At 44.6% G+C, this 144,179-nt stretch overlaps 1 protein-coding gene across 2 annotated transcripts; it reads right to left on the minus strand.

Moving 5' to 3' along the window:
• Positions 1-12,362: 12,362 nt before the first annotated feature.
• On the minus strand, positions 12,363-103,069 carry LOC142301208 (neuropeptide Y receptor type 2-like). Of its 2 annotated transcripts, none has more exons than XM_075342236.1 (2): positions 57,979-58,064; positions 12,363-13,990 (listed from the first exon to the last, which is right to left on the minus strand). In XM_075342236.1, the coding sequence occupies exon 2, from the start codon at positions 13,975-13,977 to the stop codon at positions 12,826-12,828; it is 1,152 nt and encodes a 383-aa protein (XP_075198351.1). In that variant the 5' UTR covers positions 13,978-13,990; positions 57,979-58,064; the 3' UTR covers positions 12,363-12,825. The 2 variants fall into 2 exon arrangements, with proteins under 2 accessions (XP_075198351.1, XP_075198350.1); XM_075342235.1 differs by lacking the exon at positions 57,979-58,064 and adding an exon at positions 102,835-103,069 and having other exon boundaries at positions 12,364-13,990.
• Positions 103,070-144,179: the final 41,110 nt, after the last annotated feature.

The following is a 144,179-nucleotide window of genomic DNA, read 5'->3' on the forward strand; positions in this document are numbered from 1 at the left end:
TTGGGGTCCCCCAGCCTAAAAATAGTAGCCCACAGCCACCCAGGATTGTCACATCCATTAGATGTAACAAATTTGGAACTTTACATGACTTCTCTAGATTGCCCTGGTGCGGTGGCAGTCTAGGGTAATAAGGGGTTAAGTACAACTCACAGCTACCAATAAGCCCTAGATTAGCAATGGGAGGCATCTATGAGACCCACTCCATTACCAGGTCACCTGCTATGAGCCAGGTGACCTCACACTATCACTCTCAAAGGTTATCATGGTGCATAGCAAGACAGGAATGGAGGTCTGTCTTTTTCATTGATGAGTCCTGCTTTTCTTTTGGATGCAATGATAACTGGAGATTGGTCTAAGATTAGTTGACAGAAGGTAAAAGCAATAAAGGAGAAGTTTAGCAACTTGGCAATGCCAGGCCACATGTTGCTTGTCCATTGTGAGCAGCGGGCATGGCATAAACTTATCTCCCATCGAGAACTATAAAGTCATTAGTTGCAAAGTTATCTGCCAACAGCGGATCTTGATGATTTACTCAAGTGCACTCAGCATGGAAAAACATTCTTCAGACAACTCGCCAAGGCTGTAAATGTGGGGATTTCTGCACATGATGTTCATACTAGATAATAAATCAACATATTTTAAAAATTTTGTTTTCATTGTTTCATCATTTGAATATATTAACATATCTATCCATCCTGTGATTTTCATAATTCCACGATTTTTCCTTCTTATTGTTACAATTGCAACTTAAGGAGTGTATTTCACTCCTTCAATAAAATTGTTAATCCGTTGATTTTAACTTTATAGCTCTTAGCAGTCAGAGACAGATTTATTCACATTATTAAGAAAACTTGACTTAAAGTCAGGACTTCTATAAGGAAGTTATGGTCTTGATGATTTTTAAGGAAGTCAAAAGATCAATTCACCCAACAAATGAGCATTTTGCCTGTAAATCGGTTGATCGTCAGCCTGTCTAAATTGCACGATTTTCCATAAATGAATGTTCCTAGGATAATTGCACCATAGGGGGAAACATAGAGGGAAAGCTGTGTATTGTTGCATGAAAAGGTTGCAGGGGAGGAAAAGATCAATTGCACAATGGAGTAATGACCATGATAGTTCTAACCTTTCAAATTGATTGCACTCACTGCTGATAGTGGTAATTGCAGATGGTAACCTCTTGCAGCTTTTACAATATCGTAGGGTTTTTGCCAGACTCATTTTATTAAAAAAAAAGATCATAGCCTTAAAGAGGTGGTTCAGTACTTAAGCATTACTGGCCACATCGATATACAGTTAGGTCCAGAAATATTTGGACAGTGACACAATTTTCGCGAGTTGGGCTCTGCATGCCACCACATTGGATTTGAAATGAAACCTCTACAACAGAATTCAAGTGCAGATTGTAACGTTTAATTTGAAGGTTTGAACAAAAATATCTGATAGAAATTGTAGGAATTGTACACATTTCTTTACAAACACTCCACATTTTAGGAGGTCAAAAGTAATTGGACAAATAAACCAAACCCAAACAAAATATTTTTATTTTCAATATTTTGTTGCGAATCCTTTGGAGGCAATCACTGCCTTAAGTCTGGAACCCATGGACATCACCAAACGCTGGGTTTCCTCCTTCTTAATGCTTTGCCAGGCCTTTACAGCCGCAGCCTTCAGGTCTTGCTTGTTTGTGGGTCTTTCCGTCTTAAGTCTGGATTTGAGCAAGTGAAATGCATGCTCAATTGGGTTAAGATCTGGTGATTGACTTGGCCATTGCAGAATGTTCCACTTTTTTGCACTCATGAACTCCTGGGTAGCTTTGGCTGTATGCTTGGGGTCATTGTCCATCTGTACTATGAAGCGCCGTCCGATCAACTTTGCGGCATTTGGCTGAATCTGGGCTGAAAGTATATCCCGGTACACTTCAGAATTCATCCGGCTACTCTTGTCTGCTGTTATGTCATCAATAAACACAAGTGACCCAGTGCCATTGAAAGCCATGCATGCCCATGCCATCACGTTGCCTCCACCATGTTTTACAGAGGATGTGGTGTGCCTTGGATCATGTGCCGTTCCCTTTTTTCTCCAAACTTTTTTCTTCCCATCATTCTGGTACAGGTTGATCTTTGTCTCATCTGTCCATAGAATACTTTTCCAGAACTGAGCTGGCTTCATGAGGTGTTTTTCAGCAAATTTAACTCTGGCCTGTCTATTTGTGGAATTGATGAATGGTTTGCATCTAGATGTGAACCCTTTGTATTTACTTTCATGGAGTCTTCTCTTTACTGTTGACTTAGAGACAGATACACCTACTTCACTGAGAGTGTTCTGGACTTCAGTTGATGTTGTGAACGGGTTCTTCTTCACCAAAGAAAGTATGCGGCGATCATCCACCACTGTTGTCATCCGCGGACGCCCAGGCCTTTTTGAGTTCCAAAGCTCACCAGTCAATTCCTTTTTTCTCAGAATGTACCCGACTGTTGATTTTGCTACTCCAAGCATGTCTGCTATGTCTTTGATGAATTTTTTCTTTTTTTTCAGCCTCAGGATGTTCTGCTTCACCTCAATTGAGAGTTCCTTAGACCGCATGTTGTCTGGTCACAGCAACAGCTTCCAAATGCAAAAACACACACCTGTAATCAACCCCAGACCTTTTAACTACTTCATTGATTACAGGTTAACAAGGGAGACGCCTTCAGAGTTAATTGCAGCCCTTGAAGTCCCTTGTCCAATTACTTTTGGTCCCTTGAAAAAGAGGAGGCTATGCATTACAGAGCTATGATTCCTAAACCCTTTCTCCGATTTGGATGTGAAAACTCTCATATTGCAGCTGGGAGTGTGCACTTTCAGCCCATATTATTTATATAATTGTATTTCTGAACATGTTTTTGTAAACAGCTAAAATAACAAAACTTGTGTCACTGTCCAAATATTTCTGGACCTAACTGTAACTTTCAGAAACGAGGCTTTTCTCAAATGCCTTGTATACTCAATAGTGCCTCTTATCGGCGCTATTGCGGTCTGCACATCCCCATCACGTGACCCCCGGACTCTGTGACCTCTGAGATCCAATGATGTCACGTCAACTTTCAGTTGACCTGACCTCACCGAGGTGGGCTGAAGTCTCCATGAGTGACTGGGTTTTGGGTGGAGTTTCCCTGCACATCACAGCCTAGCATCGCTCCTGCTTGTGGTGCTTTGCACCAAAGGAGGGAGGGTGCGAGATGCTTGTGACGGGGTATGCGACAGAGCAGTAAGGGATGCTAGGCCGAGGAACAATCCAAAGGGCTTTACTGGAACCACAAAGATAAAGCACCAAACATGAATATAAATCCTTAAAGTCTGCAAGGAGTCCACAACAAAACAGATCTGGGGGCGCCTCCCGGTATTCCGACGCCAGGGAAAATATGACAATGGTCCTTATACGAGTTCCTTCAGCAACAGGGTGAACAACAAAACACAATCCCACGTGGGCACTGATCTCTAATCTGTAACAGTCCATACACAGGCACTAGGATCCAGCCTCAGCTATAGATCCTAGTACGTCTCTAGCCGAGATCCAACTAACTAACATTTGTCTCATTGTTCTCTTCTCCTGGGATCAGCCCCTTAGGTGGGCAGAAGGGCCCAGCTCCCCTGGACATTTGATACATGAAAGGATTCTAGACGTCCTGGCTCTAGTCTGTTTACCAAGTTGTGGATTGGAGGAGTCCCATGCTGAAAAGAAGAAACAATCTCCCACTAGAAGCAGTAAAGACAGGACAGTCAAGGAGAGACAGACTATTATACCATGAGCACAGGCGGGGGAGGGACACGCTGTTACAATACTGGTTTGTAATAGGCAGAGTAACTCCGCCCAAAGCCTAGTCACTCACGGAGACTGGGTCCGACCTCGGTAATGTTCACTCAACATGAAATTGACGTGACATCACCGGATCTCAGTGGTCAGAGTCTGGGGCTCATGCGATGGGGATGAGCGGATGCAATAGCGCCACTCAGAGGGACTATTGACTAAACAACGTATTTGAGAGAAGCTTTGTTTCTGAACGTTATATTGATGTGGCCAATAAAGCTAAGTAGTGAACCACCCCTTTATTATTGGCCCTCTAAAGAACCCAGGAAAGGAGGACTCCCCATAAAGGAGTTGTTCCAAAATCTAATTTATATTTATTTGTAACAAAATTTGTAATGTTTTCTTTTTTCAATTACCTTCTATTAAAACTATTTAATTGTTCTGAAGATATTAACATATTCTTAGAAGGAGGGTGCCCTATAGAGTAAGTAATGCTGCCTATCTTGTGGTTGGTTCTGTGTATGTAAGTGTCTATAGGTGGCCGAGCATTTTATTCTCCTGTCATTGTCTGCGCTCAGCTGTAAAAGTACAGTATAATTCGCCATATTGAACAAAGTAGTATTTACAGAGTTGGCCGGGATCAAGAAATCTAATTTTACGGCTTTAGATTTTAACTTGGACTTTTTCCAGATTCTGTCTTTTGATTGCTGCCTTCCCTGACCCATGCTTGTTGAAAGAAAGCTGGCAGCTGTGGCTCCATATTTGTATGACCATGCTTCTGTTTATCGACTCTGGTGCCAAGTTTTGGAAATGCCATCTGCAAGATCTATTTCTATTACAAATTATTTCAGGGGAAGTACCTTTGGGATTCCCTGCACAAAGTCCATGCATGCTTCAGTGAATAGACTCTTAAAGGGACACTATCAGTGCAGGATGACTTTTCACACCGAGTAAAGGCGCTCGTACATCATGGCGCCGCTAATAATTTACATCCACCTTCCCACCTGCTGGTTTTCAGTCTGTCACCACCCTTCTCTGGCTCTATGAAGCCAGAGATGTCAATCACAGAAGAGAGGAGGGAGAAGACTGAGGGAAAACCAGCAGGTGGGAAGGTGTATGTAAATGATTAGCCCCGCCATGATGCATGAGCACTTTTACTTGGTGTGAGCATTCATCCTGCGCTGATAGTCTCTTTAAAAGGGTGTTTACAATTCAGAATATTCTTTCTTTTCAATTCAAAGGGTAACATTTATGGTATAGTCTTTCTGCTCTGTGTCAAACTGTACACGAATTATGCTGCTGCTGTTTTGTATCCTGGATTGGCATATGCAAAAAATTCTCCATGTTCAGCCAAACTAAGTATATTAGTGACATAATGGGTTTGTCCAGAGGCTTCATGTATTGGGGGAAGGTTTTATATATCTATTGCTTTTATGTGAGAATTACCCTGTTTGAAGAGTAGCTGTCGTCTAATTTTGTTATTCATAAATCAGTAGTACAGGTGAAAATAACAAAACTTTGTTATATATCTCATTCGAGAATCTGCTTCTTTCTCCTCCTGGACTGATCATTAATTCTTTAAATTCCCAATTCACAGGTAAAATTTATCTTTGGTAAAAACAGACTTTCCCATTACTGAGACAGGAGATAGCAGTTGGTGCTTATAAAGTTCTATGGAACTAGCAGCGGAATCTCTGTGTCTGCCTCGGGCTCCTCCCTTTGCCTCTAGCTCCTCCCTTTGCATCTAGCTCCACCTACTATAGAATTTAGTAAAGCACTAACTGTCATCTCCTATCTCAGTAATGGAAAAATCTCTACTAAATACAGAAGTTGGCTGTGAATTAAGAGTTAAGCGGGCTTTACACGCTACGACATCGCTAGCAATTGCTAGCGATATCGAGTGTGTAAGCACCCGCCCCCGTCGTGGATGCGATATTGTGTGATCGCTGCCGCAGCGAACATTATCGCTACGGCAGCGTCACACGCACTTACCTGGTCGGCGGCGTCGCTGTGACTGCCGAACAATCCCTCCCTCAAGGGGGAGGGACGTTCGGCATCACAGCGACGTTACCGCGACGTCACTAAGCGGCCGGCCAATCAAAGTGGAGGGGCGGAGATGAGCGGGACATAACATCCCGCCCACCTCCTTCCTTCCGCATTGTGGCTGGCGGCAGGTAAGGAGACGTTCCTCGCTCCTGCGGTATCACACACAGCGATGTGTGCTGCCGCAGGTGCGACGAACCACATCGATAATCAACCATTACCGATTTTTGGTTTTGGGACGACCTCTCCATGGTGAACGATTTTCACCATTTTTGAGGTCGCTGAAGGTCATTGGTAAGTATCACAAGCTGCGATATCGTTAATGACGCCGGATGTGCGTCACTAACAACGTGACCCCGACGATAAAACATTAACGATATCGTAGCGTGTAAAGCCCCCTTTAGGCTCTGTGCACACGTGGCATTTTTTTGTGTTTTTTCATGCATTTTTTCTTGCTTTTTTTTAATCAATAAAAGCAAGGAAAAGCATCCCAGTAAAATTTATGAGAATCATGACTTGCTGTGCACACGCTGCTTCTTTGTTCCTTCCAGATTTTGTTGCTGAAAAAAGAAGCATGTCAATTGTTTCTGCATTTTTTTTCTGCGTTTCTATAATCCTGTGCAATGCTTTATCACTACAGGGAATTATAGTTCAGCACTTTGCCTGACATATCATGCATACAGCATGGTGTGTGAGGCTTTCCGTAGCTCAGTAACCCGGGGTCATCATGGTGACAACCCAGGGTTACTATGGCAGTGATCGGATCCCTGTGATTGCATTACAGGGACCTGATCACCAGGGAGGGGTAAGTGATTCCTCTTCCTGCCTTCTGAATGCTGCGATCGCACTGAGGTTAAACTGCCGGGAGCAGCACAGGGATCACACCGGGCAGTGAGAGCCGGGTCCAAGATATAATATCAGCCGTAGACCCGGCAGTGATTGCAAGGCTACAGCATCTGAACCCCCGCGATCGCCATGATTAAAAAAAAAGCACAAAAAGAAGCAGGAAAAAATGTGCAAACGCAATTAAAAAAATGCATTTTTTTCGACTGCATTTTCCTGCCAAAACATGCTCTTTTATGTGCAGAAAAGAAGCACATAAAAAATCAACGTGGAAACATAGCCTTACAGTTCAATCCAAGAGGTGAAGCTGAATTCTCTGATAAATATATTATAAAGTGTCTTATTTTCAGATGTATGATTGATTTATGAAATAAAAATTAAAACTACAGTTACTCTTTGGGTTTCATCCTTGGCGCAGTACTTTTTCCATTAAAAATAAGTCAATTTATTTGCAATAACAGAAAATGCAGTTTGGGCCGTTTTATAAATTGCTGTAGCTCCAAGCCCTATTAGCTTCTTTCAGCTTTAATCCAGAATGCTGAAGATGATGGATAGATTAAATTTGTCTCAGGAGCAAAGTCTGGACATGTTGATTGTCAACAAGACCTAAAGCAATTATATTTTATATAGTAGCTTCATTCTACTGAATGGCGAGGGTCCCAGAGGTTTTCTATCATGTGAGCTATTCATTAACTCCGCTAACTCCCACTTTAAACAAGTAAATGATCGACGTACAGTCCAGTGTAAGACCACTGGCCACAGGGGGTGGATGGAATTTTGGCCAAGTGACAGCCGCTCCTTGTGGTCTCACTCTAAGGTCAGCTTCACAGATCCTTAGCTGTACTCGAATTGGAAGACTCAGGAAACCATTGGGCCTCTCGACTTTAAGAAAGCAGCTTCATAGGCTTATGCAAAGCAGTGAGCTAAGGCCAGGAGATGAACTCGGTCTTCCGATATGAGATATCCATCTTTTGGACATGTGTTGATTACAGCTTTTGGACAAGACTACAAGGTGTGGTTGGCCATTCAGCTCAAATTTCACCTATCCATGGAGACCAATGGCAGCATGATTTCTTTCCATAATCATGCAACTATTATCTTTCACAGTTGGGTGAAGTGTTGGCTGCACAGTGAGGTCTTACCCTAGGGTGCTATTACGATTGAAGGTTTTGCTCAGGTGTTTTAAAGCCAAACCTGATGTGGAGGGAATTGTAAAGGACCGAAACAAGTTTTTATATCTTTCTAATCCAATCCCAATTTTGGTTCAAAAAGGTGAACAAAAAAGTGAACAAAATCTGAAACCCATAATAAGACCCTACACAAGAACCCTCCCCCAATCTGAAAAGTGTTTTGATATTTTTAACCACAAAGCCTTGTCTATAAGCCTCCTACAATTGAAAACCAGATTTTCCATGAAAAGTTTTTTTTCCTATTTGTGGAGGCTGTTGGACAAGTCTGATCACATACTCCTCTCCATCATCAGTCATAACTGAATATCAACTAATACAAATCAACCATTGCTTTTGAATTGTGGTTTACCCCCCCCAAAAAAAGGACCCAAAAATGATAGCATCATTAACTTAAAGGGATAGTCACTGTTACTGCAATAGCCCCGCCCCCTCCCTGAAATGAGGCATCATCAGTGATGACTGATTAAGAAACTGGGCTAGTCCCAGCACACTGTGCTCTCTGCATTTTGCACAATGACAGTGCACTATCTGTTGTCAACTCAGATTAGTAGCAATGAGTCGGCAACAGAGCAGAGCGCTTTGGAAGAATCCCTGTCGTGCAGAGACCAGCGTTGCCCCCCCAAGTGACATCACCTCTGCATGCGGAGTATTCTGGAACCAATCTATTGGGGGCTCGTTGCTACTAATCAGAGCCGACAACAGAGTGCTTGCTATCATTGTGCAAATCATAGAGTTCACAGAACGCTGGGGATAGCCCAGCCCATGAAACAAGCATCACTGATGATGCTTCATTTCAGGGAGGAGACAGAGACTGTTAACAGTAACCGCAGCCTTTGCCTCCTGATGATGCTTGAGTATTCCAGCATGCACTGGGATTCACAACCAAGCGTCATTAGATGGGAAATAAGGAAAAAAAAATAAAACCAGTTAGATAGTGTAGGATAGGGAATTTGTAATACAACCATATTAGAAATTAGTTTAGTTTTCAGCAATAAATAGGGATTCAGATGAAAATTTCTTCAGCCTTCGGACCACCCCTTTTTTATTTGTTGCACAACCTTTTGAGGCAATCGCTGCAAACAAATGATTTCTGTAATTCTCAATGAGACTTCTGCACCTGTCCACAGATATTTTGGCTGCCTCCTCATAGCTGAGCAAACTATTTCAACTGTCTCACGTGGGAAGATGCCTTCTCCAGACTGTATGTTTCTGCTCCATTCACAGATGTTCAATAGGATTTAGTTCATGGCTGATAGGTCACTTCAGAATAGTCTAATGCTTTGCTCTTAGCCATAATTGGATGTTTTAGCTGTGTATTTTGTGTCATTCTGTTGGAAGATCCATTATCTTAGACTCAGGCCAAGCTTTCTGACCCTAGCAACACATTTCGCTCCAGAATGCCTTGATATTCTTAAAATTTCATTGTACCCTCCAGAGATATGACACCCTGTGCCAAAAGCAGCCTCAAAACATAACTGAGGGTCCTCCATGTTTCACAATAGGTACAATGTTCTCTTCTTTGTATGCTTAATTTATGCGTCTCTGAACATAGAGCTGATGAGACTTGCCAAAAACCTCCAGTTGTGTCTCATCTGTCCAAAGGACATTCTCCCACAAGCTTTGTGGCTTGTCAATATACATTTTGGCAAATTCCAGTTTATCTTTTTTTATGATTATCTTTAAACAGTGGTTTCCTACTTAGTCATCTTTCATGAAGTCCACTTTTGGCCAAGACAGCAATGGATGATGTCATCTGACACTGATGTATCTTGACCTTGGAGTTCACCTCTAATCTTTTTGGGAGTTGTTATGAGATCTTCGGTTACCATTTATATTTTCTGTATCTTCAATTTGTCTTACGTTTTCCTCTTGCAACCATGTCCAGGGAGGTTGACTACAATCTAATAGATCTTAAACTTCTGAATAATATGTGCAATTCTAAAAACAGGAACATCAAACTCTTTGCAGGTGGTCTTATTACCTTTGCTCTTACCATGTTTGTTTATAATTTTCTGATCTCCTGAGACAGCTGTCTCCTTAGCTTTATTTGGTCCATGTGCAGTGTGGTACCCAACATGATACCAAACAATACATTGACTACTTTTCACCATTTATTTAGGCAGACTGATTGCAGACATATGTGATGCTAATTACAGGACACACCTTAGTTTAATATGTCCCTGTGGTCAAATTATTTTCAATATTTTCTAGGGGTTCCATAATTTTTGTTCTGGCTATTTTCATTAGTTTTTTTTTTTCAGTTGAACTACAATTCAAAAGCAGCCTCTGATTTACATTAGTTGATATTAAAGGGAACCTGTCAAATGTAAAAATGCTATTAAACTGCAGATATGGGGTTAATTTGCAGGTTAATAGTGTTTGAAACCTGCCACTGAGCCCCCTGTATGGAGTGACAGCTGAGTTTATTGCTGAATGGTGTCATGTGATGTGATGGGATCACTAGGGGCAGGGGAGCCTGAGCTGGCCCTCAGACTAGGGGAAGCTTAACTGATCCTGATTCAAAAGGTACGTCTGAAGGTGACAATGTTTGGGCCGCCTTCATTACCTTAGCGCCTGAACAACCCTGGTCTAATGGTCCCCCTCACTCCACCCAGGAGAGGGCAGGGATAGGAGTGGTTAATCCCACACAAATAAACAGATTGAGGGAACCAAAACACAGACTCACAGCAATCACTCACAGAGGTATAGACAATACGTGATCAGTAGGAAACTAAAGGAAGGAAGGAAATAATCAGATCAGACAACAAGAGAATTTCCTAACACACCAAACAGCACACAGAAGCTCACCAGCAACTGGATAACAAAGCACAAGGATCGGGATCACATAAAGCTATCATCGGCATTGGAAATCAGGCTCCACCATCTTAAAAACGGCGAAGGAGACTGTGATAGGTCTCCTGTGACTTAAAGAGCAATACACAGGCTAGCAGAAATTAACTCCAGCACGCCCGATTGCTAACAAGAGCACAGCTGGTCGATACTCGAGCCTGTCTGGTCAACTCAAAAGCAGCATTGTGTGGAGTGTCTGACTCTGCTTTGTGAACAGCGTGAAATGTAGTCCTGACATTCACTAAGTTTTGAGCTGGACACCGTGTGACAAGCAGCTTTCAGTCAGTGCGGGAGGCACGGTTACAGCTACCGCTTCTGATACACCGAGCAGTGTGAATTTGTCCTGCACCACCCTGAAGGCTGCCAGGAGGAATAAAGTTTATTTCCTCCTGGCAGTAAGGTTCAATGTACAAGTGTCGGGCAGGTTTCAAACGTTACTAACCTGCAGATTAACTTGATATCTGCAGGTTTATAGTGTTTTTACACGTGACAGGTTCCCTTTAAATAAGTTGAAATTGAAAACTACTTTTTTGCAGTTTGTAGTTATTTCAGTGACAATTGTGACATTTTGATTACTTTAGCAGAAATGTACCAACAATTTTATCCAGATGATTTTTAGTAAGTGGAACAAAATCTTGTCTACAACAAGTTTGTTAAAATAAAGATTAAGTGGGCAACCCACTTAAAAGTGTATACCATAAAATATTATTTCTAACATTGAATTCATACAATTCCATGTAATTTCTTGTACAAGAATTAAGCTTTTGTACAGAGGTGTAATTGAAAGTAGATGAGACTCCCAGCCACCATGAGCCTTTTATAGTACTGTTGTCTTCTTAAATGGGAACCTGTCACCAGATTTGGTGACTATAAGCTGTAGCTACCACCAATAGGCTCTTATATATAGTATTCTAAAACGCTGTATATAAGAGCCCAGGCCGCTCAGTATAACGTAAAAAAACACTTTTTTATTATGCTCACCTAGGGGGCGGTCGGTCCAATGGGTGTCGCTGCTCTGTGGTCCAGAGCATCTTCCCTGTGGTGATCACTGCCCTCCTCCTTCTGAGATCCGCGTGCATGACGCATCCTGCGTCATATACACAGGCCGGAATTGAGGTCCTGCTCAGGGCAGATCAAAGTATTTTAGTGCGCATGCTTGGACGGTCTTTAACCTTTCCTCGCTCCTGCGCATTATAGTACTTTGACCTGCCCTGAGTGCAATGCCGGCCTGGGTAGATGGAGGACGGAGATCGCCATAGAAACGAGGCGCCGGACCGGAGTGCAATGACAACCATCGGACCGGATCGGCCCTAGGTGAGTATAATAAAAGTGTTTTTTATGTTGTACAAAGCAGCCTGGGCTCTTATATACAGTATTCTAGAATGCTGTATATAAGAACCTACTGGTGCCAAATCTGGTGACAGGATCCCTTTAAATTGTAAAAAGGCTACCTTTGCACCCTTTATAGCTGCATCCTATTAGGAGTAGTGAAATTTTACTCGGGAAAGGATGAAAAAATTAACAACTTACCAATATAATAATTTTTAAAATTGTGACTCTGTTCCTCACCAAGGGTAGCCCATGGCCATGTGTAAATGTGTTGTTTATAATGGCTTTGTAATTGTAGCATGGCATTCAATAGTATTAGCAAAATCAGCAGCATTGGAGACCAGAATTTTAATTTTTACACATAGCTGAAATACAGTTGCAAGGTATAGCTGAAATGTGAAAGCAATCGCCTCTTGTTGGCTACAAAGGAAGCAACCATTAATTCTCTATTAAATGTCATTCAAACATTTTAAAAATATACATTTTCTGTACATTAGGTCTTAAATACACAAATAAGTTAATAAAAATAATACTGTAGCCTCTGCTTGGTAATATTTGGTTACAATAATTTGATGAATTGAACTTGATGATTAATTAGAAATTTTAGTTTGTATTTATTTATCTACCATATTAACATATTTACAAATGAATTACTCATAACGTTTTTGGATCTCGGTCCGCCTTATGGCTTCCAAAACGGGTACTGTGTGTTTATTGGATGCTGCACACGGACAACAAAATGGCTTTTGAAGGAGATTTTCGGGGTAGCCAGGAAGGTAGTTACACATGAGCTGGAGGATGCCCATTTTCTCCGGCATTCCGAAAACTTCCATGATAAGTGGTGGCACGGAAAGTATAAGAATGGCCCCGGAGGGAGCCATCAGGTTGGCCATTATGTAGTTTATTCTTGCATCCAAAAAACATAAGAAACCCATTCCTGTAATTCTTATTCATCCATCCATAGAGGAGAGGGTTGGCAAAGGTAGAGCACATGGCAATAACATGAAAGATGGAATAAAGAAGCTTGTACTCTTGGAATACGAGGACCCAATCCAAGTCGATGGCCAACTGGAAGACATGAAAGGGAAGCCAACAAACGGCAAACACAATGACCATCATCACCAGCATTTTAGTTGTGTTTTTTCTTCGCTGATGGGTGTCACTTCTTGGTGTTGGACTTATGTGGTTCTTCAGCTTCAACCATATTCTGGTATAAGCAAAGCATATTATAATGAGAGGCAGGACATACTGTAGAAGAAGCATTGAAATACTGTAGATGGCAGCATCCCTGCTGTTATTTGAGGGCCACTTCTCTGCACAAACAGCCATTTTGAGTTTCAGGGCTGGCAAGTCTTCAAATCTATATTCTCGAAAAATAGCTAAAGGAATAGCAAAAATCGAAGCCACCACCCATGTGACGGTAACAATTAAGAAGCTGAATTTTTTGGATATCCGACTACTTAGGTGAAATACAATGCACCAATATCTATCCAAAGCGATGACAACTAAGGTCAGAGTTGAGACATTGACACTCATGGCTTGTGCATACGGTAACAAATGGCAAAGTACAGATCCAAATTTCCACTCATCCATCAATGTGTAGACTAAGGTGAAGGGCAGACAAAGACTGTCCACCATAAGATCAGCCACAGCTAAATTGGCTATGAAAAAATTTGTTACTGTCCTCATGTTTTTGTATTTCATAATCATGTAGATAACCAAAGAGTTGCCAACAAGTCCCAAGAGGATAATCAAAGAATATGCCGTGATGAGGATCACCTGAACCCAAATAAGATTAGTGCTATCTGACATGAAACTGGAGCCATGGAAAAACTGGATGGGGGAAACTGTGCTCTTTACATGCCGTCCTCTCAAATGAAGTTCTTCTGTCATGTTGCTTTGCTTTAATGTCCCCATTTGAGCTGAGAACATGCTTTGATTTTACCTGGAAAGTAAGACGAAAATCATTAAATTGAGCTAAAAATTGTGAACAACAACAATATATATATACAGTGCATTGAAACAGTATTCATACTCTATGAATGTTTCCACATTTTTCCACATAATGCACACAAATTTAAATATATTTTATTGCGGTTTTATGTGATTGTCCAAAACAAAGCAAGTATTTGTGAAGTGTAAAGAAAGTTATCCATAATTTACTAAATATTTTACTAATATAAATCCGAAAATTGTGATGTGCATTTTTAATCAGCCCGCTGTAGGTTGATACCCCTATATAAAACCCTGAGTGATTAACTACCTCCAGAATTCACCTACTTAATTACACCTATGTGTAAATTACTCTCAGTATAAGGCGGACTTTGCACACTACGACATCGCAGGTGCGATGTCGGTGGGGTCAAATTGAAAGTGACGCACATCCGGCATCGCATGCGACATCATACTGTGTAAAGCCTAGATGATACGATTAACGATTAACGAGCGCAAAATCGTCATTAATCGTTAAATACGATTAATGATTAACGAGCGCAAAATCGTCGTAATCGTATCATCGGTGCAGCGTCGGCGTAATCCATAATTACGCTGACGCGACGGTCCGATGTTGTTGCTCGTTCCTGCGGCAGCACACATCGCTGTGTGTGAAGCCGCAGGAGCGAGGAACATCTCCTACCGGCGTCACTGCGGCTCCTGTAGGATATGCGGAACGAAGGAGGTGGGCGGGATGTTTACATCCTGCTCGTCTCCGCCCCTCCGCCGCTATTGGCTGCCTGCCGTGTGATGTCGCTATGACGCCGCACGACCCGCCTCCTTAGGAAGGAGGCGGGTCGCCGGCCAGAGCGACGGTCGCAGGGCGGGTGAGTGCATGTGAAGCTGGCGTAGCGATAATTTTCGCTACGCCAGCTATCACACGATATCGCACCTGCGACGGGGGCGGGGACTATCACGTGCGACATCGCAGCATCGGCTTGCGATGTCGCAATGTGCAAAGCCCGCCTAAGTCTAGCATGTCTGTGAAAGCCTCAGAAGTTTGAATGAGAAGATTGGGGATCAAACAACATCATGAAAACCAAGGAACACACCAGGCAGGTCAGTAATAAAGTTGTGGAGAGGAGTAAAGCAGGGTTAGGGTATAAAAATAAAATAGCCCAAGCTATACTTTTAAGTTTGTGGGTGTAATGTGAAAAAATGTGGGGAAGTTCATGAGGTATGAATACTTTTTCAAGGCTCTGTCTATCTATCTTGTCTATTCATCTATATATGTAGCTATTTAATATGATTTCTATGTCAAACCTGACCATCATAAATTCAGTGCTGCCAGTTGGGGTGTGTCTCTGCTTGCTATCCAATCAGATCTAATACACACCCCATTGACAATGCCTAGTTGACACTTTATTCCTAAATTCTTATGAAGAATAACTGCACTTGATTGACATTCGGCTTCCACAAACTGATAGAATTGAGAAATATTGTTCTCAATCTGCTCCTCACTGTGCTATGATTTGCTCATGGAAGATAACTGGATCACACTAAGCTGATGATCTTGTAAGGGGGTGGACATGTCTCATTTTCACCTTGTAAAAATCAATATTGTTGTTGGAAAGTGTAAAATGAACTGTGATGTGTAATGTGATAAGTGTTCATATAATGTATATTAGGCCATGAATTATTGTGTAATTTGAATATTGTTATAAACCATACTGCGAAGAAGCTGTGTTCTGCCCAGCAACAGACAGAGAACAGGGAAGGTTGGAATTAATGTTCGGGACTAGCCCAGAGTGGGAGTGGCTAGAGTGCAGGGACAGTGACTGTTTTCCTGTTAAAAAGTCAGAAAAGGCCCAGCGAGTGACAGACAGACTTTGGGTTTCAATAGTCTGCAGAACCACATGACTTGTGTGCCCCTCAAGCGAGAGGAGACCAGAGAAGAGGATAGGAAGATCCTGAGGCAAGAGAAGGGAAATAAATCTGACCTGAGACACAGAGTGAGGAACAGAGAGTAAGTGACTGAATTGAAGAGTGGTCTAAGGGAGTTGGGTCAAAGGACTGACCAGAGGACTAAGGTGACAAAGTCAGATTGGTCTTGGTGCAGGACAGAGCATGAAGTGGAACAAAGTGAGTGCCTCAGGTAGGAGTTCCCTAGCGTTAGTGAGTTTAAGTATCTGTCTGGTCATATTGGCAATGTCCCTTTAAGAGGCAGAAGACGTGGAACCGCTAGAGGAGAAATTGATTTTAATTGACTATAATGTGGTGCTAGGGTAGGTTGTGGAGAAAAAGGTAACACTAGTGAAGACTGGAAATGGTAAAAGGAAGGAAGTGAAAAAAATGTGCTTAATGATGCTCTGTGTTGATGAAACGTGCTAGAAAGCATTTTCCTGCTATCTTATGTACATATTTGTTTCCAAATCTCTGTCCAGTAAAACTGTATTTTTGAGAAACTGATGGTCTCCTTCGATGAATTGTGTAACATCTGGTCCAGCCCAGTAGAATCCACCAGCAACACTTCATCCATACCCAGCCAGGACCCTCATCTTCATGTAGCGTGCCAGGGCATAAGAGAACTACATGACTACTGCCTTGTGCAACTCTTCATTCTGATCAAACTCGACTCAAGAGTTTGATCAGTGTCATTACCATAAGTAATCTGATTCTCTTACATGAGAAAATCAATGCTCGTGTGATCCTGTTAGTTTTACGCACTTAGATCAGATGTAATTATACATTATAAGGCCAGATTCAGACAGGTTCTCGGTCCATTTTCTCTAGAGCTAAACTTACAGCTTTACAGGCATTGCAGACTATATACGAACCATGAAATATAGCTATCTGAACAAGGGCTAAAAGGGTCAGGTGCTGTACAATTTACATCCTAAATTACAATCAGCCATCAGTTACACCTAAGGAAATGGTGACACTCATGAGAAAACAAGTATAGTATTAATGACTGTTTTTTGCTGCAGCCTTCTATACTGTTTCATTATGAAGTGTAAAGAGGTTTATTTTCAGTGCGGAGTGTGAAAATATAGAGAACAAATGATGGTGTTTTATGAAAGTACAGTAGGAGAATTTGTAGAAAGTGGTGTACCGCCAAAGGCGGCAGACCACACAGCCACTATGGGGCCCATGTGTTAGGAGGAGGGGTGGAGTAGTGTACAACCTGTAATTCTGAGATGTAGATATTTAACATGTAGAGGGACTTTTTTCAGCATATTGAGAATGTACTAAATTTATATAGTGGGAAATTGGAGTGTATTATAAAGTTCAGGAAAACGTGGACACATTTGCAAATCATATTATCAAGCTGTCTGTCAGTCAACTTATCTATCTACAGGGTATGAATGCTGCTGAGTTGAACGGCATAGGGGTCCTGACAGGTTCCCTTTAAGTAGGTAAAAGGTCTGAAGCTGAATCCAGGTGTGGTATTTGCATTTGGAAGGTTGAAAAAAAGAGAAGAAATACATCAGAGAGATCTTAAGTTTGGTGCATTGTGCAAAAAAAAAAAAAAATCACACTGGTGAGCTTGGGAACTTAAAAAGGCATGGATGTCCATGAAGACAACAGTGGTGGATGATAGTTCGTGGCATCCAGACTTCAGGCAGTCATTGCCTGCAAAATATTCTCTACAAAGTATTACAAATGAACATATTATTATTATTATTATTATTATTATTATATTAACATTTGTCCAATTACTTCTGAGCCCCTGAAATGAGATGGCTTTGTAAAAAAATGCTTACAATTCCTAAATGTTTGATAGAATATTTTTCTTCAACCCCTTTAACTAAACCTTAAAGTTTACACTTCAACTGTATTTGTATAATTTTTAATAAAAAAAAATAGGGGCATGCAGGGCCCAAACCACAAAGATTAGGTCACTGTCCAAATATTTCTGAACCTAACTGTATATTGAAATTACTTTGACATTATTGCTATGTTTGAATTATAAAGCTTGAAAGGGCTCACTACAGTCCCAGGACGCATCAGTGGTACATATAGTTTCAAGGCAATTGGAGGTTTTTTCAGTACGTGATTTATTCATTTCTACTACTGTGTCTAGATAAAAATAAAATCAGAAATCTTGCTATTTTCACACTGGCATTAGTAGGGCCAGCGTCAGCACCCGGTGCACCTGTGAAGGTGCCAGGTCACCGGAAAAACGGGGGAAGGGGCATTTGCTGTCGTCAGAGGCAGAGATCTGTTCTGTGGCCCCCTGGCTGATTGCTGGAGACCACTTAAACCAGCAGGTACACTTTGCCCCCCAAGAGCTGTATTCCCCCCACCCCAGTAACATGTATGCCCCCGAGTGCTGTATGTCCCCCCCAGTAATGTCTGTGCCCCAGTAACTACAGTAACGTGTATGCTCACCCAGTAATGTGTATGGCCCCCAGTAACTTTTATCACCCCCAGTAATATGTATGGCCTCAAGTACCGTGTATGCCCCCCAATAATGTGCATACTCCCAAGTAATGTGTATGTCCACCCAGTAATGTCTATGCCCCAGTGATGTGTATCCCCCCCAGTAATGTGTATGCCCTCCAGTAATGTGTATGGCCCCATAAGTAACATGTATGCCTCCAAGTAAAGTATATACCCCCCAGTATTGTATATGCTCCCCAGTAATGTGTATGCCTCTAGCCACCCCTATGATTTATATACCGTAGCTCCCAGCCTACCCTGTGATGTACAGTTAGGCCCAGAAATATTTGGACAGTGACACAAGTTTTGTTATTTTAGCTGTTTACAAAAACATGTTCAGAAATACAATTATATATATAATATGGGCTGAAAGTGCACACTCCCAGCTGCAATATGAGAGTTTTCACATCCAAATCGGAGAAAGGGTTTAGGTATCATAGCTCTGTAATGCATAGCCTCCTCTTTTTCAAGGGACCAAAAGTAATTGGACAAGGGACTCTAAGGGATGCAATTAACTCTGAAGGCGTCTCCCTCGTTAACCTGTAATCAATGAAGTAGTTAAAAGGTCTGGGGTTGATTACAGGTGTGTGGTTTTGCATTTGGAAGCTGTTGCTGTGACCAGACAACATACGGTCTAAGGAACTCTCAATTGAGGTCAAGCAGAACATCCTGAGGCTGCAAAAAAAGAAAAAATCCATCAGAGAGATAGCAGACATGCTTGGAGTAGCAAAATCAACAGTCGGGTACATTCTGAGAAAAAAGGAATTGACTGGTGAGCTTGGGAACTCAAAAAGGCCTGGGCGTCCACGGATGACAACAGTGGTGGATGATTGCCGCATACTTTCTTTGGTGAAGAAGAACCCGTTACCCAACATCAACTGAAGTCCAGAACACTCTCAGTGAAGTAGGTGTATCTGTCTCTAAGTCAACAGTAAATAGAAGACTCCATGAAAGTAAATACAAAGGGTTCACATCTAGATGCAAACCATTCATCAATTCCAAAAATAGACAGGCCAGAGTTAAATTTGCTGAAAAACACCTCATGAAGCCAGCTCAGTTCTGGAAAAGTATTCTATGGACAGATGAGACCAAGATCAACCTGTACCAGAATGATGGGAAGAAAAAAGTTTGGAGAAGAAAGGGAACGGCACATGATCCAAGGCACACCACATCCTCTGTAAAACATGGTGGAGGCAACGTGATGGCATGGGCATGCATGGCTTTCAATGGCACTGGGTCACTTGTGTTTATTGATTACATAACAGCAGACAAGAGTAGCCGGATGAATTCTGAAGGGATATACTTTCAGCCCAGATTCAGCCAAATGCCGCAAAGTTGATCGGACGGCGCTTCATAGTACAGATGGACAATGACCCCAAGCATACAGCCAAAGCTACCCAGGAGTTCATGAGTGCAAAAAAGTGGAACATTCTGCAATGGCCAAGTCAATCACCAGATCTTAACCCAATTGAGCATGCATTTCACTTGCTCAAATCCAGACTTAAGACGGAAAGACCCACAAACAAGCAAGACCTGAAGGCTGCGGCTGTAAAGGCCTGGCAAAGCATTAAGAAGGAGGAAACCCAGCGTTTGGTGATGTCCATGGGTTCCAGACTTAAGGCAGTGATTGCCTCCAAAGGATTCGCAACAAAATATTGAAAATAAAAATATTTTGTTTGGGTTTGGTTTATTTGTCCAATTACTTTTGACCTCCTAAAATGTGGAGTGTTTGTAAAGAAATGTGTACAATTCCTACAATTTCTATCAGATATTTTTGTTCAAACCTTCAAATTAAACGTTACAATCTGCACTTGAATTCTGTTGTAGAGGTTTCATTTCAAATCCAATGTGGTGGCATGCAGAGCCCAACTCGCGAAAAATGTGTCACTGTCCAAATATTTCTGGACCTAACTGTATATACAGCAGTGTCAGTGTGCACTGTGCGTGGCCATGTCTGTTGTTGACTTCCATCACGCAGCGCGGCCTGCACAGCCACATGCCAAGGAGGAGCTGGACAGAGACAAGCGGGGTAGGTGAGTGAGGCTACTGCCAACTTACCCATATTAATAATATCTCTAATGTGTCTGTCTGTCCATGTATGATGTGTATATCTGTGTGTCAGTGTATATGACTGTTTATAGATTTATGTCTGTTTATATGTATTTTTGTGATTTTGTCTTCATATATGTATATGTATGTATGCCTGTATGTGTACGTATGTGTGTATGCGCGTGCCTGTGTGTGCATGGGTCCCACTGAAGTACTTTCACCCTTGCCAGTAGGCTTAACACTAGACTCGGACTTCCTTATTTCTACAGAAGACTCAGGAAGTAGAAGTCTAATCTCAGGCTCAGTTACCAATGTAAACATTGCAAGATATTTTTTTTTATTATAGATAGTTATGTAAAAAAAATGAAAAGTTTGAAGCTTTTTTCAAAATTAAATTTACCATAAAAACCTGATGTAAACCATATATGTTTATATTTATAGTAAAAAAAAGAGCTGCACTCTGAAATGCTAAAGCATGAAAAACATGAATATAAGAATATAGACCTGCATTACTGCTAAAGAAAATCTAAGAATAAATTGAGATATTTACCATACAAAAATTGCCATTTTTATATCTGCCCAGTAGCCACGTCAAGGCATACCTTGTATACATCTTTTTGTCTATATTTTTACTCAAGTGTAACTTGACAATTGTGGGACCCAATGCAATATTCCTAAAAGTCTTTTCAACTACAACCCCTGGCAAAAATTATGGAATCACCTGGCTCTGAGGATGTTAATTCAGTTGTTTACTTTTGTTTACTTTTGTTAGTTTTGGGAATGAAAATTTACAGGGTGATTCCATCATTTTTTCCTCATAATTGAGTGATTCCATCATTTTTCCCCCCTGTTTGGATTTTGAAAAGTAACCGTTACTGGCTAACACATTATGTTTTCATGACTTTTTTAGTATTTCTTAAGGCCAGAAAGTTGACATTTGAAATGACTATAGTTTTGTGCCATGTCTGTGATCTGCTTTTTTTTACAAAAGTAAACAACTGAATGAACATCCTCAGAGCCAGGTGATTCCATAATGTTTGCCAGGGGTTGTACTATGTGCCATTAATCTGGCCTCTTATGTGGCAGAGGGGCCTTCTTAGACCATCATGGTGTGGATGTCACTGTTACCGCTATATCCTCTATAGCTACTCCCAATTCTATTATGAAAAACCCCATAAACCTTTCATGTGTCTGTATTTCAGAAGTTAGTAGAATAGGATCTCACATTAATTTATAGACTTCTACTGTAACCGAAGGATATTCTACTTTACAAGACATTCATTACTTTGGTTTGCTATATTAATGTTCTTTCTCTGCTCCTAAACCTTATTTCTTCTTAATACCTTGAACTACAGGTCACTTTCAATGACAGGAATAACTAGACCATTATCCAGCTCCACCTCGTCTTTGTTTAACTAGTGCTATCACTGAGATCTTTAATTATGGAGGGAAAATGGGAAAAAAGGGTCTTTGCTCAAGTTCGGCTTAACCCAGTACATGCTGGAAGAGCCAATGAAACAGTGGATAAAGATCAGATTTATCTGTGGTCCTATTCTCATCAATATCTATCTAATATTCATAGACATGGGCAACATTATCAATGTGGCAGATGTGAATTTACAGCGCTTCGGACTAATTCACACCTAATATATAGTTGCCAAAATTTGAGATTCTCATCCAGAGACACTCTGCTGCTCAGTCAGTGCGTCTACCATAAACCTTATATTCTCAGAGTCATGCACCAAAGAAATACGATTTTTTAATTATAAGACATATTTTATCTCAACCAATTCTTCATGATTTCAATACTCCATAACAATTGATTTAATAATCATATGAATAACTAATTGCTCCCTTTCAATTTCCCCCATCTAGTCCGAGCGTTACAAATGGAATGTTATGATAAACCTGAGCAGATTTATTTATTGCTAAAATTATTTTGGGAGAGTTGTTAGTCAGCACTATATCACCCATGTAAGTTCCTCCCTATAGTGGTTGTCCAAATGATAACATTAATAAAGTATCTCTAACAGACCGCATTAATGTTTTATAAGTCTTTTTGTAGTTTTTTGAGCAGCAATGCTAGTATCATCCATGAATGAACAGTGCTTGGTATTGTAATGTCCAATATAAAGGAACACTAATCAGATAAATTGCACAAAGAAATAAAAAAAAATCTCAGAACCCCCTCCCTTAACCTATACCTTTTCCTTCATCCTATTTTCTCTTCTTACTGTAAAAAAATAAAACTATGTATAGAAGAAGCTCAGGCAAGTGCCCTTCCTCTTCATTGTCCTGTGTCTGGTTGTAAGATTACTGACTGCAGCAGAATCCTTCACCCTCTACTCTGTCTGTATTAGGACAAAACATACTTAAAAGGGTTGTCCAGTCAGGGCCACCATCAGGGCATTACAATCTTTACTGATTTATGGGGCCTGGTGAGCAGAAGCAAGGACGGTGGCCCCGGATCAGGCTCTGACCAATTGGGTCCCCCCTTTTCTGCTTCCGCTCACCGGGACCCAGGGCAAGATTCGGCCAGTTCTGTATTTAATTGAATGTTCAGATGCACATTCATTTGAAATATATTGCTTTTTACCGGCCCAGGAATAGTTAACAGCTGCCAGCCAGTCAAAGGATGGCAGCTGTCATTGGCACGCGCGTCGCCAGCACATGACATCAATGTCTATCAATGGCTCATCCAGCGCTGTATATAAGGAAGAAAGAGAACATCTCTAAAACACAGCCAGGTGAGGAGGAACTTTTTTTGGGGAACGAAAGGCCACAATATGGGGACAAACAAATGGGGGCAGAATGAAGAAACATATAAATGCAGGATGGAGACATATGGGGGCAGGATGAAGAAACATATGGGGAAGAATGAAGAAACATATGGAGGCAATAGGGGAAAACATATGAGTGCAGAATGACGAAACATATGGGGGCAGAATGGAGACATATGGGGGTACAATGAAGAAACATGGGGGAGGGTTGGAGACATGTGGGGCAGAATGAAGAAACATATGGAGGCATGAGGGGAAACATATGAGGGCAGAATGAAGAAACATATGTGGGCAGGAGGGGAGAACATGGGTGCAGAATTAAGAAACATATGGGGGCAGGAGGGGAAAACATATGGGTGCAGAATGAAGAAACATATGGGGCAGAATGAAGAAACATATGGGGGCAGGAGGGGAAAACATGGATGCAGAATGAAGAAACATAATTGGAACAGGATACAGGCATATGATCAGTATTGTAGCATTCGGTCACTACATGATCTGATCATGATGTGATGGTACTTGTTCCATGTATGTGGTATTATTCGGTCACTATGTGGTGATAATATTTTGTCTGGTCATGATTGACAGTATTTCTATCTTGTATATGTAGAACCCACGGGGCAAGGGTTAAATGTACTCATCGCCGGGCCAGTGATGTCGGGTCCAGGATGTCATGGGTGGCCCTGCCCGGCTTCATGGCCCCGACATGTACAATAAAAGGGATGAGGATGGGATGATGGGGGTAGTTGTCTCGAGACGCCACCTGCGGTATCCGGTCAGGGATTAGCCACCGCTGCGGTCGCTGTCCTCTGAGGCGGGTGGTGTCGCAGCTAGGATAGTTCAGCTTCCCACAGGCGAAGCTAGGCCCGAGGGAGGATAATGGAGGTAGTAGTGGCCGCTGGCGCCGAAGTGCAGGGCGACGCCGACGGCAATAAGAAGCTGAGTCAGCTGCTGCGGTTCCAGGTCTTTTTACTCACAGTTCAAGTGCTGCCCTCAGAATACCGGTCTCCGCCTTTATGGGCCCTAGCCGATCCTGGATCCTTTGGAGGTCAGAACTAGTACGGTAGTCTGTGGGACCTTGCTTCTTGCGCTTTTAAAGAAGTATCCCCATGGCTTGAAGCTGCTTGGGGACCCCGGTTCTTGTAGTGTTAGCTCCCGTCCCCTGTGCAGGTGACGCGGGTCCGTGGTGGGGCCTGACCTTGATCACGACTTCGGACCCTATGTGCCACTGTGCTCCGGGATCTTGTGGGGGCTAGAGGGATATACAATCCCTCTGTCCTGTAGATTCTGGTGATACAACGTGAAGTCTGTTCCACCTTAGGGCTCTGCACTGCGCCAGTCCCGAGGGAGCAATGAAGCTCTCCCCTCGGCGACCGTATTGTCTCCTACGTCCTACAGGAGGTACCGAAAAACTCGTCCTCCTACCGGAGAACTCCTCATTCCTGTGTCAGTTCCTAACTCCTCCTGGTGGCCACTCCTCCCCTGGTTCCCTGTCACTAGTGGGTGGCAGCCGCCCATGTTTGGTGACTATCTTAAGACCCGACCCGACCCTAGCCTGCTCCCCAATAGTGAGGGCAACCTGACCGTATGTATGAGTTTGTGTGTGTTGTGGAACCGGTACCGACCTCCTCTAGACCCAGGGTGAGTACCGCACCTTAAGTGAGGTGCAGTACCCTGTGACGACTGAAGCCTCATGGGCGCCACATATATAATATTATTCAGTCACTATGTGCTGGCAATATGTGATCTGGGGTTCGAGGAGTGGAGGCAGAGCTGGGGTGGAGGCAGAGTCTCAAGAGTGCCTAAAAATTGTATTACATCTCTGGGAAATATGTTGGCACTGGTACCACTATAGTATATACTAGGAAGGTTCTGGTTTGTCTGGTATATACTAGGAAGGAATGCTATTTTATGTTCCAATTAACTAGAAAAGCTACATATCTTCAAATAATAGCTGATGCTATGCTGTACAGGTTAAGAAAAACATGGATTGTTTCTGTCAAAAAGGGCCACCTCAGTTCACAGGTTCGATCTTGTATTACACTTCAGCTTGAATGAAGTTAAAGAAACTCTCTGTACAGGTTTTTTCTATATAATCTAAGAGCAGTATAATGTGAGCGTTGAGAGCCTGATTATAAGGAAGTGTCACTTATTAGGCTTTGTGCTGTAGTTTCAATACAATTAGTGTTTTATATGCAGAAGATTATCTTGAGAGGAAAAGGTCTCAGAGCAATCTGTGTAACCCCGCCCTCACCACTGTTTGACAGCTTGCTCACAATGCACAGTGTACAAAGGAAGCTGACAATCAATGTTGTGGGGTGGGTGGGGTTATATACAGCTCAGCATTCTGACCACCACTATATCCACATAAGACAAAACAGGTATTCTATGAAAAGAAGTGACACATTGGTGGAATTAGGGTCTCTACATTATGCTGCTCTAAAATCCATACCAAAAATCTGCTAACTGATTTCCTTTAACGAGGGTGAGTTGCAGTACCCCACACAGCCTTTAGAAAAGTGTTCTACAGAAAGAAACAAGGATTGACCACACATCCCAACAGCATGAAAAGAGGGTAAAGCGGTACAAATCTGCTATGACTGGATTGCATATAAATCAGAGTGGAGAAGCAGCACACAGTATATGCCAAAGATATATGCAAACATTGAATATATGAAGGAAGACAGAAAAAATATACAGGGCAACACATAAGGATTGATTGAACATATGAATTATTAATGGCATGAATGCCATATAGACTATACTTATGAAATTGAGGCATTTTTATATGTGCCCATCAACCACAACAAGATGACCTGATTTATATGAATTATTAATGGCGTGAATGCCAAATAAACTATACTTATGAAATTGAGGCATTTTTGTGTGTGCCCAACAACCACAACAAGGTGACCTGAATATATGAATTATTAATGGTGTGAATGCCAAATTGACTATACTTATGAAATTGAGGCATTTTTGTGTGTGCCCATCAGCCACAACAAGGTGACCTGGATTATATGAATTATTAATGGCGGCAATGCCAAATAGAATATACTTATTAAATTGAGGTATTTTTGTGTGTGCCCATCAGCCACAAGGTGACCCTTCTTTGATGGGACTCATTTTTAGGAGTGGCACTGTTCTTTAAAAAAATCTTCCAATTTTTTTCTAATTCTGTGCAACCCTTTCATTGCTAGACTTAGACATCAAAAGATATTGGTAACAAATATTGAACATGATATTTGAAATACAATGTGACTATAAATGGGTCAGAGCTGTGAGATGAAGAAGAAGCGCTCTGTCAAGCAGCAGCACGGTTGTATATCGGGGTCATAAGGAATTGATTAGTTGGGATTTTAGCTTTATTCTGCTGCTGAGTTTATCTCATCTACCAGATGGAAAACGACTCCATAACACGTTTCTTTCTGCCAGTTGGCTGGTTATAAAATATATTTCCCCAGCAATATATGACCTTGTGAACGGAAGGCAAACAGAGCAGAACGCTGAGAGTGAGGGACAGAATACAAGTGATTATTGTAGTGCCTGCGTGCTTTGGTAGTAGGGGATCCAACCACACGCAGAGTGACATGACATATTAATAACAAGACCCATAAATAATTAGAAGACTGAATAAAATACAGTTGTTGTGTGCCCACATCAAGAACAAAAGAAAAGTTTTGTATGGAAGGTAGATATAAAAAATAACACTGGCTTTGATGTTTTCAACGCCGTTTTTAATGAGGGCCATGAAGGAATAAAATGCACTGAATTAATGAATTTCATGAATTCATGGTATACACCTCCCAGCTCCTAGCCAGAAAGGTTACTCCAGTCACTGGCATAAGAAACGCCCACAAGAATTTGATGGACAGATGTAGCCACCCGCCCATCCCAGCTCCTTCCTAGCTCCACTAATTTTGATAGAGCTGCTCAAAACTGGTACAAAAAGATGGACACTTTCCTCTGCCCATGGTTGTGTCTCATATTGTCAAAATGGTGTTTGTTTGACACATGGTCAATGTATGGAGGTTTTGTGTACCTCCAGAACGAATCCCAGAGAGAGAGGAGATTCACTTGTCCTGACCAGGAATGGACTATATGCCGAGTTTGTGTTCCTTTTGGACCCGTAAAGAGTCTCATGTTATGTTGCTGTAGAGCATGTTTATGTGTGTTAAATAAACTTGCTGGACTTTGAAAGTGATGGCATTCCTATTTCCTACCTTGAGAAACAACCTCAAGTGTGTGGTTCCTCGCAAAGGGGACAGCAAAATGTTCTACACATCGTTCCAAGGCAATTGGGCTATCTTAGATTTGCTTTGAATAAATTAGCCGCAAATCAAATTTTTGGGAAAAATGCACTGAACCTGGCAAATCTGAGTTACATAAGGTCTGATCATTTCTACGTACTATTTATTGAAAGAGTTTCCAAATAGGCAGATTAGTAAGTGGCGATCTGGTTGTAGTCTATAGAAACCTGGCAGTAGGTGTTTAATTTACCTCCCGTACCACAAGACAAATGAAGTATTTCATTATACCCACTGCTATCAAAGTGCTAACACTGTACTGCATAGCAAAGCGGGGTCCTCCAAAATCAGAGATTCTCTTTGTAATAACGCTCAATTCTGGAAAATAGATGAGGGTCCAAAATTCAGGAATCCCCTGTATGGACACAAAGTTTTGTATTAGGGAAGAAATTGAAAGATTTTTTTTAACCATTTAAATCGCCAGTTAACCACTCTTGCCCTTGTTTCAAACACAACACAAACCTGAAGGACAATCTGGTATGTATGAAGATTCCCAAATTATAATTCCTCAACAAACTTTCCTGAGTACAAAATGCAATGAGTCACATTTATGTTTCTCTTCCTCTCAGTATTCCAACGTTATGAAGCCTAGACAAGCTCTACCACGCTTATTCTGAAAAGACATTCCATACAAAAGTTTTTACTAGTGACTCCTCATACGTGGTGCACATGATCCAGCGTCTGTGCAGTCTTGTATACGTTGACGAAATCATCCAACATCTAAGCATACGTCAGACATGAGATGGAAAAATCCATTATTGCCTCTTCCATCACACTTCACTCAAGCCAAAGACACTCAAATTGAGGTTTCAGGTTTTAGAACAAGTGCCAGCTCCTCATAACGTGGGAACTAGAGTCAAATTACTAATGAGGAGAGAGCCCATTTGGATCCATATTTTGTAGTCACTTGAACCTTGTGACTAAGACATGAATTCATTCCTATAAATAATTAAATCCTGACTGTTCTTTTGTAGATTTTTTTATCTGAGCATAGTATCATATCCCACTTGAGGCCAGACAGAAGAGTTTTTAGGCTAATTATCTATAATACCTTCTGCTATCATTACTTTCTTTTCTTCCTTATTCTTCTCTGCTTTCCCTTTTGTAATATTACAAAAATTCGTACACTACATGTCCTCTTTATGATTGGCTCATTTCACAATTTGGTCTAGATCATCATTCATTTTACTTCATCTGCATATATCCTACTTTATATCCCACCTAACACTCATATATCAATATACTTTTTCACTTTCAAGGGTTTGTCCACTTTCAAGCCCCAAACTGCTTGAAATTCGCAAAATACAAATTCAACAGGTACTCACTGTCATGGTTCCACTACTCACAGTGTCCCAAGAACTCTGCTAATGACCACTCAGCCATTTTATAGGATTTGGGGTAGACTGGACTGTTAGTATGGTGAGTGACAGCTCAGTCATCCAATTTGAGTCAGTAGCATGCCGGATGTGTCACTATTATTATTGACAGGCTAGCTGCCCTATCGGGCTGGGCCTAAAAGCTTTGCTCCAGGTGTCACTAGTTCTGTGTAATTACATGGCCATTTAGCTTGCTGGTAGTGATTAGATCACTGACAGTTGTAGCTTTAGCTCCCTGGTATCTGCGTGCCCATTGTTCCTGTGCTCAGTCTAATCTAGTGTTTACCCATCTTTGGACCTTGCTTCTGAAAATCCATTTGCCTAGCCCTAATGTCTTAATCTGCTTCTTTCTTGGAATTTTGACCTTGGACCGTGACCCAACTATGCTATTATAGCACCCCTGAGGCTCTGGTCGCCCCAGGGTACTGCACCCCAATTAGTGTGTGGAATCTATCTCAGGTAAGGAGGGGGTTAATCACCGGTGTTCCACATTCACACACATTCACTCCGACAGCTCCGGAGCCTTCACTCAGAGTCGGTTAGCTCAGGGTAGCCAGGGGGGTGGCCATACGAACATGGTCTTCCCGGTCACTGAAGCCAGCCACCTGGGGGGGCGGGTTCTTCTTGGAGTAGAAATAGGGAGAAGACACACACATCAAGGGCAGACCCGTCAGGACCATAGTTCTGGCAAGACATCTCTCTGGAAAACTTGGACTTTACTGGGCCCTGCGGCTTGGAGCGGGAGCTCAGCCGGGGGACCTAACTGCTGAGGGGGACATCCTAGAGATAGGACCCGCAGAGTCTGTGTTGGCTCGTCCTTACCGGCGCCGCCGCCCAACGCTTAGGCGCCAACGGCCATTACTACCATCATCATCCGCCCGGGGCCCGATCCACCTGTGGTGAACGATACCATCCCGGCTGCCTTAACACCGGCCCAGGAGAGGACCTCTGCAGCGGCGGCTACTACTAGCCACGTACCACAGGTGGTGTCACGACAAACTCTTCCTAATATTCCGCTTCCCCCACCATTTAGTGTACGCCTTGGGACAAGGCCACCCCGTAACAATGTCTGATCTGACCCAAAACGGCCCGGCAACAAGTAGGCTGACCGCCTGCCCTGTGGGTTACACTATCATACAACCCCTTTGCTTATAACGAACCCTCTTGATATTTGACCTCTTGACTATCCACCCTCACTGCCAGCCTGCGAGTAGAGACTAGCATCACACTCATCTTCCCTGGTCCTGCTTCTGCTCTGGTTCTGATATTTTTCACCACTCTAGTCAGTCACTAAGGTCATCGTCACAGTTGCAGGAGACAGTTGCACTCTGTAGTGCTAAGATATGTGGAACAATGAATATGGAAATATAGACATGCCTTCTGATTGAGCATTCCTGCTCTTCAGCCTCAGGCGATAATTCTCCATTTGCAGGTTCTTATTTTCCCATAAATTGTCGGGTTTTCTTAACCAAAAGAGAGGCATTAGTTTGATAGGGACCCAATAAAAAGAGGTTGCCTTGCTGTTGGCTTGGGCTCATAAAACTGCCATTTTTGTGTGCTAAGTATCTAAATTTTTACATGTTTTTCATAGCAGTAATGCATGTCTATATTCCCATATTCATTGTGCCACATATCTTAGCACTACAGAGTGCAACTGTCTCCTTTTTGTTACTATGTTTCATGTTCAGTTTGCACCTTTTTACATTAGAAAGGTAGGATGTGCCATCAGTCTTTTTCTTAGATTATAGGTCAGGGTTATGCTTCTGATTGAGCGCTTGTGCTCTTCAGCCTGAAGCTATTTTAATTTGCAGGTTCCTGTCCACCCATAAATTGTAGGGATTTCTTAACCGAAGAGAGGAATGTTTCATGTACAGTTTGCACCTGTTCACATTAGAAAGGTAGGATGTGCCATCAGTCTTTACCCTCGTACCTAGTCTGCCAGCCAATATCTCATTTCCATATGTCTTCCCTTTTATATCCCCCACTAGTTATATATCATTATCCGCTCACCCTCAGCACATGAGCCATTACAGATAATTTGTTTATACTCCTCATCTTATCTTGTATTAGTTGCATGTCATTATCCTTCCATACTCAGCATACTCCTATCACAGCCTCGCATTCAGCATTTAGTGCAAATTTTGAATGGACTAACATCTGCAGTTGAATAACCTTTAAAACTGCATTTTATTAAATGACTGTAAAATCATAGCAAAGATAAATAGTACATTTAAAGCACATATAGCCTACACGTATCAAACCTGAAAATACAATGAAACAAGGTTATCCAAAAAGGATTATTTTAAATGCACTATAGTATACTGCAGTTTATGCTCTTATATTACTTAAGCTGGGTTTACACACTGCAACATCTCAAACGACATCGCTGTAACGTCACCGGTTTTGTGACGCAATAGCGATGTTGTTTGCGATGTTGCAGTGTGTGAAACCTATCAGCGACCCGGCCCCTGCTGTGAAGTTGTAATCATTACAAATCGTTCAGGACCATTCCTAGGTCCTTTGTTTCCCGCTGTGCAGCAAGCATCGCTGGAAAGTTTCAGTGTGTGAAAGACTTTGCAGTGACTTTGTTAGCAACTTCCCTTTCAAAAGGCTGCTTATCAACGTCCCCAACAACCAGCTAGGTCGCTCTGCAGGTCCGGATCGCTGTTGCGTTGTTGGCCAGGTTTGCCTGTTTGACTGCTCACCAGCGACTTAGCAGAGACTTAGGGAGGTCGCTGTTACGTCACAAAACCGGTGACGTTACAGCGATGTCCTTTGCGATGTTGCAGTGTGTAAACCCAGCTTAAAACTACATTTTTTTACTTCCAATTTATCCATCATCTGCTTTCCTGTAAAATTATTCATCAACTGTAACAGTACACACATAATTTAGTTCAGTGAGCGTCAACTATGCTGCCTTTAATATGTACAACCCAAGCACATTAATAGATGGATCACAGCAGTATCACACATTTAGGGTATCTCATCATTTTTGGAAAAACTTTTAGGCGACCTCTCACAACTAAAGGGGGCTTTACACGCAACGACATCGCTAACAAGATGTCGTTGGGGTCACGGAATTCGTGACGCACATCCGGCTTCGTTAGCGACGTCGTTGCGTGTGACACGTACGAGTGACTGCTAATGATCAAAAATACCTAATCATTGATCGTTGACACGTCGATCAAATCCCAAATATCGTTGATGGTGCATGACGCAGGTTGATCGTTGTTCCTGAAGCAGCACACACTGCTACGTGCGACACCCCAGGAACGACGAACAACACCGTACCTGCGTCCTCTGGCAACGAGGTGGGCGTGACTTTCCTGCGGCTGCTCTCCGCCCCTCCGCTTCAATTGGACGCCTGCCATGTGATGTCGCTGTGACGCCGCACAAACTGCCCCCTTAAAAAGGAGGCGTTTCGCTGGCCACAGTGATGTCGTTAGGCAGGTAAGTATGTGTGATGGGTACTAGCGATATTGTGCGCCACGGGCAGCGATTTGCCCATGACGCACAAACGACGGGGGCGGGTGCTTTCACTAGCGATGTCACTGCTTGTAAAGCAGCCTTAACCGTCTGCATCATTGAAAGGGTAACTCTTCCTACCAGAGGAGGTGATTGGTAAGACCTCTGATGGCTCATAAAGCTTTTTCAATTTTACAAGTAGAAGCTCATGCACCCCTAAGTTTGAATTATGAAATCAATCTTTTATATTATTACTAAATATTTAATTCAGGGCTAGCGCTCAGTCAAATATTTACAGTCATAGTTTGTTTGGTAAATCTTTTAAGTCTAATGCATCAAAAGTTTGAAATATGGCTTTTTACTCAGTTATAGTGCTATTGTAACATGGCTGGGGTGGTAGTCTTGGGTGAGGTACTCTTCTTCCATGCCCCGCCACACTACATGAAAATGGAGGTCCAGGTATGTGTGTTGTTAGTTTTACCTGGGCGATATGCCTCTGCAGACCGCATACTGTCGTTGGACAATGCAGGCGAGGACCAGATACAGTAGAACAAATTGAGGGAGACCAAAGTCCAAAAATAAACTTTTCTTAACATGAAGTTGATGAGAATTATGTACATCCGACAAAAAGCACAACACTTTATGATGGCTTTGTTTGCACAATGCAAAGATAGGCACCTTCCGGTCATTTGTGTTGATATGCTGCTTTCCTATGCTGTCTGGTTCCACACACGCCGATATACTACTACAGTGTCGGACTTGGTTCACATTGCAGAGTCCAACATGCGGCCTGGTCTCTCTTAAGTGCTAAACTCAGCTGGGAGTCGGCTGAGTTGTTTCACTGCTCCCAGCCAAGCAGGAGTTAATCCTTTTTTGGAGCAGTGTGCAACTCTTCTTAAGGCCCCGTCACACTAAGCAACATCGCTAGCAACATCGCTGCTAACGAACAACTTTTGTGACGTTGCTAGCGATGTTGCTGTGTGTGACATCCAGCAACAACCTGGCCCCTGCTGTGAGGTCGTTGGTTGTTGCTGAATGTCCTGGGCCATTTTTTAGTTGTTGCTCTCCCGCTGTGAAGCACAGATCGCTGTGTGTGACAGCGAGACAGCAACAACTAAATGTGCAGGCAGCAGGAGCCGGCTTCTGCGGAGGCTGGTAACCAATGTAAACATCGGGTAACCAAGAAGCCCTGTCCTTGGTTACCCGATATTTACCTTTGATACCAGCCTCCGCCGCTCTCACTGCCTGTGCTGCCGGCTCCTGCTCTGTGCACACATGTAGCTGCAGCACACATCGGGTTAATTAACCCGATGTGTGCTGTAACTAGGAGAGCAGGGAGCCAGCGCTAAGCAGTGTGCGCTGCTCCCTGCTCTGTGCACATGTAGCTGCAGCACACATCGGGAAATTAACCCCATGTGTGCTGTAACTAGGAGAGCAAGGAGCCAGCGCTAAGCGGTGTGCGCTGCTCCCTGCTCTGTGCACATGTAGCTGCAGTACACATCGGGAAATTAACCCCATGTGTGCTGTAACTATAAGAGCAAGGAGCCAGCGCTAAGCGGTGTGCGCTGCTCCCTGCTCTGTGCACATGTAGCTGCAGTACACATCGGGAAATTAACCCCATGTGTGCTGTAACTATAAGAGCAAGGAGCCAGCGCTAAGCAGTGTGCGCTGCTCCCTGCTCTGTGCACATGTAGCTACAGCACACATCGGGAAATTAACCCCATGTGTGCTGTAACCATAAGAGCAAGGAGCCAGCGCTAAGCAGTGTGCGCTGCTCCCTGCTCTGTGCACATGTAGCTGCAGCACACATCGTGTAATTAACCTGATGTGTGCTGTAACTAGGAGAGCAGGGAGCCAGCGCTCAGTGTGCGCTGCTCCCTGCTCTCTGCACGTGTAGCTCCGTGCGGTGGTAACCAAGGTAAATATCGGTTTGGTTACCCGATATTTACCTTAGTTACCAAGCGCAGCAGCTTCCACGCGGCGCTGGGGGCTGGTCACTGGTTGCTGGTGAGCTCACCAGCAACTTGTGTAGCCACGCTCCAGCGATCCCTGCCAGGTCAGGTTGCTGGTGGGATCGCTGGAGCGTTGCAGTGTGACATCTCACCAGCAACCTCCTAGCAACTTACCAGCGATCCCTATCGTTGTTGGGATCGCTGGTAAGTTGCTTAGTGTGACTGGACCTTTAGAGCAGGGCTGCTGATTACCATTTCCAGATTGTCTCTTCCTATTTAAGGCTGGGGAGTGTAGTAGGAGGCCGCCGAAGATAGCATCAGCGATCAGGGTCTCAGTGGTTCTCAGTGCATGGCAAACAACAGTTGGTTTGTTGTGTGATGTGAACGTTCCCCTGTTCGTGAGTTTTCCCCTACCCTTTTTTTTATTCCCCAAGTACACATATTGTCTCTCCTTTGCGTATCTTTTCTGTGGGGTGTTGTTACTGGGTTTCTGGCTCGCTCCCAAGATTTGTTTGGAATAAGGTAAGGGTTTGGACAGGAGACAAGACCAAGTTGGGCACCCGGGCTTCCCTACCTTCAAGGGTACCCCTGGATGAGGGTGAGCGCAGGGGCCCCAGTCTTAGGGCCAGCTTAGAAACCCCAGGTCTGTCAGTACCACCCCCATATAATTTCCTTACAAGTCCCAACAAATCAGCAAACCATTATGAGAAGCTCCATCTTCCCCTGTGAGGACAGTTTGGGCTGCAGTATAATACTACAGTCCCTCACTCTACTTTCAGTTCCCAGTTGACTAAGGGTACCTTCACACTTAGCGATGCAGCAGCGATCCGACCAGCGATCTGACCTGGTCAGGATCGCTGCTGCATCGCTACATGGTCGCTGGTGAGCTGTCAAACAGGCAGATCTCACCAGCGACCACTGAACAGCCCCCAGCCAGCAGCGACGTGCAAGCGACGCTGCGCTTGCACGGAGCCGCCGACTGGAAGCTGCGGAGACTGGTAACTAAGGTAAACATCGGGTATGGTTACCCGATGTTTACATTAGTTACCAGCGCTGTGTGCAGAGAGCAGGGAGCCGCGCACACTGAGCGCTGGCTCCTTGCTCTCCTAGCTGCTGTACACATCGGGTTAATTAACCCGATGTGTAATGCAGCTACATGTGCAGAGAGCAAGGAGCCGCGCACACTGCTTAGCGCTGGCTCCTTGCTCTCCTAGCTGCTATACACATCGGGTTAATTAACCCGATGTGTACAGCAGCTACATGTGCAGAGAGCCGGAGCCGGCAGCACAGGCAGCGTGAGAGCTGCGGAGGCTGGTAACTAAGGTAAATATCGGGTAACCACCTTGGTTACCCGATGTTTATCTTGGATACAGCTTACCTCAGCTGTCAGACGCCGGCTCCTGCTCCCTGCTCGCTTCATTTGTCGCTCTCTTGCTGTCACACACAGTGATCTGTGTGTCACAGCAGGAGAGCGGCTTTGAAGAAAACGAACCAGGGCTGTGTGTAACGAGCAGCGATCTCGCAGCAGGGGCCAGATCGCTGCTCAGTGTCACACACAGCGAGATCGCTAATGAGGTCACTGCTGCGTCACAAAAAGCGTGACTCAGCAGCGATCTCGGCAGCGAGCTCGCTGTGTGTGAAGCACCCCTAATGAAGACCTCACTGACTGAGCTACTTCAGTACGACTCATCACTAGTATCTTGATAGTCCATACAATGAGTGTCACAAACTCCTGGCTGTAAAGCACTCTCAGCTCTCATAGGAGAACTCGTGTCCCAATATGGAGACCATAGCTTCCTTTGCAATATAGACAATTGTTTACTTTAGTTCTGTTTATCCAAGATAAGGAATCTTTCCTTTCGCTTAATTGCCTTTGATTGGGTCTATCTTGCATTTTCCTTACCCATAGGTAAAGACATGTGCTGTTTCCATGGCCTCCCTGTCCTCTTGAATCAAGGATTTCATCCTGCTGCTCTTCAAAACAATATTCTTCACCTTTCTCAAAGCATTTTTTACCTGGACTACTCTGATGAACAAAAGGGTAACAATGTTTTGAACTTTAGACTTTCAGGCTCTATATCTCACCATAAACTACAGCTTAGAACTTAAGACTGCCATCATTTTATAGACAATCATTTTGCCTATCTCATACATAAATTTGACATGTACCTATTTATCATACGATTAGTTATGCATATTTTTGTCATTTCACTGCATTGTTACTCTTTTACTCCTGGTAGTGAAAACATCTTTTTCTTCCTGCATTCAAGCAGAACAACCACCTGAAGCATACGTCGAGATTGGTGAAGAAAATGGTCAAGGTAGAAGTGCTGGATTGGCCCTCACAGTCCCCAGACCTCAACCCAATCAAACTCTTGTGAGTAGAGTTGAAGAAAAAGCTGTATACATAGACAATATACACCAATATTAGGAAGGTGTAGAAGAGGCCTGGCATCAAATTTTGGTTACGACATGCTTGAATCTCATAGTGAACTTGCTCACAGGATTCATGCAGTGTTGAAAGCAAAAAGTGGATTTACAAAATATTACCAAAATAATAAAAAATGTATTGAGATTTTTAGGAGCAAAACAGTAACAATGCATAACTAATTGTATGCTAAATAGTTGCAAGTCAAATTTATGTTTGAGATATCCAATATGTTTGTCTTCAAAATGATAATAGTCTTATTCTCAAAGCTGGATGTGAGATATGTAGCCTAAAAGTAAAAATGTCAAAACATAGTTACCCTTTTACTTGTCAGCATAAGTGCCCTGTAATTCTCTCATTCATTTTTCCTTGCAAAAGTCTTCAAGTTCTGTGAGATTCCTGGGTCGTCTTGCATGCACTGCTCTTTTGAGGCTCAGCTGCAGATTATTAATGAGGTTCAGATCAGGGGACTGTGAGGGCCATTGTAAAATCTTGCACATTTTGCTTAATTGTTGGTGAGATGCTCTTTTCCTGAAATTCTGTACCCTTTTTTTCTCCACACATACCTGGCTATAATGTGGCCCAAGAGTTCTCTTTTAATCTCATCCGTCTACAGGACTTGTTTCCAAACTGCATCTGGCTTGTTTAGATATTCTTTTGCATACTTCTGACTGAATTTTATGGTGAGGACGCAGGAGAAGTTTTCTTCTGAAGACTCTTCCATTAATGCCATATTTGTGCAGATGTCTCTCAACAGTAGAACAATGTACTACAACTCCAGAATCTGCTAAATCTTCCTGAAGGTCTTCTGCAGTCAAGCAGGGGGTTCTGGTGTGCCTTTCAAGCAATCCTATGAGCAGCTCTTGCAGAAATTTTGCTTGGTCTTCCAGACCTTATCATGACCTCCACTGTTCCTGGTAACTGACATTTCTTAATAACATTTCAAACTGAGGAAAGAGAAACTTGAAAACGTTTTGTTATCTTCTTTTTTTTTTTTTCTAATTTAAAGTTTTTTGAGTTTTCAAAAAAAGAAACATACATGAGAAGAACACAGAACCGTGCTGTAGCAAATAGCACTCATCGACAATCTGAACGATAAACTATCATGGGCTTCATAATGGAATATCAAAGATTACATTGATACATGGATACTCATTTTAAACCATATAGAATAGTAAAACAAAGAAGAAAGCTAAAGGAAAGAGGCAGTCATGAAGTGTAAAGAGGAAAGAGTGAGTCAGAGAAAGAAGTGAAAGGATAGGAAGTAGGACGCAGCGACCGGGACTAATACATTGTCTGTTGGACCAAGACTTGTCAAAAGGACGGTATATTATCTGAAGAATAAGGGGGCCAGGGTATCTGTCTTCCGGGAGTTAGAGTAGCTCCAGAATTTTTTTACTCGACAGGAATGATTCCCACTGAAATCATTTGGTGGCTGTCTCTACGGTCTGCCCATGTGACTGGGCCATCACCATTTCCATTCGGTGAATCACATTCACCTCCATAACCCACTCGTCCAGCGTAGGGGGGGGGGTAGGATCCTTCCAACGTCGTGGAATTACTGTCTGGGCAGCCTGGAGGAGGTGACCTAAAATGGATTTTTTATAAACCTTTTCGGCTATGTTAAAGATATACAATAAAACTACTTCTGGGCGGCTTGGGACTGCAATCCCGGTAACCTCGTGGATGGCTACTAGTACTTTGTTCCAAAAGAACGACAAGCTCGGGCAGTACCACCAGATGTGTGACATAGTGCCCCCCTGCGCTCCACAGCGCCAGCACGTATCAGGAGCTTCGGGACACCACGCATGGAGAGATGCTGGGACCCTGTACCACCTAGAAAGTATTTTATAGCTGGTTTCTTGCATTCTGGTGGCCACCACTGACCTGTGGGTCAGACGGAAACATCACTCCCATTGCTTCCAAGGGAACGTCTGATTGAGCTCTGCTTCCCATGCCGCACAGAAGCGAGGGGGGGGACGTCTCTGCCGCGCTTGTCAGAAACTTGTACACCCTTGAAATTGCATGACGCGAGTAAGAAGACCCACTACAAAGATTTTCAAAAGCTGTTTGGGGAGGACAGAGGGACATGACAGTGTCTTGGGAGGTTATGAAGTGTTTGAGTTGGGCATATTCAAAATGGAACCGCAGTTTGAAGTTGCGATTCTCTACAATCTCCCGGAGCGAAAGGAGGGATCCCCACAGGGCCACCTGTTTTAATCTCAGGGGATTTAGTTTCATGCTGCCCAAAAAGTTATTGGACGATGCTCCCGGCAGGAACTCTGGATTGTCAGTTAATGGCATAAGGGGACCTCTAGGCTGGATCATGAGGTTGCGTGATAGCATAGAGTGTATTGTTTTCAATGTTTGTTTGGTGCTATAGGACATCTCAATTTTATGTTTGGTGAGGAGAGGCCAGGTCCACGGCAGGGTCGGTATTGATAAAGGGCATAAATCCTGCGCCAGACCAACCCAGAGCTTGGACTCCGAGCAGTGCAGAAGATCCAGGACCCTTGCGTGAGCGGCTGCCATGTAATATCGCCTACAATCGGGCAAACCCGCTCCTCCCGTGTTCTTGGTCCTAGTTAAGACGCTGCATCTCAAGCGAGCACGCTTCTTGGACCAAACAAATTGATTGAATAAGCGTTGTATCTTGGCCCAGTATGCTGCCGGGATGTAGACCGGAACCGTCTTGGTTAAGTAGAACAGTCGTGGCAAGGCCGTCATCCTGAGAACGCTAATCCTGCCAAACCTCGATAGAGTACCTTTTTGCCATGAGGCCAAATCTCCCTCAAGTTTTGACAGAAAAGTTTGATAATTTAATTGGAAGAGCCTAGCTGGGTCGGAGGGGATGTTTATTCCCAAATATCCGATACTGCCGTGGGGTGGCCATCTAAAGGGAAAATGTGGTTTAAGAGCATTTTCCAGTGTTAGGGGTAAAGAGATGTTTAGGGCCTCTGATTTATCAAAATTAATTTTGAAGTTGGACCATTTGCTGAAGCGGTTTAGCTCCAACATTATTGACGGGAGGGAAGTGAGAGGGTTGCATAGGTAAATAAGAAGATCATTGGCAAACGCGGCACATTTATGCTCCCGCTTGGCGATCCGAATACCTTGTATATCCGGGTTATTCCTGATGGCCGATAACAGATGCTCCATCACCAAAACATAAAGTAAAGGTGACAAGGAACATCCCTGCCGGGTCCCATTCCGGATGGAGAAGGGTTTTGACAGAGTGCCATTAATCTTGAGGTATGCAGTCGGGGAATGATATAAGGCCATTATCTTGGATGAGAAGACAGGTCCCAGGCCTATATGCTCCAGTGTCTGTGAGAGAGACTGCCAGGAGACTCTGTCGAAAGCCTTCTCTGCATCCAAAGATAGCAGCATCAAAGAAAGTTTTTTAGTATGTGCATGTTGAATTATGTCTAGGGTTTTTATGGTATTGTCCCTTGCCTCCCTTCCCGGGACAAACCCGACCTGGTCTAAATGGATCAGGTCCGGGAACAGAGGGCCCAATCTGTTTGCCAAAAGCTTGGCATAGATTTTTAAATCTACATTAAGTAGTGATATCGGTCTAAAACTGCTACATGCCGTGGGGTCTTTATCAGCTTTACGGATCAGAGAGATATGGGCAGTGGTTGAATGGGGCGGGAAAGGGACAGAGTCCGAAATTGAATTGAAGGAAAGAAGCATTAAAGGTGCTAACTGTTTCGAAAAGGCCTTGTAAAATTTGGCAGGGAATCCGTCGGGTCCAGGGCTTTTATTACCCGGTGTGTCACGGATCACCATCAACAAGTCATTCAGTAAAAATGGACTTTCCAGGTCCTCAATTGTGGAGCTACTGGGACGTTTAAAAGGTGAGGACATTGAGGGGCATCTGTCATCTGAATCTGGGGGCTCGACAGGCAAATTATATAACTTTGAGTAGAAATCATGAAAAGTGTTAGAGATGTCAGGGGTAGCGTAGAGTAGTTCGTCGCGTGGGTTCTTGATGCAGGGTATAAGGGTGTGGGCTGTCCCTTCTCTCAACGCATTAGCCAACAACCTGCCCGGCTTATCTCCAAACTCATAAAACCTCCCCTTCCCCACCTGTATCAGGCGCTTATATGAGGAATCTAATAGTTTTTTAACCTCCATCCTGGTCTGTAGAAGAGCCTGTAAGTTCGTGGCCGATAAGGCTTGCTTGTGAATGAGCTCCCGTTCAGAGACCCTATGAAGAGCTTTTACTATATCTTGGGCCCGTTCTTTTTTGATACGGGACCCGTGTTTAATAAAAATACCTCGTATGAAACATTTCAATGCTTCCCACTTGTAAGTGGGGGCTGTGTCATGTACTGAGTGGTCTTCCACAAACCTGGTGATAGAGGTCTGAACGTCTGCAACACAGAGCTCATCCAGCAGCAATGACTCATTCAACTGCCACGACCCTTTGGGGACAGAGAGAGAAGGAATCTCAATCGAACAATAGACCAGCGCATAGTCCGACCATAGTATGTTATCCATCCCAGTATGTCGGATCCAGGGAAGGGCATTGTGCTGTAATAATATGTAGTCAATGCGACTGTATGAGTCTTGAGTATGGGAATAGAAACTGTAGTCTCTATCAGACGGGTGCTTCAGTCTCCAGGTGTCAAACAATTGAATGCGCAATAAAGCTTTTTTAATACGTTTAATGGTGGTGTAAGCAATGTTAGATTTCCCCCTGGAGTTGTCCAAAGTGGGATCAAGGGTGACATTGAGATCGCCACATAAAATTACTGTACCTTGTATTAGTGGGATCGCGGCGTCTACCAGACGGGCAACAAAACTGTCCTGCTTTTGATTTTGGCCATATGCTATAATTATTGTTAGTGTTTGATCCCCCACCTTCAGCGAGAGGATAATATATCTTCCCAGACTATCTGTCGTGCACTTTAGGATTTGATGTGGGAGGGATTTATGAATGGCTATCGCCACACCTTTAGAACGGGAATCCGGGTTATCCGAGGATACCCATGTCTGATAATGCCTATTTTTGAGGATGGGGGCATGTCCTTGTTTGAAATGGGTCTCCTGAAAACACACCACACTCACCTTCCGCTTATGCAGGTGGTGCAATATCTGTGATCGTTTCTCCGGAACATTGAGGCCCCTGGCGTTAAAAGAAGCGATAGTTAGGTCCGCCATCTATAAGGGAGTGAGTATTAGAGATGTATGAGAAAGGGGATCGAACACGATCAGCCTGGCCGCCGGAAGAAGGGAGAGAACGAGATTTGAGGTGAGTAGAGTATAGCGTAGAAGAAAACACAAAGAACATCAGGTGAAAAAACCTTGCATAGTATGCTAATACCGAACAAATGTCCTAGGGAACATATCCGCCTCATCTTGGCGGGATAGAGAATCCCAACCTATTTGGGGAAAAAGGATGTCAGACATAACCAAGCAGATCTCTGGATATACTGAAAACATTAATGATAACCATAAATACCGGCAAAAGATTGAAATGCTGATATATTACGGGCAGTGAGTAAACTTTAAAGCAACAAATACCGGTCATTTGGCTTTGAATAACTGTAGATAAAATAGATCATATAGGCATACGCGGCCTCTGTGCCTCTCTATGTCGGGTAACGAGAGCGACCCGCTCCACGTCCCCGTTCTCCTCTCGGGGGTAGTCCCTTGTTATACCCAGAAGGTGGGGTTGGTCTGGTAGGGATGATTCTTTCCCTGGGGACCAAGGGCTGGAATAGGGTAATGGGCCAGGTCCCGATAGGGATCACGGGCAGGCCCAGGGTCTTGGTGAATGCCGGGAGGTCCTCTGGAGAACGCAGGATCCGCCATCATGAGTCCTTCTGTACCGCCAATGAGAATAGGAATCCCCACCGGAATGGTAGTCCCTTTTCTTTTAAAACATCCAGAAGGGGCTTAAAAGTAGCACGTTGGGCTAGGGTGTGCCTGGAGAGATCTGGCATTATACGGATGGGAGAGCCGTTGTACGATAGGTTCGGCTTCTTCCTGGCTGCTTGTAAAACGGCCTCCTTTGCGGCAAAGAAATGCACCCTGCACACAACATCTCTTGGGCGGGGGTCCTCTGGATCCGGGGGCCGTAAATCCCTGTGAGCTCTGTCAAGCTCTAGAGGGGTTCCCGGTGGTTTCTTTAACAAATTATTAAAAATAGAACGGAGGACAGCGGGGATATCGGGGGCTGCAATTGATTCAGGAAGGCCTCTAATACGTAGATTGTTCCTTCTATTTCTATTCTCTTGGTCATCTATATGTTGTTGAAGGGCGAATAATTGCTTGGACTGATTCTTTACTGTCTCTTGGATAGCTTGAATAGAGATTTAGGAGTTTGATTGCTGCTCAGTAAGGGTGTCGACTCTATGGGTAAGTGAGGAGAGATCAGACCGCAGTTGGATAAATTCCTGTTTACATTCCGCCACCACTTGATTAGCCAGTGCTGCAATGTCATTCTTGGTGGGGATCGCTTGTAACAGTGACCGCAGATCTACCAAGGACGCAGGGCGATCCTCGCTCGCCGAAGTGGCAGCATGAGACACATTGGGGTATGCATAGAAAGAGTCCTGCATAGCTGGACCGTATATCATTTTCTGTGTATTGTGGGGATTGTTTATGCCCTCCCACGGCGGTGGCACAGCCACAAGTCGAAATGGAGGGGCCCCCAGCGACATGGGCCCTTTGTTTATGGGTATCAGAGAGTCTCTCTCCAGGACCCAGTCTGTGTCCATCTGGCTCTCAGCCCAGGAGGATCCCATACTCTAGCTATTTGGAGAGGTGGGGGAGTACCTCCTTCTGAGGCATCCCCCAAAACTTGGCACCTGCCTCCAGTGACTCATGTGGTCCTCCTCAGTCTCCAGGTCCCCCTGGTGGTCGTGTGGCCCCTGTCAGGGGAAGGTGACCCGTGCGGCTATAATCCCCTCTGGTGTGGGCCCCTAACAGCCTGTTCCCCCTCTGTCCCCGCACCTGTATCCTGTAGTCAGGCAGTCCTTCAGAGGTGTCAGCTGCTTCCTTCCCTCCTGCATCCACCGCCTTTGTAAAAGGGCCTGATGATTCCTGAGCTGCGGCCGCTCTGTGTGGATCTTGTTTCTGCAGCGCCCGGGGCTGCGGCGGTAAATCATCACCCGGGTCCGAACACGTGTGCAGACCTCGCGCACACACCGCAGCTCCTCCGATTTCGCTGGCGCCGGCTGCGGGTAAGTTGTAAGGACTTACCAGTCCTAGTGGCAGTGTAGCGGAGCGCGAGGCATGCGAGGTCGCGGCTGCGGGTGTCCCGTCCTCCATCACTATCCTCCAGGCCGCGTCTCAGGTAGGCGGGCGCCATCTTGGAATGGCGCCAGCAGATCCACTGCTCCTCTCGCCGCGGGGTTCCCGTCTGTGTTTGTCGCCACTGTTGGTCTCATGGCAGGTCCTCTCACATCACGGGGCGCCTCCGCAGCTTCATCCCTCCTCTGGTTCCCCAGCCCTGCCACTACTTTGGGCACCAGGACAGGGACAGGTTCCAGCCCAGGCTATGTAGGCCGCAGCTCTTGCCCCGACTGTGAAGTCGTCCCAGACTCCCTGGAGCGGGTGAAATAAGCTCCAATATTATTCTGAGGAGCATGGGGGCGACTTGGGGTGCTGGTCTTGCTCTTTTTGGCAGCAGATTTGCCCATTGTATATGGTAAAGCCGGCTTTATGGGGAATTATACAGAGGAGCTCCAGAAAGCCACGTCCTCACTCAGCCATGTCTAGCTCCGCCCCCCCATTTTGTTATCTTCTTATAGCCTTCTCTTGCTTTGTGGGCCTCCATCATTTTCATTTTCAGAGTGCTAAGCAGCTGCTAAAGCCCCCCGTTCACATTTAGCGACTTACCAGCGATCCCGAAAATGATGCTACCTGATAAGGATTGCCGGTGAGTCGCTGGGAGGTTGCTGGTGAGACGTCAGACAGTCAGACCTTACCAATGACTCAGTAATGATACAGGTCGCAGTAGCGACCTGTATAACGATCTCTACTGTTATTGGGACCCTGTCACACAGTGTCAAACATAGCAATGCGTCCTGCCCAGCAGGACATTGCCTTTGAAGAAAATGGTCCAGGACATTCAGCAACGATCGGCGACCTCACTGCAGGGGCGAGGTCGTTGCTGGATGTCACACACAGCGACATTGCTAGCAAGATCGCTGTTGCGTCACAAAAATCGTGACTCAGCCTTAAGAAGAACCCATGGCTGCTGTTTTTTTTGGCACAAGGTTAAAGGAAGCTGGTTTCTATAAAACTGTGAATTTTGCATCACTTAACCTTTCCTAACAATGCTAGTGAGCAAGCCATAACCTATAATAAAAGTGCCCAAACTTGTGCATTGGGCCATTTTCCTTTTTTGTTAATTTTCAAATGTAAGATATATATATACAGTACAGACCAAAAGTTTGGACACACCTTCTCATTCAAAGAGTTTTCTTTATTTTCAGGACTCTGAAAATTGTAGATTCACATTGAAGTCATCAAAACTATGAATTAAAACATGTGGAATGAAATATTTAAAAAAGTGTGAAACAACTGAAAATATATCTTATATTCTAGGTTCTTCAAAGTAGCCACCTTTTGCTTTGATTACTGCTTTGCACACTCTTGGCATTCTCTTGATGAGCTTCAAGAAGTAGTCACCGGAAATGGTTTTCCAACAGTCTTGAAGGAGTTCCCAGAGATGCTTAGCACTTGTTGGCCCTTTTGCCTTCACCCTACAGTCCAGCTCACCCCAAACCATCTCGATTGGGTTCAGGTCTGGTGACTGTGGAGGCCAGGTCATCTGGCGTAGCACCCCATCACTCTGCTTCTTAGTCAAATAGCCCTTACACAGCCTGGAGGTGTGTTTGGGGTCATTGTCCTGTTGAAAAATAAATGATGGTCCAACTAAACGAAAACCGGATGGAATAGCGTGCTGCTGCAAGATGCTGTGGTAGCCATGCTGGTTCTGTATGCCTTCAATTTTGAATAAATCCCCAACAGTGTCACCAGCAGAGCACCCCCACACCATCACACCCCTCCTCCATGCTTCACGGTGGGAACCATCCATGTAGAGTCCATCCGTTCACCTTTTCTACAAAGACACGTTGGTTGGATCCAAAGATCTCAAATTTGGACTCATCAGACCAAAGCACAGATTTCCACAGGTCTAATGTCCATTCCTTGTGTTCTTTAGCCCAAACAAGTCTCTTTTGCTTGGTGCCTGTCCTTAGTAGTCGTTTCCTAGCAGCTATTGTACCATGAAGGCCTGCTGCACAAAGTCTCCTCTTAACAGTTGTTATAAAGATGAGGTGTGTCCAAACTTTTGGTCTGTACTGTATATATATATATATATATATATATATATATTATATATATATATATATACATACACAGTGTATATATATATATATATATATATATATATACACACACACACACATACACACACTTTTGCCTAATAAAATACAAAGGAAATATGTCATGTTTCATGTTTAACTTTATTTCTTTTACAGATCATTTTGTGTTGAACTTGCTCAACTGTTCGCACAAACAGTAATTTTGACTTGACCAGGAGTACCCAAACTTTTAAATGCAACTGTATAAAGTACTTGGAAACTGTGATGTGCACAATAATTTAGAACAGTTTTTTTTTTATTTTTGTTAGTTTTGAAAAATATATTGTTATCACTAGGATATTTGTCCAATAAAATTTGATTTGGAATGCAATATATACTGGGGTGGAGGACAAAAAAGCATAGTTAAAAACATTTTTCTTTATGTCCACCCAAAAAAATGCAGTACAATGTAAGCATGTAAAACAAGAGACCAAAAAAGCCTTTTTTTTCTTTGTCTTGCCCATTTTAGTCAATGGCTGTGCTGCCATATGCAGTATGATTTAATACAGTTTGTTTTGCAATTTAGGTGTACACATCCGCCAGAATTTACACAGTGTATATATATGATGCAACACATGATAGATCATATTCTGCAATTCTTTTGCTGACTTCTTTTATGTACTGTTTTTAATGGATGTGGGTGTGTTCTAGCCTTTGGAGTGAATCAACATGCGTATTAGGTGGGTCGGTACTCAGGATCAGGATGTATCAGGCGTGGAATGACTTTTGTCCATGTACTTTGAGTATTCCATGTGCATTATATGTTTTACGACTTTATAAATATGATCCTAGCCTTACAGACCATGAGAAACTGGAGGTTTGACTTATACATGCACCAGTTTTAATCTGTTGGGGTTAAAGGGAATCCATCAATAAGTTTTGCTATGGAATATGAGAGCAACATGGTGTAGGGACAGAGACCCCAGGGATGTGTCACTTACTGGGCTGCTTGGTATAATTTTGATAAAATTTCTGTTTTGCTGTAGATGTAGCCCACACTCAAATATAAGCCCACACCCCTGATTGACAGCTTCCTGTGTACACTGTACCAATCAGTGGTGGGGGCGGGATTACATAGATTGGCTGGTCTGGCTTACACATGACACCTAGTCCTACAGTGATAATCTCCTGTGATAAAAAACTGATTATATTGCACCTTTACATTATGGGTGTCAGGTCCGAGCATTTCTACATGAGCAGTGTCCTGGAAAGTGGATTGGTCATTGTGGGCCAGATGAATGGCCATCAAGTTCTCCAAATCTGACCCCCTTAGACTTTTATCTTTGGGGTCATCTGAAGGCAATTGTCTACGCTGTGAAGATACAATAAGTGCAGCATCTGAAACAACGGATACTGGAAGCCTGTGCTAGCATTTCTTCTGCGGTGTTGCTATCAGTGTGTCAAGAGTGGGAGAAGAGGGTTGTATTGACAATCTAACACAATGGGCAGCACTTTGAACACATTTTATAAGTGGGCATAAAATTGTAAATAACTAATGAACGAATAAAGTTATGTTAAAACCAAGCACACCATTGTTTTTCTTGTGAAATTCTCAATATGCTTGATATGTTACATGAAACTCTTCCCATTGGAAAAAATAAAGTTGGATCCAAAATGGCCGACTTCAAAATGGCCGCTATGGTCTCCTCCCATCTTGAAAAGTTTCCCCCCTCCCATATACTAATGAGCCACAAACAGCAAGTTGATATCACCAACCATTCCTATTTTATTTAGGTGTATACATGTAAATGGCCTACCCTGTACAACAAGCTGCTGAGCAAGTGTCACATTCCTGGAATCAGGATCTCTGTGCCTACGTTACGCTGCTCTCGGAATAAAAAAAATAAAACTTACTGACATTACTTTAAAGGGAATTTGTCACCAGGTTTTTGCTATGTAAGCTGAAACTAGCATGCTGTAGGGGTTAAAAAACAAAACTCAACTATGCCTCTCTTATCAGGAGCCGTGCTGTTGTTTTCTTAAACTAAGGGCTTTATCACTTGGTGATTATGATCGAGCAAGCCCTCTCCTGTGACTGACACCTCACTGTACAATCTCTATTGAGAGCCTGGTGTGAGTGCGTACAGCTCCCGGGGCTCAGCTACATGACTAAACCTAAAAATTCAGATTGTGTCAGAATGGCTACAGCCAGTAGTCTAAGGCGGGCTTTGCACACTACGACATCGCAGGTGCGATATCGGTGGGGTCAAATCGAAAGTGATGCACATCAGGCGTGGCAGTCAATATCGTAGTGTGTAAATCCTTTTTAATACGATTAATGAGCGCAAAAGCGTCATTATCGTATCATCGGTGTAGGATCCGACATTTCCATTATTTGGCAGCAGCGACAGGTACGATGTTGTTCCTCGTTCCTGCGGCAGCACACATCGCTGTGTGAGAAGCCGCAGGAGCGAGGAACATCCCCTACCTGCGTCACCGCGTCTCACGCCGGCTCTGCGGAAGGAAGGAGGTGGCCGGGATGTTTACGTCCCGCTCATCTCCGCCCCTTCGCTTCTATTGGCCACCTGCCGTGTGATGTCGCTATGACGCCGCACGACCCGCCCCCTTAATAAGGAGGCGGTTTTCCGGCCAGAGCGACGTCGCAGGGCAGGTGAGTGAATGTGAAGTGAAACTGGCGTAGCGATAATATTCGCTACTCCAGCTATCACCATGATATCGCAGCTGCGACGGGGGCGGGGACTATCGCGCACGGCATCGCAGCATCGGCTTTCGATGTCGTGTTCAAAGGGCCCCTAAGTGATACATTGTTGGATTCAGGATCTCTTTGTCTACATCATGCTGCTCTCAGATGAGGTAGTAAAAACCTGCTGACATATTCCCTTTAAGTACATGAGCAGGACCATGCGTGTGCTCTAGTTTCTGGTATAGTGACAGGTATTTTTTATACTTTTCATTCTTCCAGCATTTATAGAAAATAGCAGTGATAGCCGGTCCTGATACGCTTTTACATTCATGTCATATGGCTAAAGAATTTTCTAGAGAAGCTGTTAACCAGAGTATATTTGACTCCCATGTGATTTGTAGTATCTTATTAACACGGAGCTGTTCCACTTGTTCTCCCAAGTAACCAAACAAAGTCCAGACTCCAAGGTGCTTGTAAGTGGAGGACGTTACGTTGCTTCAATCATTTTGCGCATTTGATAATTGTTAACGTGTAAATATTTACTTGAAGGATTATGGGGCCGTGCAGGCTGGTCTGCGAGACGCGATAATCCTAACAAAGTTTTCTCCATTTCCCATGGCTGGTTGTTTTTCCACTCTGTGATTACAACAGCAGGCAAAAGCAATTGGCAAAGTAATCTACTAAACGGGCACACACCTCAGGGAGCATCATGGAACGAAAAAAAAAGCACTTTGTGTGAAATGAATATAAAACTGTAGGTAAAACAAGTGGATTGCTTGATAAGAGCTGCCTGCCTCACAACATATTACAATAGCGTTCACAGCCTACTTGGGAAACGCCATCTTTCACAGTCAATGCGTTCTAATTAAAATCAGTAGGTGTGCAAACAGCGGCATATGCACGCTCCATCACACACCAGTGTTTCTAAAACCACCTGAAAGCAGCACGTCAACCTGTGTTAACTTTTTTTTTTCCAGGTAATTTATGTAAGGCCTCTTTTACACGTCCGTGAAAATCACGCACGTTTTTCACGGACGTGTCAAAGGTGCGTATTGCCCTCGGTGTGCCCTGTGTATGGCACACATGTGTTCTCCGTGTGTTATCCGTGATAACACCCAGAGAACGGGAACTTTCTACTCACCTTTCCCTGGCGTCGCTGTCCGTGGTGCTGATCTTCGGTCTCCGGTCCTGCCGACTCCCCGCTGCTGCTGCTTCCGGCCGCAGTGAAGTGAATATTCAATTAGCATAATGAGCGGAGGTCGGCAGCAAGTGACAGCAGCGGCAGAGACTGCAGGGCAAGAGAAGGTGAGTAAAGGTTTGTTTTTTTTTCTCACAGACACATGTCTTCTCTCCGGTGCGTGTCACAGAGAACACATCCGTGTGGTCCGTTTGCATTATGTGTGACACGTTTGCGTTCCGTGTGACACCTGTGATCCCGGAGAGAAAACGGACATGTCGGCGTGAGAAACACACGGACACACGTAAGTATGAAACGGACACATGTTCCGTGCACAAATACTTACGTGTGTCCAAAACCATAGGAATACCTAGGTCTACGTGTGTACATGTCTCCGGTATGTGAGAAAACTGCCAAACACATACCGGAGGCAGGTACGTGTGAAAGAGGCGTAATAAAAATTATCTCTCCCTTATGTGCAGACAGAATTTTTTTAAAAAAGTTTCTCAAGACTTGAGAAAGGTTCTGTGATGGAACCAAAACGTCATTCAGCTCAGGTTACAGAAGAATTTGCAAAGATGTTTATTACGGTGCTTACCTATGGGAGTTTATTCACATGAACGGTAGTAATATATACAAGGCACTACTGAATTCAGTAAAATATGATGATTTTTTTATTATTTAATATTCAGTATAGTCAAGTCAGACGTTGCGGCTCAAACATGGCCTTTTGTTAATCTATTTCAGTTACTGATGAAGGGCCTGTTTGGGCCGCAACGTCTGACTTGACTATACGGAGTATGAAATAATAAAAAATCATCATATTTTACTGAATTCAGGAGGGCCTTGTATATATTACTACTGTATATGGTTTGGAAACCTACCTGAGCACCCTGGTAACTAGAAATTCGGTAGAAGTGCCTTATCCTTTTGAACTATTCACATGAAAGGGACTTGTAAAATAGTGGCTAATCCCTTCAAGGTTTTAAAAAAACCTCCAGGCTAAAGTAGATGCTTTCTTTTTTAAATAGATCCAATTGAAATGTACTACAAACTGGGCACAGTCCAGTCAAAAAATGTATCAGGAGACAAAAAAACCTCTTCCAAATGCTTCAAAAACTTTTCAAAATTGCTTCAGGAAAAGAAACTGTTTCCTAAACTGGTGTCCGTTTGAAAAAAAAAAGCTTCACTGCAGTGTTGACCAGGAAAATAAAATTATCATCTGTTTATTCCAAAAGTAGTGCCACATCTGTACCATTGAAGAAATGGAACTGAGCTACAAAAATACATGCAACCGGAGGACAGGTGTGGCAATATGTTAGGAAGAAAGCAAGCAATACTTTCTGATCCTCGAGAACCCTATTAAGGGAGCTACCATTTTCTGATAAGGTTTCTTTAAATATGTTTATGACAGGGTGTTGTGCTGCTTGAACTAGGGGCGGACATATTACCGGTTCAGCTGCACTGGGGCCCAGAGGTGGAGGGGGGCCCTAGTGCAGCTGCACCAAACAAAAAAAATTGGAAAAATCCTGCCCACCCTTCCCTGGCAGTGATCTTTTTATGGCTGGCTGCATGTGGGCAAAGACTCGAACTGCCCAATTTAATGACTTTCATTGGGGATCAGGTCATGTCCAGGTCCAAAACCGAACTTTATCTAAGGGCAGAGTCACAATAGTGTATGTCATCGGATGTGATATGCTAATGACTCTTGGCTCCCACTCAACTGCAGGCGTGAGCTGAGTGTCATGCAACTATGATCCAATCCAGAGATCGGATCCCAGCTGCGGAGGAGAGGGAGGGATTAATCTCCCCAATTCCTCCATTGTCAGCTTGTGCGTATATCGCACTGCACTTGGATGTCATCCGAGTGCAGTCCGATGTTTTTATCACACGAAAAAACTTGTATGGGTGCAAGTGACACATTTCTTGCTGACAATTTTCTCGCATTGCACTCATGCGAGTCATACACCAGTGTGACTCTACCCTAAAGTCTATCTACCAGCAATTCTCATATGATATAAAGCCAGATAGTGTGAGACAGCAATTGTTTAAGAAGCTAAAATATAACTTTTAATCTATTCACAATAAAAGCTTAGATTAAGACACAAAGGTAACCCAAAGCTCTCTGGATTAATGACAAAAGAGCCAACAACCCAAATCCAGGGAGCCAATGATATATAACAAAATTAACAAAAAAACACAACATACATAACAAAAAATTGAGTATGATAATTATTACTCCAAAGGGGACAGTGCTCCCATAGATGAGTACCTAAAAAAATTATCAAAATAACTCAATATAACAAACATATAGTGCACAGTGATCCTCAAAGAGGAAATCACTCAATTCAAAATTCTAGAATGAATTAGAAACGATCTCATCCATTCCTTGCAGCTTGGGGTATACAGGGTTTCCTCCACACGGGTCCACACAGCATCCAGCTGGCCCTATAGTGACCCTAGGAATCTTAATAACACCTGATGCTACAAGGGCAGACCACATCTAACCCTCTCTTAGTACCCCTATAATGTTCCTGGCCCTCGTCCCGACGCGTTTCATCACTTTAGAATCATCAGGGGACTCCGGTAACACATTAGAGGTCAGAGGTCCTCTTGCCAAGCTCACATAGATACACTAAAGTCTAGCTGAAGCCACGTGAACCAAACTTCCTCAGGTCCGATCATCTGTAACCAAGTTATTTGAAAGCAGAGGTAGAAAACGGTAAAACTGCAAAAAGGTCCAAATCTCTGTATTTCCCAATGGCAGCACAATTTGGTTTAAAAATTTTGCAGTCATTGGGTATTAAGGTGGGGTGAGATTTAGATACATACAGCAAGATGCAATGTAATAAGGGTTAACGTTATCAGCTGTAGACTTTATCCATTAGTTTTGTGGATAGCTCTCAGACAGACACATTACAACGAATGTGCCTTTTCACTTGTTTTTTTTTTTGGCACACCAATTGTCTACAAAAAAAAAAAAAAAAAGAAACGTACTGTGATGTAGCTCAAGCTTAATGCAAGTCAAAGGCTCAGAAAAAAACCCAGAACAAATATCACATGGATGTAATTTATATGCTGTTTGTCTTTTACTGTTTGAAGGGAATCTGTCAGTAAGATCAAGCCACATAGACAGTATACCACAAAAATGAATATATCCCTCATACTTTTTTTAAAAAAAAAATTATATATCTTTTCATGGGACAACATTGAAGATACGACACAGATACAATATAAAGTAGTCAGTGTACAGCTTGTATAACAGTGTAAATTTGATGTGTCCTCTAACTCAATACACAGCCATTAATGTCTAAACCGCCAGCACTAAATGTGAGTACACCCCTAAGTGAAAATCGCCAAATTGCACACAATTAGGTATTTCCCTTCCCCGGTGTCATGTGATTCATTAGTGTAAAAATTAAACCTATGAAAAAATAAAGACAAACCGAGCTTGTCTCGGTGTGAGATGTTTTGCTGACTAGAGATACAGATTTTTATGGTCCATAATTACAGTAACCGGATGATTAACTCCCTCTAAAAAGTGTTACCACTTAAATGCCAACTTAATAGCAAGTAATTTCCTATTACCAACGTTGTAATTACGTTGAGCCAGAGATAACTTCTTAGAAAAAAAGGCACATTGACTACGTTTGCCAATAGATGGACCCTGAGACCAGGGCTGTATTTTGCCTTCGTGCTGCCCTAGGCACTTTAAGTGGTCGCGCCCCTTATTGACAACGTAAAACTGAGTTTTCGCACATGACATCTGTTTAAGGCAGATCTACTCTGCAAAACACTTTAAAAAGTATCAATGAGAAATGAAGGGCACTAACCCCCCCCCCCTTCAATGGGGATCACCACGGGCACATCAAAACATAGCATGAGTATAAAATATTCCCACCACACCGTCCCCACTTATATACTGTGACTGTCACACTGCCCCTAATATACTACACACTGCCCTCTCTTATAAATTATACCCACCACACCTTCCTCAATTATGAAATATGATCTGCACATTGACCTCACATCATGCTGCCCCCTCCTCACAATGTCCAATGCATGCTGCCCCCTCCTCACAATGTCCCATGCATGCTGCCCCCTCCTCACAATGTCCCATGCATGCTGCCCCCTCCTCACAATGTCCCATGCATGCTGCCCCCTCTTCACAGTGTCCCATGCATGCTGCCCCCTCCTCACAATGTCCCATGCATGCTGCCCCCTCCTCACAATGTCCCATGCATGCTGCCCCCTCCTCACAATGTCCCATGCATGCTGCCCCCTCCTCACAATGTCCCATGCATGCTGCCCCCTCCTCACAATGTCCCATGCATGCTGCCCCCTCCTCACAATGTCCCATGCATGCTGCCCCCTCCTCACAATGTCCCATGCATGCTGCCCCCTCCTCACAATGTCCCATGCATGCTGCCCCCTCTTCACAGTGTCCCATGCATGCTGCCCCCTCCTCACAATGTCCCATGCATGCTGTCCCCTCCTCACAGTGTCCCATGCATGCTGCCCCCTCCTCACAGTGTCCCATGCATGCTGCCCCCTCCTCAGTGTCCCATGCATGCTGCCCCCTCCTCACAATGTCCCATGCATGCTGCCCCCTCCTCACAATGTCCCATGCATGCTGCCCCCTCCTCACAATGTCCCATGCATGCTGCCCCCTCCTCACAATGTCCCATGCATGCTGCCCCCTCCTCACAATGTCCCATGCATGCTGCCCCCTCCTCACAGTGTCTCATGCATGCTGCCCCCTCCTCACAGTGTCTCATGCATGCTGCCCCCTCCTCACAGTGTCCCATGCATGCTGCCCCCTCCTCACAGTGTCCCATGCATGCTGCCCCCTCCTCACAATGTCCCATGCATGCTGCCCCCTCCTCACAATGTCCCATGCATGCTGTTCCCTCCTCACAGTGTCCCATGCATGCTGCCCCCTCCTCACAGTGTCCCATGCATGCTGCCCCCTCCTCACAGTGTCCCATGCATGCTGCCCCCTCCTCACAATGTCCCATGCATGCTGCCCCCTCCTCACAATGTCCCATGCATGCTGCCCCCTCCTCACAATGTCCCATGCATGCTTCCCACTCCTCACAATGTCCCATGCATGCTGCCCCCTCCTCACAATGTCCCATGCATGCTGCCCCCTCCTCACAATGTCCCATGCATGCTTCCCCCTCCTCACAATGTCCCATGCATGCTTCCCCCTCCTCACAGTGTCCCATGCATGCTGCCCCCTCCTCACAGTGTCCCATGCATGCTGCTCCCTCTTCACAATGTCCCATGCATGCTGCCCCCTCCTCACAATGTCCCATGCATGCTGCCCCCTCCTCACAGTGCCCCGTGCATGCTGCCTCTCTCCATGAGCTCCTAATGCTGCCTTCCTTTTTTCCATAATGACACCTCCATGCTGCCCCATTCATCATACTAAGACCACCACACTAGCGCTTATGCTGAGACACACACACACACACACACACACACACACACACACACACACACCCACTCTTGATATTGACTCCCCTACATTGTTCCACTCCATACTGAGCCCACACATGCTGCCACTTCTCCATAATGAGCTCCCAATGCTGCCCCCCTCTCATTCTGAGTCCTTATACTCCCCCGCCATCGATTTTGTCATTGCACTATCCCTCAACCCTTGTCCTCTGTCTCTAGCATTGGCCCCTCTCTCTCATTCCCCCAGCAGCAGCCACTCTCCCCCGCCTTCAGCAGCAGCCTCTCCCCCAGCATCAGCCTCTCTCCCCCCAGCCTCCCCCAGCATCAGCCTCTCTCCCCCCAGCATCAGCCTCCCTGCTCCCAGCATCAGCCTCTCTCCTCCCAGCCTCCCCCAGCATGAGCCTCCTCCAGCATCAGCCTCTCTCCTCCCAGCCTTCCCCAGCATGAGCCTCCTCCAGCATCAGCCTCTCTCCTCCCAGCCTCCCCCAGCATCAGCCTCCCTGCTCCCAGCTTCCCCCAGCATCAGCCTCCCTCCTCCCAGCCTCCCCCAGCATCAGCCTCCCTCCTCCCAGCCTCCCAGCCCCCCTCCTCCAAGCCTCCCCCAGCATCAGCCTCCCTGAGCATCAGCCTCCCTCCTCCAAGCCTCCCCCTCCCAGCCTCCCCCAGCATCAGCCTCTCTCCTCCCAGCCTCCCCCAGCATCAGCCTCCCTGCTCCCAGCTTCCCCCAGTATCAGCCTCCCTCCTCCCAGCCTCAGCCTCTCTCTCTCCCCCCAGCCTCCCTCTCCCCCCAGCATCAGCCTCTCTCCTCTCAGCCTCTCTCTCTCCCCCCAGCCTCCCCCCCAACCTCAGCCTCTCTCTCCCCCAAGCCTCCCCCCCAGCTTTAGCCTCTCTCTCCCCCCAGCGTCAGCCTCTCTCTCCCCCCAGCCTCCCCCCCAGCCTTAGCCTCTCTCTCCCCCCAGCCTCCCCCCCAGCCTCTCTCTCCCCCCAGCCTCAGCGCCTCTCTCTCCCCCCAGCCTCAGTGTCTCTCTCCCCCCAGCCTCCCTCTCCCCCAGCCTCTCTTCCCCCAGCCTCAGCTAATCACAGTTAGCACAGGCATTTCTGAGTATGCAGTGCGCCCCTCCCCCATCACATAGAAATGCCTGTGCTTACTGCTAATTGTGAGTATGCATGCAGTGCACCCCTCCCCCCATCACATACAGTTAGCACAGGCATTTCTGAGTATGCAGTGCGCCCCTCCCCCCATCACATACAATTAGCAGTAAGCACAGGCATTTCTGAGTATGCATGCAGTGCCCCCCTCCCCCCCATCACATACAGTTAGCACAGGCATTTCTGAGTATGCAGTGCGCCCCTCCCCCCATCACATAGAAATGCCTGTGCTTACTGCTAATTGTGAGTATGCATGCAGTGCACCCCTCCCCCCATCACATACAGTTAGCACAGGCATTTCTGAGTATGCAGTGCGCCCCTCCCCCCATCACATACAATTAGCACAGGCATTTCTGAGTATGCAGTGCGCCCTTCCCCCATCACATACAATTAGCAGTAAGCACAGGCATTACTGAGTATGCATGCAGTGCCCCCCTCCCCCCATCACATACAATTAGCAGTAAGCACAGGCATTTCTGAGTATGCATGCAGACTGCATGCATACTCAGAAATGCCTGTGCTTACTGCTAATTGTATGTGATGGGGGGAGGGGCGCACTGCATACTCAGAAATGCCTGTGCTAACTGTATGTGATGGGGGGAGGGGTGCACTGCATGATGCAGTGCACCCCTCCCTCCATCACATACAGTTAGCACAGTAGCAGTAAAGCAGTAAAGTTAGCAGTTAGCAGTAAAGCCCCCCCTTCACATATAGACAGTTTATTACCTGCTCCGGACCCGGTGATTATCCTCCAGACGTCACACTGGTGCCTGCTGTGAGCTCTGCACAGGTTTGGATGTCCCAGCTCTTGGCAAGAAGCTGATTGGAGCGCGCGTGTTGTGACCCCGGAAATGCAGCTGTCGGCAGTTCCGGGTTCAATCAGCTCCCTGTGCCCGTTGCCTGCAGTGTATTTGTATCCGCTTTAAAGACGCGGATACATACAAATCAATAGAGGGGCGCCCGTGCGCCCAACACAACACCCCCCTTTACCCCACCCCCCCCCCCACCCCCGCGAAAAGACTGCGGATTTAGTGGGATAGGTAAAAAAAAAAATTAAATTTTTTTTTTTTTTTTTTTTTTTTTTTGCAGCTAGAAGGCGCCGCCCCCCGCATCGCGCCGCCCTAGGCACCGGACCACAGGTGCCTAGTGGTAAATACGGCCCTGCCTGAGACAACATAGTTTCCACCGCCACTTCTGATGCGTCAACTTCCACCGTGAAGGGAAGTGATACATCAGGCCGTATCAACACTAGTGCTGATGCGAAACATCTTTTAAGACAATCATAAGCGTATAAAGCACCCTGTGACCAGTTAGAAAAGTCCGTTCCTTTTTTCGTTATGTCAGTCAGATGTCTTGGAATGGTAGAATTTTTTCTATGTACTCACTGTAATAATTGCAAACCATAAGAAATGTTGCAGCACTTTCAGGTTCTCAGGATGATCGTATTTCATAATAGCTTGCAACTTGGAGGGATCCATCCTAAAACCAGAAGTGAAAATTATGTAGCCCAGAAACGGAAGTTCCCGAACGACAAATACACATTTCTCTAATTTTGCATACAATTTGTTTTCCGTGAGGATACGTAAAACCTGTTTGACAAATTTTAACCCAAATCCTGCAAATAAGTTAGAGTATCATCTAAGTAAATGATAACAATTTTTTCCAATAGGTGAGTAAATACTTCATTCACAAGGTGCTGAAAACCCACAGGTGTGTTAGTCAGACCAAAAGACATCACGAGATTCTCAAAGTGACCCTCCGGCGTATTGAATGTCGTCTTCCACTCATCTCCCTGTTGGACCCGAGTCATATTATAGGCCCCTCTAAGATGAAGTTTGGAGAACCATCTAGGACTGGAAATCTGGTTAAATAGGTCCGGAATAAAGCCTGATTTACACGGGACGACCGATTGTGCGATTTCACAATCGATCGTACTCGCCCTCGTCATTTGTGCATCACGGGCAAATCGCTGCCCGTGTCGCACAAAGTCGTGAAACCCCCGTCACACGTACTTACCCGCTGAGCGACCTCGCTATGGACGGCGAACGTCCACTTCCTGAATGGGGAGGGACGTTTGGCGTCACAGCGACGTCACACAGCCGCCGGCCAATAGAAGTGGAGGGGCGGATATGAGCGGGATGTAAACATCCCGCCAACACCTCCTTCTTTCCGCATAGCCGGCGGGAGCCATGGGACGCAGGTAAGCAGAGTTTATCGCTCCCGTGGTTCACACGGAGCGACGTGTGCTGCCGTGGGAACGATGAACAACCGGCACAAGTAAAAATAAACGATATTATGAAACTGAGCGACGAGTACACGACTCACGATTTGTGAGCGATACTGCGTCGCTCAGAGGTTTCACACGAGACGTCGTCGTGTATGATGCCGGATGTGCGTCACGAAAACTGTGACCCTGACGATGCATCGCACAATCCGTCGTCTCGTGTAAAGCACCCTTTACAGGTGGCATCAGATATGGATTGTGAACCGTAATCTAGTTAAGGCTGTGTAAATCCAGACAGGGACATGTGGCGCCCCTGAGGCTACAGTCACTATAAGGTACTGCACCTCACTAGAGGTGCAGTATTCATCCTGGGTAAGGAGGAGGTCAGTGCCGGTCATTCACAATCCACCAAAACACACAGATGCCCTTTCACTGGGACTGGGCTAGGGTAGAGACATTGGAAGGTGACCATCACTAATGTAGTGGACCTTTTGCTCACTAGTTCAGGAACCTGTGGGGGAGGGGCGAGCAGCACAGAGATTGAGAGGGAAGTGGTGAGTCATAAGACTCACACACTCAGTCTGAGGAGGCAGAAAGAAGCAGATCTACAAGAGAGAGGTCCTAGGGACGGGTGGCTGCAGGAATTATCCCAGGACCAGGAGTGAGTACACTCCGGGGGAGAGAGGAGCCACACACACACAGAGTCTAGTCACCACCGGGAAGCAAGTAATATGCACGAGAATACAGTCGCTGAGGGGAGAGCTAATAGCTCCCTCAGGACCGGCGCACATCTCAGGGTACAGAGCCCTAGGCTGGTGGGCACTTCAAGGCCTGCCAGCAGAATCCGCCGGGCAGAGGATTTCAAGTCCTCTGGCCCACAACTGCGCCTGGGGCAAAGCAGCATATAGAGCCAGGAGCCGTCACCATAGGGCAGCCCATCAACGGACTCACTCTGCCTGCTAGACGGGATGGGGAACATAAACACTCCAAAGGACAGACGTGAGTGGCAGAGCAGGGAACCTTGCAAGCAACGAAAAGGAATCGGCAATGGTATCCCAGCTGAGTAGGGGGGAGGAGAGTGCAAGGACATCGGTACCAGAGTGCATCAGGGCACGGGCGTAGGTATGCAACTGAAACGCCGATGTTACACCTCCCAAGGTTGTTTTCCAGTCCAGCTCCAGACTCTTTAGTTTGTTGCTAACTCAAAGTCAAGCACAATGAAAAAAACTGAGGTGAGAAAACGACTGAAGCAATAGTTTTAATAATATCTGTTGTATCTCTCAAAATAATAGGTGTTTCTATTTAGTGCTAATTTACATACAAACGAGTTGTTTTCAGAGTTGTAACTAGGAACACATTCTCCTCGCAGCGGTGTTAGACGTTCACAGTAAACCCAGGAGCGGGTGAATTCTCCAACACCCGCCACGGCTGCTGCTTTTTTTTTTTTTACAAAATGTGACAAATTCTTATCTACAGAAATAAACTCAGCAGGCAGCGAAAATGCCGGAATATATAAATAGACGCTAACAGATAGCAGGAAAGTTAGAGGTTGTGGAAGTTGCTGTATGTTCCTCCGTATAAAATAATGAAGCAGGTTTTGTATTCAGCATATATGCTGCACTGTGTTATAGTATTGTGTGTGGGAACTATCTGGGGAAAGTTATTAAGACTCGCAAAGATTTTAGCTTCAGTGTGCGCCAGTTTTCGGGCATACATTACGGTATTTTTATTTTTTTTTGCATCCCTGTTCCCTTTTACCAAGTTATTATTAGTGTAGAAAGAGCAAAAAAGATGTAACATTTTTCCACAAAAAAAAATCCTGATTAGAGATGAGCCACCACCCTAGTGTTCGAGTTCGGTTTGGTTCATCGAACGGCGGGTGTTTTCGTCGAACGTTCGTCGAACACTTTTGAACACCATTGAAAACAATGGCAGGCAAACACAAACACATACAAACATGCACAAACACGAACGCATACACACATATTATGCTCCCCTTACCTTCCGTTCCATCGTCGGCCTCCTGGGACTTGCAGTTCGCCGGTACAAGATGTGTATCGGGTAACCATTGCGACCGATGCTGGAACTTCCGCTGCTAGAGCGCTGACATCAAAGGCAGGAAGCACTTGCCTCTGGTTGGTCAGCGCGCTGCCTTTGAGTAGCGTCTGACAGAGGAAGTTCCTCCCTCGTCACTATGGTTACCCGATACACATCCTTTAGCGGCGAACTACGTGTATTGGGTAACCATCACGACGAGTGAGGAACTTCCTCTGTCAGCTGCTACTCAAAGGCAGCGCGCTGGCCAGTCAGAGGCAAGCGGCTCCTTCCTTTGAAGTCAGCGCTCTGTCAGCGGACGTTCCGGCATCGGTCACGATGGTTACCCGATACACATCTTGTACCGGCGAACTGCAAGTCCCAGGAGGCCGGCGATGGAACGGAAGGTAAGGTGAGCATAATATGTGTGTGTACGTGTGTGTTTGTGTATGTTTGTGTGTGTTTGTGTGTGTTTGTGTGTGTTTGTGCATGTGTGGAATGGCACAATAGGGGACCAGGATGGGACATTTAACAAGTTGTGGAAGGAATTGTCTGCATTGCAATGATTTCCTATGGAAAATCTTTCTTTGCTAAACAAGTCACTTGGTTAACAAGCACACTCCCAGAACGGATTGTTCTCGTTAACCAAGGTTCCACTGTATTAACATTGAATAACAGTATTACTGTAAAAATTCAGTTACGCTTTAGGTGATCGAACTGTTATCGAACATAACCTCGAACTGTCAAACTTGAAGCTAATTGTTCGCGTTCGTCGAATGACTCGAACATCACCGAAAACAGGTCGAATTTGAGATTGGCAAACAGTTCCATTCGAACACCGCTCATCTCTAATCCTGATGCAAATTTTACAACTTTTTTTTTACAGAAAACTGGTGTATAACAAATTTGGTGTAATATTCAGTTACCCCCCCTTTATGGCTATATAATGTGGCCTAAATACTGCATATCATGTAGACACTGTACTATATGGGATTGTTATTTTGGCATTATATGGCAGTATAGTGTTATAATGTTGGCTTAAATTATGAAAAAAAAGTCCCAATTTTGTAAGAAATACTATAGCAAAATCAAATCACTATATTTATGCTCCCTATTTTCACTTGTGTTCAGCCTCTTCAGTTTCACAGACCGAACCAAAAGCAAGCTAAAATCAACCAATCAATCAATAAATCAATAAAATTAAATTCAAACTTGTAGCCACTTAATTTTGTGATATATAATTAGTGGCTGGAGTAAAAATATTCTACTATATTGCTTCAAATAGATTTAAAAAAATCACTCCCATCAAAAATGTTGTCCTCTTAATGTATTGCAGTCTTATTAAATAGCACTGTGTACTTACAATTACTCATTTTGCTAATCTATCCAGTTAATTAAAAATTAATTAACGTAGTCTACTATGTTCAGGTGTCCGCCTGCAGAAAGCGCATGTGCCCGAAAATGGTGTACGACAGCGCACACACTTACTCCGTCTGCTCCATTACAGTCAATGTCCCCATCGGCATTTGTCCGAAACACATTTTTTCGGGGAGGAGGAGGGGGGTTCGGACGGATGCCCCGACAGGAACAGTGAACGTAGGTAAAAACGCAATGTGAAAGTGGCCTTACAATCTTACTGTAAGAAAGAGTTCACTGATGAATTCCCAGTTACCCCATTCTGCAGCCAGAAATGTACAATGGTACAAAAAGCCTATAAAATTAAAAGTGGTGCAAAATGTATAATGAACTCTATTGTAAAAGTTATTTTTTAGCCCATAATACATGTATTGAATTTAAAAAAAAACCTTGCCCCTGTAGGTGTTAATGTCTTTTAAAACCTATACACCTTGAGAAGAACTGGTCCACATTGTGACATGTCACTGACTAAACGTCATGGTGTACTCACTTTGCTTGTTTCAGCAATAGGAACACAAACCATTTAAAAGTCCAGTTGGTTTATTAAAACACATAAACTGCACTCGTAGTCTGTAATATTCGCGGTATGTCCTCTCCGATTCGAATACACTTCTCCACAGTACTGCTCCAGTGGACCTATCAGGCACCATACACTGACCTCTGTCCGTATTCACACCGGATTTCAAGTCTGTCTACCTTCAGGTGGTTTGGCATACCTAAACACACACACACACACACACACACACACACACACACACACTGAATTCAGTTAGCCTCAGCGAACACTTGAAACTTCCTCACACAGACTGACCATTTGCCAAATAAACAGTCTCATTAGGACATATGAGACACATCCATGAGTGGGAATATGTGGATAGCTCACCCATCTCTCTAGCTATCTGTAAACCTGGCCCTTGAACTACTTAGCAGAGCTCGTGACAATACAGGTACCAGAGTAGACATTCCAGGTTTACATCCAGAGGACAACCACCTCTGGGATATATACCGGCCATTTACAATGTAGTCAGTTGCCATCTTACAACATTCAGAGTTTCAATATTGATCGCTGTCAGTCCACTAGGTGAAGACGAAAGCTATGGGATGCAACCAAAGAGTTAAATTATTATTTATAATGATATCATAAAAATGTCTATTACCAGTTATAAATGATCCCAAATGGGGTCACCATATCTATTACAAACTGTGTCCGGTAAATTTTCCGGAGCTCATTTCCAGTCATTTGCAATTTCTTACAGGATACTTAGAGCAAAAACTGTTTAGTTCTTATCCCAGGAAAATAAAATTTGGTTGGCTTTATAGATTTACTACAATTAAGCGATTGCATGGTGTCAGGCGGCATAACCGGAGTACAGCAGTATGTTAGGAGTGAATTACCGATCACTGTTCTTGTGTTTATTAAATCCCATGTTATTAATTGTCTACTGTCTAATGGCAATGTAATTTCCTTAATTGGCTTCTGTTATTTTTTTTCATCAGGACCGGAGAAATCTAAATCAGCTGCTAATATTACAACCTATAAAATACCATATAATACCTTTATAAATGCCTATAAGGATTTATCCAAACTAGAAAAATCACTTTTCTGATGGGTGCCATATTGAATTACTGGGGCACACAACCGAATTTTCAGTTTTAGTGCTATCCGTTAAAAAAAAAGGATTGCATTCGGACCAGTGTTATTCAATGAGGATGTGATGATTCGGTGTATATAAAAATCATAGCATGTACCATTTTCTTCTAAGAATCACATGGTACTCGCCAATTCAAGTCTATGGGTCCGCAAAAAGAAAAAATCAACATCCGAGTGTGGTCTGATTTTCACCATTGCTTGTTTGTACTTGTCTCTGTAATATACTGAAGACAGGCTGTACAAGGGGCTACAGAGTAAAGGTGCGTTTACATTGCTTGCTGATCAACGGTCCTTTATTAACCTTTCTACACAGGCAGACCGCAATTGATAATGCACACATGAAGGAAGGTGCCAGTCCCGGGCCATTTGGGCACCGGGCTCTTTCACTGTATACGGATGGGAACTCGAGTGGGGTGCATGACTTTTACTGGTTTCTTCAGGCCGATATCCGTCACCTCTCTGGAGGTCATCATCATAGATAGTCAGTGACACACAAAACACCAGTGCACACTTAGCCAACCAGAAAGTTCACTTTATTCTGCATACCATTATGACAGACATGGCCTTCCTTTCCCTTCTTCCTCTTGAAGTGTGGGGGTACTTCCTCTTGAACTGTCCCCCTCAGCTATCTTGGATCTCATCCTCAAGCTCCAGGGTCTGTGTCTCTTTGGCTCTGACTTCGCTCATCTTTGTCCGATTCTGGGCCATGGTGGCTCTCTAGCCAGATGACTCTCTAAGCCCGCTGGGGGAGTCGTAGGCTCCGGACCTCTCAATTTTACCTCATGGTTCCCTGAATGGCCCTAGCACCGAGGCTACGTCTTCTCACACTTGAACCCTATTCTAGACTGGTTCCTCTCGAGACCTCCCAACCATCCTCTTTCCCGCATTTGTCACTTCCCCTTTAACCCTTTTTCTTCCATCCTGCCATTATCTCAGCCTTAATCTTAATATAACACACAGAGTATGTGACGTAACTGGTATAGGGCAAGCCCACCACACACACTGAGCGATTTGTAATAGATCATTCAGTGCACATTAGTGCACATGGGTTCTGCGTATACAGGACAATGCAGTGATTGTGCAGTCTAAAAGATCATTTCAACCAATGAACAAGCATTTTGCTCTATTGTCATGTGATCGGCAACTTGTTTAGACTAAACTATTAGGGTAAGATAAAAATCGAGTTGTGTACGTGGACCTTTAGCCACTCATATTGCAGAGTAGCTTTACTAAATCATATATTATGGCTTAGCAGTGCGCTCCTTATCGGGGTTGAGGATCTCAATGGAAATTCTTATCAGGTAAGGGATGTGCCACAGTATGTGGCCTACCGTGCTCCAGACAGTTAGAAATAGTGGGGCAGATTTACCAAAATTGTCTAATTTTAGACAGTGCAAATGCCAAAATGTTGCATATTTAGTGCATGCCAATGCATTTGTAGACAATGCCCCTTTTGAAGCCACGTAAGCCACCAAATTAAACCACTGAAGGCAGATAAAGTATGCACTAGAATTCAGGAGTGTTTAGCTTAAAGTAAAGTCAGTATATGTGAAGTAAATGTTTTAGGACATGGTGCCCGACACAGGGCTGAAGTCACCCCAGGTCTAATTTTCAATTCTCTTGATGGCCTCACTTTTTCTGTTAAATATAATTGCTCAGGTCATACTGTGGCAGTGTGATAAAGCTACTACTAACAATCCTGTAGAGCTTTAGAAATGTATCCAGATCTTTTGTAAATCAAATTTACATATAGAAAGTTTAAAAAGTAGAAAGGTGAGGCCTCTCTTTTACAGCTGGCATGTGTCTTCAGAACAGTAGTCTCATTTTTGGTACTGGCACATCAGGCTGCTAATACTACAACACTGGTTCTGGCTTGATTCACATTGCCTGCACTTTTTGAACCACCTATTTCCATTACCTTCTCATGCTACTGTAGATGGTGGTTGAGCCCCCCTTTACTGTTTTATGCTAATTGTCCATGTTGCCCAAGAAATGTGTTTGAAGTATCAAATACGCTGTTAATATATGTAGTAGTAGAATAAAGGGGGCTTTACACGCTGCGACATCGCTAGCGATTTCTAACGATGTTGCGAGCAATAGCACCCGCCTCCGTCATTGGTGCAATATGTGGTGCTCGCTGCCGTAGCGACAATGTTCGCACATACCTTGTCAGCGACGTTGCTGTGACCGCTAAACAATCCCTCCTTCAAGGGGGAGATGCGTTCGGCGTCATAGCGACGTCACTGCGGCGTCACTAAGTGGCCGTCCAATAGAAGCGGAGGATCGGAGATGAGCGGGACGTAACATCCCGCCCACCTCCTTCCTTCCTCATTGCCAGTGGACGCCTGTAAGGAGATGTTCGTTGTTCCTGCGGTGTCACACATAGCGATGTGTGATGCCGCAGGAACGACGAACAACATCATACCTGTGGCAGCAGCGATATTAAGGAAAGGAACGACGTGTCAACAATCAGCGTTTTTGAACGATTTTGCAATCGTTGATCGTCGCTCCTTGGTGTCACATGCTGCAATGTCGCTACCGGCGCTGGATGTGTGTCACTAACAACGTGACCCCGACAATAAATCGGTAGCGATGTCGCAGCGTGTAAAGCACCCTTTACTGGTGCTGTTAGTGAAGCACGGGTCCCCGATGTAGCAGAGCCAGGACCAGGTAGCGGCTGACACCACCTAGTGGTTGGGTAGGGGCAGCGGGAGACCATATGTTAGGTAAGAAAGGAGGAGGAGTGACAGATGGCCAGTGGGTTGGTTAGAGAGGCTAGCCTTGTGGGGAGTCAGTTCTGCATGCAGAAGAGTTCAAGGACTATAGATTGAGCAAAGGCCGGTTAAGGGTGCTTTACACGCTACAATAAATCTTACGATGTGTCGGCGGGGTCACGTCGTAAGTGACGCACATCAAGCATCGTAAGTATGATTGTAGCATGTAAAACCTCCGTGCAATTGCGATTGAACGAAAATCCGTTCATCGCATGCGCGTCGTTCATTTCTCAAAAATTGAACGTGCGGTTGTGCAATGTTCCCGAGGCAGCACACATCGCCGTGTGTGACACCCCGAGAACATTGAACGACAGCTTACCTCCATTCGCGGCTCCCGCCGACACTGCGGAAGGAAGGAGGTAGGCGGGATGTTTACGTCCCGCTCATCTCCGCCCCTCCGCTTCTATTAGCCGGCTGCCGCGTGATGTCGCTGTGACGCCGAACGTCCCTCCCACTCCAGGAAGTGGATGTTCGCCGCCCACAGTGAAGTCGTATGGACGGGTAAGTACGTGTGACAGCTTTTAATCGATTGTGCGGCACGGTCAAAAAATTGAACGTGCCGCACATACAATGGGGGCGGGTCACATCTCATACAATATCGTATGCAAAATTGAAAGGTGTAAAGCAGGCTTTAGGCAACCCTGGGATAACCTCCTAAAGGTCCAGAGCCTATGGCTCACCCATTCCAAGGTGACGCAGATGCCAAATTCTAAGGACCCAGTCTGTATACATCACCGCATGGTGGTCCTAGGTATAACAGCTTAACTTCTGATCCCGTGCTTGGTGCAGTACAACCTATTACAATGCTGGCACATGGCCAGAGCTATGTGATCAGGGCGGCTGACCTGCTGCTCATTTTACTACCTAAGCTTGCCCCTTTGTCAATGCATAGACATACTATAGGGCATGTCAGTAATTAACTGGATGCACCCTGACTGCTGTGCCCAGGCAGTACAGGGTTAAGCATTCTTCCCATGTCCGATTTAACACACCCTCCCCTTATAGATTTTGCCTCTCCCCTTATAGATTTGGCCCAATGGGATCGTTCCCAGAGTTCCATAGTTCTTTCCCATATATAAAGTCCCTCTCTTCCTGATTCCGGCCTCTCCTCACTGCGTGAGAACCGGATCAAGCTGGTGAGAGATGACTGACATGCTAGGTGACGCTGTCAGGGACAGGATCAGGAGGGAAGGGGACGCATGGCTTGCTGCAATTCTTGGTGAGCAGCGCCCCCCCCCTCCTGAGGCACAGACACATCAACCGGTCGGCAGGCGGCCTGCCCGTGCAATCCGCCCTCCGGAGCGTCTGAGCCCCTCTGCAGGATCGTCTCTGCGCAGGCGCGGGGGGCGTGTGCGCGCCCCGCGCTCAGGACGCGCGCGTTCACGTCCCTCATGCGAAGCCCCGCCCACCCGCCCAGCTCCAACGCATGCAGCGGCCGCAAGCCTTACCTGTCCTGCAGGCAAAGCGGCGCTGCCATCTTTAACATCATCGCTCCCTGCTCTGCCTCCGTCTGCTGTCCCCAACACGCTGCAGAGCTCTGCACCTCCTCCACCTCCTGTACGGCCGATTCCCTCTGCTATGGGAGGCCATAATAGTCGCAGCAGCTCCTCCTCCTCCTCAGCAGAGGAGTGTGCTGCACAATCTATGCCCCCGATGGCAGTTACTTATCATTCCCTCACACCCTGCAATGCATCAAAAGTATGCAGGGTGGGATCTGTGGCAGAAGCCACAAATGTAGCACCCCAAACAATGCCACAAATCATCAACAATCAAGGGGGGATGACTGGTCATCCTGCTATGACTGCAGTGATGGCTTGGCCTCCTGCAGCATCTGCAGTGATGGCTTCGCCTCCTGCAGCACCTGCGGTGATGGCTTTGCCTCCTCCTGCAGCACCTGCGGTGATGCCTTGGCCCCCTGCAGCGCCTGCGGCGATGGCTTTGCCTCCTGCAGCGCCTGCGGCGATGGCTTTGCCTCCTGCAGCGCCTGCGGTGATGGCTTTGCCTCCTGCAGCGCCTGCGGCGATGGTTTTGCCGACTGCAGCACAAGCAATGATGGCCTTGCCTCCCACAGTGCAGAACGTACCCCAGCCCCCTCCTACTCAATCTGCCCCCTGGGTGGATTACGCAGCGGGTGCTGGAAGCACGGCCCACGGTCGGCGACGCCGTGGGCGCGGTAACCGCTCTGCTGCCTCCTCAGCCTCTTCGCATTCTCGAAGCCCTTATAGGCGTCGTCGCTACGATAGGGATCAGGATCGACATACCGGCTATGCTACGCGCCGGTCCAGGTCCTCTCGCCGACGTCATCGTTCACGGTCCTCAAGATGGCGTTCGCCTTCAACCACGGCGGAGTCGTCTGATGAGTCTGGAGTGTCTGGTAGGCCCTCTCGACACAGAACCAGCCGCCAGAGGGACGCCGAGACATATATAGACCAGGCGCACGTTTCAGCTGCTCCACAGATACCGCTTAATCCTACAGACCCTCCTGCTGTCGGTGAGTACAATTATTCGGGGGCTTGGGCAGGGCCTGATAAAACGGCTATGTCATTACAAACACTGCTAGCACATATTAATACCCCGGGTAATAAGATATTAGTTAACCCGTTATTACTTGGTCAGCAACCGGAAAAGAGACCCAACCCCCCTCCCCGTGCGGATATACATAGGGACACGTTTTTTTGTGGTATTTCCCCCTTGGGTTCGCACCTTGATGCCGAGACTACTAATAAAATATGGGCCAATGACTACATTGACATTTGGTCTCTGGTATCCACTGAACAATTTACGATTGATAAAGAGCGGCGGTCCGCTGATCGGCCTTTTGAGAGGAAACCCAGAGTCGCAAAAACAATTAACAATTGGCTGCAAGCCTTTTTTGTCATGGGTTGCGTTATGGGTCAAAAGCACCCCGAACGTTGTTCTGAGCTCTTTATATATGCCGATTCAATTTATAACTCTTTCAAAGCGCATGGCGGCTCGGCCTGGTGGCGCTATGATGAAGACTTTCGGCGCCGTTTAGCACTCCAACCCCATTTAGGTTGGGGAGTAAAAGCTACGGACTCATGGTTGCGTTTCATGATGACGCCAAAAACCCCCTTTCCGTCTGCGGCCTCTGGCAACTCCGCCGGTTCCAGTTCAGTGGCCGTGCGTAGACCCGGCACGTGCTGGTTGTTCAATGAGGGTCACTGTCGATTCTTCGGTCTCTGCAGATATAAACATGAATGCTCCAATTGCGGAGGCACACATGCCGCAGTCAAGTGCTCCAGACCTTCTCCAAAATTGCCAGCTAAATCGTCGTCAACTCCGTCCGACCACAAAGACCCCAGTGAGCGTAGCCGCGATGGGGCCGTGGCTCGACCGTTACCCCAATAAAGAGGCTGCCGCGCAGTTGCGCTTTGGATTCAGTTTCGGGTTCTTCATCCCCTTCAACTTTACCAGACTCCCTCTTTTTGCTCAGAATCTTAAGTCCGCTTATGAATTCCATGACGTCCTGCTAGACAAGCTTAACACTGAGTTAACTAAAGGCAGAATCGAAGGCCCTTTCCGTTCACCACCATTTTCCAACTTGCGGGTGTCCCCCCTCGGAGTCATACCAAAAAAAGAGCCTGGAAAATTCCGTTTGATACACCACCTATCTCACCCTAGAGGTTCTTCCGTTAATGATGGTATACTCGAGTGTGAGGCGTCGGTGACTTATGTATCTTTCGACAGAGCCGTCGAGTTAGTCAGGAAGGCGGGTCAGGGCGCGCTCATGGCCAAGTCGGATATTGAGTCGGCTTTCCGCCTCCTGCCGGTCCACCCGGATTGTTACCATTTACTCGGTTGCTTCGTAGATGGCTATTACTACTTTGACACCTGCCTTCCTATGGGATGCTCAATCTCATGTTCCTATTTTGAATTATTCAGTTCGTTTTTAGAGTGGGCGGTTAAGGTTGAATCCCGTTCCCAATCTGTCATTCATTATCTTGACGACTTCCTGTTTGTGGGCCCTCAAGGCTCCTCCCGTTGTCAAGTCTTATTGGATACGTTCTGCACACTCATGGCCAGATTTGGCGTTCCGTTGTCTGAGGACAAAACTATCGGTCCTTCTCCAGTCCTATCTTTTCTAGGTATCGAGATCGATTCGAACGTAATGGTCTTCCGGCTCCCAGATGACAAGGTTTCGAGGCTGCTGTCCATGATAAAGGGGTTCGGCGCTGTACGGAGTGTGACACTACGTCAGATGCAATCGTTGCTGGGCCTCTTAGTATTTGCCTGTCGGGTTATGCCAATGGGCAGAATTTTTTCCCGCAGGCTCTCACTGGCTACAACAGGTGTTCGGCTCCCCCATCATCGTATCCGGATTACCTCCCGCTTGCGTGAGGATTTGGCCGTGTGGGAAGAATTTCTTTCCAGGTACAACGGTCGCACTTGTTTTCAAGATAGTTTCGTGTCCAATACAGAGCTACCACTGTTTTCTGAAACATCTGGGTCGTTGGGTTTTGGCGTTATCTTTAAAGACCAATGGTGCGCGGAGCGTTGGCCTTCCTCCTGGCATACCAACGGTTTCATTTCCGATATAACGCTTCTTGAGTTGTTCCCCATTGTAGCAGCTGTGGCTATGTGGGGCCCTGCTATTCAAAATAGGCGAATTTTATTTTACTCGGATAACTCGAGTGTGGCCCACGCGATTAATCACCTGACTTCGTCTTCCCTGCCGGTTATCAAGCTGCTGAGATTTTTGGTTTTTAAATGTTTGGAGCTCAACATTTGGTTAAAAGCTCGCTATGTTCCGGATACGTGCAACATGATAGCTGTTTCCTTGTCCTGTTTTGACTTTCAGAAATTCCGACACCTTTACCCTCAAGCTCAAGCAGAGGGAATCTCGTGCCCATCCAGCATGTGGGACCTGCTGGACTGCAGTTGATGCCATTGGTGACATCCTCCGTGGCCCCGGTGACATGGCGTTCTTACGGTAAGGCATGGGCCGAATGGTTAGTTTTTGCTGCGGGCCACCCGATCGCGACATCTGAATGTTCCAGGTTGGAAGCAACTTGCCAATACCTGATGAATATGTATAACAATGGTTTGTCCAGCGCGGTTGCTAGGAACCGGTTGTCCGGCCTCGCCTTTCATTTTAAGCTACGGGGATGGTCGGATGTTACCAAATTTTTTATAGTGCGGCAGGCAGTCAAGGGATGGAGCAGAGGGCGGCCTAGCAAAGAGAGCAGGAGGCCAGTTTCCTTTAGCCTCCTATCTCGCATCATTGACGGCATACCTGCCGTCTGCCCTTCTCCTTTCGAGTCTGCCCTCTTCTCCGCCTCTTTCGCGTTGGCCTTTTTTGGTGCATTACGCATCGGTGAGTTGGTGTCTTCTTCTAAAGGCACCCATGGTGGCCTCTGGCATGACGATGTTATTTTGACTAATGTGGGTTTACGTATTCGCATACGTAAATCCAAGACTGACCAATCCGGAAAAGGCTGCTGGATTCCCTTATTTTCCATATCCGGACCGGTGTGCCCCGTTAGATTAGTTCATAATTATATGGCGGTCCGCCATGGGGAATTTTCCTTCCTAGTTCATGAAGATGGTTCCCCTATGACGAGATTCCAGTTCCTGTCAGTTTTTCGGAAATGCCTCAGGTCCTTGGGTTTTTTTCTCCATTGGAGTTTGGCACTCATTCTTTTAGGATCGGGGCTGCAACGGAGGCAGCCCGGGCAGGATTGCCCAACGAAGTTATTCAGCGTATTGGCCGCTGGCATTCGGCTTGTTTTGCGCGCTATATCAGACCGGAACTACTGCTTCATTGATAATTTCCTTTGCAGGTTGTCAGTTAAATGCCAGTTGCTGTTCCCACGCTAACGGTTTTTTACTTTTAGGCGCTGCTAAACCGGTGATTTGGCTGCTCGGCCATTCCTATATTTTCTGGGCTGGACAGCGAGCTGAGAATCGACCTGGCGGACGGGCCCTTGGATTCCGTGGCTTTGAGGTCCGTACGCTCAATTCGCGTATATCGCGATTTGTGCGTTTTAAAGCAGGAATTGTGGTTCGACATCGGCAATTAGAAGGGGACAATTCGCCCCTCATGATTACGGATGGCGTTCATTTGAACGAAATTGGCTTAGACATATTCTTGTCTGGCTTACAAGACGGCATAGAGCAAGCGCTGTGTTTGATGGGTGGGGGTCGGAGCGCAGTCTAAAGTCTTTGCTCCTCCGTGGCGGTATTTATCCAAAACTGGTATGTTTGTTAAGCTGAAGTGCGCCGGGAGTCCGGCCTGGCACAACGCTTCGTTTTGGAAGTTGCTAATAGTTATGGTTATCTTTGCTGTGACCGACCTACCTCCACAAAAAAGATGAGAGTATGAGTGTTTTTTGATAAAGCTCTCCAATAAAGTTTTATATTTTGGTTACATTGGTGTCGGTGTGTTTAATTGGACATGGGACGTGTTGGTTGGGGGGTTCAGGGTCTCAGCAGTCTATAGGGCATGTCAGTAATTAACTGGATGCACCCTGACTGCTGTGCCCAGGCAGTACAGGGTTAAGCATTCTTCCCATGTCCGATTTAACACACCCTCCCCTTATAGATTTTGCCTCTCCCCTTATAGATTTGGCCCAATGGGATCGTTCCCAGAGTTCCATAGTTCTTTCCCATATATAAAGTCCCTCTCTTCCTGATTCCGGCCTCTCCTCACTGCGTGAGAACCGGATCAAGCTGTCCCACCCTCCCTCCCTAATGTTTGTGAATTGTACAAGTCACAGCGGTATTTATCCAAAACTGGTATGTTTGTTAAGCTGAAGTGCGCCGGGAGTCCGGCCTGGCACAACGCTTCGTTTTGGAAGTTGCTAATAGTTATGGTTATCTTTGCTGTGACCGACCTACCTCCACAAAAAAGATGAGAGTATGAGTGTTTTTTGATAAAGCTCTCCAATAAAGTTTTATATTTTGGTTACATTGGTGTCGGTGTGTTTAATTGGACATGGGACGTGTTGGTTGGGGGGTTCAGGGTCTCAGCAGTCAAGCGGGCATGGTTAGTTAATGAAATGAGCAGGTCAGCCAGCCCCCTTTTCAAAATATTCCAATCACTTACCAACACAACATAAATTGTCTTGTGTTGAGCACAGGCATGGAAGTTCAGCAGGAGAAGTGATAGGAGAAGTATGTTAGTGGAATATATAACTTTCTACATTAAGCTTATATAAGTACATTTTTTAACTTCATAACCCCTTTCATTCATTTTCACCCCCACTGCCCATTGATAAAACCACTTTGAGACACCATGTAATGTTTTTTTTTCCTTTTCATGGCAAAGGACTGAGGAGTATGAAAAAATTTGAAATATGAGGGGGTGTAGATGGCAACATAAAAAAAAATCAGTTCCTCTTCACAAAGGAGAGAATGAGCTCCTGTTGTGTCGCTTTCAGCATCTCAGTTTTTCTCTTCTCACCTGCACATGCCGGCAAGAGCACTAATTTATTCTCATCAGTGCCATTGTCCTCCAGCTCAATTAGCCATTTTTTTTCTCAGTGCAATTACACCAGGGAGGGAGCAAGTTGCAGCTTAAGTAGACAGCAGTTCGGTGATCCCTCACCCGGTGCCTCTTCTTGTCCATCACTTGCTGTTCCCGGGGCACAATGGTAATAGCTGTGCAGATATTCACTGGTCACAAACTTCATAATTATGAGAAGTTAGAATATAGCAGAATCTGCAGCTGTTCTGCTCTTTTCATCGCTTTGCATTTGCTAATTTGTAATTCTGTATAGAGTACATTTCAGATCAGCTGAGGATATGAGACAATAATAGGGATACAGCTGTATGGAACATGATGGCACTGCATAAATAGTAATATTAAAGGGGTTGTCTGATTAGGGAAAACACTTCATATGCTCTTATTAGGACATATTCATATCATGAATTAGGATCCTCTACTTAAGATTCCTTCTATAAGAAAGGGATGGAGGACGCTAATGAAAAACTAATCTTGTCTGTATATTTATTAGCTACTAGCTGTAGCATCCAACATTGCCCGGGATAGTAACTAAGTCTCTTTTTCCCTGTCTTTCTTCATCTCTCACTGTGTCCGACTCTACCTCACTCCCCCTCTCTCTCCCTCACTCCCACTCTCCCTTACTCCCACTCTCTCTCTCCCCACTCTCCCTCACTCCCACTCCCATACTCCCCCACTCTTCCCCTTCCCCACTCTTCCACTTTCCCACTCTTCCACTTTCCCACTCTTCCACTTTCCCACTCTTCCATTCTCCCCCTCTTCCACTCACCCCCTCTTCCACTCTCCCTCTCTTCCACTCTCCCTCTCTTCCACTCTCCCTCTCCCCACTCTCCCACTCACCCTCACTCCCACTCTCCCTCACTCCCACTCTCTTTCACTCCCACTCTCCCTCTCCTCACTCTCCCTCACTCCCACTCTCCCACTCTCCCTCACTCCCACTCTCCCTCACTCCCACTCTCCCTCACTCCCCCACTCTTCCCCATTCTTCCCCACTCTTCCCCACTCTTCCCCTCTTCCACTTTCCCACTCTTCCACTTTCCCACTCTTCCACTTTCCCACTCTTCCACTCTCCCCCTCTTCCACTCTCCCTCACTCCCACTCTCTCTCTCACCCTCACACTCTCCCTCTCACACACTCTCCCTCTCTTTCCCTCTTCCTCTCTCTCTCTGTCTCTCACACTGTCCCTTCCCCTCTCTCCCACTCTCCCCCTCTCTCCCAGTCTTCCCCTCTCACCACCAAAATCATATTAACTGACACATAAGATGTCTTATACTAAGAATGTCTTTGTTGCCTATAGCTCCTATTAATGATCTGTAGCCAAGTAGAAGCAGAGCTGTGATTGGTTGCTATAGGACACCTGATAACTATACAGGCTCACTGTCAAACCAGCCAATATATTACCTCACATATCCAAACGGTAAATAAGCATTTTTGCGGCGTGAATAACAGTAAAATGTGGGGTTAAACTTTCCCCTCAAAATATAGTACATGACGTTCTATGAGACAAATGAGGTGTCTGTACAAAATTTTGTAAATTGTTTGTAAATGTGATGGTGCGGATTCCTTTAGCGGACATATACACACATACACTCAGATTTATATATTAGATTCATTCTCATAGGGGAGTGTCCAAATTATTTAATTATGGTAAGCTTGGTCTGGTGTCTAAAAAATATATTATTATTACATTCAGGTCTAATTTAAAAAAAAAAATACTTGTCACTTATCATAAAAAGTTATTTTTCTAATCTGGTGTAAATGCTGCTGTCCTCCTGAATCCGGTGATGGCTTTCATTTGCTCCAGCGCCTCTCTGTCCTGAAATATGGCCCATTCTGACCAGTATATAAATCCAGACCTTTTTGACAACTGGGTGGGAATCTCAAGTAGATAATATTGAAGACAACACCTACTTGTCTAATAAGACTTCATGTACATATAGGGAAAAGGGGGCCATATTTCAGGTCTGGAGAGGCGCAAGAATAAATAAAACCTATGGTAGATTCAGGAGAACATAGGCATTACAACAGGTAAATAGAATTAAATATGTATGGTAAGTGACAGGCTTCTATAAATTATCTCTTTCCTTTAAAGGGAACCTGTCACCACTTTTTTTTTTGGCTATAAGCTGCGGCCACCACCACCGGGCTCTTATATACAGCATTCTAACATGTTGTATATAAGAGCCCAGGCCGCTGTGACAACATAAAAAAACACTTTATAATGCTAACCTAACGGTCGCACTGCGGTGGAATTGGGTCACGGAGGTGTCTCCGGTGCTGGCGCCGCCTCTTTCGGCCATCTTCGTCCTCCCTCTTCTGAAGCCGCGGTGCATGACACGTCCGACGTCATCCACACTCGCCGGCATTCAGGTCCTGAGCAGGCGCACTTTGATCTGCCCTGAGCAGGGCAGATCAAAGTATTGTAGTGCGCCTGCGCAGGACCGGCAAGTGTGTATGACGTAGATGCATCATGCACACAGGCTTCAGAAAGAGGACATAGATGGCCGAAAGAGGCGGCTCCGTGACCCAATTCCACCGCAGCGCGACCATTAGGTAAGTATTATAAAGTGTTTTTTATGTTGTCACAGCGGCTTGGGCTCTTATATACAGCATGTTAGAATGCTGTATATAAGAGCCCTGTGGTGGTGGCCGCAGCTTATAGCCAAAAAAAGTGGTGACAGGTTCCCTTTAATTGAAAAGGTTGTTACTCAAAAAAAATAATTAATTCTGTTAGATTATGCAAAAGTATTTAATTAGAACTATTAAAATATGATTTTTTTGTCTGGATACTAACTTTATAGCCTTGTTGTGGCGCCTCCTGGTGTTTGATTCTCTCTAAGAGCGTCCACTTAGATTGTCCAGTGCCAGGGAACCCACATGCTCAGTCATCAGAAACACTTTTAAATTAGGAAGTCAGTAAGGCCGCGGCCATATGGGGACTAATGCGATCCTCGCATGACACTTGGCTCACGCTGGCAGCACAGCAGGAGCCGAGTGTCATGCGAGTGTTACTGCTACTGAGGTCCAATCATGCGATCGGACCTCAGCTGCGGGGGGCGGGCCGGCTCTGAGGAGGGGCGGGCCAGTGCTGAGGAGGGGAGGGCCGGCACTGAGGAGGAGGGAGGGATTTATCTCCCTCTCTCCTCCGTAGCTGGCTATTGCCATTCTCGCCCTGCACTTGCGGTACACCGGTGTACCACAAGTGCAGTGCGATTTTTCTCTCGCCCCATAGACTTGAATGGGTGTGAGAGAAAGAGCCTCACATTACAATCGCAGCATGCTGCGATTGTTTTCTCGGTCCAATTGGGGTCGAGAAAATAATCGCTCATGGGTGCTGACACATAGGTTAATATTGGTCCGAGTGGAATGCGATGTTTTATTGCATTCCTCTCGGTCCAATTTTCATGCCATCTGTCTTAGGCCTTAGAGAGGGAATCAAAAGAATAGCAAAGGGGCTATTTTGAAAATTATCTTGTTTTGTGTTTTCTAAGTAAAGCTTTTTTTGATCATGGAGCAACCACTATGTCAGAGAATCAATTAGTCTCCCTGCTCTTACAGTAAATAATTCTTCTTGTGTCAACTTTGAAATTTTCTTTCCAGTACATCCCTTTGTATAGCTACAGTGCCTCTTTTAATTATTCGTTCCCTTAAAGGAAACCTATCACCTGATTTGGCGACTATAAGCTTTGGCCACCACCAGTGACTACAATACTTTGATCTGGGAAAATAGTGAGAAACACAAAGGACTTTGCGTGCTGAGAGTAAAATATAATATCAAAATGACCCAGAGCATTGTTATTACCTGAAAAACATTCTTTATTAATACAAAAGTTTTTTTTATATTTCTATCTAGGTCATCATACATGTACAAAATGTAATAACAGGATAAAATCATGGACCTATTACCAGTTAGTACACATGGGTGAGTAACTACATCATTGTATCCATAGCTGCCCTGAAAGAGAGCTCTGGGTCATTTTGATATTATATTTTACTCTCAGTACGCAAAGTTCGTGTTTTTCACTATTTTCCCTATAGTTGAGGACGTGCTATTATGACCAGCAGAGAGTCAGTTCAGTGATTTGCCATCTACGGTACTATTTGTTACTAATACTTTGATCTGCCTTGCTCAGAGTAGATCAAAGTGCATCTGCGCAGGACTGCAATGCCGGCTTATGTGCATGACGTAGGACGCGTCATGCACCCAGGCTTCACAAGAAGGAGGACAAAGATGGCCGAAAGAGGAAGCCCCGCACCCGGAGAACGGAGACACCCATACAAACGGTCTGCACTGCACCGCCCTTTATAATACTCACCTAAAGTGTTTTTTACATTATACACAGTGGCCTGGGATCTTATATGCAGTATGTTAGAATGCTGTATATAAGAGCCCAGTCGTGGTGGCCGCAGCTTATAGTCACCAAATCTGGTGACAGGTTCCCTTTAATCAAGAGTTTGATGCATAAAATGAAGCATTATTGTCATGGCTCGGTTTGGGATTTGATCTGGTGATATGGTGCTGCATGGTCGGTTCCTCTGGCTGCTGGGCTGTTGCCTTTTCTTTCCATCCAAATGCTGGTGGTTCCAATTGTCTTTGATGTCCCTTCTTGGTTCGTTCCAGGTGTTTTTCATTTTTCTGTTTACGTCTGCCCTATGAAATTCTGGGTTGGGTTTTATATGTTCACCTTTGTACTGCACGTCGTTGCTGGCTATACCTCTAGATGGACTTGTGTTTAGGATTTCCAGCCCTTCGGCTTAGTGGTTTTCCTTATTGGGTAAATACCAGTTTAGTTCCTTCAGAGAGTCAGTTTGTTTTCATTTCAATCACCTTTTCCTTTCACCTCTTTAAGGTTTCTAAGAGGTTTTACTTGGTTTGCTTATTTATACCTCTCTTTATCTTTCCCTCTCTACATTAGAAGAACATGTTTTAGTTTTCTTACTTTGGGTTTCTGTATCTTCCTGCACACCTTCTTCTCCCGTTATTGGCAGTGTGTTGAGGCCTCCCCCCTGGGCCTTCAAGAGGTATGAAAAACCACTCGACAGCCTTTTAGGGAGTCTCTTCCAAGATGATGTTTTGAGTTGTGTGGCTAAGGTCTTTCTATTCTGTACCAGTTGGGTGAGGGTGCGGCATCTCCCTGATGTAGGTCTTCCTTTTTTCCATTACCTATGTGTGAGAGTGTTTACATTCATAACATTTATGAAGAACGAGCCAGTAAAGACCTTAACTTTCTTTCACTTGTTACCCAGAAGCCACCTTCCTCCGAGTTCTCAGGCATCAGTTCATTATGGAAGAAGAGGCTACTAAGGTACTGGGTTAGATGTCTTACTTTTCAGAGAATTTTATTATGAGAAGGGTGGAGAATGAAAAATTAACTTGGTTAAACCTTTGTCTATGTAATAATGAATGTCTCTGCAGTCCAAAGCACAAATTATCTACCTCATACAAAGAATCTCAGCCTGATCAGATAAAACTTCAAATTAAATTCTCTCAAATTAAATAACAGGGACTTTGGATTATTAATTTTAAAGATGCAATAAAAACAAATTATGCTCATACCATATCATAAATCGGGCAACCATAACAACAATCAGCCTTTTAATGTAAGATGTAACATAATCAAGGGGTAGGCATAGAGGATGCATCTTTGACATATGCAAGCAAATCAGAATTTTAAATGGCCTATGGTAGGTGGGAGACCATGTTACACATTACAGTATGTATCTACATCAAGGATCTTTAAGATATGACCCTGTTCAGTTGCATAACTAGCATGCCATGGGCCCCGGGTCAAGGATGGGATCTGGGCACCATCTCCATTGCCCCCCCTTTCAGTATGGTAGTCAGATGTATGGGCCCTTGTAGAATTCTAAATCCTATAAAGACATGTGCAGCCCTCCCCTGCATTATATAGTAATGTCCCCCATCCTGTACTATTGTCCCTTATCCTGAGCCTCTTCCAGGTATATATGTTCCCCATCCTGGTATATAGGTCCCACATCCTGGGCCCATCCTGGTTTATATGTGCCCCGTCTTTGTCCATCCTGGTATACACTGTATGTCCAAAATCCTGATATTGACATGCGCGCAATGGCGCATGATGTTACTGCCATTCGCCCCCAGTCATGGACATGCCGACGTCAGCTGCTGGCCTCTGATTGACCGGACACGTGTATTACAGTGCAGGGACACCACAAGTCTCTGTGACACTATGCACTTCAACTAAATGTGTTTCCTTGGACGCACATCCAGCTGAAGTAGGTGAGTCAGCAAGCCTCCTTGAAGCATGACCGTGACGGTCACGATCTCTACGACCGCAATCGTTATGCCCTGACCCTGTTATGATCTAAGTGGAATACACTAAAAGCGAGAGGCATAGAATTATGAAGATATGACATAAGGTAACAGATCCTTGGACAATGATGACACTTTTACAGTAATTAATTTTAATAAGACTATAATCTAATGGGGATCGGACAAGTACAAACCTAATTACAGACATTTTCCTAATAAATGTGTTTTCTGTTTCTTTGCTTGCCACTATTATTCATGTACAGAACTCCTAAGAATATAATTACAATCTTACTAACAATTAATTTTATATTTGGGCCAATTTCAAATAGTTGTAGTCTAAGCTCGGTATGAAACCTAGGTCTCATCCAAAAGTGGGCTCTAGTGCAAGCATAAGACGGACCCTACTTTGTCACCTGACAAGTTCTTTACCAACATGGAAAATTCTGAATAAAAATTTGTATAATAGTATTGAACTATATACACTATGTTCCAAATAATTATGCAAATTGGATTTACGTGTCATAGCGATTATTATTTTTATTTTCCAATGAAACTCATTGATGGTATTGTGTCTCAGGGTTCTTTGGATCACTGAAATCAATCTCAGATACCTGTGATAATTAGTTTGCCAGGTGAGCCCAATAAAAGGAAAACTGGATGTTCTACAATATTAAGCAGGCCACAGTTTTCAAGTAACATGGGAAAGAAAAAGGATCTCTCTGCTTCCGAAAATTATCAAATAGTGCAATGCCTTGGATGAGGGATGAAAACATTAGATATTTCACGAAAACTTAAAGCGTGATCATTGTACTGTGAGGAGATTTGTGGCTGATTCAGAGCACATACGTGTTTGTGCTGATAAAGGCAGAATGAGGAAGGTTTCTGCCAGGCAAGTTCATCGGATTAAGAGAGCAGCTGCTAAAAAGCCATTACAAACCAGCAAACAGATATTTGAAGCTGCTGGTGCCTCTGTAGTCCCTCGAACCTCAATGTGTAGGATCCTTCAAAGGCTTGCTGTTGTACATAAACCTACTATTCGGCCACCCAGTGCTCACAAGCAGAAACGGTTGCAGTGGGCCCAGACATACCTGAAGACTAATTTTCAAACAGTCTTGTTTACTGATGAATGTCGAGCAACCCTGGATGGCCCCGATGGATGGAGTAGTGGATGGTTGGTGGATGGCCACCATGTCCCAACAAGGCTACGATGTCAGCAAGGAGGTGGAGGAGTCATGTTTTGGGCCAGAATCATGGGGAAACATCTGGTAGGCCCCTTTAGGGTTCCTAAAGGTGTGAAAATGACCTCTGCAAAGTATATAGAGTTTCTGACTAAAAACTTTCTTCCATGGTACAAAAAGCAGAAACGTGCCTTCAGGAGCAAAATCATCTTCATGCATGACAATGCATCATCTCATGCTGCATAGAATACCTCTGTGTCTTCGGCTGCTAAGGGCATAAAAGGAGATAAACTCATGGTGTGGCAACCATCTTCTCCTGACCTGAACCCTATAGAGAACCTTTGGAGTATCATCAAGCAAAAGATCTATGAGGGTGGGAGGCAGTTAACATCAAAACAGCAGCTCTGGGAGGCTATTCTGACATCATGCAAAGAAATTCAAGAAGAAACTCTCCAAAAACTCACAAGTTCAATAGATGCAAGAATTGTGAAGGTGATATCAAAGAAGGGTTCCTATGTTAACATGTAACTTGGCCTATTGGGATGTTTTAAATAGCTTTTTTATCTCAGTGAATGTGACCTCCTAATGCTGCAAATTCCACAAATGAGCATTTTCAGTTCTTTAAAACAAATGAAATGTTTTGAAACTCTACAGTGCCTAATAGTTTGGAACAGTGCATTTTGAGTTTTTTTAATTTTAAAGATTATTCATTGGTTATCATTGGGAGGTTTCTTCAATAAAATTCAATGTATACTCTAACAGGTGATGACTTTTATTAGGCCTAAGCCACACGGTGAGAAAAACGGTGCGAGTGGAATGCGATAAAACATCGCATTCCACTCGGACCAATTCTAGCCTGTGTCAGCACCCATGAGCGATTATTTTCTCAGCCCTAATCGGACCGAAAAAACAATCGCAGCATGCTGCGATTGTAATGCGAGACTCTTTCTCTCGCACCCATTCAAGTTAATGGGGCGAGAGAAAAATCGTACTGCACTTGCGGTACACCGGTGTACCGCGCGTGCAGAGCGAGAATGGCAATAGCCGGCTACGGAAAAGAGAGGGAGATAAATCCCTCCCTCCTCCCTTCCGTGCCGGCCCGCCCCTCCTCAGTGCCAGCCCGCCCCCCGCAGCTGAGGTCCGCTCGCACAGTAGGACCTCAGTAGCAGGGACACTTGCATGACACTCGGCTCCTGCTGTGCTGCCAGCGTGAGCTGAGTGTCATGCGAGCATCGCACTAGTGTCCCGTGTGGCCCCGGCCTTAGACTGACTGTCATTTGCACCGATCATTTAGGAAAATAAGAGAAAAATATCATTTGCATAATTATTTGGATCATGGTGTAGATGTAATTTCGGGAACCTTAAAGGGGTTGTCCCTGAGCGCCATGTGTTTTAAAAGCAAACAAACCATTGTTTACTCTCCCTCCTCCAGTCCAGCGCTGAGTCTCCGCTGCTGCTCCCAGTATTTGGTATTGGGTGATGTCAACAGTGTGGCAGCCAATCAGTGAGTTAAGCGGCTCTACCTGTGTAGGTAGAATGCCCCGCTCCGAGCCACTGTGCCAACTGATTGGCAGCTGAGCTTTTGGTGTAGCATCAGCACCACAGCCATTACAAGACACCTCGAGTAGAGGGGGAGACTGAGCATTGTATTCACAGACCGTAAAAAAAGCACATTTTTTTTGTTTGTTCCTTTGATAACAAACTGGACACCAACATATTTTGAAATGAGGCAAGCCCTTTCCGTACAAGGACCCTTATGTGATAAACTGGTAACAGGGAGTCCTGAATAAAATACAGATGCTGCTGTTCAGCAGAATTTTTAAATTAGATGCCATAGCTCGACCTAATTGGGGTTGAGGATCTCAACTCAATGGGAGACTCCACCATGCTAGGTTGTGCCAAAATAACTATGAGCTACACAGCCTGCTCACTATGCTTCCTGAGTGTCTACATTCTTCCTCGGCTACATGCCATTCACCAGGATGTGCTCACTATCACTTGTCATCTAATAAAGGTTAATTCTCTCATACAATTTAGTGATTGACCTTCCAGAGGAGTGGTGATCCAGGGAGTAATCCCCATGCCTCCCCAACTCATACACACTTGGGGTCTCCATTGGGTGGTAACTTTCTGCTTCTGGCTAATTGTTATCAAATTTCCTCAACTTCCTAGACCAGACCTGGGCAAGGGGCGGCCCGCGGACCACATCCGGCCCGCTTACTCTCTGTGACCGGCCCGCCCGTCTTCAGCCGGTGCAGTGGAGCCGGGCTGCAGCGTGCCGAGCAGGAAGAGATCCTGTGCAGGTCCGCACAGTCAGTGCAGGCAGCGGAAGGCAGGAGTCTTTCCTCTGTTCCCTGCCGGCACTAATTGTCAGTGACACACGCGCGCGCTCTGACGTTGTCAGTACTGCGCTGCGTGTGTCATTTCAAAAGTTCCCGCCCGCCCTGCAGGAGAAGGAGCAGCACAGCAGACGGAATAATTCATCTTGCAGGACCTGCGATGATGTCACGCTCATGTGACTGTGTGGGAGGAGACACAGGATGCCGGGCAGAAAGCAAGACATGCTGAATCCTGAAGGAGATGTGGACACATGATGACTGGTAATGAGAAAAGAGGGGACATGAGGGGGAGGGGGGCTGCAGGGTGAGTGGCATATGAGGGAAGATGGAGCTGCAGGGTGAGTGGCATATGAGGGAAGATGGAGCTGCAGGGTGAGTGGTATATGAGGGAAGATGGAGTTGCAGGGTGAGTGGCATATGAGGGAAGATGGAGCTGCAGGGTGAGTGGCATATGTGGGAAGATGGAGTTGCATGGTGAGTGGCATATGAGGGAAGATGGAGCTGCAGGGTGAGTGGTATATGAGGGAAGATGGAGTTGCAGGGTGAGTGGCATATGAGGGAAGATGGAGTTGTAGGGTGAGTGGCATATGAGGGAAGATTGAGTTGCAGGGTGAGTGCATATGAGGGAAGATGGAGTTGCAGGGTGAGTGGCATATGTGGGAAGATGGAGTTGCAGGGTGAGTGGCATATGAGGGAAGATGGAGTTGCAGGGTGAGTGGCATATGAGGGAAGATGGAGTTGCAGGGTGAGGCTGCAGACTGACAGAAGGATGTGAAGGGGTGCAGAGTGTTTGAAAGAGGTAAGTTGGGGTACAGGCAGGGTGAGATATTTGGGCAGGGTGTGTGACATATGGGGGTGTAGTGTGTGTGATCTGGGGGGTGCAGGCTGTATGGGGAGCAGGGTGTGTGAGATATGGGGGTGCAGGTTGTATGGGGAGCAGGGTGTGTGAGATATGGGGGTGCAGGTTGTATGGGGAGCAGGGTGTGTGAGATATGGGGGTGCAGGTTGTATGGGGAGCAGGGTGTGTGACATATGGGGGTGTAGTGTGTGTGATATGGGGGTGCAGGCTGTATGGGGAGCAGGGTGTGTGATATGGGGGTGCAGGCTGTATGGGGAGCAGGGTGTGTGACATATGAGGGTGTAGTGTGTGTGATATGGGGGTGCAGGCTGTATGGGGTGTAGTGTGTGTGATATGGGGGTGCAGGCTGTATGGGGAGCAGGGTGTGTGACATATGGGGGTGTAGTATATTACAGGTGTGCTATATGGAGGTGTATATAGTGGTGTAGTATATGGGGGTATAGTGATGTAGTATATTACAGGTGTACCATATGGAGGCGTAGTATATTACAGGTGTGCTATATGGAGGTGTAGTATATTACAGGTGTGCTCTATGGAGGTGTAGTATATTACAGGTGTGCTATATGGAGGTGTAGTATATTACAGGTGTGCTATATAGGGGTGTAGTGATGTATATTACAGGTGTACTATATGGGGGTGTACTATATTACAGGTGTAGTATATGGGGTGTAGTGATGTAGTATATTACAGGTGTGCTATATGGGGGTGTACTATATTACAGGTGTAGTATATGGGGTGTAGTGATGTAGTATATTACAGGTGTGCTATATGGAGGTGTAGTATATTACAGGCGTGCTATATAGGGGTGTAGTGATGTAGTATATTACAGGTGTGCTATATGGAGGTGTAGTATATTACAGGTGTACTATATGGGGGTGTACTATATTACAGGTGTAGTATATGGGGTGTAGTGATGTAGTATATTACAGGTGTACTATATGGGGGGTGTACTATATTACAGGTGTAGTATATGGGGTGTAGTGATGTAGTATATTACAGGTGTGCTATATGGAGGTGTACTATATTACAGGTGTGCTATATAGGGGTGTAGTGATGTAGTATATTACAGGTGTGCTATATGGAGGTGTAGTATATTACAGGTGTACTATATGGGGGTGTACTATATTACAGGTGTAGTATATGGGGTGTAGTGATGTAGTATACTACAGGTGTACTATATGGAGGTGTAGTATATTACAGGTGTGCTATATGGAGGTGTAGTATATTACAGGTGTACTATATGGAGGTGTACTATATTACAGGTGTAGTATATGGGGTGTAGTGATGTAGTATATTACAGGTGTAGTATATAGGGGTGTATTGATGTAGTATATCGGAGGTGTATTATATAGTGGTGTAGTATAATACAGGTGTATATGGGGGTGTAGTATATTACAGGTATATGGAGGGAGTGTAGTATAATACAGGTGTAGTATATGGGGGGTGTAGTGATGTAGTATATTACAGGTGTAGTATATGGAGGGGGTGTAGTGATGTAGTATATTGGGTAGAACTGAGGTAATTATATTAGTCCGGCCCTCTAAACCAATCCCAATTTCTCATGCGGCCCCATGGGAAAATTAATTGCCCACCCCTGTCCTAGACCGATCTCCCCTCTATTGCTGACTTCAACATAGGAGCATCATCTTAATTCTGATACATCTGATGGGAGGTAGATCATTCCGGCTACTGTGAAAATGTTGGTCCTATATTGGGTTCCTCTGACAGCATACACAATTAGTGTTGTACTTCCAGAACTTCTTGTCCCCACCTCCTAATATTACCACCACCTGTCCCCTCTGTGCCACAGTGTTGTCCATGCATTGGGCTTGAAGTTGATGCTGGTCTACCTCTCCCAACTGGAAGGCATGGAGTTACAGGATTTTAGCTTTAAACAGAATTATCAGCATTCAGATATTGTAGAGGACGGAACTGTTTTACTTCAGAAATACAGCAACCATTATCCGCATAATCAAAATATGGAATTTAACAGAAAGAATAAATAAAACTGAGAGGTCATGCAGAAGAGTCTACAGAAGAACTACCCATATATCAAAAACTGTAACAGAAAACATTAGAGCAGTCTACTGTCTACTAAACACATTCCCCGTACTGTTCATTAGCCTGCAGTTGTTATATGCCCTTGGAAATGAATTGCAATTGGTCAAACAAACATAAGCCTAATTCAAAGAAAAACAAGCCAATGAAAGGGGGCAAAAAATATTACATTTTGTCACACCGGGAAGAGGGAATGCCTGGAATGCGGCACAACGCAGCGGGAAAATCAGGAAAGATGTTAAGGAAAGCCCTGGCGATAGGGAGACCACCTCACAGTCACCTGTGACTTCGATCCTTGAGCTCCCTAACATCCGTAGACAGGTTCTTCTCCCTGTGCGCCATCATGTACCTAGGCCCTTGCTGACCCTGAGCTTACCTGGCTAGTAAGTAGGTCAGCGAGACACTAGTTCCAGTACTAGAATAAAACAACATGAAGAAGGGTGAGGGAAAACACAACAAAAAGCACTCCTTGATTTCTTCAGCAGGAAATTTCACAGCTGCAACTGAAACGATACCACAGCTATGCAGAGACCAACTCATTCAACAAGGACAGGATAAAGAATCTATCACCAGCATGGAGTAAAGCCAGGAGTGGATATATATAGCAAAAGGGCGTGATGACAAAATGCTGCAGGTGTGATTAAGGATAAGAATAATCTCAGCCAGCAGGAAAAAAGTCTGTAACCCTTTCAGCATCAACAGAAAGTAAATCTACTGCAATACAAGATGTAGCCTGCGGACGCGACACACTCATGACACATTTCTTTTCCCTCTTAATAGTGTACATGAAGCCAGACAACCTCCAATGTACTGTTCACGATAATCATATTAATGTACCATTAGTGAGTTTGAAAATTACATCAATAAAAGGAAATAGTGATCCCCATGTATGGATTACACTGTATAGATAACTCATTTCTTTTCATGAAGACCTGAAGAAGGTAAATCAAGTGAAACGTGTGACCAGGTTATAAAGTGTACAGGACAGATCCCTGACAAATCGCCCGGGTCTATATCTGTTCTTCTAAGTAATTAGTTTTCTCCAGTTGCTGAGGATCTAGCAATACAGTCAAACGATTATTTTTTCCTAGTATTATCTCCTCAATGCGGTCAGCCGACCGAGACAGTCATCATTATTCACAGAAATGTCTATTTTCTCAAGTGAAAAGTTCATTTACTTGAACTCTTCTGCGATGTTTCATAACAAAGTCATCATTATCGAAAAAGCAGAAAAGTTGATATATGTACAGAATCAAGAGCGCTATCTGCCCATCTCATCTAGAAATACCAGTGATGGCACATCTCAATTATTGTCTTCAAGAAGAATCCCAAGTAAATGTATTGAAAAAGAATCATAATAGAATATTTGGGGATCCAATAAATGAGGCCCTCCGATTGCCAATTTTATGGACAGTGATGCTGAGTACTGAGCATTGCCAAGACGATTTTGGGGCATTATTCTTTAACTTTATAAAAGGGTTGTCAAGGTTTAACATGAAAATATGCGGTCACTCTATGTGACATGCACAGTGCGCAGTCAGAAATCTCCGGTGCAGGCGGTGAGGCCGGAAATATGTGACCAATAGTATGCGATATGTACAGTGAGTGCGGAAAGTATTCAGACCCCTTTAAATTTTTTACTCTTTGATTCATTGCAGCCATTTGGTAAATTCAAAAATGTTTATTTTTTTCTCATTAATGTACACTCTGCATTCCATCTTGGCAGAAAAAAACAGAAATGTAGAGATTTTTGCAAATTTATTACACCAGAAAAGTGGAAATATCACATGGTCATAAGTATTCAGACCCTTTGCTCAGTATTAAGTAGAAGCACCTTTTGAGTTAGCACAGCCACGAGTCTTCTTAGGAATGATGCAACAAGTTTTTCACACCTGGATTTGGGGATCCTCTGCCATTCTTCCTTGCAGATCCTCTCCAGTTCCGTTAGGTTGGATGGTGAACGTTGGTATACAGCCATTTTCAGGTCACTTCAGAGATGCTCAATTGGGTTTAGGTCAGAACTCTGGCTGGGCCAGTCAAGAATGGTCACAGAGTTGTTCTGTAGCCACTCCTTTGTTATTTTAGCTGTGTGCTTAGGGTCATTGTCTTGTTGGAAGGTGAACCTTTGGCCAAGTCTGAGGTCCAGAGCACTCTGGAAGAGGTTTTCTTCCAGGATATCTCTGTACTTGGCCACATTCCTCTTTCCTTCAATTACAACCAGTCGTCCTGTCCCTGTAGCTGAAAAACACCCCCATAGCACGATGCTGCCACCACCATGTTTCACTTTTGGGATTGCATTGGGCAGGTGATGAGCAGTGCCTGGTTTTCTCCACACATACCGCTTAGAATTATCACCAAAAAGTTCTATCTTTGTCTCATCAGAACAGAGAATCTTATTTCTCATAGTCTGGGAGTCCTTCATGTGTTTTTTTTTTTTTTTTGCAAACTCTACGAGGGCTTTCATATGTCTTGCACTGAGGAGAGGCTTCCATTGGGCCACTCTACCATAAAGGACCGACTGGTGGAGGGCTGCAGTGATAGTTGACTTTGTGGAACTTTCTCCCATCTCCCTACTACATCTCTGGAGCTCAGCCACAGTGATCTTGGGGATTTTCTTTACCTCTCTCACCAAGGCTCTTCTCCCAAGATTGCTCAGTTTGGCTGGACGGCCAGGTCTAGGAAAAGTTCTAGTAGTCCCAAACGTCTATTTAAGGATAATGGAGGCCACTGTGCTCTTAGGAACCTGGAGTACTGCAGAAATTCTTTTGTAACCTTGGCCAGATCTTTGCCTTGCCAGAATTCTGTCTGAGTAGAACCATCTCAGGGAGGATCACAAGGAAATGGACAGCATGTGACTTAAATATGAGTATCTGAGCTAAGGGGCTGAATACTTATGACCATGTGATCTTTTAGTTTTTCCTGTTTAATACATTTGCAAAAATGTCTACATTTCTGTTTTCTTTCTGTCAAGATGGGGTGCAGAGTGTACATTAATGAGAAAAAAATGAAGTTTTTTGAATTTACCAAATGGCTGCAATGAAACAAAGAGTGAAAAATGTAAAGGGGTCTGAATACATTCCGTACCCACTGTATATTTCCACCTACATTCCAATTAGTCGTGCGTTGCCTTGCTCAATCCATTAATATGTCACATTCATGTGGTCACATGAGTGTCTGCTCCCGGCAGCGGTGGCAGAGAATCCTGACATCGCACACAGGATTCACAAACCTCTAGTCACACTGAGTGACTGCAGACTTTTGTGCCAAACCTGGACAATTTTTTATGGACCGAAACAATTTTCGCTTTTTGTTTTTTTCACCCTCTTTTTCCAAGAGCCATAACTTTTTAACTGTTATATCTACATAACTGTATGAGAGCTTGTTTTTTTTTGTTTTATTTTTTTTTTTTTTTTTTTAGGAGTTGTAGTTTTGAAAGACATCATTCATTTCACTGTCTAGTGTATTGAAAAATGTAAAAAAAAAATTCAAAGTGGGGTGAAAAGGGGAAAAAGAACGCTCAATTCTCTCAAGGGCAGGGAGAAGAGAAGGTGTACTCATTCCTGTGGTGCCTGGCTTGATTCCTAATGCTCATGCTTAGCGCAACATGAATCTAGTGACAGGTTCCATTTAAAGTGTAACTGTTATTTTAATTTACTTCATAAATGAATACCTCACAGGAAAATAAGCAACTTTGAAATGTATCTTGTCAGACAAATCTGCTTCTTTCTCTGCCAGAATTGATCAGTTATTCCTAAAATTCGCAATTTTGAGGTAAAATCTGTATTCAGTGAACACTTTCCCATTACTGAGATAGGAGATGGCAGGTGTTACTGATGAGATTCTATGTAGATAGAAGAGGGAACGGAGCTCTGTCTCTAGCTCCTCCCTCTGCCTTTAGCTCCTCCTTCTGCATCTATCTACTCACTCTGCTTCTCTTTCACCCTCTGCCTCTAGCTCCTCCCTGTACCTTTAGCTCCTCTTTCTGCATCTAGCGCCTCCCTGTTCCTCTAGCTCCTCTTTCGGCACCTAGGGCCTCCCTGTGCCCCTAGCATCTCCTTCTGCCTCTAGTTCTTCCCTCTGCATTTAGCGCCTCCCTGTGCCCCTAGCTCCTCCTTCTGCCTCTATCTCCTCCCTCTGCATTTAGCTGTTCTTTCTGCCTCTAGCTCCTCCCTGTGCCTCTAGCTCCTCTTTTTGTATCTAGCACTTCCCTGTGCCTCTCGCTCATCTTCCTGCATCTAGTGCCTCCCTGTGTCTTTAGCTCCTCTTTCTGTATCTAGGGCCTTCCTGTGCTCCGAGCTCCTCCTTCTGCCTCTAGATCCTACCTCTGCATCTAGCTCCTCTCTGCCTCTAGCTCCTCCCTCCTCCTTGTTCCTCTAGCTCCTCTTTCTGCATCTAGGGCCTCCCTGTGCCCGTCGCACCTCCTTCTGCCTCTAGCTCCTCCCTCTGCATTTAGCTCATCCCTGTGTCCCTAGCTCCTCCTTCTGCCTCTAGCTCCTCCCTCTGCATTTAGCTGTTCTTTCTTGTTCTTTCTGCCTCTAGCTCCTCCCTGTGCCTCTAGCTCCTCTTTCTGCATCTAGCTCCTTCCTGTGCCTCTCGCTCATCTTCCTGCATCTAGTGCCTCCCTGTGCCTCTAGCTCCTCCTTCGGCCTCTAGCTCCTCTTTCTGCATCTAGGGTCTTCCTGTGCCCCTAGCTCCTCCTTCTGCCTCTAGTTCCTACCTCTGCATCTAGCTCCTCTCTGCCTCTAGCTTCTTTCTCCTCCAGTCATCAAAGAATCTCATCAGTTACAACTATATACAAAAAAAGCAAAATTGGCATCAAGAATCTTGCTTTACTTTCATAGGGTGTATTCACATGGAGTATATTGCACTCTGCGCCAAAATCCACATCAAATAATTTGCAAGTCTGCTTGTAACAACCTTCCCATTCATTTGAATGTGAAAACACGCCTATCGTGCATATCACATTTTTTCCATGTTTTTTCATGTGTTTGAAAAATCATGTTAATTCTTGGGCACGTTTCCCATGCATAAATCTTATATTGCATTTTTTATGCATTTTTTGGCAATGTTTTGGAAAACGGTGTGGAAACAGACCAAATATAGAATATGCTGCTACTTATGTTACAATTAAAACAAAAAAAAAAAGTGAAAACAATATAAAAATATATACTGCTCAAAAAAATAAAGGGAACACTAAAATACCATTGTGTTGTTTAAGTGTTCCCTTCTTTTTTGAGCAGTATATATTCCTATAAAACAGCAGCTAAAATGTGGCTAAAGGCCCCATTACACGCAACGACATCGCTAACAAGATGTCATTGGGGTCACGGAATTCGTGACACACATCCAGCCTCGTTAGCGACGTCATTTCGTGTGACACCGACGAGCGACCGCTAACGATCAAAAATACTCACCTAATCGTTGATCGTTGACACGTCGTTGATTTCCCAAATATCGTTGCTGTTGCTGGACGCAGGTTGTTCGTCGTTCCTGAGGCAGCACACATCGCTACGTGTGACACCCTGGGAACGACGACCAACAACATACCTGCATCCTGCCGGCAACGAGGTGTGTGTGTCGTTAGTGCGGCTGCTCTCCGCCCCTCCGCTTCTATTGGCGGGCCGCTGTGTAATGTCGCTGTGACGGCGCTCGAACCTCCCCCTTAAAAAAGAGGTTGTTCGCCGCCCACAGCAACGTCACTAGGAAGGTAAGTATGTGTGACGCGTGCTAGCGATATTGTGCGCCACGGGCAGCGATTTGCCCGTGACGCACAAACGACGGGGGCGGGTGCTTTCACGAGCAACATCGCTAGCAGCCTTTAGAAGTGATTTTAAAATGTAGTTTTTTCAGCAGGAAAAATCCACATAAAAACTCAGTGTGAACATGTGTTTAAGGACAACCTTTGAACAGTGGTCAAAAGTGGCCAGTTTTTGCTCTTACTTTTCCCCCACTGCTTCATTGAGTAATCCACTTTTTTCAAATCCAATATCTGGTTCCAAAGATATAGAACATCTTACTTTGTGCTAGCTTTTAATGATGCTTATCGGGGGGTGTGGCTCACAAGTTAATTATTCAGAATATCTAAAGACATGCCTCCAGAGAATCCTGTGAGCCACATCCCCTAAGTAAAGATAATTGCCACACTGTCACATGTGTAGGGACAGTCTCAGGGCCAGTTGTCATCTTTTCATCTGACCATGCACTTTAAACTGTTTTTTTTCCTTTCAGCACCCGTGGGGTTAATGCACCTTCTTATGCAGCAGCGAACTGATCAGCTAGCCATAATTAATCAATTGTCAGCCTGGATTAAAACCCTCTGTTTCCTGGGTAATGTGCTGGTTATTCTATGCATTTAGGATCTAGCCTTGGAACAGAGAGGACGTGGAGCTTGCTGCTATGCTGTCTGCTGTGATTGGTGGAAGTTGTTTATTTTTCTTCTTTCTTCCTTCCCTTATTATTCCTTACCCGTATTCCCTGTATTGCTTCTGGTATAGGTTTTTGGTGTGGATGTGGTTTTATTTCTCTCGTTTGTCATACCTTGTTGGTGGGTTTTGGGGGGGATCTCCATCTCAGGCAGTCCCCTTGGTGGTGGGAACATAGTTGGCAGGGCCTGACCAGGAGGCAGGGGTACGCTGGATGCTCGGCCTTGACTACCATCTAATCTACCGTCGGGATAAGGGATGGCACAGGGTCCCCAGACTTAGGGTCAGCCTAGTAGCCCCTGTGCCATCCTTATGAGTCGCCCACCACAGTGCTGCAACGGTCGTCTCCGGGACACTGCGGGGACTTCTCATTAAGGACCCTTCTCTGGCAACAGGTATGTGGGGTTTATTTACATGGGAATCGTGACGCCACTCTTGGTTTGAGGTCAGGGTAGTGACCGCCACTGTAGTTTAACAAGCGTCTGGGGCTGATGGTGTCTGCAGTCTGGTGGTATGGCCTCCCGAGAGTGAGGCTAGCCCCAGGGGCTCGGGTGTATGTGCGTGGAACTACAGATCGCAGAATAACTGAGTCTCAGTCCAGAGTGTCTTTCAACTTGTTTACTCACTTTTAGTTGGTTTGGTGAGGTAACCCGGGCGATACTGAGACAGACCAGAGAGAACCAGGTATCCTTCAGGCTGGTGTAGGGGTGACTGTAAACTCGCCTTCCTAGCACTTCTTGTTTCGGATAACCCCCGACTTGAAGTATATGGGATTCATCCAGGGAAGTCGCAACTGCCTTTTGTCCACTTTCTGGCCCGTTTGCTGGCAGCGTGGACCAAGTGAGATGGCTCCTTGCCCTATCTCACTTATGGGCCCCCTCGTTGCTGCTGATGCTGCGGACTCTGTGTTGGTTGGTGAGACACCTGGAGTGCCCTCACCGGCAGGTTTTAGCAGACCACTAAATGGATATCTGGCTCTAGGGACCTGCTCGTGTGTGCCTGACCTACCAGAAGTCCCTGTACTCAACTGCCTCGCTTCTTCCTGAGGTGTCTTTCAGGCTGACTGTGTGGCAACCGAACTCCCCCGCAAACAGCCACTACACTTGCAGGGTCTGACTAGTGTCCGCTCTCCTGCGTCTCCACTTCAGACTGGCATGTCCTCCTCTTCCACTTTCCTCTAACTGACTGCCACTGCACACTAGCTTCCAGCCTCTCCACACACCACTAGCTGAGATGTGGAGGCCAAGCCCCCTCCTGAGTCTGCCCAGTGGTCCCCTCTAAGGTGTGTGTGTGTGAGACCTGGTCACTATGTGTCTGTGTGTACACACCCTACTCAGCCTTTGGGATTACCTGTTTGCACTCACCCAGCATAAGTGCAGTACTCAGTGGTGCCTGACAGTGGTACTTTGCACACTACGACATCGCAGCTGCAATGTCGCTGGGGTCAAATCGAAAGTGACGCACATCCGGCGTCGCTGTCGACATCGCAGTGTGTAAATCGTTTTTGATACGATTAACGAGCGCAAAAGCGTTGAAATCGTATCATCGGTGTAGTGTCGGTCATTTCCATAATGTCGCGGCAGCGACAGGTACGATGTTGTTCCTTGTTCCTGCGGCAGCACACATCGCTGTGTGAGAAGCCACAGGAGCGAGGAACATCTTCTTACCTGCGTCCCGCGGCTCACGCCGGCTATGTGTAAGGACGGAGGTGGGCGGGATGTTTACGTCCCGCTCCTCTCCGCCCCTCTGCTTCTATTGGCTGCCTGCCATGTGACGTCGCTGTGACGCCGCACGACCCGCCCCCTTAGGAAGGAGGCGGGTCGCCGGCCAGAGCGACGTCGCCGTGCAGGTAAGTGCGTGTGAAGCTGCCGTAGTGATAATGTTCGCTACGGCAGCTATCACAAGGATATTGCACCTGCGACGGGGGCGGGGACTATCGCGCTCGGCATCGCTAACATCGGCTTGCGATGTCGTAGTGAGCAAAGTACCCCTTACTGTCTCGTTACACTGTCCGGTTACAATAATAAAACTTAGCACTTTTATTAAAAAAGGCCCATATCTCCGGAACCGTATGGTGGATTTAAAAAAAAAAAAAAAATAAATAAAAATTGGGGAGCAATGAGACTAAAATAATACCACAAACTGGTTACATTTGAGTTGGTGTAAGGCCCCCTTTAAAAGTTAATAAAAAAATGCATGAAATGGATTGTATACCTTGAGAATTAAAAAAAAAAAAGTAAACTCATACAGTACATATCATAATTGAATATTCTGATTTGGATTTTTTTGGTCTGCTTTAGACTGGTGTACTTCATGCTATCTGAATTTATCGACTCGACATGTAAAATAGCAGTACGTATTTGGATCAAATTTTGCATAAATGCCCCCAGCGTGACTTCCAGCTGCTGTGTATCACCTGTCAAAGTCTCTACGTAAAATCTCAGACACTCCAAGCGCAGAGTGAGAATCCATCTCTCATCTTTCCCTACCCTCAGGTGCTACATTTTCTGCTCCGCTAAAATATTTGTTCCGCTACGTATTAGAAAAACGCTGATTATCGAACCAAGAAGAATAACCCTTCTCATGCAAAAGGACTTCTTCTTAAGCTCACAAATTGAATTTACCTGTTTCTTTTTTTGTAACAATTGCATTATAGGAATTTATTGAATCATCCTAAGTGACCTATACAGCCTTTGAAGGCAAGCACGATCTGATTATCCAAAACAGGAGCCATTGAATGTAACCTCTGTAACCCGTCTCCATAGAGATCAATATTATGGAGGCCGGGTGCATACCACAAGTCGACATACATCATAGGCTGTTTGCAATATAGATTTGCACGTGAAATGCCAATGTCGAAAATCGTTATTATGAGCACCATTTTTTTCCATCATGGGTAGGTGATATTTATGCTACAATGTTCTTAAATGCACTATGGAAAAATAACTCTAACGTGCATATTCACTCTTAAAAAAACATTTTATTTTATTTTTTTATACAACATTGTAAGGTTTCAGTTCATCTTTCAAATATCAATCTAGTCATAATTATAAATCTGAAAAAGGTTCTCCATAAATAGGAAAAAAAAATAAAGGAGATATCATTGGTAATAAATTACTAAATAATTTTAAATAGCAAATCACAATCGTTTTGCCTAGAGAGGTAATCAATGGAATTAAAATGACCTTCACCTTGTAACACTGACAGAACATGAACATGTCTAAGATGCTGCTGACACTTGTGTCCAACTTATCTGATCTAATGCTACTAAACAAATAATGTGTGCTTAGGTATGAAGAGGCTGCCCACACTGCTATGCACATTATCTGGTCTAATAGTGGAGATACAAGGGGCGCTAAGGAAAGAAGAGGCTGCTCAGGCTGCTGTCCACCCTGTCTTTCTAATCTAATCCTGGAGATACTCAGTGGGCTGAGGTAAGGAGAGCCTGCTCACACTGCTATCCACCCTGTCTATTTGATCTAATACAGGAGATACCAGGGGTGATGAGGTAAGAAGAGCCTGCTCACACTGCTGTCCCCTCTGTCTATCTGATCTAATCCTAGAAACTGAATAAGTGCTGAGAAAAAAAACAGGCTGATTTCAACGCTGTCCACCCTGTCTATTTGATCTATTTCTGGACATACCAGAGGTACTGAGCTAAGAAGAGGCTGCAAAGACATAATCTCTCCAAGATGCTGCTGACACTTGTGTCCAACCTACGTAACTGATCTAATACTGGAGATATAATGAGTGCTGAGGTAAGAAAAAGCTGCTCACAGTGCTGTACACACTATCTGATCTAATACTGGAGATACCAGGGCGCTAAGGAAAGAAGAGACTGCTCAGGCTGCTGTCCACCCTGCCTTTCTAATCTAATCCTTGAGATAACCAATGTGCTGAGGTAAGAAGAGGCTGCTCAAACTGCTGTCCACCCTGTCAATATGATATAAGGCAGGATATATCAGGAGTGATGAGGTAAGCAGAGCCTGCTCACACTGCAGTCCCCTCTGTCTATCTGATCTAAGCCTAGAAATTGAATGAGTGATGAGAAAAAAAACAAAAAAGGCTGATTACAATGCTGTCCACCCTGTTTATCTGATCTAATTTTGGACATACCAGAGGTACTAAGCTAAGAAGAGGCTGCTCACACTGCTGTCCACTCTCTCTATCTGATCTTATAGAAACACCTGCGGTACAGAGGTAAAAAGAGCCTGCTCACACTGCTGTCCCCACTGTCCATCTGATCTAATCCTAGAAATTGAATAAGTGCTTAGAAAAAAAACAGGCTGCTTACAATGCTATTCATCCTGTATATTTGATCTATTTCTGGACATACCAGAAGTACTGAGCTAAGAAGAGGCTGCTCACACTGCAGTCCACTCTCTCTATCTGATCTAATACTAGAAACACCTGGGGTGAAAATATCAAATCACAATCAATTTGTCTAGATAGTTAATCTATAGAAGATAACATGATTACCATAATTTGTGAATGAAAAAAGCAATGGTAATACAATATAACTTTTAATAAATATAATTAAAATGACTCAAGGTCCAACAAGATCATCACCCAATGATCAATAGTACCACAAGAATTAAGTTGCTTAATAACCAACTAAACATGAACAGCTCCCTAAGTATACAAAATGCAATTTGCAGGGAATAGGGGACTTCAATTGCCACAATTCTTATTCTTATAAGGGGTACTAGTTGTATAACAATTGTGGCAATTGAAGTCCCCTATACCCTGCGAATTGCATTTTGTATACTCAGGGAGCTGTTCATGTTTAGTTGGTTATTAAGCAACTTAATTCTTGTGGTACTATTGATCACTGGGTGATGATCTTTGTTGGACTTTGAGTCATTTTAATTATATTTATTAAAAGTTATATTTTATTACCATTGCTTTTTTATTCATTAGGTAATCCATAGAATTAAAAGGCCCTCCACCTTGTAATGCTGACTGAACCTGGCCAAGATGTTGCTGACACTTGTGTCCAACCTTCTTATCTGATCTAATGCTAGTTATATAATGGGTGCTGAGGTAAGAAGAATCTGCTTACATTGGTGTGCACACTATCTGGTCTAATACTGGAGTTACCAAGGGCGCTAAGGAAAGAAGAGGATGCTTAGGCTACTGTCATCCCTATCTATCTGATCTAATTCTGGACATACCAGAGGTACTAAGCTAAGAAGAGGCTGTTCACACCATTGTCCACCCTGAGAATCTGATATAATAATGGAGATACCAGGAGTGATGAGGTAAGAAGAGCCTGCTCACACTGCTGTTCCCTCTGTCTATCTGATCTAATCCTAGAAATTGAAGGAGTGCTGAGAAAAAAGACAGGCTGCTTATAATGCTGTCCACCCTGTTTATCTAATCTAATTCTGGACATACCAGAGGTGCTAAACTAAGAAGAGGCTGCTCACACGGCTGTCCACTCTTTCTATCTGATCTAATAGAAACACCTGCAGTGCAGAGGTAAGAGGCTGCTCACACTGCTCTCTACCCAGCATTTCTGCTATAGTACTAGAGAGGGCAGGGGTGCTGTGGTAAAAAGAAGCTGCTGACACTATTGTCCACACTGTCTTTTTGATCTAATACTGTAGATATCAGAGGTGCTGAGGGAAGAAGAGTCTGCTCACACTGCTGTTCACCCTGTCTTTCTGGTCTAATATTGAAGATACCAGAGGTGCTGAGGTAAGAAAAGCCTGCTCACACTGCTGTCCACTTTGTCTATCTGACTTAATTCTGGAGATACCAGGAGTTCTGAGGTAAAATATGGTTGCTCACAATGCTGTCACAATTCATGGTTCCTTATCTCTCTGATCTAATACTGGAGATACCAGGAGTGCTGAGGTAAGAAGCGGCTGCTTACGGTGCTGTCCACCCTGTCTGTCTGATTTATTACTGGAGATACCATGGGTGCTTTGGTAAGAAGAGGCTGCCATCACTGCTGTCCACTTTATTTATCTGATTTAATCCTGGAGATACCAGGAATGCTGAGACAAAAAGAGGCTGCTTGCACTGCTACACACTATCTATCTGATCTAATCCTGGAGATACTAAAGGTCCTGAGATAAAAATAGACTGTGCACATTTCTATCCACCCTGTCTTTCTGATCTAATACTGGAGATACCAAAGGTGTTGAGATAAGAAGAGGTGCTTACACTGCTGTCCACAATATTATCTGATCGAATACTTTCTGATCTAATAATAGAGTCACCAAGGGTGCAGAAGTAAGAGGAGGCTGCTCACACTGCTGTAAATCCAGTCTTTCCAATCTAATACTAGAGACACCAGGGGTGATGAGGTAGGAAGAGGCTGATCACACTACAGTCCATACTGTCTTTCTGATCTAATACTAAAGTTATCAGAAGTGCTGGGGTAGGAAAAAGCTGCTCACATTCCTATCCAACTGTTTATCTGATCTTATACATTCTCAAATCCTGAGCACAAAGCTTGGTGGAAAATTGTTCTCTAAACTTGCATCTCTTAATTAATCTGGACTATCTGTCTGTGTACCAGAAAATGAAATCTATGGATGCAATACAATTGATATTAAACAATGTCCAACAATTTTATGCTAGTATAGTAAATTTGCTGAGTGGTAGTTGGCCATGGTCTCCTGATAAGCCTCGCCTACTTTTTTAAATTGAAAAAGTTGCAACATTTTACGCAACAACATAACTCCAGAGAACTGTCATACTTGGAATATTAAATGTCTCAAATGTAGTAAAGCTGTCAAGTTCCTCCTAGTGGTGGCTGAAGGTGAACAGATTGTATCATGTAAAAGCAGTCTATGTGCACGTTTCTGCATCGGATTGTTAGATATGGATCATAAAAGAAAGAACCTGCAGTACCGGGCACAACCTGTGGACAGATGTGGCACTGTTTTGGGAACAAAGTATCAATGGTTTTCATAAACCAAAACAATCCCTTTAAACTAGCTTTGAAGGAATTAATCTAGTGGAGTGAGTTGTTTGGTAGGATAAAACATCCTGAGAGTCTCCTATTAACTACATGTCTATGTTCTGTTGCCAAGGTGACAGGAGCAAAAAATGGAGATTTGACCGTTATAAAAATTCTGCCCATTTTGAATGATAGTGTTGAGACTGGTGAGAGAGTAACCATTGTTGGTGGTGATGGGCACATCCACCCTCATAGCAGCAGCGTGGACCGGGGGAGGGTGGTATTGACAGTTGCCATCTTTCCTAAATCACCCTATTTCCTCTAAACTTTAAAGAATGAGCAGAAATCCCCTTTAAACTTACAGGTCTCAGAGTCCCAGAAATATAGAAGAAACATTATCTTGTAGTGACAAGTAGAAGTACTGACCGTTCTTATAATGATAAAATGAAAGGACAAAGCATGAAGATCAGACTACACTGGGGTTTGTTAGTAGTCTGTAACCTTGGAGACACAAAGCTGAGCACTGGAGCTGCATACATAAAACGATAGAGTATTTGCAAAGCTGTGTCAGTTTTTTAGATGACTTTTTCCATCATATTTTGTTGTTTCAATCCATCAATAAAATGTAAATATACCTTATAAAAAAGTATACACACCCTATAAACTTATATAAGCCATTAGGATATAATAATGATAGAAAGCAGATCTGAACACTACTATACTCTACATCTGACGCACCTAAAAATGGGATCACAAGTCCAAACTCCCTCTACAGAGGGTGTATATAGAGAATGGACCTCTATTACTATACAGATTTATGTGGTCATATTCTGTTTGGCATGTAATTCATTTTATCTTATACCTAGGACCCATCTGATGGCATTTCTGCCTCGCTGAAAATAGATGATATCGCATTACTTAATCCATAGCAGATGAGAACAATTTAGTAGCCAGAATACATTAATTTCACTAGATAGACCCGAAACAGCACAGCAGAGAGAATCTGTCAATCAGCAAAATAATGTGCAATTCCAATCCTTCCAAGAGTAATTTGAAGGTAGCTGCAATATGTGAGCACTAATGGGGATACAATTGTGACTATTTAGACAGTGTGTTTAAAGTGCCAGATTACAGTCTTCAGATTCCATTCATTGCAAATCTATGAAGTATGGCACTCAAAGAGTTAAAGCAGTTCACCTGCAGTCCTATGGAAAGTCACTGAGTGCAATGTGATATAGATGAGTGCTGCCAAATGACATCCTGATACATCTGTATATCTATATTTTTTTTGAGGGGGGGGGGCTGCATTATTAGTGCACATTGATGTCCAAATGTAGGTTTACACATCAGTCTATCTATCTATCTATCTAGCTATCTATCTAGCTATCTATCTATTTAAAGTCTGTGCATTATCTATACAAAAAAGTAATTATTATCCGCCATTCCATATTTCAAACATTTATCAACAATCAATCTCTCATATCACTTCTATCTATTATCGATCTATTTATCTGTGCATTATCTATACAAAAAAGTAATTATTATCTGCCATTCCATATTTCAAACATGTATCTACAATCAATCTAACTTCTATCTATTATTTATCTATGCATCTATCATCTATGCATTATCTATACATAAAATGAATTCTTATCTACCATTACATAGTTAAAACATTTATCTACAATCCATCTAATATCAATTCCATCTATCTATCTATCTATCAGTTATCTATCTATCTTTATATCTGTGCATTATGTATACATAAAAGTAATTATCTGCCATTACATATTTCAAACATTTATCTACAAATAATCAGTAATATAACAGCTATCTATCTATCTATCTATATATGTGTCTATCATCTGTGCATTTTCTATGCATAAAAGTAATTCTTATCTACCATTACATATTTCAAACATTTATCTACAATATCACTTCTTTTTATCTATCTATCTATCTATCATCTATCTATCCTTCTATCTATTCATCTATCTATCCTTCTATCTATCCTTCTATCTATCCTTCTATCTATCCTGCTATCTGTCCTATCTATCTATCTATCTATCTATCTCACTTATTTTATATACCATGCCATGATTATCTGTAGATTTCCACACGATTGTAGAGAAACCCATTATCTGTGGATTTCCACAGAATTACAAATTAACCTTTCCTACATGAGTACAGACGCCTTGGAAATAAATGTGTCAGTCTCTTACTTGGCACAATGCTTCTTATTACAATGTGTTGATCTTTGACTTTACATAGGACTGCAAGTTAACTCACTGCATTACCATAACCCTATCCACCACAATGCACAGACCATCCATCCCTATATGATGTCTTTTAATTAGCCATACAATATTACTTAGCTTTCTCTGTATCCTGGTTAGTTGCTTTGTTCTTATTGTTCCCCATGAGATTGCATTATAGCCACATCTTGAGACATCAAATTCCCCAAAGCATTCACCCTATAATGTGTGATCTATTAGTACCTTAGTACCTTATTCCCCTTGAGATGACTCTCTGGAGGTTTTCCCTAATAAAGCTGCTGACAGCTATACAGTATATACAGAATAAGATATAGTATGTTACCTGTAGGACTTACATCCCGGAGTCCTTGGACCACAGCATGGAGTAGTTTGGCTTCAGATGTCCAACAGGCACAGAGCCCACCACCAGCCGGAGACATGTGTAGATGCTTAGAGGGAGAGAGCATCATTGAGGGGAGGGAGGTGAGCCAGTCTGAAGGCTGCTGCACACTGTTCCACCATGCCAAGGGTTGTATCCTCCAGGGAACACATTTAAATACTTATCTCCATTGTCCCCCTCTGGATTTACTGGGGATGACAGGAGTGGAGATGATAGAATAGTCAATGAGGTCCTGGAGAGGAGGACACAATAGACTGAGCTCAGTCAGGCTCAGCACAGGGGCCCCAGTCATTTCACACTCTCCCAATTCTGAGATTTCTCTTTCCTCTCTGCAGTCACAATCATTTCAAGAAATTGGTCATCAGGAAGGAATTGGGCAGACATTGACGAGAAAACTTCACTTCTCAGAGTAGCGTCTCCTCGGAGAGAATGAAATAAATCCGAAAGCAAGAACAAAAAAAAGAACAGGCATCAAAAAGTCAAGAATTGGAGACAGATACTAAACTTTTACCATGGAAACAGTTGTTCCCAAAATGAAAAATGTAGATTCTCTCTGATAAATGTATTCTAGGTAAGGTTTCTCAAAAATGTAAAAAAAAAAAAGTAATAGTTACTAGGAATAAAATAGTTACTAGATATTGCTAAAATGGCAACTCCTTTTGGTCATTTCATTATAAGAATTATTGCTACAAGAAGCTGAGGAAAAAACTGAAATCTTAGAAGAAATTCACAAAAATAAAAAAAACTATCCTAGATTATAAGGGTAATATCTGTTTATAACAGAAGCCATGATGCTCCATCAGATCTGTCATACTAGGGTGTAATTAGGGGGCCCAGAGCCACAGACACTTTGTGACATTCCATTTTTCAGATTATAGGACGCACCACAGCTTGAGAAATCAGAAAATGAGAAAATCATGTTTCTTACTAAATAGAAGGGTTGATACCATTAATTTTCATACTTTCTGATAGAATAATAGAGACATAATAGTTAACAGTAATCTCCTGTTAGTGTTTCTGTACAATATGTGCTCAACAATGTCCACATTATGTACACAAACAACTGCAACAGAAATACTGTATATACAGCACTATTCTTCCCACAGTAGATGCTTACACACTGCAGGAACAGCATATATACACATACAACGCTGCTTCACACAGAAATTCTGGGCACACAATCAGCTACATAGAAACTCACAGCACTAGCACACACAGCTCTGCTACATTCAAACACACTCACACAGCACTACTGCATACAAACAGCACTGCTACATAAGCTCACACAGACAAATAAACCATACACTCAAACAGCACTGCTGCATATAAACACACAGCTTAGCTGTATACAGTAGCACAGAACTGTTACATATACAGTGGCATGGAAAAGTTTGGGCACCCTTCATCAAAATTACTGTTATTGAGAAGGTTAACCCAGTTGAAGCTAAAAAGCATTAGGTTCACACTAGAAGTCCCAGAAATTTTGAGCTCCCCCCTGAAGTCCCGAAAGAGGGTCAAATGACCCTTAGGGGCCCTTTGCACACTACGACATCGCAGGTGCGATGTCGGTGGGGTCAAATCGAAAGTGGTGCACTTCCGGCGTCGCTCTCGACATTGTAGTGTGTAAATCGTTTTGACTACGATTACCGAGCGCAAAAGCGTCGGTATCGTATGATCGGTGTAGTGTCGGTCATTTTCATTATTTTGGCTGCAGCGACGGTACAATGTTGTTCCTCATTCCTGCGGCAGCACACATCGCTGTGTATGAAGCCGCAGGAGCGAGGAACATCGTGTTTACGTCCCGCTCATCTCTGCCCCTCCGCTTCTATTGGCCGCCTGCCGCGTGACGTCGCTGTGACGCCACACGACCCGTCCCCTTAGGAAGGAGGCGGGTTGCCGGCCACAGCGATGTCGCAGGGCAGGTAAGTGCATGTAAAGCTGCCGTAGCGATAATATTCGCTACGGCAGCTATCACAAAATATCGCAGCTGCGACGGGGGCGGGGACTATCGTGCTCGGCATCGCAAGCATCGGCTTGCGATGTCGTAGTGTGCAAAGGGCCCCTTAGTCCAAACGGAATAGAACTAACTAGAAACTAAATGGCTAAACTCAATGGAAAACAACAACCTCCTGTGGTGCAACAGTAATGACCTTAATTACAGAACAAAAGACGGTGATTATAGGATGTTAGCTAAAATACTTCAGGTCATTCGACCGGTCTCTGGATTCCAAAGGTAGAAATGTTAAATTACCCCTCTCTGGGACTTCAGTGTTAAAGATTACTTGTACTCTATATACTATGTACAGAGCTCCTGTGTATAATTTAACCAATGATCACTGTATTACCTATATACTATAGTCAGAGCTCCTGTATATAATGGCAGTGATGTTAATAGTAATGTTAACATTATTGTTTTGTTTTTTTTTATTAATGATCAGTATTGCACTACACCCTCACTGTTGTGATAATATGTGGACTGGTTGGTCATGATGCAACAGTATTTGTCCATAATATGTGGAATTATTCAGTCATAATGTGATGGTAATATGTGGTCTGGTCATGGTGTGGCGGTGTTTCTCCCTTATAGTGATACTAATTGGTCACTATGGTAATTTGTTGTCTGGTCATGATGTGATCGTATTTCGCACATATTTGGCCTGTGGCTGCTGAGCCCAGAGATTAGGTGCAGAGGACAGTTGTGTTGACAGATGCACAGGAGGTCGTGCTTTCCAATTTGAGCAGAGGTCCTTTAGTACTAATTTTCAAAATTTTTGGAAAACCCTTTAAAGGGAACCTATCAGGTTCCCTGTGCACCCAGAAGTGCGAGCAGTTCTAGGTGCATATCTAGAATCCCTGCCTAACAGTCCCTGCATCTGTGACGCCCTTGGACTATCAGGTCGTCACAGGGTATTGCACAATCTGCCCTCACATGCAATATCCACCTCCTTCTTGGTTATGGGTCCCCAACTATATGGTACACTATGCACCACACCCACCAGACACACCAGTGGACGGCCTGAGTGGAATAGGGTCGCCCACTTGGGGGGGTTGGTTTGGGGGAGGTCAGGAGTAGAGAGTTGTAGTTTGGAAGTGAAAGAGAGAGGAGGTCAGGAGCAGGGCTCCTAGGAAGTTATCTAGGTGGCAGACGGTGGTCTGGAGCTAGAGGAGCTGGACCCCCGGTCACAGGGGATCGTGGCAAAGGGCACAGAACTGTCGAGGAGGACAGCCGGCGGCCTTGCACCATCACCATGCTGGGACCAGGGCACGACGGGTTACGTGGACCCTAGGTCAAGGAGTAGCTTCAGGCAACCTGACAATTTACCCGACGAGAACGGAACCTTCAAGATCCGTTCTCCACCCGCTCCAAAATCAGGGTACTAGCGCAATGAGGGGGATATGACTTTCCACAAAAACGGTCCAGAAAATCCCAAGCATGAACCCTGAGAGCAAGCTCCCACACTTAGCCATCATGGGGAGCGGGACCTGGCAAGTTACATACTACCGGGACCAACAGAGAAGTAAACTTAGTGCCAGGAGACAGGTCACGGATCACCAGGCAGCAGCATTGGGGACGGGACCCGAACTAGCTCCCCTCAGCGGCAGCGGTATCCACAACTTTGGTTTATCCAGTTGTCGGTGTCAGCTTAATGGACTGAGTGAGTATGCAAGTGACCCTTTCGCACCCAACAGCACTCCCCCTCACCATCACTGAGTCCCGGGGCATTCCCCTACCCGTGGAGGGTTCTAACACCTGGCTGCCCCAATCCATCACCCCCGGGTATTCCCAACTGCAGTGGTGGTACTCCAAATTACCACATACAACGGGTGGTGTCACAAACTCTAACACAATCCCCTGTAAATACCCCCTTAATTTGAGTGGCCGCACAACCCCCGGGTCCGGAGACCCCTCGAGCCATCGCAGATCCGGATCCGAGCAGCCCGGCTGCTGGCACGGGGGCAGCACACCTCTAACAGCACATATAAACAGATCTTTAGGAAAAGTATTTCTAAAGATTGTTTATGAGATGTTAATCAGGGGTGTGAGTAGTCGCAGGGGCGTTAGTTCCCTGGCTATTCAGCCCACTTAGCATGGTAGCACGTCCCTGTGATAACATGCTTTACAATGCTCAGCATGACAGCAGCGAGATACAAAGCCGCGCATACATGTTGCTTTGTACCATCACCATTGAGCTTCTTCGACATCGGGTGTATGCGCACCCTGCTTCAAAGACACTCATGTTGTCCTCACTTCTGGTCATGCACACTACTCAGAAGCCGGGTGTATATGTCCCGGCTTCAGAGAGGAGTAGTGCGCATTACGGGAAGGGCGGATTCTGTCCGATCATGGTCAGTGAGCGTTTTTAAAGCCGGGTGCACATTTACCCAGCACCAAAGAAGCTCAAGGCTAACGGGTACAAAGCATGCATTCACAACTTTGATTCACAATGCCATGGCGCTGGCCATTGTAAAGCATGTTATCATGCCTACAGGGACTAAGTGGGCTTATAGTACAAATGCTAAGTGGGACAACTAGCCAGGGAACTAACGTCCCTGTGTGACGCCCCCTGGACTACTAGGTCGTCACAGGGTATTGTACAAGCTGTACAATATCCTCCTCATGCAATATCCAAATCCTCCTTGGTTATGGGTCCCTAACTACATGGTGTTGTCTACATCAGCTAATCAAAATCCTAGGAACACTCTGCAACACATCCACCAGACACACCAGTGGACGGCCTGAGTGGAATAGGGTCGCCCACTTGGGGGGTTGGTTAGGGGAGATCAGGAGTGAAAGAGGAGAAGTAGTTTGGAAGTGAAGGAGAGAGGAGGTCAGGAGCAGGGCTCCAGAGCAGTTACCTAGGTGGCAGACGGTGGTCTGGGCCTAGAAGGAGCTGGACCCCCGGTTGCAGGGGATCGTGGCAAGGGGCACGGAACTGTCGAGCAGGACAGCCGGCGGCCTTGCACCATCACCAGGCTGGTACCGACAGGGTACGTGGACCCTAGGTCAGGGAGTAGCTTCAGGCAGTAGAGATAAAGATATTCAGCTCACTCATGTAATGTCCTCCAAACTGCGGTAAATGCACGTAGTCCCCCGGACAGGCAGGTCCGTGTTCCAAGATAGGTAGCAAAAAGGGAGGGTAGATGGAACTCAGTACCAGTACGAATAAGTAAAATTATTCATGCTTTATTTAAATGAATTAAAAGGAAAGTCACAGATCATCCAAAACCGCCATGTGGCTTGCCATGCGGCTTAAGGAGCTGGACCCCCGGTTGCAGGGGATCGTGGCAAGGGGCACGGAACTGTCGAGCAGGACAGCCGGCGGCCTTGCACCATCACCAGGCTGGGACCGACAGGGTATGTGGACCCTAGGTCAGGGAGTAGCTTCAGGCAACCTGACAATTGACCCAACGAGATTGGAGCATTCAATATCCGCTCTCCACCCACTCCAATATAGGGGTACTAGCGCAATGAGGGGAATATGACTTTCCACTAAAATGGTCCAGGAAATCCCAAGCGTGAACCCTTAGAGCAAGCTCCCTCACTTACCCAGAGTGGGGAGCGGGACCCGAGTAGTTCTATGCTATCGGGACCAACACAGAAGCCAACTTAGTGCCAGGAGGGAGGTCACAGGTCACCAGGCAACACCATTGGGGACGGGACCCAAACTGGCTCCCCTAAGAGGCAGCAGTGTCCAGAGCTTTGGTTTATCCAGCTGTTGGTGTCAGCTTATTGGACTGAGTATGCAAGTGACCCCCTTTGTACCCCACGGCACTCCCTGAACACCATCACCGAGCCCCGGGGCATCCCCCCTACCAATGGAGGCGTTTAACACCTGCTGCCCACTCTATCGGCCCTGGGTACTCCAAGCTGCAGCGGTGGTACTCCACATGACCACACACCACGAGTGGCGTCATGAACTCTTAACACAAACCCCTGTAAATATTCCCCCTTTATTTCGAGTGGCCGCATGACTTCCAGGTCCAGAGACCCCTCGAGCAACTGCGGATCCGGATCTGAGCAGCCTGGCTGCCAGCATGGGGGCTGCACTCCTGCGACTTGTCCCTGCACTCATTAGCATCTCATAAACAATCTTTAGAAATACTTTTTCTAAAGATCTCTTTATGTATGCTACTATATGTAGGGAATATTAGGCAGGGAATATAAATCTGCACCCAGAATGGATACTGGTTCTGGGTGCACAGGGGACCTGACACACCATACTAAGAAGTGACTGACAATGACGGTGACAAAGAGGACCTGAAAGGAGGCAGTGAGACTGTGCAAAAGGTATTGGTAGAGTAAGGGGAAAACACTTTTACTTTTAGCTGCTTTTAAGCTAATTCCAGAACTTCACTTCATAGAACTGCAATCCATTGGGAGAAAAGTTGTGCAGACACAACATTTTTGTCCGTTTTTAAATAATTGATATAATCTGGATCCGTTTTTTAACATTAGAGTCTATAGATAAAGGATCCGTTAATGAATTGCTATTCACCTTCCATTGGAAACTGATCCAAAAAGCAGAATAACAAAAAGAAAATAGCAATCTGTTAACGGATCAGTTTTCTAGATTCCAATGTTAAAAAAAACAGATTCAGCTGAAATCAATTATTTAAAAACAGACAAAAAAAGTTGTATCTGCTCAACTTATTTGTCACCCGATCTCTACTGGATCTGTGCTAACGGATTATTACTGGACATATCAACTTAGCCTTATGCGGGCGTCACACGATACGATCTATCGTGCGATCGCACGAGCGATCATATCCGCCCCCGTCGTTTCTGCGTCACGGGCAAATCGCTGCTCGTGATGCACAAAGTCGTTAAACCCCCATCACACGTATTTACCTGCTGAGCGACGTCGCTGTGGGCGGCGAACATCCAAGGGGGTGGGACGTTCGGCGTCACAGCGACGTCACACAGCCGCCGACCAATAGAAGCGGAGGGGCGGAGATGAGCGGGTCGTAAACATCCCGCCCACCTTCTTCCTTCAGCATTGTCGGCGGCCGCAGGTAACCTGCAGTTCATCGTTCCCGGTGTGTCACACGGAGCGATGTGTGCTACCCCGGGTACGATGAACAACTGGCGCAAAGAAAAATAAACGATTTTTTAAAAATAAACGACGTGTAAACGATACACGATTTGTAACCGATTTGTGATCGTGCTGAGTCCCTCGGAGGTGTCACACGAAACGACGTGGCAAACGATGCCGGACGTGTGTCACGAAAACCGTGACCCCGATGACATATCGCACAATAGATCGTCTCGTGTGACGCCCGCATAAGGCCGCTTTCACATTTCGTTTTTACCTCCGTTCAGCGGTCCTGTCGGGGCTTCTGAACAAACACCCCCGCAAAATGTGTTTTGGACGCATGCGCCGACGGGGCCATTGACTATAATGGAGCAGACTCCGGTAGCGTGTGCTCTGTCTTGCATCATTTTTGGATGTATACGCTTTCTGCAAGCGGACACCAAAACGTAAAAAAACCCAAACAAACCATAGGAGCCAATTCAGATGATGTACGCACACACAGAACGTGGCAAACCCTCCTAGTAAAGATGGCCGCAGTCCGGGTGCACGATGCTGATCATACATCCACTCAAACCTCCACACTAAAGGGGAGGGGCGGCTGTTTAGCATATGACATGCACACTAATAAGGCTTGCATTGGGAGCCCGTCATACAATGAGTGAGATGCACAGTGTCTGAACTGTAACCTATAAATGACGCCAGAAACCCAGGTCAGGCGGGCTAATTAGCACTACATGAGTGCATCTCACACGGATAAGCAAGACGCACAGTGTGTGAACTATGGCCTATAAATGATGCACAACACCAGGTCAAGCACGGTAGTTAGCACTATATGAGTGCATATCACATGACGGACTCACCATTTAACCACCTGAAATCAGAAGGTCCACACACATCCTGCAAAAATAGATAAAATGTGCCATACCTCAAATAGTGAGATAATAGCTGATATTTTGGCCCAAAATATGTAAGCTCGCAATCCACGTCACGGATTCTCACACTTGCTAGTCCCTACACTCAACTATTTCGAAAAACCACATAGAACTATATAACAAATCCAAATAATTGAGTGTAGGGACTCGCAAGTGTGAGAATCTGTGACGTGGATTCAAACAAAATGGGTGTGGCGGCATTCAAATAGGCATGTTTTTTTTTAGCTTTGCTAAGGCCCCCTTCACACTTCCGTGAAAAACATTTGTGTTTTGCACAGCCGTGTTGAAGGTGAATATGACCCATCTGTCGGTCATGATTTTGGCACAGGTGTGCTGTCCCTGTGCTATCCGTGTGACATCCAGGTAGCACACAGACAGCATGAACTTCTATACATACCTCTCCTTGGTGCTGCTGTCTCTGGTGCTGCTGCTGCTTCTGGGTCCATGGTGACTGCAGTGAATATGCGATGAGCATAATGAGCGGGACAAGGAAGCAAGTGAGAGCATGCTGGAGACAGCAGGGCTGGAGACAAGTGAGAATAGAAAATCATTTTATTTCAAAGATGTGTTTTCTTTGGTACGTGTCACACGGATCACATCAGTGTGCCGGCCATATGACATCCGTGCTGCTGGAGAAAAATGGACATGTCTCCTTCACGCATGAAAACACTGACGTGTGCGTAGACCCATTGATTGTAATGGGTCTGCATATGTCCGTGTCTACAGTACGTGTGAAAATGGATTTCACACGTACCGGAAACAAAGAAGGAGGCCTTACTTGTATTTTGTGGTTGCGGAAAGAGTGTGAAAATGGGGTTGTGGCTAACAAAATGGGTGTGTCATTAAACTGTGCGTGGGTTTTTTTTTGTGGTTCCCTAACACAAACAGGGAACCTGTTGTTAAAAACGTGAATCCCACCCCGACCTACCCCAATGCATTATACTATAAGCTTGTGTCTAATTACAACTGGCAGAATTATGAATTCAGCTCTGGATTGTACTACAGGCTGTACCTAAAAATTAATGCAAGATGTGTAATACAAGGTATTTAAAGAGTCACTAATCACCATAGGGCGGTTTGCTCATCAAGTCTATTGACAGCATTACAATAAATGTTACTATACAGTCAGCTTAAATATCTTTTCATGTCACATTTACAATTAATCCTGGACTGGGGAGGAATACTAACAATGTATTAATGTGTATTTGCATCTGAAAGTAACAGAAGATATGTTGTTCACATCCACGGTATAATTGTCACCTTAATAACATTTAGAATACATTGATTGTAATGTCGCAGTTTGTTAGAATGTCTTTGGCTGGCTGATTGTTAATTTTAATAAATAATTGATATTTAAATGACTCGCTTTGTGCTCAGAATATTTGCCGCTCGTGTATTATCTAAATCAAATCCTTTTAGTTCTCATGCAGAAATGTCATTAGGACTGGCATGCAAATGTCTGTGCCTGTGAAGGTCTTGGAACATCTGCAGCGCGCGAATAAGAAATATATCATTGTGATCACTATAATTGCAAGAATTATGTGTCTATGAATTTATGGGATGTAAATAAATTAGTCTGTGACTCTAATGGGGGTGTTTAAAGCACATTAGTTTTGACATATTTTTTCCAAGATAGCGCCATATCTAAGGGCTTGTTCACACGTTGCATTTTTCGATCCTCACAAGATCTCCTTCTCTACTCCCCTCTCATCTCCTCTTCCCACCACCGCATATAAGATTTCTCCCGTGCCTCCCCCATACTCTGGAATGCTCTACCCCAGCATATCAGACTCTCGCCTACCTTCACAAGCTTCAAAAGGAACCTGAAGACCCACCTCTTCCGACAAGCCTACAACCTGCCGTAACCCTCCTACTACCCTATACTACTGTATCCTCATCTATCCCTTGTAGACTGTGAGCCCTCGCGGGCAGGGACCTCTGTCCTCCTGTACCTGTCTGTGCCTTGTATTGTTTATGATTATTGTACTTGTCCCTATTATGTACACCCCTTTCACATGTAAAGCGCCATGGAATTGATGGCGCTATAATAATAAATAATAATAATTTTTGTCGTGTCTGTCCCATACATTTTTCTAGAGGAAAAATGCAGATTTCTGATATCTGATATACATGCTGGGTTATTTTCCGTGCAGATTTTAGGCCTCTTTCACACGTGCGTGCCTCCGGTACGTGTTTGGCAGTTTTCTCACGTACCGGAGACACGTACACACGTACACCAATGTTACCCTATGGTAACAGGCACATTAACGTAAATCCACACGGAACGTGTGTCCGTGTGGATTGTACGTTTGTGCGTGTTCAAAAATGGCTGACTTGTCCACGTTTCCACCGGCATCACGGGTGTCACACGGCCCGCACCCGTACCACACGGATGTAGTGTGCATGCGGTACCGTGTGACATGCGCAGGAGAAACACGTGTCATTATTTTAAAATAAAAAAAGTACATACTCACCTCCACCAGCCCTGCAGAATCTTCCGCTGCAAACAATTGCTGCCGACCGCCGCACATTATGAGCGTGTTATGGAGGTGGGCGTGATGTCACGGGCGCTGATCTCCGCCCCTCCGCTCAGCCGGAAGCAGCATCAGCGGGGAGTGGGCGGGGCTGGAGCTGAAGATCAGAACCCTGGACAGCAGCAAGGACCACATGAGTATGCAAATTACCGGTTCTCCGTGTGTTATCTCGGATAGCACACGGAGAACACACGTGGCCCACACGTACCGGAGACACGTACTTACCACACGCAACACGCAAGGAAAATACGTGTCTCGCGACACGTGCGTGATTTTCACGTGAGTGTGAGAGAGGCCTTAAGCAGTTTGACAATCCTTCAAATGAATGAGAAAAAAATGCACAAAAAACTAGCGTATTTTTACGCAGTGTTTCCCTGCCAAGAGACAAGTTTTTGGTGCCAATGTATAATGTGTGCACATACCCTTATGACAAAAATGACGATTAGTAACTGTCACGGGTGTGTCACGGATGAGAGACAGTCCTGTGGTGTCCAGCAATAGAAGGTCACAGCGTTTGGCTGCGCAAAATACTCCCTGATTTTCTATTGTTACTGCTGTCAGTATTCAGTGTACTAGGTAACACCTCTGCTGGGTTTTCATCCTTTTCCCTTTAAAACCAGCGGAACTCCTTTTCCCTTCAGCTGCTATAATCTGTATTTCCCCTAGACTTGTTAAGTTCAGTCAAGCTCTGGATGCAAGCAGGTGGCTTGCACTCATCTATGGTATTGTTGCTGAAACTTTGCGGAACTTCTACCTGAGTCATCTGTGGATAAGTAGTTCATGCATTTTCCCCCTGTGTGTCCTCCTTGTGTCTTCCTTAGTGTTTAGTGGGATTGATGAAGAGCTCATCCCACTCATTCCAGCCGAGACACATAATCCCCAGCTGGTAATTCAAAGTATGTTTTCTCTGAAAAGCTGGAATGTTTCAAAGTAAACCATACCGAGCTGCAATCACGCAGCCAGGGTCTGATTCATTTGCACATGGTCTGGGAAGCATTAATTTGATAACAGGTTCTTTCTAACAACTGATGGATTGAGATATAAAGGACATAAGGCAGATCAGCACACCAGATTACTCTAATGGTGATTTATTTATAGTTTCTCATGTCCAATTTTCACATTACAGTGGAGGATAGCATTGTTTCGGGTATTGCACCCTTCATCAGGTAAAAAGAGATGAAGCTTTGGAATTTTGTGGTATAGATTCCTTGGTCCTGAGTGTGACTCCCCCAAAAGAAAACCAGGTTGTGTGGTGAATAGAAGACTAGTGCGGCAGCTAAACAGAAATTCAACTGCACACATAATACTTCTACATTGCCTTTTGGAGAGAGAATCATTACACTTAAAGGGTTATTCCCATTTCCAAGATCCTATCTCAATATGTGGTATGTGTAATAATATAAGCAATTACCTCTAATTAGAAATGTAGTATAATCCGTCTGATTAGCTGTCATGCTAGATATGGGGAAGTATAACGGCTACAGAGAAGGTAAGGGAAACTCTGTGTCTAGGGAAGGGGGAGATGGTGACCCCTAACCAAATCTTCTGCTGGCCACTGGCTCTCCGACCGCCCTAGATAGCTTCCCAACCAATGCGTCGAGCAGGATACCTGACCATGACTGACCCTCAAAGTGGGCCCTAAGTAGGGAACGGATTGGATGAGTCAACCCCATTAAGCACTAAAAAAGCATCAGGAAGCACACACAGAGGAAAGCACATAAATAATATATCCCCTAGATGACTCAGGTACAGGTGCAGCAACGAACCACAAAGTCTCTTCTGATGGATAAATCCAGGCCTATGTAGGTTTCTAAGGGGTACTTTGCACACTACAACATCGCAAGCCAATTGTAGCGATGCCGAGCGCGATAGTCCCCGCCCCCGTCGCAGATGCGATCTCTTGTGATAGCTGCCGTAGCGAACATTATCGCTACGGCAGCTTCACACGCACTTACCTGCCCTGCAACGTCGCTCTTGCCGGCGAACTGCCTCCTTCCTAAGGGGGTGGGTCATGCAGCGTCACAGCGACGTCACACGGCAGGGGGCCAATAGAAGCAGAGGGGCAGAGATTAGCGGGACGTAAACATCTTTCCTTCCTCATTGCAGCCGGGACGCAGGTAGGAGATGTTCCTCACTCCTGCGGCTTCATACACAGCGATGTGTGCTGCCGCAGGAACGAGGAACAACATCGTACCAGTCGCTGCAGCGACATTATGGAAATGACCGACACTACACCGATCATACAATTTCGACACTTTTGCGCTCGTTAATCATAGTAAAAACGATTCACATACTCCGATGTCGACAACGACGCCGGATGTGCGTCACTTTCGATTTGACCCCACCGACATCGCAGCTGCGATGTCGTAGTGTGCAAAGTACCCCTAAAAGGGGCTTTACACGCTGCGACATCGCTAATGCGGAGTCATTGGGGTCACGGAATTTGTGACGCACATCCGGCCGCATTAGCGATGCCGTTGCGTGTGACACCGATAAGCGATTTTGCATCGTTGCAAAAACGTGCAAAATCGCTAATCGGCGACATGGGGGTCCATTCTTAAAAATCGTTACTGCAGCAGTAACGAAGTTGTTCCTCGTTCCCGCGGCAGCACACATCGCTGCGTGTGACGCCGCAGGAACGAGGAAGCTCCCCTTACCTGCCTCCCGGCTGCTATGCAGAAGGAAGGAGGTGGGCGGGATGTTACGTCTCGCTCATCTCCGCCCCTCCGCTGCTATTGGGCGGCGGTTCAGTGACGTTTCAGTGACGTCGCTGTGACGCCGCACGGACCGCCCCCTTAGAAAGGAGGCGGTTCGCCGGTCACAGCGACGTCGCCGGACAGGTAAGTATGTGTGACGGCTCTGGGCGATGTTGTGCGGCACGGGCAGCGATATGCCCGTGTCGCGCAACAGATGGGGGGCGGGTACCCACACTAGCGATATCGGGACCGATATCGCAGTGTGTAAAGTAGCCTTTAGTCTATCACCAGCAAAGAGCAAGGGGGAATGAGAGTATTTAAAGACACAAAGAGCAGTGCTGATAATTAACAGCTGACAGTGAGGGAATCCACAGGGTCCTAAAGAGAAAGGGATTAACCGCAAGGAGGAAAAAAGGAAAAGTCAGGGAGCAGCTTGTGTAGCCAAATGCTGCAACCTTCTACAGGTGGACACCACAAGCGTGACAGTGACACACCGATGATATTAGATATATGTCTCTTACCTCATGTGCAGGATATTGCAGCTTAGGTATCTCTGGTTATGACCAGGAACAAATAACTAACTGTCACTATATGAGAGGACACAATCATGAATACCTAAGCTGCAATGCCGTGCACATGAGGTAAGAGACATAGCTAATCAGCAGAACTATACTACATTTCTAATTATTCTAATTAGAGGCATTTGTTGTTATTATTATTATTTATTATTATTAATTATTATTATTATTATTATTATTAATAAACCAACTACATATTGGGATATGATCTTAGAGATGGGAACACCCTTTTAAATTTGATGTATTTAATATGTAAAACTGTTTATATATACAATATCACGCTGTACTCAAGATGTACAATAGCAGTACAGAACAGTAATGTGGGACAGAGAGGATTCCTGAAACTACCTGAGAAGGTAGTTAGCTGGTAAACCACTGGGGGGTGTTAGAGTAGAGAAAACATATGAGCAGAGAATTCCCTAGCAGAAGTAATACTAGTCAAGCCCACCAGATGGGAGTAGAATCGTCAGAAAGCCGTGTCTCAACATGAGGTCTTATAAATACACAGGGGTAAAGTTTAAACGTAGTCAGAGGGAAGCAAAAAGTCAGTAGCCGGGAAATCAGAACTCAGAAGCAAGAGAGAATGGGAAGACACGACAGAATCAAGGTAAACAGATAAGGAATGAACAGGGAGACAGACGAACAGGGAGCTGAAGGGGGGCAGCGGGAGAGAGACTGACAAGATGGAAACAGAGAACAGAGAGGGTTAACAACAGGTCAGGTGAACACAGAGGTCAGGCGGGGGACAGGACAGACAACAGGTCACTCGCAAGCACAACACAGCAGAGCCAGAAATATCACTGGCATAGTCCCAGGGAAACAGTGCCCTAATAAAGCAGCCTGACCTCCAGAACGAGGCAGGAAGGATTAACCCCTAACGTGACGTCTATCAGAAGTGACATACAGTAATATATATATATATATATATATATATATATATATATATGTGTGTGAAATTAATACTGAATACGTTACCTATTTTCTATTTTAAGTAAATATATTTCTAAATGTTCTAGTGACATGAATTTCTCATCAGACATTGGTAACAAACCCATCCAATACACACAGTAAAGGAAATCATACTATGCATATGCATACATTTAGTGATATGGAATAATGAATGAGAAATGACTCCCCAAAAAGCATGTTGGACAGATCACTGCTGTAAGACTTTCCATCAGCCTATGAAAAATAAGTGCTACACATATCTAATGGAGGCTGTACAGATATTACCACCACTGGTTCTATATAGCATTGCAGTTTCCATGTACATAGCCTTAAAAGCATTCCTACACTAAAAAAGAGAAAAAAAAGTAAAATAGCTTCCAGGAAAATACTGAACATTTTGCAATCTACAACTGTGCTATTTATTGTCCTTTGCGGGATCATCGAGTAAATGTATATACCCTGGAGTGCTGCATACATGTCGTTCTTAGAGCAGCGGCATTGAATCTGGTGTGAACCGAGGTCCCTGTATTAATCCCTGGGGCAGAGATCACTAAATTCTATTTTAATAACATGAAAGAAATAAACACAATGTAATAGTAAGCTTGTAATTGGGTATCATTTCAATAGTGTAATATAAACGTTTTTTTCAAGTACCATATTAAAAAAAGACTGAACATAGAAATAATCATTCTCCTCACTTGTGATGGGAAAGAGAAGATGATGTGAAGATGGGAACCAACATATATTACTTCACTGCATTAGTAGCACTTCCTTAAAGGGGACCTGTCACCAGGTAAAGAGTAGTGTTTTTTGTTTTTATTGCTTCCCCTTTGCTTCCCCGAGTCTTCCATTTATTTATTTTTTAAATCCACCATACGGTTTCAGAAATATGGGCCTTTATGATCTTTCCAATGGGGCGTCGTGGTTCACAGGGTAATTATGCAGAGCAGCCTAAAGACATGCCCCAAAGGATCCTTTGAGCCATGCTGTCATGCGGTGTTCTGCTCTAATTTCATCAGGTCTCTTCTTCAGACTCTTTTCACACTGTAGAGTCTGACACGACACCTGGTGCTGTTGAGTTACTCTGCTAGGGCTGGGCGTCGGCTGGTTTTGTGCTCACTGATGATTGGTCTAGCAGAAGTTAATATTTGCTGGCTTGTAAATTGCTGCTGGGGTTACAGGTTGCTGAAGACCTATCACAGCCGTCTCCGCTCTTTAAAAGATGGTGGAACATGGTCACTCATGCCAACTATAGCTCTAGCTTTGCTCCAGCAATACCAGTCTTTTTGCGTGGTGTTCCAGTTATTGGGAGAGACTAGATCTGAGAAGCCCAGCACCCTACGGGATGTCCTGGCATACAACAACATCATAGACAAACAAAGAAAAAGAGTATGCCACAATAGGGATCACCAGAGGAAATTTGTTTTATTTAGAAAATTGAAAAAACTTTATTACATCATTTATTATGATGTAATAAAGTTTTTTCAATTTTCTAAAAAACAAATTTCCTTTGGTGATCCTTTTTGTGGCATACTCTTTTTCTTTGTTTGTCTGTGTTCCAGTTATTGGTGAACTGCTGAGTGCTGTTTGGTGTGCGGTGGAATGGAAATATCCTTGTTGTTTGTTTATTTCCTCCCTGTACCTTATTTCTTCCTGAGCACGTATTTTCTTTTCCCCTGTCTGTGCTTGCAATGACTTTGAGTACTGGTTTTCCCCTGTCTGTCGGTATTTGTATGATCAAGGCAATCACCCGACAATTTTGCTCCGGAACAGGACGGGAGTTAACCGACAGAAAAATATCAAAGGAAAAAAGGAAGTCCAGAGAGCAGGCAAAAAATAAAAAAAAAACATTTATTGAAAAATATTAAAAATTGAGAACATAGCAATAGCAGAATAATAATCTGACAGTGTCAAAATTATTATTGTCTATGCATTTTGACTGAGGAGCCTTGTTCTGAGATCATGACTTCAGAAGAAGGGTCCACAGCCGAAACGCGTAGTCATTTAATGAATAATTTTTGACACTGTCAGATTATTATTGAACTACAGCTATGTTCTCAATTATTAATATTTTTCAATAAATGTTTTTTATTTTTATTTTTTGCCTGCTCGCTGGACTTCCTTTTCCCTTGAATATTCCCTTCTCCTGTCCCAGCCTTCCCCGGGGGTGTTAGACCAGGGCAATTCAGGAGTCAGAGCTACGCTGGTGCTCCAGACCTCGCCAGCATCTGGTGTACCTCTGAAATAAGGGACAGTTTCTGTCCCTAGTGTGGGGGCCAGTCTAGATTCCCTTACTCCTAGTTACCGTGTCATACCCCGTGATACATGCCCTTTTGTAGAGGCCATCAACATTTGAAGTAAATAAAAAGGCCCAAATCACTGGACCCATATGGTGGATTTAAAAAAATATTATAAACAGATTATTCAGGGGAGAAGTTGTAACAAAATAATAACATCTAGACACTTTTGACCTGGTGATAAATCCACCTTAAAATTGTGCAAGTACTGGAATGTCTTCTGTTAGAGAGAAGATAATTCCAATTATTAATGTGCATGTGGTTGGCCTCATAATTCCATTTACTGGCAAATCACAAATAGCAGATTGTGAAATTTACCTTTTAGCTTGTGTAGGTGTTTGGATATTTTGCTCACAGAAAATAGATGTACGGCAATAATCTTTCCTTGAATTTCCCCTAAAAATGTGTACTGACTGTACATGTGGACATTTGCGCTGCTCCTTTCAAAGCCCTTTGAAATTGATGCCTAGCAATGTACTCGACTATCTACGTTATTCACATAGACAGTAAATGGCGCTCAAAACACATACTCAATTGCCTCTCTATTGAAAACCTTCTTCACTACAGTCATACAAGGAGAAATGGGAACTCTAGACTTGTTTTTTTGGAGAAGCAGATCCCTGAGATCAGGTATCCATCACCTTTCCTGTGGAGCAGGGATAAGTGTTGCTTGGAAGAAAACACATTTATAAACAGTAACACCAGATGATCACAACACCGCCAATGGCACCTCCTGCCCTAAAATTATTGCCTTCAAAACTGTCATGCTACAAGCATGGCGAGCATGTTCAGATGAAAACGGAGTCTGACGCACAATGTAAAAACACTAAAACGACACCACAAACAAGGGGGGGGGGACACCGGTGACACAATAACAATGGTGAGCCCTGGCGCATAGTGAGAGGGTAGATGAACACCTCCTAACCTCACCTGTAGTGGTCCCTACTCTTCTAGGTCCCTATACAGTCTTTGCAACTGTCGCCGAGCAGCACCCTGAGACCCTGGAAAGACCCTATAGATGCCCTGACTAGGGAGAGGCAGGTAAGGTTCACTAAACCCACTGCTGCACTAATTAGACAAGAGGGTAGGGGGAGACAAACAGGGGAAAAACTGCAATATAAAAGGATGAAGTATGGCTTCTGGAAAGCTTCAACTCAGCTCCTTCCACCAAGGGGGTCAGTATATAAAAGGATTTGTATCAACAGCAGGGATTGCTGCATAACACCTCTATTTAAACCTGAAGGACATGACTACAAAGTAATTGCAGCTGGCTGAAGCAATCAGCTAGGAACTGCTGGAGAAGCTGCCAGCAGCTAAACTGACATTAATCGTTTAGGTACTAAAGGAAATGAAACCACATTTCAATGTGGATAACCAGATGGAAAAACAAGGAGACGACCGTGAGAAAAAAATATTTTTGAGTTGTTTATTAAACATTTCTGCTGCGTTCCAAATTTTTCTAAGACAGCAGAGTTCACTTTAGTGAAATAAGGAATTCAAGGTTTTTTCACCCGATACACCCCAAAAAGTTTAACAATTTTTAATAATTGAGTTCATTATTATTAATTCAATCATTTACATTATTCCTACATGTTCGGCAGTGATGTACAGAGGTGATCATCTTCATTCATATAATACCAATGCTGTACAATTTAAGGAGCATATATCATGATCAGACAAAATCATCTGTTAGATACTAGTGAAATAATTTACAATGCAAATAGTTGTTAGGATCCTATTCACAGTCTATGAGAAAATAGAGGAGACACAAGATGCAAAAGTACAATGGCCCAGCTATCTTTAATATTAAAGAAAGGACTGCAAGCATAAATTTGCATGAGTAAGTATCCTTGTGTGCATGGCAATGAAATGCACTAGCGGGCAGATTTTGAATGAAGAGATCAAATTCAGGAGAATCATTTAAAAAATGGAAAAGAATCATAAAAAGGCTATATGGCTAACTAAAGAGATCGGTTTTTAAGGCATTCTTAAAATTATAGATGTTAAGGAAATAATCTAATTGACTTGGGTATTACATTCCAGTGAACTGGTGCAGCATGAGAGAAGTCTACAAAACAAAAGTGGGAAGTTTGCATAATGGAAGTTGTGAGAGTCTTAGATTATTGGCAAGAAAGAAAAGATGGATGGGGTGGCAGATAGAGAGGATGAAGGAAATGCAGGATGGTGCTGCTCTGTTGAGAGCTTCAGAAATGAAAGTGATAACTTTATATTGTATTCTATGATGGATGGGCAACCAATGCAGGAACTGGCACAGGGTGGAGCCATCAGTTTAACAGCTGGACAGATTCATTCAGGGGAGAGTTTAGTTAGTCGAAAACTAATGTGTAATGAGTTGCAATAGTCAAGACAAGAAAGGATGTGGACAACAATGAGTTCTCACTGTTTCCACACTAAATAAAAGGCAGCTTGTGGATATGTTTTTGAGTAGTAAAGTGATAATGCAAAGGGGATGAAAATGGGTTTATCACCCTCTTACAAATATCACAGACTGTTGGTATTGGATCACGTATTACCTGTTCAACTGTCCAGGACTGTGCTCATGCCATTTTAATGCTATGATCTGTTGTATATGCTGTTTTACGCAATGCATATTTTATTCTATACTATATGTTTATGTGTATGCTGTTACATCTGTGCTACAGATCCAGTGAAGAGCCTCATGTGTGAAGCCAGGGATTAGTGTTGTGTGCACAAATAACATCATATTGCCAAAGATATTCCCAGGAGTGACATCTGAATTGATGGATACGGAACATAAAGAGTTAATACACTAAGCTGCTGTGTGATGTGCTCAGTTTGGAGTTAGGAGGATTAGCATGTCTACCCCACCTACTGAATATTCACAGAGTGTAATGTTTTGTTTGAGCTCAGAAGGGGAGTACAGTTAGAAGCAGGCAGATGCAAGAAGATGCCAAAAGCAAAAATTAGCAAGTAATGGGTACGTAATCCTTTTAACTGGTGTGTCAGGGAATTTTTGAGTGCTAAAGAAAGAAGTTCCATCCTTTAGTTCAGTAGTTGTAGTCTGCCCAGGAAGAGGAGATTGCTGAAAGATCTGCCATTACAGAGATAAGGTGAGGATTGCCACCACAGTGGGGAGCATAGATGTTTATTCCATGTCAGTGAAGAGTGTATCCACCCGCAAGACTAAGCTTAGATGCCACTTGAGAACAGATTAGACACAGCAAAGGGGAGCACAAAGGCGTTTTTGTCATTTAAAGGACTGCCACTTTAGAAGAGTCTGAGGGAAGAAGCCTGGTTTTAAGAGAGTTACCACACCAGAGACAACCAGATACAAGTGCCGGTCTGAAGAACTGTGATATGAAGGGTGAAAGATGCCAGACAAGAACAACCGCAAGGAACTGATGCCAAGAGAGCTGTGTGCCGTGCTGCACAAAAAAGATTGTGGCCAAGGAGAATGGGTCAGTGTGACGAAAATCCTGCAAAGGTGTTTCCCATGTTGGAAGTACAAGTAGTGTTTCCAGTGTTAGCTCGCTGTTGAATGCAAACCATCTCCTTCTGTTAAAGCTTGTTATCTCTAAGGCCCCTTTCAGATTTCCGTATTTCAGGTACGTGTGACAACTGTTTTTAACACGGATGCCACACATACCCATGTTATTCTCTGGAATAAACTGACCGTATGACCTCGTGTGGCCCTGCATGCACACAAGCAGACATGTCCATTTTTTCTTCGGTAGCACGGGTGTCACACGGATAGCATACTGATGTGATTCGTGTGACATCAGTGTGACAGGTACCGGAGAAAACACGGGTCTTTGAAATAAAAAAGATTTTCTATATTCACCTGTATCCAGCGCTGCGTTCTTTGGCTCTGCTGACTCCCGCTCCTGACCCCCGCTCATTATATTCATTGATTATTCACTGCACTGAGGAACTGGAAGCCGGAGCATTGCAGTGACATTGTGGAGGTGAGTATAGGCTTATTTTTACAGGGGCGAACAAGTGGTTAACCACTTTAATTTAATGGGTAAAAAGTGCAGCAAAAACATCAAGTGTCATCAAAGTTTGATCAGTTTCATTATATTTTCTTGGATGAGAAACACAAAACGTTTCTCTACTTTCTCCTATCCGGCAGTAGGCATCCGAATGCTATTTTTAACAGGCTGAAAGTCTTACATTACCTATTTTCATCTTAGAAGTCAATATCGGACATGTCTACCTGATGTTGCCCAGATCACTTGGTCCACAAAAAAAACTGGACATGTGACTAGAGATGAACGGACCTGTGGAAGTTCGGGTTCTGCTGGTCCAGCTGAATTTTTTAAGTTTGGTTTTGGACCCGGACTTGACCTGAAGTTCATTTGAAGTCACTAATTGGGCAGTTTGGCTCTCCGCCCACATGAAGCTAGCCATAAACAGATCACTTCTGGGGAAGGGTGGGCATGATTTTTTCCATTTTTTTTAGGGGGGTGCGCACTACATCCGATCATCCTGTTGTTACCCCCAGTACAAGCCGTTCATACTTGGCCGAGCACCGAGTGTACCCGAGCACAGTGATGCTCACCCAAGTGGTTTGTATTTGTAAAGCATCCGAATTCCGAACCCAAACATTGTTTTCTTGGAAAAGTCTGAGTTTGTATGGAACACCAAAGTTCAGGTTTGCCCATTCTACATGTGACCCATTGTCTATACTTAGTTATGAGTTCTGACTATGAAAAGTAGAATACCGAAAATGGATGTTCAAAGTAGATGTATTGCATCAAAACCAAGAATTTTTTCTACTTTTGCATAAAATAATATATCTTTATTAATATCAATTTTACATACATACATATAATCAAATACTAAAAGGCAGTCAAAGTGCCAAAAAAGGAAGAAGAGGGGCCAAAGCCCTGTTCTCTCCCTACCTAAGCGACGGGGGTCGGCGTCCTAGATGTAATGACGCCCCCGTTCCACGATGGCTACGTCCTAGGTTGTCCCTCCCTGGTTCTGGAATAAGTGCACTGACTCATAGGAGTGTATAACCCAAAGCAGTAAAACCACAGAGAGAAGATAAGTGCACAGTCCAGGGTAACTAATTTGTCTGTATCATCACCCGAGGCTGTCAGGGAAAGGGGCCTAGGGTTAGGGTACCGTCACATTTTAGCGACGCAGCAGCGATCGCTGCTGCGTCGCTACATGGTCACTGGTGAGCTGTCAAACAGGCAGACCTCACCAGCGACCAGTGACCAGCCCCCAGCCAGCAGCGACGTGCAAGCGACGCTGCGCTTGCTCGGAGCCGGCGTCTGGAAGCTGTATGGCGTATGGTTACCCGATGTTTACCATAGTTACCAGCGCACACCGCTTAGTTTAGCGTGTGCAGGGAGCAGGAGCCGGCACTGGCAGCGTGAGAGCTGCGGAGGCTGGTAACGAAGGTAAATATCGGGTAACCACCTTGGTTACCCGATGTTTACCTTGGTTACAGCTTACCGCAGGCTGTCAGACGCTGGCTCCTGCTCCCTTCACATTCAGGATTGTTGCTCTCTCGCTGTCACACACAGCGATGTGTGCTTATCAGCGGGAGAGCAACAATAAAAAAACGAACCAGGGCTGTGTGTAACGAGCAGCGATCTTACAGCAGGGGCCAGATCGCTGCTCAGTGTCACACACAGCGAGATCGCTGAGGTCACAAAAAACGTGACTCAGCAGCGATCTCAGTAGCGATCTCGCTGTGTGTGAAGTACCCCTTAGTCGTGTTTTATCAGTCTGTGTGCTCATTAACAGATGATAATGAGAAATAAACAAGAATTTATACTGTCCAAGAATCGCCCATTGTCTATACTTAGTTATGAGTTCTAACTATGAAAACTATGAATATGCCAAAAACTAACATATAAATGAGCCCTTAGATGTGATTTCGGAAAGGTTTCTTTCCTCTAGGAGCAAACTGTTTTGCGTCTTTTTTTTTTTCTATGGAGGATTGCCAATAAGAACCCATACTTGACTGGTCTTTAAATGAGAACGAGTATGAATTATATTAGTACAAGCATGTTACGGAATAAAAAAGAATCAGCATAATAATTTTCTTTTTTTATCTTCTGAAGCGTTTTCAAGAATAGACCATGTTACATATCACAGAGAAAAATAACACAGATTCCCATATCTGAAGAACACTGTGATGACTGTACCCGTGCAGATGATGTTTATCTGGAGGGTAGCATTAAAATGTCACAGGCATGCAGGCAGACTCCATCAGCTGTGGAAACTGCTGATAATCTCTGCATATAAAGTAGTATTATTAATCAAATTGCCACAGATACCTTCACTTTTATCTAGGTGGAGGACATAATTGTAATACGCAGTACAAAAGACATGATAACTAAATAAATAAGGAAACAAGCTTTTGGAGATTTTCATGAGTTTGACTGAATCCTCAAGGCATTTAACAACTATTTTGGTCTATTTGAAACACATGTACTCCTTCAGCCAGTGGCATAACTAGAATCCTATAGAGCCCAGTGCAAAATTTAGACCTACAGCAATATATTGGTCAGATGTATGGGCCCATGCCAAAATTTCCTTCATCCTGGCCCTATCCTATATAATTGTCCTCCATCCTATAATAATGTACTCATCCTGGATCCTGTATTGTATTAATCCTTTCGTCCTCTTGATCTCCTTCCTGTAATAATGTCCCCAATCTTGGACCTTTTTCTGGACCCTCTTCTTGGCCCCTTCCTGTAATAATGTCCCTATCCTGGATCTATCCGGTAATAATGACCCTCCTTCCTGGCCCCCATACTGTAAAAATGTCCCCACCCTATAATAATGTCCTCCTTCCTTCCCCACTTCTATAATAATGTCCTCCATCCTATAATAATGTACTCATCCTTGATACTGTCTTGTAATAATCCTTTCGTCCTCTTGATCTCCTTCCTGTAATAATGTCCCCCATCTTGGGTCTTTTTCTGTAATTATGTCCTTCTTTTTGGTCCCTTCCTGTAATAATGTCCATACCCTGGATCCATCAGGTAATAATGAGCCTCCTTCCTGGCCCCCATCCTGTAATAATGTCCCCATCCTATAATAATGTCCTCCTTCCTTCCTCACTTCTATAATAATGTCCTGCATCCTATAATAATGTACTCATCCTGCATCCTGTCTTGTAATAATCCTTTCGTCCTCTTGATCTCCTTCCTGTAATAATGTCCTCCATCTTGGGTCTTTTTCTGTAATTATGTCCTTCTTTTTGGCCCCTTCCTGTAATAATGTCCATATCCTGGATCCATCAGGTAATAATGAGCCTCCTTCCTGGCCCCCATCCTGTAATAATGTCCCCATCCTATAATAATGTCCTCCTTCCTTCCTCACTTCTATAATAATGTCCTGCATCCTATAATAATGTACTCATCCTGCATCCTGTCTTGTAATAATCCTTTCGTCCTCTTGATCTCCTTCCAGTAATAATGTCCCCCATCTTGGGCCTTTTTCTGTAATTATGTCCATTCTATCACCGTCCTATAATAATGTTTTTCTTCTAGGCCTGTATCTTGTAATAATGGCCCCCATCCGGAGTTCTATCCTGAGATAAAGCCTCCTATCCTGGCCCATTCTGCGTTCGCTGTTCTATCACTTTCTTATAAAGTCAACCTTATCCTGACCCCATTCTCTAATAATGCCCTACGTTTTTACATCCATCCTGTAACAATGTCCTGGCCCCTTCTTGTATTTATGTATGCCATCCTGTATTAATATTCTCATTCTGGACCCATCCTGTAATAATGTCCCCCATTCTGGCCCCATTCTCTAATAATATATACTCGTCCAGGCCCATATCCTGTAAAAATATCCCGTCATAATTCCCATCCTGTAATAATGTCCCAAGACCTGCCCCCTTCTTGTAAAGGCAGCGTTACATGCTACAATTTATCTGACGATACGTCGTCGGGGTCACGGATTCCGTGACGCACTTCCGTCATCGTTAGCGACGTCGTTGCGTGTGACACCTACTGTACATGCGACTCCGAACGATCGTATATAGGTTGAAAATCGTTGATTGTTGTCGTTCACTTTCAAAATATTGTTCATCATTTGGAACGCAGCAGACATATTGGTACGTTTGACACCCTGCCAACGACGAACAACATCTACAGGACCGCCTTGTGCAAACAATATATCGCTGAACGATTTTGCGTCGCTTGTGAGATCGTTATGTGTGACCTCTAATAAACGACCTATGTGCAATCTCGGCAAACCGTAACTACGATCTGGGCGTGTCACATCGCTAATGAGATCGTCAGATAAATCGTAGCGTGTAAAGTGGCCTTTAAACTATATTATGGTCTGGCACTCTTTATCAACGCATTCTTGAAAATTGCCATGGCGTCAGTGGGCTCTCTGAATCCATCGGCCCAGTCATGGACAGACCCCTGCAATCGCCTGCCTTCAGCTTCAGTTGTAAATTTTATACATAGTATAAAATATAATCTGCATAAAAAGTTACATCAGTATCGTATCACTACTACATGCAACCTCTCAGTATCAGGGGCCATTCACATTTTGTTTTGGCACTTTCGTTGGGTGTTCCATCACAAATTTTGATGCCAAGGGTCCATAATATGGGATGCCACGATGTGACTACAGGTGTCAAGCCAGGTATGAGAGGTCTCCCGGTGCACTGCGCAACCCAGCAGGAACACCTGGGTAGTGTTATGCCGGGGGAGATTAAAATCCCCGGCAAGCAACACAGCATAAAGGGTACACCATACAATGGTAGGCCCTTGCACTAGTGAGAGGGGAGCGGATTAATCTCCTAACACTCACCTGAGGCTAATCCCTGCACTCCCTAACTTCCCTAGACAGGTCCTTTCCCCTGCATGCCGATCACGTGCCTAGGCCCATGCTGGCCTTGAACTCTCCCTGACTAGTGTGGGACACTACAATAAGACAACACGAGAAAGGTAAGACAAATCGGTGGGGAATGACACAACAAAAAACACCCACAATGCGCTGTGACCTTCTGATCCCAGGTCTGCCTCAGATTACATCAGGCCATGACACACTCGTCACAACAACCTTTTCCACACCAAATCATTTGGATAATAAAGGGGTGGAACACAGAAGCACTTTTAGGCCTAAGACACACAGCATGAAATTCAGACAGAGTGGAGTGCGATAAAACATCGCATTCCACTCGGACCAATATTAGCCTATGTGTCAGCACCCATTACCGATTTTTTTCTCAGCCCCAATTGGACTTCACTCGCGTTACACTGGTGTACCGCGAGTGCAGTGCGAGAATGGCAATAGCCGGCTACGGAGGAGAGAGGGAGATAAATCTCTTCCTCTCCTCCTCAGTGTCGGTACGCCCCTCCTCAGCGCTGGCCCACCCCTCCTCAGTGTCGGCCCGCTCCCCGCAGCTGATGTCCGATCGTATGATCAGACCTCAGTCGCAGTGATACTCGCATGACACTCGGCTCCTGCTGTGCTGCCAGCACGAGCCGAGTGTCATGCGAGGATCGCATTAGTTCCCGTGTGGCCCCGGCCTTAAAGACATTTAATTATCTGATATCCCTGGTTGTTGAGAAATTAATGCCAACATTTTTTCTTGTTTAGTAGCTCACTACTCAATAAATGTTGACGTACATTCCATATTTTCATGGGGTAACTGCAATTTCCTCAGACAATTTTTTTTATCATGGACAGCAGAGTGTATGATCACAGCATGATGGGTAATTTGTGTAATTTATTTTGGCTATCTACCTCCCCATGCTCTTACTTACAGGACTATGAACTGCAATTTGCACATATGCTTAGGTTACTGTTACACTGGCCATATTAGATAGTTCACTGCCAAACTATTTGGCTGACAGCTATCTCTCTCAGCTCTTCCATACACAGGAACACTCAACTTGGCCAAGCAATCCTGTGTTCTCTATAAAAGAGCAACTTATCTCTGTGCTGAACAAAATAAATAGCTATTGAAATTCAACTGGCTGGATCCATTTCTCTATCTACATTTTTTGGGTGGACAGTTGGGACCCCTATACAAATTAGAACATTAGGTGAGGAACGTTTTTTCTGCCAGGGGCCATTTGGATATTCATTACATCATTCAGTGACCGCACAGAATTATCAAGTTGAAAATTACCCTGCTATATGTGGTCAAACATTTAATTAACTCTCCCGTAATGTGATGGCTGGAACGGCTTCTCTTCGGTGCTATGTGTGGTTGGGTGGTATTGATTCTGTAATTTGTAACATCTTTTCCAGATTTGCGACGGTCTGGAGCAGGCAGCTCTTTGCACTGAATTTTGAAATTAACTCGCAACAGTAAGGTTCTGAAAACAGATGTATATTACACTGCCCGTGGGAAATTAATCACTGTTCACTTACCATTTATACAACTCAAGCAGTGGGAGGTCTGAAGTATACATCACATAGGATACATCGAGACTGCTGTACATATATTACATAGGATAAACTGAGACTGTTATATATACATCACATAGGAAACACCGAGACTGCTGTATAGACATCACATAGGAGACACCAAGACTGCTGTCTATACATTGCATAGGATACACTGAGACTGCTGTATATGTCGCGGGCAGGGAGGAGGGTGTCAGCACACCGCGCTCACCCCTTCTGCTCGGGTCCGGCAGCTGCTCCTGGTGGCTCGAGCTGTGGGCCGGATCCCGGGGTTTCTCGAGCGACACTCCTCGCCCGTGAGTGAAAGGGGGTGTTTGTTGGGTGTGGGGATTGTTATAGTTCGTGACGCCACCCACGGTTGTGGTGATGGCACCACCGCTGCTCAGTATGGGGGTCCCGGGGATGGTGATGCGGAGCAGCCAGGTGTTGTGTTGCTCCTCCGTGGGTAGGGGTTGGTGATCCCGGGGCCCGGTGATGAGATGTAAAGTGTAGGGCCTGGTGGGCGCAGGGACGCGGGGGCAGCGCTGTGCCTTGCGGCACTGTGGTACTCACTCAGCCTGAGACGTGGACACAGTTTGTACGGTAAACCAAACGGCTGGTAGGATGGTCCCACAGACGGCTGCACCTGCACTCCCGGTAGGTGACGGTGATGTCCCTCTTCCTTGCACCTTTGTTCTACTTGTGGTAGCGGTGGATTCCCTCCGGTTACCCGCTCCCCGGCTGCAATCTGGGCTGGAGGAGCTCTACACTTTGCCCGCAGGCGCTGGCCCTGAGAAACTGGTGCCGTGGCGGTGGCGGTGTCTCTCTGCTTCAGGTTGAGCTGTTGCCTTCAATCAGGACTTGGTTGTTGGGGGAGCTGCGTCCCCGTCACTGACGGATTTGGCAAATCTGGCGACTCCTAGCCTTGCCGGGGTCCGAGAGGCCCCTGCCCTGGTGCTGACTGTCCTTCGGAACACTGCTCCAGACCACCGGGCACACAGCCAACGGGGTCCTTCCAGGAACTTCCAAACGGTCCCCCTCCAGACAGTCACCGCCGTTGCTGACCTTGCTGATCTGGCCCTCACAAAGCTGGACCCTTCAGGCTGTCTTCCTTCGCTGTCACTTTACTTGCTTTTCTCCTTTACTACTTTCCTTCCTTCACTTTCACTTAGTTGTTTACTTTAGCCCTGTCTAGACTACTCCTTCCACTTCCTCCTCCTGGACTCAACTGCCTGGTTTCTTCCTGCCTCCAGAGTTGTGAGCTCCTCGGTGGGCGGAGCCAACCGCCTGGCCCACCCCCTGGTGTGCATCATGAGACTCCTGGAGGAAGGCAACAAGGATTTCTGGTTAGCTGTGATGTGCCTACCTGGAGTGTGGGGTGTGGTGGTGTGTGACCTGTGTCCCCTGGCTTGCCCAGGGCGACACATATACACATCACATAGGAGGCACTGAAACCGCTGTATATACATCACATAGGACACACTAAGATTGCTGTATACATCACATAGGAGACACCAATATAACTTAATGCTAGCTCTTTGGTATCACTTGCTGATCTGGTAGGTCACTTCCCTGCTGGGTAACCACTTGCCCATAATTATCAAGATTATATCAACATTGATAAAGTTAGTTATTTTCAAAGATGACTTAAGCGGGCTTTACACACTATGATATATCTAACGAGATGTCGGCGGGGTCACGTCATAAGTGACGCACATCTGGCATCGTTAGTGATATTGTAGCGTGTGACAGCTATGAACGAGCAGAAATACTCACCTTCTCGTTCATTGTTGACACGTCGCTCATTTTCTAAATATCAAACGTCTTGTTGTTCATTGATCCCGAGGCAGCACACATCGCTCCGTGTGACACCCCGGGAACGATGAACACAGCTTACCTGCGTCCCGCCGGCAATGCAGAAGGAAAGAGGTGGGCGGGATGTTTACGTCCTGCTCATCTCCGCCTCTCCGCATCTATTGGCCGGCCACTGTGTGACGTCGCTGTGACGCTGAACGTCCCTCCCCCTTCAGGAAGTGGATGTTCACCACCCACAGCGAGGTCGTTTGGAAGGTAAGTACGTGTGACGGGGGGTTACAGGATTGTGCGACACGGGCAAAAAATTGCCTGTGCCACACAAACGATGGGGGCGGGTGCGATCGCAAATGCGATCGCATGACATATTGCAACGTTTAAAGCAGGCTTTAGTCTTTACAGGGTTGGAATATAGGAGTACCATAAAGAGGGCTAAAAGGTATCCAGTATATTGGGCCTCCACAGTCTGTTTGCTGGAGAAATTGTCAATGAATGAGTCTCCAGTGCCCCTACCCCCCAGAAACAATGCCAATGATATAAGCTGAACCTAAAATTTGGTGATCAAAAAGGCTGGCTTGCTTTTATAACAGGCTATTGGATTTAGAATAATTATTTAACGAAATACCTTCATTTATGTTTGTAGTGTTTCAATAACAAAGTGTTGACTTAATTGAGATCCATCAAGATTTTGCTGTTTTTGATCACGGGTATAATATTGCAATTTATTGTTTGCAAGTGCAAACAGAGGCTAGCAAACGTAAAGTAGCGTGTTACCTGGTGTGCTCATAATTAAACACTCCACACAGAAATCAGAGCAGTAGCGATTTAATAGAACTTTTAGAACTGTTTGTAAAGGAATTATGTGGTTCATATCTTTGGTCTCTACAGGGTTTCATTTGTAATTAAGTCTTTGCTGATTAAGCAAAAGATAGAAACAAAATGAGACCAGAGACTCGGTATAAGAATGTTAAGACTTATGTACCGTAATTATTGAGATGAAAGGGGAGTATATAAGGTATACATCTAGGAGCTTTGCCGATCACTGTCTACCTATTATAATGTATAAGTAATGGTTTAACTCATAAAAGTTAATATAATTAATTTGTGTAACACCACCTAACTATCCTGGATTCAGTCAGACATTCCCAAATTTAGAGAGCTGTCCCACTGTCCTGGGAGGTTGGGGTATGGCCCGACTGTAGCTGTATCGGTGTCCTTAGGGCACAGATATAGTTGAAGAAAAATTTACAACACACCATCATCAAGTTCTTGGTAAACCCCTCATGTAAAGGCTAAAGGACCTGCAGGTCCCATGACTCTGTAGCAGTCTGTGTGAGGGCCACTTCATATGAGGACATCATACTATGTGTGTCCTGGGGCTTTGAGGACATAATACTCTGTATAGGGGCTGTGTAAGCATTATACTGTGTGTAGCTGTTGAGGAGGCATACTATGTGGGAGGGCTCTGAGGTCATCATACTTTGGGGGAATTATACTGTATCGGGGTTTGGGGGGCTATTGTTCTTTGTGTGGGGGTGATGTGGGTCCATTATAATGTGTGGGGGAAGGTTGTGAGGGCATTACACTGTGGGCCTCATACTGTATTTTAGGGACTCGGGTGGCATCATACTATGTGGGGAGATCATACTGTATGGGAGAATCGTACTGTGTGTGGGTGAATATGGAGCCATCATACTGTGTGGTAGGGGACTGTGGAAGTATCATAATGTGTGTGGGAGAATATGGAGCCATCATACTGTGTGGTAGGGGACTGCGGGAGTATCATGTTGTGTGTGGGGGAATATGGAGCCATCATACTGTGTGGTAGGGGACTGTGGAAGTATCATAATGTGTGTGGGAGAATATGGAGCCATCATACTGTGTGGTAGGGGACTGCGGGAGTATCATGTTGTGTGTGGGGGAATATGGAGCCATCATACTGTGTGGTAGGAGACTGTGGGAGTATCATACTGTGTCTCGGGCAATTTTTTTGTGTGGGGGCATAATACTGTGTGCAAGCATCTTACGGTTGTGTGGGGACTTTTCGCGCATAATACTGTCTGCTGGTAGTTTGAGGGCATCATACTGTGTGGAAAGCCTTCATGATTATCATACTGTATGTGGGGCTGCCACCAGGGGGGGACAAATAGGTCTCTAGTCTGGGGCCCCAACAGAAGGGGGGCCCCTTCACGCTTCATTTATTGACTTACAAAAAGGGGTGGAGGCGAAGCAGGGATAGAGGCGGAGTTGGGGTGGAGTCTCGAGGGGGCCCCAAAATTATGCCAGTCAGGCGCCCTGAAATTCCTAGTGGCAGCCCTGGTGCATTGTAGAAGGATTGTAGGCGTAGCAGGGGCCTATAATCATGGGCAGAGGCGAGCTCCTGCTGTATCAGCACAGATTCTATACTGTACTTTCCTCACTATGTGCTTTCGTCCTTGTCTATAGCTTGTTTTCTGTGTCCTCCAACATACTTTCCCCTTTCTAGATTGCAGATCTGTGAATAACCCCATCCCTCTTGCTATTTATAACACTGAGAAAAGGGAGTCAGGAGCAGTGAGCCATTAGGAGCTAGAAAAAGGCCTTACAGACCTTCTGCAGCAGCAAGATGGTACAACATTTTTAATTAAGACTATTTACAAAGTTACTTAACTTTGCATTTTGGAAGCAAGTTAAACATTACAAAAAAATGTGAAGGTGTTGGAGGGTCTTTGTGTAGTCTGAGTGATGACATAATTAACCTTATTGATGTGTCCCCCTTCAGGTATCAAAATAAATAGGGATATTAAAAATGGAGCAGTGTCGGACCGGGGTGTCTAGGGTCTGCAAATAAAACTGGGACCCACATGCTAGTTGCATGTAAATATGACACCTTTAGTAAGTGCATAGAATTTACTGATATACTGTGCTTTGTTAATGTAATATTTTTTTTGCATACACTAAGCAGTATACATTAGATCCTTACGATTGAAAATGTGTTCTTTTATCTCATGTTTTTACTATTGCGTTGTAAAATTTCTGCTATTTTCCTGCTTCTCCGCCTCTTTCTACAAAAGTAGGAAAATTGGCTTTGTCAGGACGTATTCCCTCTTTGCCTGTCATGATTGTCTCTGTCTTTGGAGACTGGTGACAGGTTCAGGACTAGAGTCACTCATTTCCATGTAAGGCTCTATATTTAAAGTTAGTTTCATTTCTTTTCGTACCTAAAGAGTTAATGTCAATTTTGTTGTCAGCAGCTCCTAGCAGAGCATTTCAGGTGCAGCTGCCTTGTGGCCTCGCCCCTGTTGGTTTAAGTAGTGTTTTTTCCCAGCAATCCTTGATGAAGATACAAATCCATTCTTCTCTGGCCGCCCTTGTGGAAGGTCCTGCTGAGGAGTGTTCCTGAAGTCGGACTTTAGCCTTTTTTGTTGCTGTGGTCCCCTGTTTGTTTTACCTTCCCTTGTCTCATATTAGTGCAGCAGCGGGGCTAGCGTCCCTCACCTGCCAGCATCCTAGCCAGGGCAACTACAGGGTTTCTCAGAATCACATGTTCCTGCTCGGCGACAGTTCTGCAGACTGTATAGGGCCTGGCTAGGAGAGTAGGGACTGTTGCAGGTGAGTGCAGGAGGTGTCCCTTCTACCCCTCTCACTAGAGCAAGGGCTTACCATTGTTATAGTGTCCCCTATCTTCCCCCTTACTTGTAGTATTGTTTGTTGTAGCTTTGTTGTGCGTCAAGTTTCCTTTAGATTTGAACTACTTGTCATACTCGGGAAGCGTGATATTGCCTCAGTGGCTGCATTTCCTGATGACATATAGTTTGCAGCATTCGGCGAGGTGACTAGTTTCTATGCTGTTTTATTGCTGTAAATAAGAAAAGAAGACCATTTTCTGGGTTGAGGGGCCCACCGGGGAATTCACCGGCTGCCAGCTGGCCAGTTTTACTCTGAAGTTTGAATATGGTATGTTGGTAAGCTATGTTGTAGGCATTGTTTGATTCCTTTGATGGATTCTTTGTGAGGACTTTTCTTTGGTTGAAAAGTTTTTACTGTCACAAAAGATGCCTCTCCTTCCTCTCCCACCTTTCCCTGGCGGTCAGGTATAAATTGCTCTTCTAATTGTATCGCTCTCATTGTGTAGAGATATACTTGATCAGACCTAAGACTATAGAATGTAAAACGTGATCTGATCTTAGTGGCCAAATGCTTCAGACAGACAGAGACTTCATCCTCATTTATCTAGTTATCAGGCTATGTCCTCTATTTCAATAAAATAGTAAAGTGTTGGACATATATGCAGCTTCACGGAAAAAAAAAGTTACATGTCATATATTGCCTGCAGTTTTTACAAAAATAATAAATCTTTTCTGCAGAAACCTGCCTTTGGGAAAAAACATATGCAGATCACCTTAATGGACTGCAATTTAAATGCAAAATCCTCCAGGTTACTCGTACAAAATGTTCTGGCCTAAGATTAAACTGAAAAATAAGGAGCGCTGATAGTGTAATACCAACAGATCAGTGAGGTAGATCAGGAAAAATACACTCACCTGAAAAGGTTTGTAATAGTCACAACCACTGATAAAGCATAGGATGATGGCGTCTGCTGCAGCCCCACGTGGATGTGCATACAAATCAGAGTGAAGAGGGGGTTAATGCTGCGCATCAGCCAAAACGAAGATGTAGCACGTTGATGTTATAAACGTATTCTTTTATTCCATCGGTCTACGCGTTTCGAGGATATACCTCTTCTTCAGGACCAGTGCATCAACATAGTTGATGCACTGGTCGAAACGTGTAGACCGATGGAATAAAAGAATACGTTTATAACATCAACGTGCTACATCTTCGTTTTGGCTGATGCGCGGCATTAACCCCCTCTTCACTCTGGCCTAAGATTAATGAGAAAAGGATAAAACCGGCAAGCCTGATAATATGAAAAAACGGTAATGACACAATGTGTAACCCATAACCGGTAATCACACTACATTTCTCACTCTTTATCATTGAATGTAAAAAAAAGAAACGCACGTTTCAAAATGTGTAAACAATGCAACCATAGAGAAGGAAGACCCCTTTGAAATTGAGCCTTTTTCTGGTGCTGTCCACCGATCACATCCTGCAGGGGAAATTGTTGCAGGTTTTCTACCAATTTCTTTATCATTATCCTAGAGTTCCCCTTCCATTTATTGGGTAACATTGCGGCACCGTATTCATCTATTTCCACTAGTCCCATAGTAATTAGATGAAGCAAGCGAGATGGCTGCTTCGTACAAATGGAGCATTTCAGACCCTGTTCTTGTGATTGTTAGAGTGTGTGGCCTCATACTGTATATAGGAGGGCTGTATGGCAGCACATACTGTGGATAAGGAGACTATTTGGGGGCTCATACAGTATATAGAGGCATTATGTGGGTGCTCATGTTGTATAAAAAGGTGCCCATACTGTATATAGGGGACTGCATGAGGGCTTGTGCTGTATATAGGGGGCTCTTTGATGGATCATACTATATGTAGGGGGGACTGTGTGTGGGTTCATACTGTATAGAAAGGTTTTTCATACTGTAACGGGTCTTCACACTGTATTTAGGGAGCTATGTGGTGTCTCATACTGTATATTCGGGGGCTGTGTGAGTGCTCATCTATATAGAAGGGATCTGTGAGGGCTCATGTATATAGAAGGGATCTGTGAGGGCTCATGTATATAGGAGGGATCTTTGAGGGCTCATGTATATAGGAGGGATCTGTGAGGGCTCATGTATATAGGAGGGATCTGTGAGGGCTCATGTATATAGGAGGGATCTGTGAGGGCTCATGTATATAGGAGGGATTTGTGAGGGCTCATGTATATAGAAGGGATCTGTGAGGGCTCATGTATATAGGAGGGATCTTTGAGGGCTCATGTATATAGGAGGGATCTGTGAGGGCTTATGCTGTATATACAGTGGGTACGGAAAGTATTCAGACCCTTTTAAATTTTTCATTCTTTGTTTCATTACAGCCATTTGGTAAATTCTAAAAAGTTCATTTTTTTTCTCATTAATGTACATTCTGCACCCCATCTTCACAGAAAAAAAAATACCCAGAAATGTAGAAAGGTTTGCAAATACTGCTGTTTGTTGAATACTTTTGACCATGTGATATTTCAGTTTTTCTTGTTTAATAAATTTGCAAAAATTTCTACATTTCTTTTTTTTTGTCTGTCAAGATGGGGTGCAGAATGTACATTAATGAGAAAAAAATGAACTTTATTGAATTTACCAAATGGCTGCAATGAAACAAAGAGTGAAAAATGTAAAGTGATCTGAATACTTTCCGTACCCACTGTAGAGGAGTTGTTTTTTGACTCATATTATACATAGGGGGACAGTGTGGAAGTTCATACTATATATAGGGGTCTATGTGGGGGCATATACTGTATACAGTATAGAAAGACTGTGTGCGGGCTTCTAGTGTATATAGAGGGTTTTCATACTGTAGAGGGTTTTCATACTATATTTTGGGAAGCTGTGTGGAGACTCATACTGTATGTAGGGTCTATGTGGGGGTTCATTCTGTATATTAGGGAGCTGCATGAGGGCTCATGTATATAGGAGGGATGTGGGGGGGGCTTAAGGTATGTAGGGGCCTGTGTGGGGGCTCACACTGTATATAGTGGGGCTGTGTGTGGGCTCATGCAGTATATAGGAGAATGTCAGCGTAACTAATTCTGCTCAATATTAAGTGATACAAGTAATATTAAATAATAATTTTAATTAATTTGTTAATATTGACAATGAGCAAAATCTATTTCAGCCTATTGGTTCAGCTCTCCACAACAGTCATGGTCTCTCATGTGGCCCCCTCAGGAAAACTAATTGCCCTAAAATGTTGTGTAACATATTCCTGTGCCATAGACCACCACGAACAATACATGGAAACTGGACTTTAAACAAACTTTGCATAGATCAATAGTACAGGTGAATGTAAGTAACTTTGTAATTTATCTTACCAGAGAAATCTGCTTCTTCCTCCACTTATGAGCCTCCTCTTCCCCTCACGTTGCATCCTCAACTCATCATTCACTTTGAAAAAAATAGATGAATTCCGACTTGCTCAAGACAATACAAACTACCAGCATGGTGAGGTGTGAGGTTACACAGCCCAGAATGCAGACATTAACCCCTTCTGCTGCTTTCACACTTCCGTCTTTTTTCTTCAGTTGCAATCTGTCGCCTTGAGAAAATATGGTATCCTGCAAAATACTTTGCAGGAGTCAATTTTTTCCCCATAGAATTGTAGTAACGATGGATTGCGACTGATGGGCTTACGTTGCATCCGTCCTGCGACGGATCAGTTGTGGAATGACTGATCGTCAGACGGAAGGAACGCATAATGCAACGTTTTTTTCTGTGCATCGAAAAAATGGACAGCGATGGATCCATCAGTGTCCGTCGTTAGTTATAATGGAAGCCTATGGGCGCAGGAATCTGTCGTCATTCCTGAAATGACGGAATCAGGCGATGGATGCATTTTTTTACTCTGGGCATGCCCACATCGACTGTAAACTAAATTCTGGTCACAAAATCTCTCTCTCCTCCCCCGATTGGTTTTTCTATGGTGCATAACCTTTCCCTGGAAAAAAAAAAATACAACAGATCATTTTTTTCACAGGATCCGTCGCATCATTTTTACCACTATCTGCGACGGATCAGTCGCATCAGTCACAAAAAGGATTGTGACTGAGGGTAAAAGACAGAAATGTGAAAGTAGCCATACATAATGGTGTAGAGGGTAGGCAAGGTTTGTCTGGCAGGGCTCAGCTCTACTTTACTAAACTGAACCCGTGATTGTGTTCTGCCCCGGCCAGGGGGTGCAACATTTACTTGAGTCTTCAGGGGTGTGTCCGGAACTTCACTGCCGGTCACCGTGATAGACTTAGCAGGGCAACACATCACACAGAGTGATTCTTTGCAACTCAACAAACGCTTTAGTTGTCTTTCAATCTTCTGGACGGACATGGCCACTTTTTTATATATGTGCCTGTTCTACTGTAAAGCACCAGGGAGGGGCAGTCGTGAGCGAGGGTCATGGTGGACCTCAACCCATCCCAGCACAGTACAGACACGGGGGGCAGAGTGGAGTGGGTGTTAGGTGGTGCTGCGGTGGTACTTTCTGAGCTTCCATTTCTTCAGCCGGCTTCTCCGGCTCCCGTACACTTCCATGGGCCACGTGCCACATGTGCTCAGTAAAGAGACGACCACTGGATAGAACTTTAACCACTTTACTGAACAGTTGCTTAACTGTCTTTTTCCATTTTCTCAGCACAGAGACATCATCATAATCTTTCAAACACATCATCTTCTGTACCTGGCTCTGCTCTGCAGGGACGTTCGTAATGGAGCGACTTATCCTCCCACTTCTGACCCACTTCCCCAGCATGGTGGTGGATTGTTCAGCTCGGGTCACAGACGGATGGACCCACTTGCCCTCCTGTCACAACTGCTTTCCCACAGGTACCGGCAGATGCCAGCCTAAGGTAGGGGTGTCCCAACTCCTTTTACGTCTCAATGACACACTGGACTTACACTCCACTGCAGATGAGCCCACTTGAAATATCTTTGCTGCTCCCTTCCTCTTTTCCTTTCTGTCCTGTATCTGTTCTGCTTCAACCACTTCCACCCTGTTCACTCCACTCCACTCTTCTGACCCTTCTGGTCCTTTCTTCCTTGTTCTACACACTATAACAGCATCTCCCTATCTGAACTGTAACAGGAAGTTCCTTCTTCTATACAGTATCTTTTCCTGTGCTGGGGACCCTCCTCCCCTCGCTTAGCTCCTTCCACTCCCTCAACATTCCCTCACACTAAGGGACCTAGTGACATCTAGTGGCAGAGCCGGGTACGTTACACAGGAGAACTCATGCATCAAATACAATGCAGCAAAACACATCAGAAAAATACAGTACATTAATCTCAAACATTAACAGTTACAGTACTCTTGGTCACCACATCAGCCTGCGGGCGGTAGGGTACTGGACACCCTATTACACTGCCACCACCTTACTTTCGGGTACTTTCCCTTACACTAGCCTTTGCTTTGGGTATTAGCCTCCCAGTAGCCGAGTCTAGACTCCTGTTTTCTCCCGATTCCTGTTCCTGCGGCTTCCCGGGTGCACTTCACAACTTTGGACAGCTTTCTACCCTCTCGACCTGTATATGGGCTCGCTGGCATTACACTTGGCCTGACGTATGACTGGTGCCCGGACTCCCTTAAGCACATCATGAGGTGAACCGTAGGCACAGGACCATTGGAGGATACCTCCTCATTCCGCAATGGGCTCTGGTACAAAGCTCATCCTTGCTTCAGTAACACTTGGTAGAACTGACTCTCTTTCTGGCCTGTCTCTCTAAGCAACCCTATGCTCTCCCACACTCCTTCCATCCTGGAACGGATTATGCTATAAAATACATATTATATAGTTGCAAGGGGGTGCAGGGCTCAGCCCACCCCAGACCTGTAGACTGGCTGTGACCTGTTGTGCTAAAAGTATTGTATTATTATGCACTGTATAATGGTATTGTGTAGCCACAAGGTGGCCATGGTGTGCCGGCCGCTTCCCTGGTCCTGAGAGTTTTGGAAGGGATAGTGGAGGTGGTACATCAGTAACAAAAGGGAGCTGCAAGAGGAAAATAGGAGGAGAGTCTCCGTAGGAGAGTGAGACACGACACCTGTGTGAGGTGTGGAGTGTAGCCCCAAGTACAGTGAAACACTGTGCCCTAGTGGTCAATCCTGGAACGGCAGAATGAGGCATCCTGATACTGACGGATTGTGTTAACCTCGTCCCCTTTCTGTGGGAAGATTCCAGCCAGTTGGGAAGGCGATCGCTCCCCTGCCGCAAATACTCTACAAACCCCCTTGGTGACTGAAGGTCGGTTGCACCCTCCGGAGAAGGGTACATCTGATCCCCGCCGTAGCATAGCCGAACAGAAGCACGCTGTAAGTCTCTTCCAGGCAGCAAGCAAATTCTGTGAGTGGGATGGAAGGGCTTAGGAGCTTTAATGACTTGGCCCATGCTAGAATGACATTTGGCAGGGGGATGAGGGGCCTAGGAGTGCCCAAAGGTACCTGGGTGCCAGGGACGCGGTCACCAACCAAATTGTGTGATTTAATTGTGTGTGTGGAGAAGAATAGGAACCTCTGTGGGACCGAGTCCGGTGCCCTGAATGTTGAACTATGTAATGTTGGTGTTGGATTGAAGGTGAAGTGTTGTGAATGTCATCTGTGTGGGTGCTAAAAGAAATTCACGTTTCAAAATGTGTTAAAGGTACAGCCATAGAGAAAGAAGACCCCCTTTGAAATTGAGCCTTTTTCTGGTGCTGTCCACCGATCACATGCTGCAGGGGAAATTGGTGCAGGTTTTCTACCAGTTTCTTTATCATTGTCCTAGAGTTCCCCTTCCATTTATTGGGTAACATTGCGGCACCATATTCATCTATTTCCACTAGTCCCATAGTAATTAGATGAAGCAAGCGAGATGGCTGCTTCGTACAAATGGAGCATTTCAGACCCTGTTGTTGTGATTGTTAGGGTGTGTGGCCTCATACTGTATATAGGAGGGCTGTATGGCAGCACATACTGTGGATAAGGAGACTATTTGGGGCTCATACAGTATATAGAGGCATTATGTGGGTGCTCATGTTGTATAAAAAGGTGCCCATACTGTATATAGGGGACTGCATGAGGGCTTGTGCTGTATATAGGGGGCTCTTTGATGGATCATACTATATGTAGGGGGGACTGTGTGTGGGTTCATACTGTATAGAAAGGTTTTTCATACTGTAACGGGTCTTCACACTGTATTTAGGGAGCTATGTGGTGTCTCATACTGTATATTCGGGGGCTGTGTGAGTGTTCATGTATATAGAAGGGATCTGTGAGGGCTCATGTATATAGAAGGGATCTGTGAGGGCTCATGTATATAGGAGGGATCTTTGAGGGCTCATGTATATAGGAGGGATCTGTGAGGGCTCATGTATATAGAAGGGATCTGTGAGGGCTCATGTATATAGGAGGGATCTTTGAGGGCTCATGTATATAGGAGGGATCTGTCAGGGCTCATGTATATAGGAGGGATCTGTGAGGGCTCATGTATATAGGAGGGATCTGTGAGGGCTCATGTATATAGAAGGGATCTGTGAGGGCTCATGTATATAGGAGGGATCTTTGAGGGCTCATGTATATAGGAGGGATCTGTGAGGGCTCATGTATATAGGAGGGATCTGTGAGGGCTCATGTATATAGGAGGGATCTGTGAGGGCTCATGTATATAGAAGGGATCTGTGAGGGCTCATGTATATAGGAGGGATCTGTGAGGGCTCATGTATATAGGAGGGATCTTTGAGGGCTCATGTATATAGGAGGGATCTGTGAGGGCTCATGTATATAGAAGGGATCTGTGAGGGCTCATGTATGTAGGAGGGATCTTTGAGGGCTCATGTATATAGGAGGGATCTGTGAGGGCTCATGTATATAGGAGGGATCTGTGAGGGCTCATGTATATAGGAGGGATCTGTGAGGGCTCATGTATATAGAAGGGATCTGTGAGGGCTCATGTATATAGGAGGGATCTGTGAGGGCTCATGTATATAGGAGGGATCTTTGAGGGCTCATGTATATAGGAGGGATCTGTGAGGGCTTATGCTGTATATACAGTGGGTACGGAAAGTATTCAGACCCTTTTAAATTTTTCATTCTTTGTTTCATTACAGCCATTTGGTAAATTCTAAAAAGTTCATTTTTTTTCTCATTAATGTACATTCTGCACCCCATCTTCACAGAAAAAAAAATACCCAGAAATGTAGAAATGTTTGCAAATACTGCTGTTTGTTGAATACTTTTGACCATGTGATATTTCAGTTTTTCTTGTTTAATAAATTTGCAAAAATTTCTACATTTCTTTTTTTTTTCTGTCAAGATGAGGTGCAGAATGTACATTAATGAGAAAAAAATGAACTTTATTGAATTTACCAAATGGCTGCAATGAAACAAAGAGTGAAAAATGTAAAGTGATCTGAATACTTTCCATACCCACTGTAGAGGAGTTGTTTTTTGACTCATATTATACATAGGGGGAC

This window comes from Anomaloglossus baeobatrachus, chromosome 4 (genome assembly GCF_048569485.1).
Source record: "Anomaloglossus baeobatrachus isolate aAnoBae1 chromosome 4, aAnoBae1.hap1, whole genome shotgun sequence".
Taxonomy (NCBI): domain Eukaryota; kingdom Metazoa; phylum Chordata; class Amphibia; order Anura; family Aromobatidae; genus Anomaloglossus; species Anomaloglossus baeobatrachus.

Coding starts and splice junctions, on each gene's coding strand:
- LOC142301208 (XM_075342236.1), bottom strand. CDS start 13,977: ATGTTCTCAGCTCAAATGGGGACATTAAAGCAAAGCAACATGACAGAA.